We start from the raw sequence: 131,733 nt of genomic DNA on the forward strand, positions 1-131,733 counted from the left end.
AAATGATTTCTTTTTTTTTTGAGACAGAGTCTTGCTCTGTTGCTCAGGCTGGAGTACAGTGGCACGATCTCCGCTCACTGCAAGCTCCGCCTCCCAGCTTCGTGCCATTCTCCTGCCTCAACCTCCCGAGTAGCTGGGGCTACAGGCACCTGCCACCACGCCCGGCTACTTTTTTGTGTTTTTAGTAGAGACACGGTTTTACCCTGTTAGCCAGGATGGTCTCGATATCCTGACCTCATGATCCACCTGCCTCGGCTTCCCAAAGTGCTGGGATTACAGGCATGAGCCACCACGCCTGGCCGGAAAAAAATGATTTCTTACTAATTTTTTTTTTTTTTTTTGAGACAGAGTCTTGCTCTGTCGCCCAGATTGGAGTGCAATGGCGCGATCTCGGCTCACTGCAAGCTCTGCCTCCCGGGTTCACGCCATTCTCCTGCGTCAGCCTCTCGAGTAGCTGGGACTACAGGTGCCCACCACCACTCCTGGCTAATTTTTTGTATTTTTAGTAAACACGGGGTTTCACCATGTTAGCCAGAATGGTCTCGATCTCCTGACCTTGTGATCCGTCCGCCTAGGCCTCCCAAAGTGCTAGGTTAACAGGCATGAGCCACCGCGCCCTGACTCTTACTGAATTTTTAATTTTTTTTCTTTTTGAGACGGAGTTTCACTCTTATCATCCGGGCTGGAGTGCAGTGGCGCAATCTTGGCTCACTGCAACCTCTGCCTCCCAGGTTCAGGTGATTCTCCTGCCTCAGCCTCCCTAGCAGTTGGGATTACAGGTGCACGCCACCATGCCTGGCTAATTTTTTGTATTTTTAGTAGAAATGGGGTTTCACTATGTTGGCCAGGCTGGTTTAGAACTTCTGACCTCAGGCAGTCCACCCACCTCAGCCTCCCAAAGTGCTGGGATTACAGGCGTTAGCCACTGCACGCAGCTTTGTTACTAAAAAGAGAAAGAAAAATTGCCTGTAATTCCATCACCTGGATTCAACCACTTTGAACATTTTCCAGTATATCCTTGTAGGTATTTCCTGGACTTTTTAGTTAGAAAAACTTAAATCCAGCCAGGCGGGATGGCTCACGCCTGTAATCCCAGCACTTTGGTGAGGCTGAGGAGGGTGGATCACGAGGTCAGGAGATCGAGACCATCCTGGCTAACATGGTGAAACCCCATCCCTACTAAAAATACAAGAAATTAGCCGGGCATGGTGGCGGGCGCCTGTAGCCCCAGCTATTCGCTAGGCTGAGGCAGGAGAATCACTTGAACCCAGGAGGTGGAGCTTGCAGTGAGCTGAGATTGCGCCACTGCATTCCAGCCTGGGTGACAGAGCGAGACTCTGTCTCCAAAAAAAAAAAAAAAAAGAGAGAGAGAAAAAAACACTTAAATCCCCAGAAGGGTTGCAAAATAGCACAACAAACATTCATATACCCTTCACCTAAGTTCAGAACTCATTGAGATTTTGTCATATCTGAGCTCTCTCTCCCCCCAGACACTTAATTAATTAAGTAATTCTTCAAATATGACAGTGTGACCTTAGATTCCACAGACCTGGTCTTCCTTTTTCTTTCTTTCCTTTTTTTTTTTTTTTAGATGAAGTCTCTCTCTGTCATCCAGACTGGAGTGCAATGGCACCATCTCAGTTCACTGCAACCTCCACCTCCCAGGTTTAAGCAATTCTCCTGCCTCAGCCTCCCGAGTAGCTGGGATTACATGCGTATACCACGATGCCCGGCTAATTTTGTATTTTTAGTAGAGACGGGGTTTCCCCGTGTTGGTCAGGCTGGTCTTGAACTCCCGACCTCAGGTGGTCTGACTGCCTCAGCCTGGCAAAGTGCTGGGATTACAGGCGTGAACCACCGTGCCCAGCCTTAGAATAGTTTTCAATTAGCAGAAAAATTGACCAGGTAATACAGCCTCCCACATAGCCCTTACCCAGCCTCCCTATTGTTAACCTCCTAGTGAGCTATGGGGGGCGGGCTTTGTTACAGTTAATGAATCACAGCCAATACTGATACATTGTTATTGACTAATGCGCACACTTGATTTCTATTGCCTGGGTTTCACCTGCTGTCCTTTTCCTGTCCCAGGAGCCCATCCTGGACCCCACAGGACACTCAGTCCTCGGGTCTCAGGCTCCTCTCGGCTTCTCTCATGTTTGATGACCTTGGCAGTTTTGAGGAGCGCTGGCCAGGTGTTTTGTAGGGTGTCCCTCTGTGGGGATTGGTCTGATATCTTTCTCCTGGTTAGACAGGGGATATGGGTTTTAGGAGGAAGACCGCAGGGTTGAAGTCCCATCCTCATCCCAGCCTATCAAGGGTGTATGCTCCCCACCTGCCAGGTCACGGGTGGGGCTGGCCTGGGTCATCTGGCTGACTTGGAGCCTGTCAGGTTTCTCCACCGTGAAGTCCCTCTGTCCACCTAGTGCCCTTTGTGGAGAAGTCATGATTTGGAGCCCCGAAGGAAGAAGTGGGGGGTTAGGCTCCCCCTCCCTAGGGGCAGAGTGTCTGCAAAAATTATGTAGAATTCTTCTGCAAAAGAGACTTGTCTCCTCCCCCATTTATTTGTTTGTTCAATGATGTGTCTATAGCAGTGTGGATTTACGGATGTTTACACTTTGTTTTTTTGTTGGTGGTAGTTTTTTTTTTTTTTTTTGAGATGGAGTCTAGCTCTGTCACTTGGGCTGGGGTGCAGTGGCACGATCTCGACTCACTGCAACCTCCACCTCCCAGGTTCAAGCAATTCTCCTGCCTCAGCCTCCCTAGTAGCTGGGACAACAGGTGCGTGCCACCACGCCCAGGTAATTTTTGTGTTTTCAGTAGAGACAGGGTTTCACTATGTTGACCAGGATAGTCTCCATCTCTTGATCTTATGATCCACCTGCCTCGGCCTCCCAAAGTGCTGGGATTACAGGCGTGAGCCATCGCGCCCAGCCTGTTGTTGTATTTTTGAGACGGAGTCTCGCTCTGTCACCCAGACTGGAGTGCGGTGGCACGATCTTGGCTCACTGCAACCTCTGTCTCCTGGGTTTAACTGATTCTCCAGCCTCAGCCTCCTGAGTAGCTGGGCTTATAGGCGCTGGCCACCATGCTAAGCTAATATTTGTATTTTTAGTAGAGACGTGGGTTTACCATGTTGGCCAGGCTGGTCTCGAACTCCTGATCTCAAGTGATCCGCCCGCCTCAGCTTCCCGAAGTGCTGGGATTACAGGCGTGAGCCTCCGTGCCTGGCTGGGTGTTTATAGTTTGGATTATAATTCAGAGCTATGAGGGCTCTTGCGGTCTGCTGGGCTCCCCCGACATACTTCCATGAATGTGTGTGTGTGTGTGTGTGTGTGTGTGTAAGCACTTCCTTACTTTTTGGCACTACAAGATATTCCAGGTTCAACCTGTGTATTTGCTGACTGTGATACTGTTATATAATAAAAAATGCATACTGAGGCCGGGTGCGGTGGCCCACACGTGTAATCCAGCACTTTGGGAGGCTGAGGTGGACAGATCACGAGGTCAGGAGATACAGACCATCCTGGCTAACATGGTGAAACCTCGTCTCTACTAAAAATACAAAAAAATTAGGCCGGGTGCGGTGGCTCAAGCCTGTAATCCCAGCACTTTGGGAGACCGAGGCGGGCGGATCACGAGGTCAGGAAATCGAGACCATCCTGGCTAACACGGTGAAACCCTGTCTCTACTAAAAATACAAAAAATTAGCCGGGTGTGTTGGCGGGTGCCTGTAGTCCCAGCTACTTGGGAGGCTGAGGCAGGAGAATGGCGTGAACCCGGGAGGCGGAGCTTGCAGTGAGCCGAGATCGCGCCATTGCACTCCAGCCTGGGGGACAGAGAAAGCCTCCGTCTCAAAAAAAAAAAATTAGCCGGGCATAGTGGCACGTGCCTGTAGTCCCAGCTACTCAGGAGGCTGAGGCAGAAGAATCGCTTGAACTCGGGAGGCAGAGGTTGCAGTGAGCCGAAATCACGCCATTGCACTCCAGCCTGGGTGACAGAGCTAGACTCCGTCTCAAAAAAAAAAAAAAAAAAAAAAATGGGGCCGGGCGCAGTGGCTCACACTTGTAATCCCAACACTTTGGGAGGCCGAGGAGGGCAGATCACAAGGTCAGGAGAGATTGAGACCATCCTGGCTAACACAGTGAAACCCTGTCTCTACTAAAAATACAAAAACAAAATTAGCCGGGCATGGTGGCACGCGCCTGTAGTCCCAGCTCCTTGGGAGGCTGAGGCGGGAGAATGGTGTGAACCTAGGAGGTGGAGCTTGCGGTGAGCTGAGATCGCGACAGAGCGAGACACCTTCTCAAAAAAAAAAAAAGAAAGAAAAATAAAAAGAAATGCATACTGAATCTCTGTCCTGGGTTTCTGAGACAGAACTTCTAAGACCCTTTCAGACAGAGGCAGGAGGAGTCTTTTATTGTGGTGTTTGGTCTTTGACCCTGGTTCCTGACATAGAGCTCCTAAAACCTTTGTAATCTCCTAACTTACAGGAGCAGCTGACATGGGGCTCCCAATCCCCTGGAATTTCCTGGGTGACAGGAGCGTCTTTTGTTCTAATGAGGTGACTCCTGGTGGGCTCCTGGACAGCCTTGGGGTGGGGGGTTGGTTGCAACTACTATGTGATCAGAAGAAGGGCAGAGCTTCTAGCCCCACTTGCAACCTCCAGGAGGGACAGGGGCTGAAGGCTGAGCTGATCACCAGTGACCAATGATGTAATCAGTCATGCCTACGTAATGAAGCCTCCATAAAACCCAAAAGGACAGGGTGGGGAGGTTTCCAGGTGGCGGAATGTTTGGAGGGTCCTGGAGGCTCCCTGGAGAGGCCTCCAGATGAATAGCATTGCCTCTATCTGCTGTTCATCTGGGTCCTTTGTCACACATGGGGAAACATAAATAAAGTGCTGGCAGAGCTCAGTGGCTGACACCTGTCATCCCGGCATTTTGGGAGTCTGAGGCAGGCAGATCACTTGAGCTCAGGAGTTCCAGACCAGCCTGGGCAACATAGTGAGACCCTATCTCTACAAAAAATACAAAAATTGGCTGGGCGCAGTAGGTCACACCTGTCATCCCAGCACTTTGGGAGGCCGAGGCAAGTAGGTCATTTAAGGTCAGGGGTTTGAGACCAGCCTGGCCAACATGGTAAAACTCTGTCTGTATTAAAAAAAAAAAAAATTGGCTGGGTGTGGTGGCTCACGCCTGTAATCCCAGCACTTTGGGAGGCCGAGGCGGGCGGATCACGAGGTCAGGAGATTGAGACCATCCTGGCTAACACAGTGAAACCCCATCTCTACTAAAAATACAAAAAATTATCCGGGTGTGGTGGCGGGCGCCTGTAGTCCTAGCTACTCAGGAGGCTGAGGCAGGAGAATGGCATGAACCCGGGAAGCGGAGCTTGTAGTGAGCCAAGATCACGCCACCGCACTCCAGCCTGGGCAACAGAGCAAGACTCTGTCTCAAAAAAAAAAAAAAATTGGCTGAGTGTGGTGGCACATGCCTGTAATCTCAGTTACTGGGGAGGCTGAGGTAAGAGAATCACTTGAACCTAGGAGACCGAGGTTGCTGTAAGCTGAGATTGCACCACTGCACTCCAGCCTGGGCAAAGAGTGAGACTCCATTTCAAAAAAAAAAAAAAAAATTAGTTGGGCATGGTGGTGCACATCTGTAATCCTAGCTACTTGGGAGGTTGAGGTGGGAGGATTGCTTGAACCCAGGAGGTTGAAGGTTCAGTGAACTGTGATTATGCCGTCACACTCCAGCCTGGGCAACACAGTGAGACCCCATCTCCAAAAGTAAATCAATAAATAATAAAATGAGGAAAATGCTTCCCTGAGTTCTGTGAGCCACTCCAGCAAAGTCACCAAACTGGAGGAGGGGCCATGGGAACCTCAGTTGGCCAGAGGGTGGGTGACACCTGCTACATCTCGTCATCTGTCCTCAGGTTCCACATCCAAGTATTCAACAAACCTCGAACTGAAAATACAAAAAATACTGGCCCGGCACGGTGGGTCATGCCTGTAATCCCAGCACATTGAGAGGCTGAGGCAGGCGGATCACCTGAGGTCAGGAGTTTGAGACCAGCCAGGCCAACATGGTGAAACCCCATTTCTACTAAAAATACAAAAATTAGCCAGGCGTGGTGGCAGGTGCCTGTAGTCCCAGCTACTTGGGAGGCTGAGGCAGGAGAATTGCTTGAGCCCAGGAGGCAGAGGTTGCAGTGAGCCAAGATGGTGCCACTGCACAGTAGCCTGGTGACAGAGCAAGACTCAGTCTCAAAAAAAAGAATAAAAGGCAGGGCGCGGTGGCTCATGCCTATAATCCCAGCACTTTGGGAGGCCGAGGCGGGCGGATCACAAGATCAGGAGATCGAGACCATCTTGGCCAACGTGATGAAACCCGTCTCTACTAAAAATACAAAAAATTAGCCGGGTGTGGCGGTGGGCGCTGGTAGTCCCAGCTACTCAGGAGGCTGAGGCAGAAGAATGGCGTGAACCCGGGAGCCAGAGCTTGCAGTGAGCCAAGATCACGCCACTGCACTCCAGCCTGGTCAACAGAGCGAGACTCCGTTTCAAAAAAAATAATAATAATAAAATAAATACAAAAAATAAATAAATAAAACAGTAAATAAGGCCAGGCGCAGTGGCTCATGCCTGTACATCCAGCACTGTGGGAGGCCGAGGCGGGTGGATCACCTGAAGTCAGGAGTTCGAGACCAGCCTGACCAACCAACATGGTGAAATCCCATCTCTACTAAAAATACAGAAATTAGCCAGGCGTGGTGGTATGTGCCTGTAATCCCAGCTACTCCAGAGGCTGAGGCAGGAGACTCGCTTGAACCTGGGAGGCAGAGATTGCAGTGAGCCAAGATCATGCCACTGTAGTTCAGCCTGGGTGACAGAGGGAGACTCCATCTCAAAATAATAGTAATAATAATAATACAAATAATACAAATTTAAAAAGCAATACTATGTAACAACTGTTTACATAGAATTTATATACCAGGTGTTATAAGTAATCTAGAGGTGATTTAAGTCCAGAGGACGGGGTGCAGAGGTTATATGCAAATAACATGCCATTTTGTATCAGGGACTCCGGCCTTGTGGATTCTGGTGCTTGGAGGTCCTGGATCCCATCCCCCAAGGATACAAAGGGACAGCTATACTTGGGACTGGCATCTGAAGTGGAGGACACTCTTGTGGGACTGAGACCTTATCCTGAAGGATCGGGTACTGTCTCCAGGGAGAAAGTGTCACAATGGAACAGGGTTGGAGGACGCCCAGCAGTGTCCGCGGGAGACTCGATGGAGCAGGGTTGGAGGACGCCCAGTTGGTGTCCACTGGAGACTTGCTTGGTGTTTGGGGAAAATCCCCACACACATTTTGGTGACCAGAGGTGAAGTATTCCGTGTTGGATGTTGACTGTTGAGTGTGTAAGAGCAGGGAAAACACTGTTTTTTTTCCTGTCTCAGACACCAGCCCAGCCCTGGAGTCAGCCATGTCTCCTAGGAACCTGGTTCCTTGTGCTGGGGGAATGGCATCAGAGACCAAGATATGGGAGCCAGGCACGCTTGTTGCTACTGTGGTATACATTCACAAATGTTAACAAATATTTTTATTTTTACTTATTTATTTATTGAAGATGGGGCCTCGCTCTGTTGCCCAGGCTGGAGTACAGTGGCTTTTTTTTTTTTTTTTTAGACAGCATCTTGCTCTGTTGCCCAGGCTGGAGTGCAGTGCCATGATCTCAGCTCACTGCAATCTCCGCCTCCTGGGTTCAAGAGATTCTCTTGCCTCAGCCTCCTGGGTAGCTGGAATTACAGGCACACAGCACCATGCCCAGATAATTTTTCTATTTTTAGTAGAGACAGAGTTTCACCACGTTGGTCAGGCTGGTCTCAATCTCTTGACCTCGTGATTCGCCTGCCTTGGCCTCCCAAAGTGTTGGGATTACAGGCGTGAGCCACCACACCAGGCTGGCTTTTTAAGTACAGAGTTTAAATTTGTAATGTTGTCACACAGTGGAAGTTCCCTGCTTCCAGTCCCTGAATAGCAAAGGCTATGCCTCGGCCATCGCTGCTGGAAGAGACACGGCTCAGTGTCGGGTGGATGTCCTGAGTGTTTTCGCTCCAGAGAGTGAAAGGCGCCAACCATCCTGGGAAAGGTGAGAAGTCAGCGTGGACAGGTTGGGATCACCATCACTGTGGAGTTACAGGCCAGCGTCCTCTTCGTGTCCTAGGGTTTGTTTTGTCCCTGGTCCTGCAGGACAGCCTGGGGTCACCGTCACTGCGGAGCTACAGGCCAGCGTCCTCTTCGTGTTCTAGGGCTCATTTTGTTCCTGGTCCTGCAGGAACGCGTGGCACCGATTGACTGACCATTAGGTGAGCTGCGCCTCTTTTTCTTTCGGCACAAATGTGGGAAAAAGGGTTTATTTGTCGGTGAAATCTCTTCGGGCCCAACCCACAAGTGTCCTGTTCAGTGAGCTTGGTCCCCCCAGACACACACCACTATCCGCCCTCAGGTCCCTTTCAGCCACCTCAGAGGAGCAAACATCACGCCTGCCAGACCGCCGTGCTCAAGCCAGAGTTGGCCAAGAGCCAGCACCTCGCATGTGGCTCCCCTAGCTCTGACAGCACGGCAGGCGCCCTGTCCCAGTAAAGCCTCCCCAGACAGGGTGACAGCCAGGCCTCTTTCGGGCCCCCCAGCCCCCTCTCCCTCCCGAGCTCTGTCCTTGTGGGGAGTCCTGTCCGAGGCCCTGCCTGGAGGTCTGGCTCTGGAGGCCCCAAGGAGGAGGCCACCAGACTCCCCCAGACCCCTTCTCTCACCTCCAGCCCTTGGTCTCCACGTCTCTGACCTTGTCGTCTCCATTGGCTGCTGGGACTCCATGGATTCCCACCGGAGACCACATAGGAGTGCCCCACAAGGGGATCGCGACAGGCCACTTGGCCCTGCCTGGGGTGGCAGACACCTGCCCATGGGCACCAGTCCCATCTGGGTGTTCTTGGGCCCAGGGAAGCCCTGACTCATTGGCACAGAGAGTCAGACCCCAGGACATGTCCCCAAGGCACAGGGTCCTACAGTCCTGGCCACTCTGGGAATGGAGCTGTGGCCGCAGGGCAGGTGTGAAGCTCAGGCTGACCTGGCCCCGTGTCCTCCTCTGACCCTTATGGTCACATTGCCTCTCTGGGCCTGTTTCTTTGTAAACTGGAGTTTTTATTTTATTTTATTTATTTATTTTATTTATTTATTTTTATTTTTTATTTTTTAGTCAGAATCTTGCTCTGTCACCCAGGCTGGAGTGCAATGGTATGATCTCGGCTCACTGCAACCTCTGCCTCCTGGGTTCAAGCAATTCTCATGCCTCAGCCTCCCGAGTAGCTGGGACTACAGGCACCCGCCACCACCCACGCCCGGCTAATTTTTTGGTATTTTCAGTAGAGACGGGGTTTCACCGTGCTAGCCAGGATGGTCTCGATCTCCTGACCTCATGATCTACCCGCCTAGGCCTCCCAAAGTGCTGGGATTACAGGCGTGAGCCACTGCGCCCGGCCTTTTTTTTTGGTATCTTTTTTTTTTTTTTTTTTTTTTTTGAGATGGAGTCTTGCTCTGTCTCCCAGGCGGGAGTGCAATGGCGCGATCTCGCCTCACTGCAAGCTCCGCCTCCCGGGTTCATGCCATTCTCCTGCCTCAGCCTCCCGAGTAGCTGGGACTACAGGCGCCCGCCAACACATCCGGCTAATTTTTTGTATTTTTAGTAGAGATGGGGTTTCACTGTGTTAGCCAGGATGGTCTCGATCTCCTGACCTCGTGATCCGCCCGCCTCGGCCTCCCAAAGTGCTGGGATTACAGGCTTGAGCCACCGCGCCCGGCCTTTTTTTGGTATCTTTAGTAGAGACGGGGTTTCACTATGTTGCCCAGTCTGGTCTCAAACTCCTGGCCTCAAGCAATCTGCCCACCTCAGCCTCCCAAAGTGATGAGATTACAGGCATGAGCCACCGTGCCTGGCCTGTAAACTGGCGTTTATAATGAAACCCACCTTGTAGGGCTACTAGGGGATCACATGACAATTGGCATGGAATGCTTTGCTCAGAAAGCTCCACCCACAACCGTGCCCAAGGTTGGCATTGGTGTGACCTTGATATTATCAAAACTACAGAGATTCATGGGTGTGTGTGTGTGTGTGTGTGTGTGTGTGTGTTTTGAGACAGAGTCGTGCTCTGTCGCCCAGGCTGGAGTGCAGTGGCACAATCTCGGCTCACTGCAACCTCCACCTCCTGGGTTCAAGCAGTTCTCCTGTCACAGCCTCCCAAGTAGCTGGGATTACAGGTGTGCACCACCACACCCTGCTAATTATTGTATTTTTAGTAGAGACAGGATTTCACCATGTTGGCCAGGCTGGTCTTGAACTTCTGACATCAAGTGATCCACCAGCCTCAGCCTCCCAAAGTGCTGGGATTACAGGCGTGAGACACCGCACCTGGCCTGTTTTTTTTGTTTTGTTTTGTTTTGTTTTTGAGACAGGGTCTTGCTCTGTCACTCAGGCTGGAGTGCACTGGCGCAATCACTGCTCCCTGCAGCTGTGACTTCCCAGGCTTAAGTGATCCTCCCACCTCCGCCTCCTGAGTAGCTGGGACCAGAGGTGTACATCACTACACCCAGCTAATGTTTTAATTTTTTTTTTTTTTTTTGAGACGGAGTCTTGCTCTGTCGCCCAGGCTGGAGTGCAGTGGCGCGATCTCGGCTCACTGCAAGCTCCGCCTCCCGGGTTCACGCCATTCTCCTGCCTCAGCCTCTCCGAGCAGCTGGGACTACAGGCGCCCGCCACAACGCCCGGCTAATTTTTTGTATTTTTAGTAGAGACGGGGTTTCACCGTGGTCTCGATCTCCTGACCTCGTGATCCGCCCGCCTCGGCCTCCCAAAGTGCTGGGATTACAAGCGTGAGCCACCGCGCCCGGCCTGTTTTAATTTTTTTTTAGAGACAGGGGTCTCCCTATGTTGCCCAGGCTGGTCTCAAACTCCTGGGCCAAAGGGATCATCTCACCCTGGCCTCCCAAAGTGCTGGGGAGACAGGCTAGAGCTTCATGTTTTTGCCCCAGGAATCCCACATCTGGGGTTTAGTCCACAGACATACTTGCCCTTATGCAACGTGATGACCACACGACAAGGCTATGCACGTGCACCCTTTGCACCTGCGTGTGCCGCAGAGCCCTCCGCAGGCCCTGGACTGTCACGCCTGTGGCAGCTCACTTCGCGCCCCGAGATACAGTATCAAGAGGAGGAGACACCAGTGTGTGGTGTGTAGCCATCTGTGTAAAAGAAAAAAATGCATGTATGTCAATGTGTGCACCTGTTTACTGGAATTTTCACAAAATGATCTCTGGGAATATCCACAAGGTAACACTGTTTGCCCTTGGAAGCAGAGCCAGGGAACCTGGGCTGTGGGGGAAATGGGCATTCACCCTCATATCTTCTGCATCTTTTGAATTTTGAACCATGTGCAGGAATGACCTATTAGAAATAAATAAAATGCAAATGTTTAAGGAATTGTCAGCTGGGTAGGAAGTGTTCTGGGTTGATAAGAGTTTTGAAACTAGGGGCTGGGAGCGGTGGCTCACGCCTGTAATTCCAGCACTTTGGGAGGCCAAGGCAGGTGGATCACCTGAGGTCGAGAGTTTGAGACCAGCCTGGCCAACATGGCGAAACCCCATCTCTACTAAAAATACAAAAATTAGCTGGGCGTGGTGGCACATGCCTGTGATTCCAGCTAGTCGGGAGGCTGAGGCAGGAGAATCACTTGAGCCCAGGAGGCAGAGGTTGCAGTGAGCCGAGATTGCGCCACTGCACTCCAGCCTGGGAGACACAGCGAGACTCCATCTCAAAAAAAAAAAAATGTTTCTTTTCTTTTCTTTTTTTTTTTTTTTGAGACGGAGTCTCGCTCTGTTGCCCAGCCTGGAGTGTAGTGGTGCAATGCAATCTCGGCTCACTGCAACCTCTGCCTCCCAGGTTCAAGCAATTCTACTGCCTCAGCCTCCTGAGTAGCTAGGATTACAGGTGCCTGCCACCACACCCAGCTGATTTTTTATATTTTTGGTAGAGACAGAGTTTCGTCATGTTGGCCAGGCTGGTCTCGAACCCCTGACCTCATGATCTGCCTGCCTTGGCCTCCCAAAGTGCTGGGATTACAGGTGTGAGCCACCGTGCCTGGCAAGTGTTTTGAAACTAGAGAGAACCGGCCGGGCGCGGTGGCTCAAGCCTGTAATCCCAGCACTTTGGGAGGCCGAGGCGGGTGGATCACGAGGTCAGGAGATCGAGACCATCCTGGCTAACACGGTGAAACCCTGTCTCTACTAAAAATACAAAAAGTTAGCCGGGCGTGTTGGCAGGCGCCTGTAGTCCCAGCTACTCGGGAGGCTGAGGCAGGAGAATGGCGTGAACCCGGGAGGTGGAGCTTGCAGTGAGCTGAGATTGCGCCACTGCACTCCAGCCTGGGGGACAGAGAAAGACTCTGTCTCAAAAAAAAAAAAAAAAAAAAAAAAAAAAGAAACTAGAGAGAACCGGGAATCGCACGGCACTCTGAGTGCGACAAATGCGGAGTCGCTCACTTGGAAATGGCTCATCCTGTGTTATGCGAATTTCTTCCCAATAAAAAAGTAAAATACAAAGGGACCAAGTGCAGTGGCTCACGCCTATAATCTCAACACATTGGGAGGCTGAGCAGGGAGGATTGCTTGAGCCCAGGAGTTCAAGACCAGTCTGGGCAACAAAGGGAGACTCCATCTCTACAAAAAATTAAAACAGTAGCCGGGTGTGGTGGCACATGCCTGTAATCCCAACTATTCAGGAGGCCAAAGTGGGGAAATTGCTTGAGCCCAGGAGTTCAAGGCTGCAGTGAGCTGTGATTGTGCCACTGCACTCCAGCCTGGGCAACACAATGAGATCCTGTCTCTAAATAAATGAATAAGTAAAAAGAAACGCAGCTGGCACCATCTGCCCTGGGAAGTGGGTATTTGCAGAAGGGTTGAAGGGAAGCAGGGCCCCTCCGAAGACCCTGCTCTGAGTCTGTGCATCTAAGAAGGGGTCAGAGTTGGAGAGTCCCCATGGCCCCTCCCTGTGTCTCCCTGCTGCCTTGGGGCCAGGGAGGGAGGCGGGGGAAGGAGAGGAGAGAGGAGAGGGAGGGAGAGGAGGGAGGGGAGGGAGAGAAGCAGGGGAGGTGTGAAGCAAATAAACACGCCGGCAGGGTGAGGTTCTTTTTTGGTCCTTTTTTTAAAATCATTTTTAAAAAGTTACAAAACAATATCATTCATCATATATTCTTATTTTCCTTTTTTTTTAAAATTAAAGTAATAAAAAAGTCACTTTATAAAATAATATAAAAGGGCTTGATGGGTGGGGCCAGGTGGGGGCTGAGCTGGTGGACTGAGGAATCCAGTGCTTCTCTTCTGGCTACCCCTCATCGTTGGGAAGGACCCCCAGGCCACAGCTGGGGATGACAGCAGGTCCCTTGTCTCTGGCTGGGCTGTGGGAGAGGGGCAGGGAAAGCCGGGGCAGGAGGGCAGTGGGCAGACCCAGACAGGGGGACGGCTGCGGCCCTGTCCTGAAGAGACGGGAGGGCCTGCTGGTGGGGGGTGAGGTGGCACTGGGGCAGCGGGTGTCTGGGCCCCTCAGTGCTAGCTCCTCCTCCAGACAGTCCGCCTAGCTTCCATTGCTCAGCATCCCCAGCAGCTCACTGGGCTCCAGTCCCTGCGGCTGGGCCACCGTCTGCATGTCAAAGCCCATGTGCATGAGGAACTGGGCCACGTTCATCTCTTGCCCCGTGAACTGGTCTCGGACGGTGGGGCATGAGGGGTTGCAGTGGGGCCAGGGGCAGCTGTCCACCAGGTGGACGGGGCAGCCCTTGAGGGGGGTCTTGCTGGCCTTGTGGCTGTCATGGAGGCTCCTGTCCCAGCAGTGCAGTGCTCGGGGCAGCGACGTCCCCTTCACCTGGACATCCGTCCAGTGGCTGCAGAGGAAAACCGGGGGGGGGGGGGTGTCACGTGGGGAGTGGCATCAACACTGAGGCAGCTGTTGTTTTTTTTTTTTGAGACCAGCCATGGCACGATCTCGGCTCACTGCAACCTCCGCCTCCCGGGTTCAAGCAATTCTCCTGCCTCAGCCTCCCAAGTAGCTGGGATTACAGGCGTGTGCCACCACGACTGGCTAATTTTTGTATTTTTAGTAGAGATGGGGTTTCACTATGTTGGCCAAGTTGGTCTCGAACTGACCTCAGGTGATCTGCCCCCATTGGCCTCCCAAAGTGTTGAGATAACAGGCGTGAGCCACCATATCTAGCCTGTTTTTTTTTTGTTGTTTTTTTTTTGAGACAAGGCCTCCCTCTGCCTCTCAGGCTAGAATGCAGTGGTGTGATCACTGCTCACCGCAGCCTCAACCTCCTGAGTTCAAGTGATCCTCCCACCTCAGCCTCCTGAGTAGCCGGGATTACAGGTGTGAGCCACTGCTCAGCCTGAGTCTTTTTTTTTTTCCGAGATGGAGTTTCACTCTTGTTGCCCCCAGGATGGAGTGCAATGTTGCAATCTCAGCTCACTATAACCTCCGTCTCCCGGGTTCAAGCGATTCTCCTGCCTCAGCCTCCCGAGTAGCTGGATTACAGGCACCTGCCACCACACCCAGCTAATTGTATTTTTAGTAGAGACAGGGTTTCACTATATTGGCCAGGCTGGTCTCGAACTCCTGACCTCAGGTGATCCACCCGCCTCAACCTCCCAAAGTGCTGGGATTACAGGCGTGAGCCACCGCACCCAGCCCAGGGCTGAGTCTTAATTCTTGCCATACAGCTGTTGGTACAAGTGGCTCTGGCACCCCTACAAGGAAATCCCACCCCTAGAAGCGCCAAGAAGAGGCTCGTGGGAGGCCAAGTGCGGTTGAGGAGCCTGTGGACTTTTGAAGTTGATGTCATGGACGCAAGTTGCCCAGGGCAGGGAAACTGACCTCCGGATGATGATCTCATGGGAGAGGCAGGCAGGGGCAAAGCTGGCTCTGTTGGAGAGGAGACAGTGGCTCGTGAACTCCCCACTCCCTCAGCCCCTTTTCCACCCCCACTCCCCTAGAGCTTTCCCCCGCCTGGCCATCGCCCCTTCCTGTTGCTGTGGCTGCCAGCTGCTTCTCTGGCCTGGGCCTCCCCCTATTTGGCCAGCTCCCGGCTGACCCTTCTCCCTTTGTGCCTCAAATCCCTGCTCAGAGTCCACCTCTTCCAGGCAGGCCCTCCCAGGTGACAGCAGGAGGCTGCCCTAGACAGGCAAATATTCTGCTACTATCCAGAACTCTATTTTTATTTTATTTTGAGTTGGGGTCTGGCTCTATCGCCCCAGCTGGAGTGTAGTGGTACAATCGAAGCTTGCTTGCCTCCCACAGGCAGGGTTAGCTCACTGTAACCTTGAACTCCTGGGCTCAAGGGATCCTCCTGCCTCAGCCTCCTGAGTAGCTGGGATTACAGGTGATGCCACCATGCCTGGATAATTTTTGTATGTGCAGTACAGACAGGGTTTCACCATGTTGCCCAGGCTGGTCTTGGACTCCTGGCCTCCAGCAATCCTGCTGCCTTGGCCTCCCAAAGGGGTGGGATTATAGGCGTGAGCCAGTATGCCAGGCCCAAGACCTCTCTCTCTCTGTGTGTGTGATATATACACATATATATGTATTTTTTGAGACAAGAGTCTTACTCCATCGCACAGGCTGGAGTGCAGTGGCACGATCTCAGCTCACTGCAACCTCCACCTCCCGGTTCAAGTGATTCTCTTGCCTCAGCCTCTTGATTAGCTGGGATTACAGGTGCCTGCCACTACAGCGGACTAATTTTTGTATATTTTGTGGAGATGGGGTTTTGCCATGTTGGCCAGGCTGGTCTCGCACTCCTGACCTCAGGTGATCGACCTGCATGGGCCTCCCAAAGTGCTAGGATTATAGGTGTGAGCCACCGCGCCCAGCCTACAAGACCTCTATTTTTTTTGTTTTGTTTTTTCTTCTTTTGTTTTTTTTAGGACCTCTATTTTTAAATAAAGAGGGAGCTACCCGGCGTGGGGCTCCCGGGGCCCACACACTCACGGCACGTCCTTGAGCGTGTGGCGCAGCTCGCGGCCGAGGTTCTGGATATACAACCGCAGGCCCTCCTGCACTGGCTGCCCCGTCAGGTGCACATTGTCCACCGTCAGCTGTGCCTCGTCAAACAGCCACTGTACCACGAACACGGGGCCTGCGGGCGGTGGGGCTCAGTTCGGCCTCCCCATGACTCCCGCTGCTGCCCCCCACCCTAGGCTCAGAGCCCCCCACCCCAGGCTCAGAGCTCAGCACCCCCAGGTCCCCGCTGCTGCCCCCGACCCCAGGCAGAGCTCAGCACCCTCCCAGGCCCCCTGCAGTGCTGCTGAGGCTCACAGGCCAGCTAGCCTTGGCCCAACTCTCCCCAGGGGTGTCAGTCATAAGCCCCCACAGAATGTGGCTTCCTTCTTTCAAACCAGCCTTTTTATAATCCATAGGTTCATAACTAAATAAATAAACTGCCTTTCCTTGAAGAAGGGCTCTTGTTAATCCTTCCATGACCTTGGCCTGGTTCTCAGCGACTCCACTTTCACCGAAATATGGTGATGATGCCCTTGCATATAACCTCACCATTCCTCAGAGCGTGGGGCTGGGGAGGAACTAGCCCGGGGCCCTGCAGCAGGGAGGGGCAGCACCGGGATGAGCTCCAAAGCACACTAGCCACCGGTATAGACAGGGTGACCACCTGTCTCACTTTGCCTGGGACTGGGGGGTGTCAGTGCTGAGGGCAGGCAAGTCCCAGGCATGCCGCAGCGACTAGGCCCCCTGGCACACAGCCGGCCTCCTCCCTGGACCAGAGCAGTGGTCTCCAAGCCCAGCCCAGGAGACTGGAGTCCATGCTGGATTTTCAGAAGCAAGGAAGCGTGGCCGCCCCTGCTGCCCTGTGTGCTCTGCACTGCCGCCCACTCACAGCGCAGAGTCGGGTAGACCTTGTAGCCAAAGAAGCAGTTCCACTCCTCGCCCTCCTGGAACTGGCGTCGGCAGCGCTCTGGGACCACCCCGTTCCAGTACCTGGAGCCACAGCCACAGGTTAGGCTGCCGTGGGCCTCGTCCCCCGGAGCCCCCCACCCACAGATGCCACTCCACCCAGGCCCTTTTGGGGCAGAGCTGCATCAAGAGGACGGGCCCTCTCCGCTGGGGCACCTGATGCCACGGCGGATGGCCTCCGTGGGCGCACACGTGATGGTGTCGACGCAGTCTGTGTGGCGATACTGCTTGTTGTCCAGGAACCAGCCGGAGTCAGCCAGGCCTCGCACCTGGATGGCCGGGTAGCCCAGCTCCTCCAGCTGCTCAGCCACACGGTCCACATTCAGTAGCACCCCGGTTCCCCCCGCGCTGCAAGGAGGGCCAGACGTGAGGCCAGGTGGCTGGGGAGAGGCACTCACCTCCCCCGAGTCTGCTCAGCGTCAGCCCATGCCCCGAGGGGGGCAGGAGTCCTGATGCATTCTGAACTGCGGATGCATTCTGCATTCTCTTTTCAGCTGCAAGACCTATGGCCGCCCCCTCCAGAGCAGGCCAGGGTTCAGGTTGGCAGGCCACATTTCCCTGACACAGCCAGGCTCTCCCCTTCCTCCTCCCCTTCCTCTGTCTGTCTCTTTACCTCAGTTTCCTTATCTGAAAATGAAGATAAACTATGTGGCCTCAGGCCCTTTCATCTGTTCCCCATATGTCCCCTGGGTCTCCTGTATGCCTGCTGGGATACAGGGACCCACAGGGGTGATCCTCACCTACTGGGCCCTGGAGAAGGGGCATTAGTCCATGGCCAACCCCTAAGCAACGACTTAGGTCCCTGCAGCCCAAACCTTCCCCTATATCCAACAACCATGGCGTCCAGAAGCATCCTCTGGACAGCATCCGGTTACCCAGCACTCTGAAGCCAGGCCTCAGAGACGTCCCCAATGATGCGGGTTCTCCCAGCTCCAGCCTCTCACCCTCCTAGCCACCTGCCAAGATCTGCACAGGCTCCACTCCATCCTCGCCTCCCATACACTCCCACCCCACACCCCTTCCATTCGCCCTGCACACCGTCCTCGCCCCTCACCTCCAGCCCTGCCCCGCCCTGCCCACCTGCTCCCGGCCAGCAGCAGCACCTTGGCCCCGCTCAGCCCTCTGCCCAGAAGCTCCCGCACCACCTCCTGGATGATGAGGGCACCCATGAAGGCGTACTCGTCTGCAAGAGGGAGGGGGTGGCCTCAGGTAGGGACCTGGGCAGAGAGAACCACCTCCTACCCCAGAATGGCTGGCAGTGGAGTTCTTGCCCCGCTAGGGGACTGGGAGGAATCTTCTGAGAAGGGGTCAGGGGCTGGGGTGGACTGGAGGAAGGTGGGTGCACCAGGCCATGCTGGGGCCTCCTCCCCAGGGAATATTCAGAAATAAGGATCCCCTGCAGACGTGGACAAGCGGGCAGTGGGTGCATGGGGCAGGCACCCTGGGACATACTGTCAAGGGCTTTGAAAGCACAACAAGGCTGAGAGTCAGCTTTTCCCCAGAAACCCCCCCGTCCTGCCTCATCCCTGTCCTGCCGTCCCGCCTCGTCCCTGCCCTGCTGGGCCCTGGGAAGGCCGAGACTCACTCTTCTCAGACTTGGATGAAGCCCCGCTCCAAACATCACTGGAGCAGTAGGGGATGAAGCTGCAACGCAGAACAGAGTGAGCCTGTCACAGCGCCTGCTGCCCGGCAGCCTCCAGAAAGGACCCCCAGGACAGGACCCCCAGAAAAGATCATCCCAGGACAGGATTCCCCTGGAAGGACCATCCCAGAATAGAACTTCCCCTCAAGAAAGACCTCCAGGATAAGACCCCCCAGGAAAGACCAACCCAGGACAGGACCCCCCCCAGGAAAGAAGGACCATCCCAGGATAGACCCCCCCCACAAGGAAGGACCAACCTAGGACAGGATCCCCCGGGAAGGACCATCCCAGGAGAGGACCCTGCCAGGAAGGACCATCTCAGGATAGACCCCTCCCCGCCAGGAAGGACCATCCCAGGACAGGGCCCCCTCCCCACCACGGAAGAAACACCTCCAGAACCCCCCTAGGACAGAACCTCCCCAGAAGAACCGTCCACAGCAGGACCCCCAGGAAAGACCATTTCAGAATATGACCTCCCAAGGAAAGACCCCCAGGAAGAACCACCCTCCAGGCAGGACTCCCAGGCAAGACCCTGCACCCCCTTACACCATGTTTGCGTTCCACCAGTAGGGGTTCTCCTCCGGCTGTGAGGACAGGATCCCTGTGCCTGGGGACACAGAGGTGGTGGGTCTTTCTAGTGGGAGGAGGCTGTGTAGGGACGGGTCTGGGAACCCTGGTGAGGAGTTGGGGCTCCTACTTGGCCCCAGCAAGGGAGGTGTGCTGGTGTTGCTGGCCCGAACCAAGGTTGCCGGGAAAGTGGAGGACAGTTGGGTTTAGTTACCCCCGGGAAGCCACCATGGCCACGGTGCCCCGCTAGGCTGGACACCAGGTCTGACCTTGACTTCAACCCCTTGCCCTGCTTTGACCCCGGGGAGGGCCAGAGCCGCTGGGTAAGCGCCTGAATGCTAATGTGGAATGGGCCCCAAAAAGCGAGAGTGAAAGGCGCCCCTTCCTCTTAGGAAACCCGGGCGCCGGGCTGGGCATGATGTGCGGGGTGGGGGCCTCGCTGGGGCTCTAGGACGCGGGCGCGGCTTCCTCCCGGGCCTCACGTCGAGACCGCCTTCCCCAGGGCTCGCCGCTGACCTGTGCGAGTGCGCGGCCAGTCCCGGGAGCTCATGAGGCGCCGCATGGTGTCGTATCTGGAGTCGCAGTTCTCGCGGTTGAAGCAGTACCAGCCGCCTGCGGACACCACTACCGCTCAGGCCCGCGCGGAGAGACCCCCGGCCTCCCCACGCCTCGGCCCCGGACGCACCTTCCAGGAAGAGGAGCCACCGCCGACTGCCCCTGGACTCCTTCAGGTAGTAGCTGCGGGGAGAACGCACCGCGGGGGGTCGGCCAGGGCCACAGACCCGCCGCGCCCTGCGCGCCCGACTCTGGCGGAGGGAACGCGCCACCTGTTCCGGCCGCGCGCGACGGTCGCACGGGGGCGCCCTCGGCCAGGCCCACGCGGAGCTCAGGGACGGCGGCCGTCCCGAGAGGTGGCGCTCGCGGGGCGGGGAACGGGCCGCGCGGGGCTGTGGTCCGTGGAAAATCCCCGCGTTCCGCCCGGCGCGGGTCCCGCTATCACCTCGGCACGGGCGGCGGTCCTCCTGGGGCGCGCGGCGGCGCTTGAAGCGTGAAACGCGTCCGCACTGAAGGAGCGCGCTTGGCGGGGGAACGGGACGCTGCGGGGAGCGCGGGAGGCGCGGACCGCACCGACCCGGCCGGGGAGCCTTCCTGCCGAGCCCCGACCCCACGCCCAGGTCTCCCGCTGTCCCCGGCTGTCCTCGGCCTGTTGAGCGCGTGGGCGCCCCCGCCGCTCCCCGAACCCTGGCCTCACGTCTTTTATCTACTTCGGGGCTGCGGAGAGGTGGGCAGCAGGCCTATCCCCGCCCTCTGGTGTCGCCGGTTCCCTCTGGAGCCAGGCGCGCTCTCGGGCTGCCATCTCCCCGCCCCGGGACCGAAGGACGCCAGCAGAGCGGCTGGGCCCAGAGGCCGAGGGGTCAGTGCCCGAGCTGGCCCGGGACCAGCCCTTCCAGCGCCGCTCCGCTCCGCTCCCCACGCAGAGAGTCACCAAGCCGGGCCCTCCTGGGGGCCAGGATCGCGGGGCGCCCGACGGAAGCCCTTTCTCCCTGGGGAGAGAACAGCCGCGGCCCGCAGGAAAGGTCCAGCCGGAGACCGGGCGCGTCGGGCGGGGCGGGGAGGCGCGGGGCGCGGGCCTTACCCGGCGGGGCTGCCGTCGTTGCAGGTCACCGAGGTGTTGAGCAGGAGGTGCAGGCGCAGGTCCTCGTTGAGCTGCTGCGCGGAGCAGGGGTACAGGGACTGCGCCAGGCTCTTGACCTGCGCCATGAAGCTGTCCATGTTGCCCTCCACGGCCGTGAAGTCCAGCGGGAAGCTCTCCACGGGCTGTCCGGCCGCCGGCGCCGCCTCGGTCCGCGGGGGAGGAGGCGGCTGCTGACCCCGGCGCCGCCAGGTCTTCTTGCCCTCGCTGCCCCCGGCGCAGTGCAGCAGGCCCAGCAGCAGCAGCACGCGCACCCCTCGGCCCATGGCCGCGTCCACCTGCGGGGAGCGGGTGGCCTTGAGGTGGCGGCGGCGGGGGATGCCCGGCCGGGGGTGCCGGGCCGGGGGTGCCGGGAGCACTGGCCGCTCCTGCTCCCTCGCCCCCGCTCCCGCCCGCCGGGCCTGGCGGAGAAGGCGCGCGCGGCTGGGCGTCGAGGCGCTCGGGGCCGGGTGCCGTCGGCCTCCGCAGCTGGGGCTCCGTGCCCGGCTGTCCGAGGGCAGCGCAGGGTCTAGGTGCGCTGGCTGCGGCCCGCGCCAATGAGCGGCGGGGGCCGAGGCTGGGCTTATTTGCGGGGGCCGCGGCGGCCCGGGTGCCCGCGCGTTAGATGTGCCGCCGCCGCCGCCTGGGCTCGGCGGAGGGGGGAGGGGGCCGCGCTCGCTCTTTTCTTGGCGGAGGCATCGCCTTTTCTTCCCAAACCGCAAGCCTGACGGAGGGGCCTGGACTACCCCGCCGCGGCCGCCGGAGGCGCTCCCGGCCCGGCTCCGTGGGGGGGCAGCGCGGCCGGGCGGCCCCGGCGGCTCCATTCACCGCGGCCAGCCCGGCGCCGCCGCCCCCGCCCCCGGGGCAGCTGGAAGGGGCGGCGGCGACGGGGAGGGGCGAGGCTTTTCCGCGCCGGCGGTGGGGGGGGGGGGCGGGGAACTCCGCCCGCGGCGCAGCTGGCCGCGCCCGACGGGCTGGGGGCGCGTAGCGGGCGCGCTCACCTGGAGCCGCCACTGTCCCTCCCATCCCCCAGTGCCCAGGCCCAGAGCAGGCCGTGGAGGACTCGGACCCCGGCCCGCATCTCCCCACCTCGCGCAGCCCTGGGGCCCCGCTCTCACCGCGGCCAGCGCGGGCGGCCCAGTGGCCCCGTCCTCTCAGCGCCCCTGGCCCTGCGCCGTCCCGCTGGTGCGCCCTGCTCGGCTGCGCTCCCCCTCTGGCGCTGGCGCGGAGCCGCCAGGGACTTTTATCCAGCAGGGCCCCCCGGGATCAAAGCGGCGGCGGACACAGGGCTTCGAGCCGAGGGCCCGGCAGCAGCGGCGCCGGGGCCTCCTGGAGAAGCGGACAGGTGGGGCGCGAGGTCCTGGCTCCCTCGGAGACCTGCGAGAGGGACCGCGAGCCCCAGCAAGGCGCCGCAGGGGAGTCGCCCGGTTCCGGGGCGCTCCTGCTGGCGCTGGGGTCAGAGAAGCAGCTACGACTTAAGGAGATCACGGGGCCAGAGGTGAGGTCCTGGATCTCCGCCCGCCCCAGCCTGGCTGCTGGCCCCGTGTCGAGGACCCCCAAGAACCTGCCCCAGCCGCCACTGGGGGAGGAGGCCAAGGGTCCAGTGGCTGCCCTCTAGGCCTCTGCTTGGGGCCCTTCATGCCACGAAGAGCACCTGCTCCATGCTTCACCTTGGAGAGCACCCCTGTCCACTCCCGAGGCTCCGGGCAGTGGGGTTAGAACAAGGCTCCTGTGGGAAATCAGTACTAGAGCAGGGTGAACAGGAGGGGCTCAGGAGTCTTCCTGCTGGGGTGGGTGGGGGTGGGATGGACAAAAGAAAGGAAAGGACATACGCAGGGCCAGCGGGGCCGGGCAGACTTTCTCCTTCACCCTCCGGTCTGCAGCCTGCTGGGCGCCATGACACCCATTTTAAAGACAGGAAACAGGTCTTACGTTTTAGGACAAGGATCTAGACGCAAGCAGAGCTTCCAGAGCCCCTCCTAATTCAGGACAGTGGGGAGCCTACGGCACCACGTGGGGCAGGAGAGCAGAGGCGCAGGGCCGTGCCTGCAGCCAGGATGCCCCTTGAGCCGCTGGCCGGGGCCCTGTGGACGTCCTCCTTGCCAGCCCCGGGCTGAGTGAGGAGCTTAGGGAGAAAGTCCCAGCGCCACCTGCACCTGCAGACAGCCGCGTTGCCTGGGCTCTTGTGAAACAGAGAGACCAAACGCTGAGAGCTGTTGCCCCGCGCATTCGATGGGTGTAAGGCACCCCAGCGTAAACCACAAGGCCTAAGATCAGGCTGGGGTGCCCTGGAGGCCAGCCTAACCTGGGGACACTCTCAGAGGGAGGCAGGCTGTTACAAACTCAGGTCCATTCCACATCCTCCCCCCTCCTCACAGGACAGGTTGCAGCATTTTCCTGACGAGGGGAACTGAGGTTCAGGGACACTAACAGAAGAGCTGAGGTTCGCCCTTAGCTCTCTGCTGACTCAGAAACCCCCCCTGCTGTCCCTCCGCCATCGGGTCAGTTTAAAGGCCACGTGTGGGGCTGGCCAGGGGCAGTAGCTTCAGACACAGGTCCCATCCTGAGGTGTTCTCCCACCCACACCCTGGCGGGGAAGGCTGACCCAGGGCAGATTTCAGCGTCCAGCAGGAACCTGTCCAGAAGAGGCCTCTCCCGCTGGGTACCTGTTATTCCAAGTCCGGAGCATGATGGCATCTTCCAGCTGGCTGCACAGGGTTGATCTTCACACCGCCCTAGCTCTGAGCCATCTCTTGGTGCAGTGTGGAGATCCCAGGGAAGGCCTGTGACCTTTCCTTATGCTTCTGCTTCCTCTTATTTATTTATTTATCTATCTATCTTTTTTGAGCCAGAGTCTTGCTCTGTCACCCAGACTGGAGAGCAGTGACGCGATCTCAGCTCACTGCAACCTCTGCCTTTCGGGTTCCAGCAATTCTCTTGCCTCAGTTTCCCGAGTAGCTGGGACTACAGGCGTGTCCCATCACGCCTGGCTAACTTTTTTGTATTTTTATTAGAGACGGGGTTTCACTGTGTTAGCCAGGATGGTCTCGATCTCCTGACCTCGTGATCCGCCCACCTTGGCCTCCTGGAAGTGCTGCGATTACAGGTGTGAGCCACCGTGCCTGGCCGCTTCCTCTCCTTTAAAGTGGGGTGATGACTGTGCCTCCGTCAGAGGGCTGTTGTGGGATTATATGAGCCCATTTGTGAAAGTGCATGGTGGGGGTGGCAGTTATGATCACCGATGAAAATTCCAGGACGGGAGAAGAACGTGCGTGTTACAGTTTCTGACGTCTCCTATAATGCGATTGAGCCTGCATGTTGAACCAAAATGAGTTGACATTTTGGCTTATTCAACACTGGTAGCAGACACAAGAAGGGGCTGAAACCCAAGACTTCCCCAGAAACTCTCTGCCCTTCTGTCCACCTCCCCCATCCCCCTCTCCTCTGAAGCCCCTTGCTATGACTGGATGACTGACAAGGCTGCAACCCTATGGCCGGGGACAGGGCTCCTGAGGCTCAGCAGCTGCTCATACCCATGTCCTCCTCTTAACTCACACCGACTGGCTCTGTCCTCACACTTCCCCAGCCCCTGGGGCAGCTTTATCCTCTGCACCCAGGACTCCCCACCCGGAGTTTTGAGCACCCAGAGCCTGGCAGCAGCTCCCGTGGCGGGTCCTATGGGCCAGCAGGTGCTGGGCCTTTGCTTCCAGGCCACCTGCCTCAAGACGGGACTAACCTGGCCCTGACAGGTATAAGGATGATAGGTATAAGGAAGGGGGACCCAGGTCCACCAGTAATGGGTCAGATGCTACCTCATGCCCACTAAGATGACCACGATCAAAAACACAGAAACTACCAAGTGTGGGTGCAGCTGCGGCGACACAGGAGCCCTAGAGCATCGCTGTGGGGATGGACAGTGCGGTGGCCATGTCCCTAACCGTGGAAAACAGTTTGGTGGCTCCTCACTATGTTACACAGAACACGTGACCCAGCAGTCCCACTCCCAGGGATACACCCAGAGAATTGAAGACAAGTGTTCAAACAAAAACTGGCTCATGAATGTTCACAGCAGGACTAGTCACAATAGCCAAAAGGCGGAAAACAGCCCCAAAGTCCATCAGCAGAAGAGTGGGTAAACATAATGGAACACAGCTATACAATGGAATATATTCTAGCCGTAAAACAAACGAAGTTCTGACACGCTGCACTGTGGATGAATCTTCAGGATATCAGCCAAGTGACATGAGCTGGACACTGAAGGGCACAGGCGGTATGATTGCACTCATTTCGAGTGTCCAGAAGAGGCAACTTCATAGAGACAGAAAGTCCGCTGGTGGTTTCCAGGAGATGGGGAGAAACAGGGAGTGATTACTAATGGGAACAGGATTTCTCTTTTTTTTTTTTTTTTTTGTGAGACAGAGTCTTGCTCTGTCACCCAGGCTGGAGTGCAGTGATGTGATCTTGGCTCACTGCAACTTCCGACTCCGAGGCTCCAACAATTCTCCTACATAGCTGGGATTACAGGCGTGCACCACCACGCCCAGCTAATTTTTGTATTTTTAGTAGAGATGGGGTTTCACCATGTTGGTCAGCTGGTCTCTGACCTCAGGTGATCCACCCACCTCGGCCTCCCAAAGTGCTGGGATTACAGGCATGAGCCACTGTGCCCAGCCGGTACGGGGTTTCTTTTTGGGGTGATTAAAATGTTCTAAAATGGATTGTGGTAATGGTTGCACAATTTTCTGAATGTACTCTGTCATGGGATTAGATTTTTTTTTTTTTTTGAGATGGAGTTTTACTCTTGTTGCCCAGACTGGAGTGCAATGGCTCGATCTCGGCTCACTGCAACCTCCCCCTCCCGGGTTCAAGTGATTCTCCTGCCTCAGACTCCTGAGTAACTGGGATTACAGACAAGCGCCACCACGCTCAGCTAATTTTTTTTTTTTTTAATTTACTAGAGACAGGGTTTCACCATGTTAGGCTGATCTTGAACTCCTGACCTCAGGTGATCCACCTGCCTCGGCCTCTCAAAGTGCTGGGATTACAGGCATGAGCCACGGCACCCGCCCCGATATTTTGAAGTAGTTAGTTTTGACTGAGCACGGTGGCTCACGCCTGTAATCCCAGCACTTTGGGAGGTCCTGGCAAAAGGATTGCTTGAGCCCAGGGGTCCGAGACCAGCCTGGGCAGCATAGCAAGATCCTGCTTCTATCTAAAAGAATCAGCGGGTAAGACCAACGACGATCAGGCTGGGCACAGGGCACAGGGCACCAGGCGGCGGGGGTGAGGCCTGAGGCCTGGTGAGTGGAGTGGCCAGCTTGGGGTGGAGTGGGCTGGCTCCACTCTAGAAACCTTCCTGGCAGGTAGGGTGTTTCAGAACCCTCCTTTTGCATATTAGACAGATACTCACTTTGTCTGCACCAGAGCGGATGGGGTAGGACAGCCAAGTACCCGCCGCTGCATGGCCTGCAGTTGTGTCTCGGATTCCTCGTCTGTAAAACAGGGATGAGAACAGCACCTGCCTCACAGGGTCCTCGTGAGCATCAAGGGTGCAGGATGTTTGGGGGCTCTGCTCGGCGTCTCCGGCGATGACCATGGGATAAATGACAGTTATGCTGCCCAGGCGCCGTGGGGGTGCAGGCGATCCCCCAGGGACCAAGGCTGACTGCGAGGGCAGACATGGGGGCCTGGCAACAAGAGCACCACAGTGCCTATCCCAGGCTGCATGGTTGCGTGTGGTGTCCCTCACAGGGTGTGCCCTTCTCTGCTTCCCTGGCCCTGCCCCATCCCCACTGTCCTGTTCAGAGAGCACCACACAGGGTTCCCCAGGCTCCCATTCAGGTGGCACCAGGGCTTCTGACTGAGCCTAGACTCTGTGTGCCCCGCGGCAGGAAAGCTGGGGAAATGAAGGCCCAGAGGGGGCTCTGTGCTTTAGGAGAGGCACCCCGAGACAGGATTGGGTGAGGGTTCAGTTCACTGCCTCCCCCTGGGGAGGGAGCTGGGGATGCATAGGTGGTTCTGAGTCAACTCACCGGGGTCACGGCTGTGCTGGGGGGCCGGAGCCCACGCCCTGGGAAAAAGGGGTCAGGACAGAACATTTCAGGAAGCAAGGGCCCAGGCTGGCGGGCAGGCGCAGACGGAGAGAGAGGAGGGTGTGATGGAGGGCAGTTGGCGGTACAGGGGTCTCCTCGAGACCCCGCGTGGGGCCTTGGAGCTTGGTGATAGGAGCCTCCAGCACACAGCATGTCAGACAGCCCGGGGGGACCCGGCTTCCTTGTTCAGACTGGAGGCGGCTCCCTGCCGCACATCCCGAGCCCCTCCCCCCAGGGCCTTGAGCGCCAGGGCCGCTCTGGGCTCCAGCTGCTGCCGGCCGTCTGGGGCCCAGCTGTTGTGTGCTGGCCTCAGCCGCCCCGCCCCGCCTGGCCACCTGGGCTGCCCTGCGCCCCAGCTGCTGGCCTCTGAGGCCCAAGTGAGCAGGGAAGTGAGGCGGGCCACCCGCTTCCCCATGTGGCTGGCTGTTGGGGGAGGCCGCCCGCTTCCCCCTTGGCTGGCTCTTGGGGGAGGCCCTGCTCTCCAGCCGGCTCAGAGTGGGGGAGGTGCCCTGAGGCCAGGCGGTGCCGTCACAGAGCTTGGCCCCCTTTTGGTTTCCCCCAACCTCCTTTTCTGGCCACCCCATCCATCAGAAGGACCCTTCTTGGCCTCATATCCTTGGACCTTGATGAGCCAAGTCCCTTGTCAGGCGCTGCTGTGGCTCTCGCCCAGGTCCTTGGAGGGGCGAGGGGGGCCCCTGGGCGGGGCGGCTGCTCCTGGGCTTGGTGTTGGCGCTGCCCTCTCCCTGGCCCCAGTGCCTGGGAGTGAGTGGCCTCTGGGTTCCCTGGTGGAAAGGATCGGCCTTGCCCTAGGACGTCCTTCACCTAGGTGAGAGCTCCTAGAGCCCAGCGGGGAGGCCGAGGCTGTCATTTTTGGACCCAGGTATTTGGCGGGATCTGCCCCTCTTGGCACCCCTGCAGCTGAACTCCACCCCATCCCACCTCCTCCCTATGGCTTCACCTGGCTGGTGCCAACATGCAGCCTACTGGGCTAACCATGGATTGGCAGGGCCACCAGGGAAAGGCCACCTTCCAAAGCTGGGGGAGGAAGGGCATGGGGATGGGGGAGTCCCAGCTCATCAGTGGAGATGCAGCCTCTTGGCACATCACGCAGAGAGTGTGTGGCTCCTTCCTGGACAGGTGAGGGAGGCTGGAGGTCAGGCTCCCAGGTGCCAAGGGGAGGGGCAGAGAGGCTGGTCCTTTGCCCTCCCAGCTGCCAGGCTCCACCGCCATCACGAGCTGCAGGCCTCAGCCCCCACCCGTCCAGCCGCTGGTCCCCACGCTCCTGCTCCTGCCGCAACAGCAGCGGCAGCAGGCCAGGGAGGCCATGTGACCTTCGCTCGCCCTCCCTCCCTCCCTGTGATCCCCACGTGGCCTCTGGGGAGGCAGAAACAAACCCTCAGATCTTGCCACTGGGAACCTTTCAGCGCCAGCGACATCAAAGAGGGGCGGCGGCGGCGGGGGCGGCCGGCGGATGCTTCTCTTAAAGGGCCACGCCACTTTTAATTCAAAGCAGATCCTGGGAGCAGCTGTCTAGCTGCTGTCTGGGAGGGAAGGTGGCAGCCAAGCCCTCTCCAGACCCGGCTGCAGTTACTCCTTAGAACTAGTTCAACCGGGCTGGGTGCGGTAGCTCATGTCTGTAATCCCAGCACTTTGGGAGGCCAAGGCAGGGAGAACACCTGAGGTCGGAAGTTCGAGACCAGCCTGGCCAACATGGTGAAATCCTGTCTCTGCTAAAAACACAAAAATCATTACAGAAGGAAAACTCATCAGATGAAAAAAAAAAAAAAATCAGCCAGGCATGGTGGTGTCGCGTGCCTGTAATCCCAGCTACTTGGGATGCTGAGGCCCCGAGAATTCCTTTAACCCAGGAGATGGAGGTTAGAGTGAGCTGAGATCACACCACTGCACTCCAGCCTGGGTGACAGAGTGAGACTCTGTCTCAAAAAAAAAAAAAAAAACTAGTTAAACCGGAGAGGGGTGGGGACCGAGAACAAGAGCCAGCACTATGCCGCCCTCAGAACAGAGGCTGAGCAAGGTCCCAAGTGGCCAGACAGCAGCAATGTAGAAACCAGATTCGTTTAATGAAATAGTGTGAGCCCTCTCGCACATTTATGTATGAGCTGCGATTCTTTTATTATTATTATTTTTAGAGACAAGGTCTCACTCTGTGTTGCCAGGCTGGACTGCAGTGGTGCGATCACGGCTGATTGTAACCCTGAACTCCGGGCTCAAGTGATCCTCCTGCCTCAGCCTCCTGAGTTCCTTGGACTCAGGCCTGCACCACCACACTCGGTTACTTTTTAATTTTTTTGTAGAGATGGGGTCTCACTATGTTTCCCAGGCTGGTCTTGAACTCTTGGGCTCATGTGATCCTCCCCCTTAGCCACACCAGATGCTGGGATTACAGCCGCGTGCCACCCTGCCTGGCCCTGAGGTGGGATTGTGAACCTGCCCAGGTGTCTATCCTGCCTGGAGGCCACTGACTGAGGCCAGAAGGGAGGCAGCTCCACGAGCCACAGGAAGCTTCCCTGACCACCTCCCATTCATTTGCCTGAGCCCTGTCCCAGGCACAGGGACATGGGGCTGGGATGGTAGGCGTGCCTTTGCAGGGCTTGTCTTCTGGAGGAGGCACATGATGAAAAGTAGCTGTTCAAGGGGCTCCCTGACAGGTTGACAGGGTGACAGGGGAAGGGAAGACAGGAAAGCCAGGCAGAAGACAGCCCCTGTGCTGGGCCTTCAGTGGGCCTGGCAGGGGCCCCGGGCAGCCCTGGGATTGACTTTGTGCAGCCTGCGGGGAGGAACCCAAACTCATCTTCTGGCCTGGCTCAGGCTTCCTGCAGCCCAGCGGGGACTCCCTGCCTGCAATGACCTCTTGGCCTTCCTGTGCCAAGTCAGGATCCACTCACCTGTTTGGCGGGTGCTACAGGTGAGGATCCGAGGCCTGGGCAGGCGAGGCTCTATGTTGGAGGCCAGCACAGACCAGGTCAAAGTTCAGTTCAGTGCAGGTAGGGGGCTGGACCTCGTGCCTGGACCATTCCACGCCTGGACACTGTGACCTCCCATGCAACGTCCAGCAGTGAGCACTTTGTGCTTTTGACTTAGTGCATGGTGGAGAAGAGTGGAGTCACAGGTGGCCGCAGAGTGGGGTCATGCATAAATCTTTGAAAACGTGGGTGGGCTGCAGTGATAACAGCAAAAGAGACTGTGACATCCTGTGGTCACCTGTTGTATAAGGAGGAAGGCAGGTTAAGAATCTACATCTGGCTGGGCGCGGTGGCTCATGCCTGTAATTCCAGCACTTGGGGAGGCTGAGGTCGGTGGATCACCTGAACCCGGGAGGTGGAGGTTGTGGTGAGCCACGATCACGCCACTGCATTCCAGCCTGGGCAACAGAGTGAGACTCAGTCAAAATATATATACACACACATATATATATATATTTGATTCCAAAGTATAAAGACATGGCCTGACCTGTTTCTTCTCCCACTCATCCCCATAGACAACCATTTTCTTTTTTTTTTCTCTTTTTAGAGATAGAGTCTCGTTCTGTTGCCCAGCCTGGAGTGCAGTGTTGTGACCATAGCTCACTGCAGCCTCAAACTCCGGCCTCAGCCTCCTGAGTAGCTTGGACTACAGGCACACGCCACCACGCCTGGCTAATTTTTTTTTTTTTTTTGAGACGGAGTCTCACTCAGTTGCCCAGGCTGGAGTGCAGTGGCTCGATCTCCGCTCACTGCAGGCTCCACCTCCTGGGTTCACACCATTCTCCTGCCTCAGCCTCCTGAGTAGCTGGGACTACAGGCGCCTGCCCCCACACCCAGCTAATTTTTTTGTATTTTTTTTAGTAGAGACGGGGTTTCACCGTGTTAGTCAGGATGGTCGCGATCTCCTGACCTCGTGATCCGCCCGCCTCAGCCTCCCAAAGTGCTGGGATTACAGGCATGAGCCACCGTGCCCGGCCAATTTTTTTTTTTTTTTTTTTTTGAGACAGAGTCTCGCTCTGTTGCCCAGGCTGGAGTGCAGTGGTGCTATCTCGGCTCACTGCAACCTCCGCCTCCTGGGTTCAAGCAATTCTCCTGCATTAGCCTCCTCAGTAACTGGGATTACAGGTATGCACCACCACGCCTGGCCAATTTTTGTATTTTTAGTAGACGGGGTTTCACCATGTTGGTCAGGATGGTCTCGAACTCCTGACCTTGTGATCCACCTGCCTTGGCCTCCCAAAGTGCTGGGATTACAGGTGTGAACCACTGTGCCCGGCCAAGAAAACCATTTTCATTAATTTCTAGGGTAGCCTGTTGTTTTTCTGTTTGCAAAGATGAGCAAATTCCTGTGTCAGGTGCCAGGTGGGCACATATGTAGATTCTTTTTTTTTGTCTGAGATGGAGTCTTGCTCTGTCGCCCAGGCTGGAGTGTGAGTGCAGTGGTGCCATCTCGGCTCACTGCAACCTCCACCTCACGGGTTCAAGTGATTCTCCTGCCTCAGCCTCCAGAGTAGCTGAGATGACTGGCACGCACCACCACGCCCGGCTAATTTTTGTATTTTTAGTAGAGGTGGTGTTTCATCATATTGGCCAGGCTGGTCTTGAACTCCTGACCTCAGGTAATCCACCCATTTTGGCCTTCCAAAGTGCTGGGATTACAGGCGTGAGTCACCGCACCCCGCCTGAATCAAATAAACCTTTTGAACAATGAAAATATAGCACTATAAAAAAGGACGGGCCGGGCGCAGTGGCTCACGCCTGTAATCCCAGCACTTTGGAAGGCCAAGGAGGGCGGATCACCAGGTCAGGAGATTGAGACCATCCTGGCTAACACAGTGAAACCCCATCTCTACTAAAAATACAAAAAATTAGCCAGGCGTGGTGGTGGGCACCTGTAATCCCAGTTACTCCAGAGGCTGAGGCAGGAGAATGGCATGAACCCGGGAGGCGGAGCTTGCAGTGAGCCGAGATCATGCCACTGCACTCAAGCCTGGGTGACAGAGCGAGGCTCCATCTCAAAAAAAAAAAAAAAAAAGGATGAAGAAAAAAACCCCCAAATTTAGTAAAAACCAAAATAAATAAACCTAACCAAACCATGCATCAAATTGTTAAACGAACCTAACCTGACTATAATGGTTAATTGTATGTGTCAACTTGACCAGGCTAAGGGATACCCAGAGAGCTGGTAAAACCTCATGGCTGGGTGTGTCTGCAAGGATGTTTCTGGAAGAAATTAGCATTTGGATCAGTGGCCCAAGTAAAGAAGATCCACCCTCACCACAGCCGGCAGGAATCATCCAATCCGTTGAGGGCCCAAATAGAACAAAAAGGTGGAAGAAGGACAGATTCTCTGTTCTGGAGCTGGGACATCCATCCTCCTGCCCTTGGACATTGGAGAAGGGCAACCTGGTTCTCAGGCTTTTGGACTCCAGGACTTACACCAGCCGCCCATCCTATACTTCTTGGGCTTCAGGGTGGGAGTTACACCTCTCGCTCCCCTGGTTCTCAGACCTGCAGACTTGGATTGAATTAAATTATATTGTAATTATATTATAAACCAATGTATTGAGTTATACACTGGTTTTGGGTATTGACTTATACACTGGTTTGAGTATTCAGTTATATACTGGTTTATAATACACTGGTTTTCCTGTCTCAAGCTTGCAGACAACCGACCATGGGACTTCTTTCTCAGCCTCCATAATCATTTGAGCCAATTCCCATAATACATTTCCTCTTTTTTTTTTGAGGTGGAGTCTCGCTGTGTCACCCAGGCTGGAGTACAGTGGTGTGATCTCAGCTCACTGCAACCTCCACCTCCCGAGTTCAAGTGATTCTCCTGCCTCAGCCTCCCAAGTAGCTGGGACTATAGGTGTGTGGCACCACACCTGGCTATTTTTTGTGTTTTCAGTAGAGATGAGGTTTCCCTGTGTTGGCCAGGCTGGTCTCTTGTATATATCTGTGCATATCTTATTGGTTCTATTTCTCTGGAGAACCCTATAATACACTAACCTAACCTAACACAGAAAAACAAATTAATTCAAATAACTTTTGAACACAATTCTCTATATTTCTCTAATGGGACATACTCTAAAGGACAAAAATAGCCACAAAGAGATCTTGAAATTTTCACAGTAGATCTGTTGTTAATAGCAAGATTGCTGCAGTACCTCTGAAACTGTTTGGAGGGCATTTTAGAACAAAGCAAATGAATAAATATACTGATTTACTGACAATTAGGGTTCTCACTGTGGACAAAGGAAGAATTAGGTTGAACCATATAGGTTTTGTCATTTTTTTTGCAGATCAAAAATGATCGGCTGGGTGCAGTGACTCATGCCTATCTATAATCCCAGTACTCTGAGAGGCCGAGGTGGGAGGATCACCTGAGGTCTGGAGTTCAAGACCAGCCTGGCCAACATAGCAAAACCCCATTGCTACTAAAAATACAAAGATTAGCTGCGCATGGTGGCAGGCACCTGTAATCCAAGCTATTCAGGAGGCTGAGGAAAGAGAATCGCTTGAACCTGGGAAATGAGGGTTGCATTGAGCCAAGATCATGCCACTGTATTCCAGCCTGGGCAATAGAGCGAGACTCTGTCTCAAAAAAAAAAAAAAAAAAAAGGCCGGGTGCAGTAGCTCACGCCTGTAATCCCAGCACTTTGGGGAGGACGAGGCAGGCGGATCACGAGGTCAGGAGATTGAGACCATCCTGGCTAACATAGTGAAACCCCGTCTCTACTAAAAATACAAAAAATTAGCCGGGCGTGGTGGCGGGTGCCTGTAGTCCCAGCTACTCGGGAGACCAAGGCAGGAGAATGGTGTGAACCCAGGAGGTGGAGCTTGCAGTGAGCCGAGATCGCGCCACTGCACTCCAGCCTAGGTGACAGAGTGAGACTCCGCCTCAAAAAAAAAAAAAAAAAAAAAAGAAGAAGAAGAAGAAGAAAAGGTTAACTAGGGCAATTTAATAGAATTCAACCAAATACAAATATGGAATGAGGGAAGAAGGAGGAGAAGGCTGAGGTGTGGCTTAGAAATATTCAGATGAATTAATTTTGTCCCCTGAGAGGGCCCAGAAAGCAGTGACACCCCAGTAGCCATGAACACACTCAGCACCCAGAACTTGGTCTCTAAATCCCATTTCCTTGTAAAAGGGATTGGGGTTTCTCTGAAAAATGGCTGACTTCAGGGCTTGGGCAGGGAGGAAGTGCCCAAAGAATAATGGAAATGCCAAAAGGATGCAGGAAAGATGTCCACACTTGGACAATTAACTGTGGATTAACTCACAGTATGATATCAATGTTAGATTTCCCAATTTTGTATGAAATTATGGTGGCTATATAAGAGACTGGCCTTATTCTTTTTTTTTTTTTGAGACTGAGTCTCACTCTGTTGCCAAGGCTGGAGTGCAAGGGCGTGATCTTAGCTCATGGTAACCTCCACCTTCAAGGATCAAGCAATTCTCCCACCTCAGCCTCCCAAGTAGCTGGAATTACAAGCACCTGCCGTCATGCCTGGCTACTTTTTGTATTTTTTGTAGAGACAGGGTTTCACCATGTTGGCCAGGCTGGTTTTGAACTCCTGACCTCAGGTGATCCACCCACCTTGGTCTCCCAAAATGCTGAGATTACAGGCGTGAGCCACTGCGCCTGGCTGAGACTGGCTTTATTCTTAGGAAATACAAAAACTGAAGTATTTAGTGGCAAAGGTGCACAATGTCTTTACTGCAGCCTCGACCTCCTGGGCTCAAGTGATCCTCCTGCCTCCGTCTCTCAAATCACTGGGACTACAGGTACATGCCACCATGCCTAGCTAACTTTTGTATTTTTCGTAGAGCTGAGGTCTCACTATGTTGCCTAGGGTGGTCTCAAACTCCTAGGCTCAAATGATCCTCCTACTTTGGCCTCCCAAAGTGCTGGGATTATAGGGGTAAGCCACTGTGCCTGGCCAGAAAATGTTTTTACGTGTATATGGAGAGAGAGAGAATATGATAAAGCAAATGGGGTGACATGTAAACACTGATTTATCTGGCTAAAAGATATACAGAAGGCCAGGCATGGTGGCTCACACCTGTAATCCCAGCAGTTTGGGAGGCTGAGGCGGGTGGATCATGAGGTCAGGAGATTGAGACCATCCTGGCTAACATGGTGAAACCCCGTCTCTACTAAAAACACAAAAAATTAGCCGGGCTCAGTGGCGGGTGCCTGTAGTCCCAGCTACTGGGGAGGCTGAGGCAGGAGAATGGTGTGAACCCGCAAGGCGGAGCTTGCAGTGAGCCGAGATTGCACCACTGCACTTCAGCCTGGGCAACAGAGCGAGACTCCGTCTCAAAAAACAAAACAAAACAAAACAAAAATTAGCTGGGTGTGGTGGTGTGCACCTGTAGTCCCAGCTACTCAGGAGGCTGAGGCAGGAGAATTGCTTGAACCTGGGAGGCAGAGGTTGCAGTGAGCTGAGATTGCACCACTGCACTCCAGCCTGGCAACAGAGGGAGACTCCATCTCCAAAAAAAAAAAAAAGATATACAGGAATTCTTCGTACTGCTTTTGCAAACTTTTCTCTTTCTTCCTTCCTCCTCCCTCTTCTTCTTTCTTCTCCTTCTCCTTTTTTGAGACGGTATCGTACTACGTTGCTCAGGCTGGAGTGCAGTAGTTATTCATAGGCATGAATAGTGGTTCACTAAGGCTGGAACTTAAGCAATCCTCCTGCCTCGGCCACCAGAGTAGCTAAGACTACAGGTGTGAGCCACCTTGCTCAGCTAAGTTTGAAATAATATCAGGATAAAAGGTCATCCCTGCTATCAAAAAAAGCATATGAGCCAGCTTAAAGGAGGTCTCACTGGCCAAATTTGGACCAATTTGAGCATCAAAAAGAATGCTGACTGAATTTAAAAAATACATGAATTCATATTAATAACATATATATATATATGTATTTTGAGATGGAGTTTCACTCTTGTCGCCCAGGCTGGAGTGCAATGGTGCGATCTCGGCTCATTGCAACCTCCACCTCCCAGGTTCAAGTGATTCTCCTACCTCAGCCTCTCGAATAGTTGGGAATACAGGCACGCGCCACCATGCCCGGCTAATTTTTGTACTTTTTTTTCAAGTAGAGACAGGATTTCACCATGTCGGCCAAGATGGTCTCAATCTCTTGACCTTGTGATCCGCCCAACTCAGCCTCCAAAAGTGCTGGGATTACAGGCGTGAGCCACCGCACCTGGCCATATTTAATTTTTTTTTTTTTTTTTTTTTTTTTTGAGACAGAGTCTTGCTCCGTCTCCCAGGCTGGAGTACAGTGGCGTGATCTCAGCTCACTGCAAGCTCTGCCTCCCGGGTTCATGCCATTCTCCTGCCTCAGCCTCCCGAATATTTAATAACTTTTTAAAGAAGGAGAAGCTTGACCGAAAGTGACTATAAATGTAGAAGAAACAATAAATGTGGGAACCCATGATTTTGCAGCTTTACGGTGTAACAATGAATCTACTCATTAACTGATGCTAAAACTGTTGGGCAAATGGTTATTGGAAAAACTTGATATTTGTGGTCTCAGAGAATGACCTCACACATGCCTTAATTACTGTACAAGGAGCAAGGGAACTTGACCATGGAGAAATTTAGCAGACCCAAAGTTGACCAAGTGGTCAAACTTCACGTCCTCACTCATGGCCACGCTGATGTCCTGCACCTCCTGCTGACTTGTCACCTCCTTTCATCATTGCCCCAAACGTTTAACCAAGGATCCAGACTGTGGGACAGTCTAAGGAAAATAGGAAGACTCTTCAAAAACGCCACTAAAGAATTAAAGCCCACCAGGTGATGTGTGGCTCAGTAAGGCTCTGAGGTTGCACAGAGCATGGGACTGGCTGTCTGGATAGGAGGGCTGTGGCTAACCTGGGGCTTTCCCCAGGTTTCTCCAATGTACATAGGTGTCCGTGTTTGTCAGCATACAGGTGTGTGTGTGTGACATGGATATGTCATCGACAGGAAGGCACAACAGCACCCATGCAGAGGAGGTGTCCTTAGACTCAGCAATGACGGCCGGGTGCGGTGGCTCACGTGTGCAATCCCAGCCCTTTGGGAGGACTGACTGATAACTACACCAGTTCCCCCTTCCACAGGCTTCTGTGCATCTGAGCCCTGGCCAGGAGTCCGCAGAGACAGGCAGGCACATGGAGAGAGGAGAGCCAGGCCGGGCTGAGCCGTGGAAGTGGGGGGGGCGGGGTGGAACACGTGCAAGTGCTGTCCGTGAGTGGCCCAGGTGCTGAGAGCTAAGCACATTCGACGGCTGCGAGTCAGGAGAGCAGCTCCTTCTGGAAGCCTGGAGCTGGCGGCACGTGGCCCTGGTGGCAGTGAGGCCAGGTGCTTTCCCTGCTGCGGTGGCTGGCGACGGGAGTGTTTTCCGAGCCTTCCACCAAGCCCCTCCTCAGCATGGGTTGGTGCGGGAAGTCCTTGAGTGCCTGTGGGTCGGCAGGAGTTCCGGTGAGACTCGTTCGGTCACCCCACGGTTCTGAAACCGGTCTCCTGCCTTTCCTACCCTCAGGCTTAGGGACCTGTCGCAGCAGCCCCAGGGCTGCCAGATTCTGCACTCCCATTTTAGGATGAAAGAAATCAGGTCTAGACTGAGGGCCACGGGCCCCAACACCCAGGGAGGATCCGTAGAGGGGCGGGGGGACTGCCCCAAACCATAAGGTCAGGAGGTGGACGCTGACCACAGGGACAGGTGGGCAGGGAAGAGGCTCAGCTGCTGGAGTGGAGGAAGCCAGGAGGGTCGGGGGAGAGCAGGGCACCGAAGTGGGGACGTGTCAGGGACGAAGCGAGGATGGGCGAGCGCGGACGGCTGGGACTCCGGGGCTCAGTGCCGCTCACTGGGGGTGACCTAGCAGCGCCCAGCCCCGGCCCAGCCTGGCCCCGGCGAGCCCATCCAAGCCGCGATTCCCGGAGGCAGAGGTCGGCCACGCTATCCGGGTCTGGCGCGGGCTTTGGCCGCCCCAGGGCGGGGCCGGGGCGCCGTGGGCGGGGAAAGGGCGGGTCCTGGCGGGACCCGGAAGTGCGCTGCGGGCCCGCCCCCTGGCCGCGTGGCTGCGCGTCCTGGATGTTGCCGATAAAGTTGTTTGACGCCGGCCCGTCGGCGGGTCACGTGAGCGGAAAATGGCGGCCCCGGCAGGCGGCGGAGGCTCCGCCGTGTCGGTGCTGGCCCCGAACGGACGGCGCCACACGGTGAAGGTGACGCCGAGCACTGTGCTGCTTCAGGTGCGGCCGCCGGCCCGGGGCGGACGGGTGGGTGGGCGGGGGGGGGGCGGGGGGCGCCGCGCCGAGGCTCCGCCCAGTGTGGTCGGCGTCCGGGTGTTCGGGGGCGGGGCCTCGGTGGCCAATGAGCGGCCTCCTGCGCGGCGGCCCCGCCCCCTGCTCGCGGGCCCCTGCGCTTCCGCGGGAGTCCGGGGGGTCCCGGGGGTCCCGATTGGGGGCGGGGCGGGGCGGGTGGCGAGCCTTCCCAGGGGTGCGGTAGAACGGCGCCGCGTGTCACCCGCATCGAGTACTCGGCGCCCGGCAGAGCTCAGCTCGCGAGGGCTCCGGGAAGAGGGAAGGGTGGAGCCCTAGACCCGCGTTCCCATCCCGGGGCGTCCCCCGGAGCGGGACCCCGGGTTGCGCGGTGGCAGATGTCCCGGCTGTGGGGCCTGGAAGCGATTTTTGCCAAGTCACGCACTGCACTTTTACTCGGGCACCTTGTGACCTCGAATCAATTGAACGTAAAAGTATTGGCTAGGCGCAGTGGCTCACGCCTGTAAATCCCAGCACTGTGGGAGGCCGAGGCGGGTGGATCACGAGGTCAAGAGATCGAGACCGTCCTGGCTAACACGGTGAAACCCTGTCTCTACTAAAAAAATACAAAAAAATTAGCTGGGCGTGGTGGCGGGCGCCTGTAGTCCCAAGCTACTCGGGAGGCTGAGGCAGGAGAATGGCGTGAACCCGGGAGGCAGAGCTTGCAGTGAGCCGAGATCGTGCCACTGCACTCCAGCCTGGGAGACAGAGCGAGACTCCGTCTCAAAAAAGAAAAAAAAAAGTATTTATTGAGCCTCTGCTGCGTGGGGGACCGTGAGGACCCGAAGGTGCACACGACTCGGAGTTTGCGGGAGCAGCCCACGGCGTGAGGTTGCCAGGCCTGGGCAGGTGGAGGGCGCAGCCAGGAGGCTGTTGGTGCCAGGCGTGCAGAGTGCGGAAGTGGGGCACTCCCGCAGAGGCTGCGCAGGACCCCTTGGTGCCAAGGCCACTGCTTTGGCTCATGGAGAAGAGGGGTGGAGGTGGTGCAGGCAGTGGGAGCAGGTGCACAGAACGTGCCAGAGCCAGGGGATAGCCTGTGCTGGGCAGGTTTAAGGCAGGTTGCAGAACTACAGGGTTTGAAGGAGAGCCCAGGGTGTGTGCCAGGAGGATGCCCATGTTGCTGTACTGCAGGGGAACTCTGAGTGGAGCTTTCCTACAAAACTGGGGATGGTGAGGAAGGGAGGGAGAGTGGACAGGATTTGCAGGTGAGAGCCTGCAGCTGTTGCGGGGACCGTCCATAGTGTGGTCTTGTGCTTGGCTTTGCCTGGGCAGAGCCACCTGGCTCACCAGGAAGCTGAGTGTCCTTGGCTAGCCTGGCCCGCTGCGCCCGCCAGCCCTGCGCACTCAGCAGTTCACCGTCCTTTCATCTCACCCCCAGGTTCTGGAGGACACGTGCCGGCAGCAGGACTTCAACCCCTGTGAATATGATCTGAAGTGAGTTTGCTCCAGCTCAGCAGCAGAGTCTGAGTATATCTGTGCCCCTGCCCCCTGAACATACTGGCTCTCACTTGGAAAAGCCCCCAGGTGGTTTTAAACAGTCATATATTCCCTCCCAGCTCTGGAGACCCAAGGTCTTGGCAGGGCCACACTCTCTCCGAATGCCCTAAGGGAGAATCCCTCGTGCCTCTTCCAGCTTCTAATGGCTCCAGGCGTTCCTTGGCTTGTGGCCGCATTGCTCTCTGCCTCTGATTTCTTGTGGCCTTTTCCTGTTTTCTCTGTGTCTCAGGAAGACCCTTGTCATTGGATTTAGGGTCCACTTGGATAATCTAGAACGATTTATTACATCTGCAAAGACCAGGATACCCAGTAAGATGTTCAAAGGTCCTGGGGGTGAGGACATTGACCTATCTTTTTTGGGGGGGCCACCATTCAACCCCCTGTAGGTTTTATTGCATTGGGTTGCATAAGTTCCCAGTGGGGTTCTGAGGGGAAAGAGCTGGCCATGGAGAAATAGGATGCCCTGAAAACTGCAGGTGGATCCCTGCAGTCTCACAGCCCCTGGAATTACACGCACGCTTCTGTGTGGGGATATTGTTCCCAAGAGAGGGCTTCTGCCAGACTCTCAAGGAGTCTGAGACAGCAGAAGGGTCAGAGCCCTCATACGGGTAGGATGTGTGTGTCTATCCCACACGTGAAGCTTTTCACTTTAAAGAGCTGTTTTCTGGTGTGTGGTTTTTTTTTTTTGAGACAGGGTTTCATTCTTGTCACCCAGGCTGGAGTGCAGTGGCACGATCTTGGCTTACTGCAACCTCCGCCTCCCAGGTTCAAGTGATTCTCCTGCCTCAGCCTCCTAAGTAGCTGGGATTAGAGGTGCTCACCAACACACTCAGCTAATTTTTGTATTTTTAGTAGAGATGGCGTTTCACCATGTTGGCCAGGATGCTCTAGAACTCCTGACCTTGTGATCCGCCTGCCTCGGCCTCCCAAAGTGCTGGGATTACAAACAGGAGTCACTACACCTGCCCTTGAAGACCTGTTTTTACAGTACTGTTGTCCTAACACTGGGGGCAGAGGGCAGGAGCCTGCCCTCCTGGCATTGCCCACCCTGCCTTATGGTGCTCTCCTGAGAGGAGTTTCTTAGGGGCGATACCTGCCAAGTCATTCCAGTCAGTGAGAATCCCAGGACCTGTGCTCTGAGTGCCAGGTGGTCTTGGGCTTTCTGCCCCAGACCTTCACACCATCCTTCTCCAGTCTCTCTTGTCACTGAAGAATGAGGTTCATACGTTTGGAAAGGAGGGCTTTATTTCTCCTAACCGGTTGCAGCTTGCAGGGTGGCCATTCTAACAGGCTGGGAAGTGTAGCCTCCAGCCAGAAGCCGGAAACAGGCACTTCAATAGAGAGAAGAATAAGACAGGGATTTACACCGAATGGGGTGGCTGATACAGACGTACTTAATACGCTGTAGGAGGATTATGAGCATTCATAAAAGGAGAACCGTGCCCACAATTGAGCTTCCTGCCTCTTCACGGGTCCTATGTTCAAAAAATGGCAGTGCCAGCATGACCTGAGGGTGGAATTTTTGGCCTCTGAAGTCAGAGTTCATGAAGCAGGCTGGGCAAAGTGGCTCATGCCTGTAATCCCAGCACTTTGGGAGCCCGAGGCAGAGGATTGCCTGAGCCCAGGAATTCCAGATCAGCCTGGAGAACATAGTGAGACCCCGTCTCTACAAAAAAAGTAAATAAATAAATAAATAAATAAATGGCAAATCAGAGGACATGAAGACTGTGCCATGAAAACCCTGACTGTGTCAGAACCACTCCATGGTTGGTGGTTTCTTATCAGGAAGAAATACCTGTGGGTTGTTTTGAAGAAACCGCAAGAGAGAAGGGCCTGGCGGGAGGTTGGCTGATGTCAGATACCAGCCCAGGAGTCTTTGGAAAGGGCTGCTTTCTGTTTATCCCTTAGGGAAGAGAGCCTGTAGGTGTGTCTGATCTCCCACCCAGCCATGGCCAGGAACTCAGCTTTGGAGGTTTCTGGGGTCCCCTGGGCCAAGAGGAGGCCGATTCAGTTGGTTGGGGGCCTTAGAGTTTCACTTTTCTTTATTATTATTATTTTTTGAGATGGAGTCTCACTCTGTCACACAGGCTGTAGTACAGTGGCGCTATCTCGGCTCACTGCAACCTCCATCTCCCAGATTCAAGCGATTCTCCTGCCTCAGCCTCCCGAGTGGCTGGGATTACAGGCGTGCACCAGCATGCCCAGCTAATTTTTGAATTTTTAGTAGAGACGGAGTTTCACCATGTTAGTCAGGCTGGTTTTCAACTCCTGACCTCAGGTGATCCGCCCACCTTGGTCTTCCAAAGTGCTGGGATTACAGGCATGAGTCACTGTGCCTGGCCATTTTTTTGAAACAGAGTCTTGCTCTGTCACCTAGGCTGGAGTGCAGTGGCATGATCTCAGCTCACCGCAACCTCTGTCTCCCGGGTTCAAGCGATTATCGTGCCTCAGCATCTTGAGTAGCTGGAATTACAGGCACGTGCCATGCCCGACTAATTTTTGTATTTTTAGTAGAGACAGGGTTTCACCATGTTGACCAGGCTGGTCTCAAACTCCTGACCTCAAGTGATCCGCCCGTTTTGGCCTCCCAAATTGCTGGGATGATAGGCGTGAGCCACTGCACCTGGCCTCATTTTTATTTCTTTTTTTTGTTTGTTTTGAGACGGAGTCTCGCTTTGTCGCCCAGGCTAGAGTGCAATGGCGCGATCTTGGCACACTGCAACCTCCGCCTCCCGGGTTGAAGTGCTTCTCCCACCCCAGCCTCCCGAGTAGCTGGGACTACAGGCGTGTGCCACCATGCCTAGCTAATTTTTGTATTTTTAGTAGAGACAGAGTTTCACCACATTGGCCAGACTGCTCTCAAACTCCTGACCTTAAGTGATCCGCCTGTCTCGGCCTCCCAAATTGCTGGGATTACAGGCATGAGCCACCACGGCCGGCGCACTGTTACTTCTGACTGTTCACCTGCCCATGGTCTGTGTAGTGGTGTCTGGTGGGAACCAGTGAGTGTGATTTTGAGGCAGGTCCTGCAACACCACAGCCATGTTTTCAGGTCTCCTTTTCCTCTGCTAATGGTACCACTTGCTTACAAAGTGCAGCCAGTGCAGAGGAATGCAGCCCCATGCATGAACAGTGCCCTCCGCTCCAAGGTTCCCAGCCCGCCTGCCCTCGGGATCCCCCCGATCTGCTATCCTGTCTTGCCGTAGACATTTCATGTGGCAATTTCCAGAGTCACTTTTCTGGCCAGTGTTGAAGATGGATAGCAAAGTTTGTTCTCTCTTAATTCTTCCAGATGCCCCTGGGCTGTCTGACCTCTCTTCACTAGTTGTCTCCAACAGCTGCTTTCATTTCCAAAGTGAGGCCAACCGCTTTGAGTATGTTCAGATTTCTTTTCTTTTCTTTTCTTCTTTCTTTTCTTTTCTTTCTTTCTTTCTTTCTTTCTTTCTTTCTTTCTTTCTTTTTCTTTTTCTTCTCGCTTTCTCTTTCTCTTCCTTTCTTCCTCTTTTCTTTTTCTTTCTTTCTTACTTTCTTCCTTTCTTTCCTTTCTTCCTTTTTTTTCTTTCTTTCCTTTCTGTCTTTTGTTTCTTCTTTCATAGAGTTTTGCTCTTGTTGCCCAGGCTGGAGTGCAGTGGCATGATCTTGGCTCACGGCAGCCTCTGCCTCCCAGGTTCAAGCGATTCTCCTGCCTCAGCCTCCCGAGTAGCTGGGACTACAGGCCTGAGCCACCATGCCCAGCTTATTTTTTTGTATTTTTAGTAGAGACAGGGTTTCACCATGTTGGTCAGGCTTGTCTCAAACTCCTGAACCTCAGGCGATCCACTCGCCTCGGCCTCCCAAAGTGCTGGGATTACAGGCGTGAGCCACCGCGCCTGGGCAGTCAGGTTTTCTGTGGCGGCTCCAGCCGTGACGGCCGGGGTCTGTGACACCCCAGCTTCCGTGAGTGCAGCAGTGTTCATGCCCCAGTCGTTCTCTCTCTGTGTTTTCCGGGTGTCTGCACTGGGGCTGTCAGCACCCCAGACTCTGAAGGAGCAGCCCCCTTGGCGTGCCCCGAGGCCCACGTCCCCCTTTTCCCCACTCCCTTCTGTTTGCAGGAGGCCCCATGTGATCGGGGACCCGCCTTGTGCCTCTGCAGGTCATGACGTCCCGCTGTTGGGGAGCTGCCATAGGACATGAATGGCGGGGCGTGGATGGCAGGGCGCGTCAGGGTCTGCAGGGCAGCAAGTGTGCTCTGGTCTGTCTTGCAGGTTTCAGAGGAGCGTGCTCGACCTTTCTCTCCAGTGGAGATTTGCCAAGCTGCCCAACAATGCCAAGCTGGAGATGGTGCCCACTTCCCGGAGCCGTGAGGGGCCTGAGAACATGGTGGGCGGTGCTCTGGGGGAGGCTGACTGTGTGGGGCACAGGATCGTTCAGCTGGCCACGGATGGGGGACGGGACAGTGGGGGATTCTGGGGAAGGAGGGACATGAGTCTTAGCACCAATTCTGCCTTCCCTGGGTTGGGCCCAGGCAACTTTCTGTTTTTTGATAACTAGCAACTGAAAATGAGCATCTTATGTTTTTTTTGTTTTTTTTTTGTTTTTTCCTTTTTTGAGATGGAGTCTTGCTCTGTCACCCAGGCTGGAATGCAGTGGCGCAATCTCGGCCCACTGCAAGCTCCGCCTCCCGGGTTCATGCCATTCTCCTGCCTCAGCCTCCTGAGTAGCTAGGACTACAGGTGCCCGCCACCACACCTGGCTAATTTTTTTGTATTTTTAGTAGAGACGGGGTGTCACTGTGTTAGCCAGGATGGTCTCCATCTCTTGACCTCGTGATCCAGCCGTGCCTGGTTTTTTTTTGTTTTTTGTTTCTTTTTTCTGAAACAGAGTCTTGCTCTGTCACCCACACTGGAGTGCAATGGCACAATCTTGGCTCACGGCAACCTCTGCCTCCCGGGCTCAAGTGATTCTCCTGCCTCAGCCTCCTGAGTAGCTGGGATTACAGGTGCCCGCCACCGTACCTGGCTAATTTTTGTATTTTTAGTAGAGATAGGGTTTCACCATGTTGGCCAGGCTGGTCTGGAACTGCTGACCTCATGATCTACCCACCTCGGCCTCCCAAATTCTCCCAAAGGATTGCAGGCGTGCACCCCTGCACCCGGGCCACGTCATTCTTCATGTGGAAGTTTTTCTTTCTTTCTGGGGTCAGTTGTACCTTGCTCGGCTCGGGGTGTCAGCAGCATTCACCGACCAGCCTGACCACCCGCTCATAGAATTGCCCAGAATGTTAGAGCCCAAAGCGCTGCATGGACGCCGCAAGGGCAGCATGTAATCCCGGCACTTTGGGAGGCCAAGGCGGGCAGATCACCTGAGGTCAGGAGTTTGGGACCAGCCTGGCCAACATAATGAAACCCTGTCTCTACTAAAAATACAAAAATTAGCCAAGGGTGGTGGCAGGTGCCTGTAGTCCCAGTTACTCGGGAGGCTGAGGCAGGAGAATGGCGTGAACCCGGGAGGCGGAGCTTGCAGTGAGCCGAGATTGTGCCGCCACTGCACTCCAGCCTGGGCGACAGAGTGAGACTTTGTCTCAAAAAAAAAAAAAAGAGCAGCAAACATTTACCATCTCATGTGGCTTCTGAGGGTCAGGAATCTGGGAGCAGCTTAGCTCAGGGTCTCTCCTGAGGCTGCAGTCAGGCTCAGTGGAGCTGCAATCTTTTGAAGCCCCCACTGGGACACGAGGAGTGTCTCCAACACAGTTCCCTCCTGTGGCGCCTGCACGTACCCGCACACGTACCTGCACACACCCGCACACCAACACACACACACACCCACACTCATGCACACACCCCCCACACACCTGCACACACACCCGCACACACCTGCACACACACACTTGCAGACATACCTGCCTATACCTGCACATACCCCCCGCACATGCACACACCCGCACACACACCTGCACACACCCGCACACACATGCATGTACCCGTACACACACCCGCACACATACCTGCACATGCTCACACACACTCCTGCACACACCTGCACACACACATGCTGGTGCAGCCCTGCCGGGGAGCATCCATGGCCCTACTCCAGAGTACACCGGAGGGCAGCCTTCTCCGTGGGGGTCAGCCTCTCCCCGGAGGCCGGGATGGGGCAGTCGCCCTCTCTGTGTCTGGAGAATCAGTCTGGGGTTTAGATGTAATATGGTTGCTTTTCTTCCTAAGGAAGTTTCTCATGTCTTGTACCCTCCAGGTTCACATCGCTTTGCAGCTGGACGATGGCTCGAGGTTGCAGAACTCTTTCTGTTCAGGCCAGACCCTCTGGGAGCTTCTCAGCCATTTTGCACAGACCAGGTGAGCATCAGTGGGCTGGTGGGCTCTTCCCTACCCTGTTTGGTGGGGGAGCTGCTGTGGTTACTGGGTCTGGTCCAGAGCTGGACACCCAAGCTCTGTGCTGGCCTGTGGTGCCTCTTGGAGCTTTGCAGTCCTCGGTAGAGGAGGGGTGTGTGGGCTGCCGGTTCACGAGCAGCAGCCTAGGGGATGGGCTGGTCACAGCTCATCGTTCTGAGCTTCCTGGGCCCAGGGGCCCAGCCTTGCCCTCCTAGAAGAGTAGGGATGTGCTTCTGTCCTTGTGGGGGCCTGGTGAGCACTAAGGGGAGACGTTCAGTGCTGGGGGCATGGCTCCCCACGCTTGATTCCCCTGGATGAGATCATAAGTTTTTTTTAAGAAGCAGGGTCTCACTGTGTTGGTCACCTAGGCTGCTCTTGAACCCATGGGCTCAAGCAATCCTCCCATCTCAGCCTCCCAAAGTGTTGGGATCACAGGCGTGAGCTCCTGTGCCCCACCGGAAAATCTTCTTAATAGTGATTGGCTGGCTGGGCACAGTGGCTGACACCTGTAATCCCAGCACTTTGGGAGGCCGAGGCTGGTGGATCACTTGAGCTCATGAGTTCGACACCAGCCTCGGCAACATAGCGAAACCCCTTCTCTACAAAAAATGGAAATGTTAGGCCAGGCATGGTGGTGCGTGCCTGTGGTCCCAGCTACGCTGGAGGCTGAGGTGGGAGAGTCACTTGAGCCCGGGAGGCGGAGGTTGCAGTGAGCTGAGATCGCACCACTGCACTCCAGCCTGGGCGACAGAACGAGACTCTGTCTCAAAAAAAATAAATAAATGAAAATAATTAATTGGTGTGTATCCGTTTCTGTCGGTTAATGGTTTAAACATTCTTCCTGAATGTGTCAAAATGGGTGCTTTGTCAATTTGGGTCTTTTCGTCGTTGGCTGGAAGTCTCCGTCCACAGTAAAAGGCTCAGCAGAATGGAAGGGACTTAGGGCTGGGGTTTGCTGTGAGCTGGGGGGTTCTCACCCTCCCGGGGCCTCAGTTTCCTCACTTGTGTCCCGGCTAGTGTGTGGATGGGGTGAGTTCATGTCTTGAGGACCGAGCACAGGGCCTGTGGGAAGGTGACCATGCGTCGGGCGCTGGAAAGGTGACCGCGCGTCGAGCGCTGGGAACGTGACCATGCGTCGGGCGCTGGGAAGGTGACTGTGTGTCGGGTGCGATCGGTGGCCCCAGGGCTGGGCCTGCTCCTGTCTGACAGTAGTACCGCGCTGCACTGGCACGGGTGTTGTGTTCATGGGTGAGGGCACTGAGGTCTGCAGGTTGGGTCTCAGTGGTCATGGGGATGGAAGCCACCCCAGCGGCTGTCGGGGTGAATGGAGGCCCCTGGGGATGGCAGCTGGTTAAGCACGAGCACGGAATTCTCCCTCCCAAAACGCAACTCAGACAACAGTGACGGAGCCTAAGAGCAAAGCCGAAGCCACGGGCAGGGGTTGAGCGGGACCCGAGGCAGGAGGTGACGGAGCCTAAAAGAAAAGCGAAGCCATGGGCAGGGGTGAGCGGGACCCGAGCCAGGAGTGGTGCCAGGCAGGGAGGCGGGCAGCCCCAGGCGCTGTGTGGGCACTGGGTGAGGAGCAGGGATCCCGGCGCCCTGGCTCTGTGCTGCTTCCTGAGACGAGTGGCAGAGGGCGAGAAGAAAACCAAACAGCGCGGGGAACAGAAGTCGGGAAAGATGAACGTCTGGAAGGAAATGCCCCTGGGCCAGGTGGTGCCCCCGGGCGTGAACAGAATCCAGTGCTCCCACGGGCACGGGTGCTTGGTGAGGGCCGTCCTCCTTGGCTGTGCTGTCAGTCCTCAGATGGGGATGGAGGTAAGGAAATGGCCCACAGTGGCCTGGGGCTGCCACTGGGGAGGGGCTGAGGGCATCTGGAGAGGTGGGGCCGCCATTGTGGTAGCATAAGCCTCTCCAACAGACTTTGTAAACCTCGTGTGAAAGTTTAAGAAACAACAGGCGTGGCCAGGCGTGGTGGTTCTGGAGGTGACTTTGGTGGTGGCTTTGGAGGTGGCTTTGGTGGTGGCTTTGGAGGTGGCTGTGGGGGTGGGTTTGGGCACTTTGGAGGAGGTTGCAGTGAGCCGAGATCGCACCATCGCACTCCAGCCTGGGCGATGAGCAAAACTCCGTCTCAAAAAAACAATAAAAAGAAACAACAGGGCTGGGCACGGTGGCTCACACCTGTAATCGCAGCACTTTGGGAGGCCGAGGCGGGTGGATCACGAGGTCAGGAGTTCGAGACCAGCCTGACCAATATGGTGAAACTCCATCTCTACTAAAAATACAAAAATTAGCCGGGTGTGGTGGTGGGTGCCTGTAGTCCCAGCTACTCAGTAGGCCGAGGCAGAAGAATTGCTTGAACCCAGGAGGTGGAGGTTGCAGTGAGCCGAGATTGCACTTCAGCCTGGGCAACAGAGCGAGAGTCCGTCTCAAAAAAAAAAAAAAAGAACAGGAGTGGCTGGGCGTGGTGGCTTACGCCTGTAATTCCAGCCCTTTGGGAGGCCGAGGTGGGTGGATCTCTACTAAAAATACAAAAATTAGCCGGGTGTGGTGGTGGGTGCCTGTAGTCCCAGCTACTCAGTAGGCCGAGGCAGAAGAATTGCTTGAACCCAGGAGGTGGAGGTTGCAGTGAGCCGAGATTGCACTTCAGCCTGGGCAACAGAGCGAGAGTCCGTCTCAAAAAAAAAAAAAAAAGAACAGGAGTGGCTGGGCGTGGTGGCTTACGCCTGTAATTCCAGCCCTTTGGGAGGCCGAGGTGGGTGGATCACCTGAGGTCAGGAGTTCGAGACCAGCCTGGCCAACATGGAGAAAACCCATCTCTATTAAAAATACAAAAATTAGCTGGGCACAATGGCTCGTGCTTGTAGTCCCAGCTACTCAGGAGGCAGGAGAATCACTTGAACCCAGGAGGCGGAGGTTGTAGTGAGCTGAGATTGTACCACTGCACTCCAGCCTGGGTGACAAAGCAGGACTCCGTCTCAAAAACAAAAAACAAACAAACAAAAAAAAAACGGGCAAGTGCGGCAGCTCTTTTGAGAAACCAGGGACAGCAGGAGGCAGTGGGGCTGTTGGTGGTAAAGCCCGGAGCCCCCAGCCTGCGGCCCTGGTCTGCGTGGCAGTGTGGGTCTGTCTGCGGGTGTGTCTGCACGTACACCTCATTTGATGAACACTCACACCTGTGGTGGAGAGTGATTTGTGGCTGACTCTTGTTGCTGGTGAATATGCTGTGGACATCTTCCTGAAGGGTCCCGCACCTGTCACTCGTCACAGCCATGCTCTTCCGTCGTGTGGGTGTCATGTGGGTGTTGCGGGGCATCTGGCTGTGTCTCAGGGCATCCCGGGCAGGGCTGCAGCAGAGTGTGCAGCCTGAGGCCTTTGCACCTGGTCACCTACCCCAGCTCCTCCCGTGGGCTAAATTCCAGAGGTGGAATTTAAGATAGGGCTTCTTTACATTTCATCTGCAGGCCGGGCATGGCGGCTCTCACCTGTAATCCCAGCACTTTGGGAAGCTGAGGCTGGCGGATCACCTGAGGTCAGGAGTTTGAGACCAGCCTGGCCAACATGGTGAAACGCCATCTCTACTAAAAATACAAAAATTAGCTGGGTGTGGTGGTGGGCGCCTGTAATCCCAGCTACTTGGGAGGCTGAGGCAGGAGAATCGCTTGAACCCAGGAGGTGGAGTTGTAGTGAGCTGACATCACACCACTGCATTCCAGCCTGGGTGACAGAGCAAGACTCTGTCTCAGAAACAAATAAATAATAAATAAATAAATTTCTAAAAGCTCAGACCCAAGCTTTGTCCCAGAAGCTGGAGTTTGCTAACCGCGGAGCAGGATGTGGACGAGGTTTCGTGGTGGGTGGCGTTGCCAGCCCCACGGTGAGGGTGGAGTGCCCGGTGGGCTCTGTGCTGGGAACTGGTCCCCAGCAGGTCTGCACGAGGGAGGGCGGCTCTCGTGCCTAGTGTCCCTGCACTGGCCCAGGAGGCTTGAGGAGGCCTTGGGAGCTCCAGGTATCCGCGGAGTGGGACAGGCGGGAAGCCAATGTTTCTCCGTTCGTGTGTTTCGGAGGAGGTCTGAGTCCAGGGACGGTATAAGCGCTGTGCTTGGAAGGGGCGTTCTGAGGCTGGGGGCTGCAGGCCTGTAGCCTGCCCAGGAGTTGCCCTGGGACAGAGCCTGTTTTGTGTATTTGGGGACCCCTGGGTGATTTCCTTGGATGGACACCGCCACATGTTTGAAACGTCGCAGCTCCACTGCGAGGGTGTTACTGTAGCACGCAGCCCCGGCCCGACCAGCGTCTCGAGCAGCAGGGGCCTTAGGGATACCAGTGAGCCACACATGTCGGCCACGGAGGTGACTGACATTTTCTTTTCTTTCACCCAGGCTGGAGTGCAGTGGTGCGATCTTGGCTCACTGCAACCTCCGCCTCCCGGGTTCAAGCAATTCTCCTGCCTCAGCCACCTGAGTAGCTGGGATTACTGGCGCACGCCATCACACCTGGCTAATTTTTGTATTTTTTTAGTGGGGACAGGGTTTCACCATGTTGGCCAGGCTGGTCTCAAACTCCAGACCTCAGGTGATCAGCCCACCTCGGCCTCCCAAAGTGCTGGGATTATAGGTGTGAGCCACCGCACCCGGCCAATGACTCACTTTTTCTTGTAACCGCATTAAAGAAGAAATAAAAACAGGTGTCATTAATTATAGTACTATGTGTAACTAACTCAGTATACCCAAAATAAGACTTCCTGGACACATAGTCAGTAGAAAAGTGAGCCATCTCATGCTCTTGTTGTGCAAAGTCCTTGAGACCTGCGTGTATTGTGCACTTGGAGCATCTCGGTCTGGGCCGGGTCCTCGCGGACTGGCCGCTCCTCCGCCCTGCTTCTCAGGCTCTGCCGCAGGGAGGGCACCAGGAGATGGAGGCTGCACGCCACTGGCTTCGAGCTTTCCCATTTTCCCTATAGTCGGAAGATTCTGCCCAGCAGAGGGGTGTGAACAGTCACACTGAGCTCTGGGGGACACTGCTCTCCGCCTGCCTGCTGGGCCTGTGTCTGAGTTTGGGATCTTTATGATGCGAAATGTGCCTTCCGTGATAGGAGACACATGAGATGGAAATGAGGATTTCACGGCCTATGAGCCCTGGGGGTACACGGCCTTCCTGGAGGCACCCGGAGGAGGAAAGGGAGTACCTTTCTGACCAGCATCTTTGCTGGGGTACAGGTTGTTATGCTAACGGGTTTCCTATGAGGAGTTTCTCTCCGTGGGTTTAGAGCCAGCAGGCACGAGCCCCAGGAGGTCATACTGTGACTCGGGGGTTACTGTGGCACGTCTGGGCAGTCCACGAGGGCAGGCGGGCGAGTCCCGTAGTTTGAATCCCACTTCCCATAGGGACCTGGTTGCCAGGGAGCAGTGGTGAAAGGCAGGGGTGTGGATGGACCATGCTGAGCTGCTGGGAGCAGGAAAAGAACTGGGGACTGTTGTGGGTGACCGAGACCTGCCCTGGAACGATGCCGAGGGTGAGCCGTGGGAACTCACACAGCAGCTGAGCCACTTTCCGTCTGAAGACCGTGAGGGAGCAGGGTGGGCTTTCTGTAAATGTCAGATTCACGAGCTCGGCCATGGAGGGGATTTGCCCTCTCTCAGAGGTGCTCCCGGGCTGTGCTGGCTTGGGCACCCCAGGTGGAAGTAGCCCCCGGTGTGCCCAGCCCCCGGCTGGATCTCTTTCCAGGCCCCCAGCCCTCTGCTCCCAGCCTTGACTCAGTGCTTGGGGTCTGGCTGAGTGCATCTCAGCCCGTTCCTCCTTCTGTAGGTAAAGCTGTGGCTCTGGGAAAGCCGGATGATTTCTGCAGCCCTCTGGGTGTGCTGGGGTGTAGGGATGGGCTGCTGGTGAGGGCAGGGCTCTGCCAGGTGGAGCACTGGCCTGTGGCCACACTCAGGGTGGGTCTGTACATGCTGCCGGGCCAGCTCAGAGCTCTGGGGCTCATCCCTGTCCGTCCCTGCCCGTCCCTGTCCATCCTTGTCCATCCCTGTCCGGACCTGGCTGTGTTGAGAAGGCGGGAGCCTGCCCCAGGCTCTCCCAGGCTCTGTCCAGCCGCTTGGCGGCTGGGCTGTCATGTGGTGGGTGGTGCCCTCTGCGGGCCTCCCTGAGCCCAGTGGCTCCTGGCCTGCAGCCACAGCTTCTGTTCCCGGCAGGGCGCATGCCGCTGCCTGGGCTCTCGTCAGCACCTGTGTTTGCACCCGGCTTTGTCAGACCCAGACAGGACATGAACACAGAGAGCTCTAGACTCATGGCCTTGTCCCCAGCACACAGCCACGCCGCCTTGCCGGAGTGGGGCCCCAGTGGGGCGGGGTTTGTGGTGCATAAAGAATATGCCCACGAAGCCAACCGCAGAGGCGTGTCTGCCCTCCTAGCCATCCCACTGGCTTCTGGCCCTGGCTGGGTGGGGAGCTCTGCTGGCTAGAGAGTGCGTGAGAGTGTGCCAGTACCCTGCTGCGAGCAGGCACCCCCGGAAGCGCACCACAGCACCCGGTCTTGTGTTTCTGGCTTCGGAGCATGGTGTCTGGTGGCTTGGCCTGGCCTGGGGTCCCCGGGAGACCCTGGGTCTTGCCCCTGTGGACATTGGGACTTGCAGAGGTCTGCGTGGGGGAGGGGGAGTGGCTCCGCCATGCACAAGGGGCTGTGTCTCCTCGGGCGCTGGAATTTCCCCCGGGCCCTGTCGTCCTGTGCACTGGGCCGGCGCAGAAGGTCTGGAACCCATTGCCGGCCGCCCCTCCCTGAGATCCCGCACGAGGGAGGGAATCTGATCCCTCTAGAGGAGCCGCACATCAAAGCCGGGCTGGCGTTTGATGTCACGCTGCTGTGCTCTGTCCCTGTTTGTGATTTGAGGTCCCCAAGCTGGCGGTCAGTGCCAGGGAAGGACTGCGAGTTGGGACTCTGGCCACCACTCGGCCCAGGGCTCCCCAGCCGTAGATAAGCGGCCTCGTGACCATCTCCGGGCCCCTGGCCATCTGTGTCATGGTGGCGAGCAGGGACCCTGGGCCCTCCCTGTCCCCCTTCCTGGCCCTGGGGGCTGTGCTTCCTTGAGGCCTCTCTCTGCCTCTGTCCAGGTTCTGCGCTGGCGCATTTTGAGGCCTTGTGTTTTCCTGAGCCCTGGGTCTCGGGGCCTCTGGGCCGAGTCTCCAGCCATTTGGAGGGAAGGCAAATCCAAGGCCCTTTGTTGGCTGCTCTGTGGGACGGGAGCTCAGCGAGTGTGTCCCAGCCTGTGCACAGAGGACACCCGCCGTGTGTGTGTGGTGCGCACGTGCTCCACAGGCAAGAGGTCATCGGGGAAGGGGCTCCATTTTAGGCAGTGGACCCAGGGAGACCACGGGGCTAAGTCCACGGCCCTGTGGGGCCTCTGCAGCTGGACCAGGCTGTCAGAGTCGGGGCCTGGATGGGAAAGGGATGCCCCTCCCACAGGAGTGAGGACGTGAAAAATAGAGGCCACAAAACGAAACACGTCAAACCCACGCACGTGGCTGAGTCCCCAGGTGGTAGGGCTGGGCCTGTCCTGGGTGTGGCACCTCGGGCTTTTCTGCTTGGTCTATTCTCATTTAACAGAGGCGAGTCCTGCCCTTTTGTTTTGTTTTGTTTTGAGACAGAGTCTCGCTCTGTCTCCCATGCTGGAGTGCAGTGGCTCGATCTTGACTCACTGCAAGCTCCGCCTCCCGGGTTCATGCCATTCTCCTGCTCAGCCTCCCGAGTAGCTGGGACTACAGGTGCCCGCCACCACGCCTGGCTAATTTTTTGTATTTTTAGTAGAGACGGGGTTTCACTGTGTTAGCCAGGATGGTCTCGATCTCCTGACCTCGTGATCTGCCCTCCTCAGCCCCCCAAAGTGCTGGGATTACAGGCATGAGCCACCGTGCCCGGCTGAGTCCTGCCCTTTCAAGTAGGTCAGCAGATCCCAGGGTCAGGGGCACGGTGAGTGCACAGTGGACCCCTGTGGCCCTGTAAGCACACAGGTGGGTTCAGCCAGAGGCCGGGAGCTCCTGTCCCGGGATCCTGCTCTGTGCATGGATGTGCACGTGTGTCTCGACCTGGACACTGCGGCACCGTGTCCTCTGACTCTCCCAGTACCCCCCATCCCGGGGTGTTACTGCAAGCGGTTTCCAGCTCAGCTCTTACCTAATCTTTATGCCCTGTGTTCTGGTCACCAGCTCAGCCCGTCTTCCTGTCCCACCTGAGCCCTTGCAAAGCACACTGGCCATAGGGCCTGGCAGGGCACCTGCATGACCTGAGGCTGGCCCTGGCCTCCCCTTTGCCTAGGCTGTGGCCATCTGCCCCCTCCTCTTGGATTCCCCTCCCTGGAGAGGGACTGATCAGGGGACATCTGCAAGGAAGGCCTGAGACGGGCTTTTGTTTTTCTCAGTGGGGAGGATTTCATGGTGGGGAGTTGGAAACGCAGAGGCAAGCCTGCCTCATGCAGCAGGTGCCACCAGCAGTTCACATGCTCTGGGGCTGGATGTGGCGGCATGCGCCCGTCTCCCGGGCTGCTGTGCACATCAGGCATGTGTGGGAGGCGTGCTGCATATGCATGCCCACCCACAGCTGTGCCTCCTGGGGGGCCAGGCTCAGAAAGACACTGGTGGCAGAGTCCGACATGGACTTAAGCACAGCCTCCCCGGCCACAGGCAAGTGGGCGTGAGCGGAGTGCAGCGCCCCTCCCTCCATGCTTTGGTGACATCAGGCATCGGCACTGAAGGAGGACAGCAGGCAGTGGAGACAGGGGCGCCTCCTCTTAGTGGGCGGCTTTAGATGAGAGCCCAGACCTCGATACCCTCACTCTCAGGCTTCTGAGAGCCTCATTCTGGAGCCACGCTGCTTGCCCCTCCCGTGTGGCCCCTGGGCCCTGCTGGCAGCTCCACGTCCTGCCAGCGGCCCCGAGACTGGGGGTGGGGGGAGCCCCCAGGCCACGCACCGCAGGCCAGCGTCCTTGGGAGCGCCCCCGGCTGTCAGGTGCCTCCTCCTGGTGGTTGTGGGGCCCAGTGGGGCTGAGGTCTGTGGCCTGCGCCTGGGCCTGGGACGCTGTCCTGGGTGGGCGCTGGGTGAGGGCCCCACACGTTTGCCTTCCGAATCTGCTGCCCCAGGGCCTCCATGGCACTGGCTGAGGTGCCCTGGGGTACCTGATGGTTTCTTTCCTCTCCTCCCAGGGAGTGCCTGCAGCACCCCGGCGGGGCTACCCCAGTCTGCGTGTACACGAGGGATGAGGTAGGCGGCCCGCTCTTGCTCACCCAGTCCCCGCTCACTCTCAGCCCACTTTCCAACTGGAAAATCTGCTCTCCCGCAGCCGTCTCCAGGGCAGTGGCGGGAGACTCGGGCTCTTGAAAGCACGACGTGTTTCATGGAAAAAGAGGGAGTGGCCGGCCCTCGGAGCCCGGGCTGCCCCGAAACCTCCCTCGGCGCCCTGTTTGTTTTTTCAGCTTCTCTCAAAGCCCAAGAGTCACAAAAGTGGTTTCATTTAATAAATATTTGCTTTGCTGGGTGTTTTGATCATTTTCAAAACCGAGCGTGGCGTGGTGCAAGCAAAGCCCGCCATGGCGGGACCCTCCTAGCGCTCGTCCCTGGCCTCACAGGGGCCTTTTGTTTCCACCCTGGCTGAGTGCCCTTTGCTGGGGTGGGGGGGCAGTGGCCCGGAGGGGCCCTGGGGGACCAGGACACTCCCCCCATTTATCCCCAGCTGGAAGCTCCCTGGCCGGGGCTGTGATGTGGAGGTTCAGGTCTGCATCCTCCCTCGAGGGGATAAGCCACAAGGCTTAGGACCCAGGCCCAGCACTGGCCTGAGGCTGTGGCCCCCAGGGACCCTTACACCCTTTGGCTTTTGTGCTGGGCCCTTGACTGTGCCCTCGCTAGAGGCAGCTTCTCCACCCCTTCCTCACAGGTCAGAGTTAGCTTGTGGGACGTGGCCAGCCAGGCCCGAGCCCTGCCCACCCCGAGCCAAGCACCAGGAATGGCCGCCCCTGTGGGTGACAGCACGTTCCTGCCTCTCCTGCTCCAGGCAGTGGGTCCTGGCACCAGGCCCTCCTTGTGCAGCCCAGCTCTGCCAGCCCAGGCCTCAGCTTGGGTCCCAGCTGCAGAGACCAGGCTGGGGGCGACAGGGTCAGGCATGGGCAGCAGGTCCTGCCCCGGCTGCAGACCAGACTCAAGCTGGGCCTTGTGGAGGGTGTGGACCGGCAGCAGCCAGATGTGGGGGGTGGGTAGGATGGAGGCTGGAGAGGGCATGTGGCCTGTGGTCCTGGTGATGCTGGTGCCCAGAGGTGATGCGGTGCCTGGAGCCAGAGCGCAGAGGGCTTCCCTGGGCTCCAGGGTGCTGGTGCGAGACCCACCTGTCCTGGCTGCTCCTGCAGGTGACGGGTGAAGCTGCCCTGCGGGGCACGACGCTGCAGTCGCTGGGCCTGACCGGGGGTAGTGCCACCATCAGGTAAGGGCTGGGGCTGAGGAGTCGATTCAGCTAAAAAACGTGGCCTCAAGAGAAAGGAGAAAGGACACGTGGCAAGTGGGGAGAAGGTGTGCCCAGGCCCTCATCATGGAGGGCGCCTGGCGGCCTCTGCCTGCCTGTGGGTGTGGGGGCTGGACTGCCCCGACCTCATCTCTGTGTCCCCCAGAGGGGCGGTGGATCTTGGGAAGGTGTGTGGGGCAGGAGGAGAGGGTGAGCCGGGGCCGGGAGAGGGTGAGCCGGGGGCGGGAGTGGGTGAGCCGGGGCCGGGAGAGGGTGAGCCGGGGACGGGCACCACAAGGTGCTTCCCTTGTCCTCTGGCCCCACTCAGGTTTGTCATGAAGCGCTGCGACCCCGTGGGCAAGACCCCAGGAAGCCTGGGCTCGTCAGCGTCGGCTGGCCAGGCAGCCGCCAGTGCTCCACTTCTCTTGGAATCTGGGGAGCTCAGCCACGGCGACTTGAGCCGTCGGGAGGACGCAGACACCTCAGGGCCCTGCTGTGAGCACACTCAGGAGAAGCAGAGCACAAGGGCACCCGCACCGGCTCCCTTCGTTCCTTTCTCGGGCGGGGGACAGAGACTGGGGGGCCCTCCTGGGCCCACGAGGCCTCTGACATCATCTTCAGCTAAGTTGCCGAAGTCCCTCTCCAGCCCTGGAGGCCCCTCAAAGCCAAAGAAGTCCAAGTCAGGCCAGGATCCCCAGCAGGAGCGGGAGCCGGAGCCGGAGCGGGAGCCGGAGCCGGAACAGGAGCCAGAGCCGGTAAAAGGGGCCCCGGGCCTTGGGACTTAGGGGTGTGCTTTCTCCTGACGTGGTAGCCCTGCGTGGCTTTAGCTGGTCAGCCTGGTGGCATGGCAGTGATGCAGGGCAGAGGAACCCAAAAGTGGGGCTCCGGCCAGGAGGATTCTGGCTTCACCCAGGAAAGAATTTAGGCGTAAGCAGGTGGTAGAGAAAGTAGCTTTACTGAGACGGTGGCTGTGTCTGCTCCGGGATGAGGCCGTGTCCGCTCCGGGATGAGGCCATGTGGGCTCCGGGATGAGACCATGTTGGCTCCATGACAAGGCGGCAACCGTGTCAGCTCCCCGTTGGCTCCGTGATGTGTGGCACAGAGCAGGGCTGCCCTGGGGTGGTGCGTGGAGGGCAGCAGCTCAGGGCATGGCCGCGGTCACATTTACATCCACTCAACTACATGCACATTAAGGGGGGGTATTCAGAAATCTCTAGAAAAGGGGTGGTAACTTCCGGGTTATGGCCAGGAAAAGGGTGAGCTCTGGTGGCGCTGGTGGACACATCAGCCAGTCTTCAATCTGGTCTGGAATCAAGCCCCACCTCCTACCTGAGCAGGGTCACTGGGCTTGTTCTTAACTTCTCAGACAAATGATTTTTCTGGTTTTTTTTTTTTTTTTTTTGAGACAGAGTCTCACTCTGTCACTAGGCAGGAGTGCAGTGGCGCGATCTCGGCTCACTGCAACCTCCGCCTCCCAAGTTCAAGTGATTACTCCTGCCTCAGCCTCCCGAGTAGCTGGGACTACAAGCACGCACCACCACGCCCAGCTAATTTTTTTGTATTTTTAGTAGAGACATGGTTTTACCATGTTGGCCAGGATGGTCTCAATCTCTTGACCTCGTGATCCACCTCGGCCTCCCAAAGTGCTGGGATTACAGGTGTGAGCCACCGTGCCCAGCTCTTTTTTTCTGATTTTAAACCACCTTTACTGAGGCACCCACTTTTTTTTTTTTTTTTTTTTTTGAGCTGGAGTTTTGCTCTTGTTGCCCAGGCTGGAGTGCGGTGGCGCACTTTCAGCTCACTCCTCCACTTACCGGGTTCAAGCGATTCTCCTGCCTCAGCCTCCTGAGTAGCTGGGACTACAGGCGTGTGCCACCATGCCCAGCTAATTTTTGTATTTTTACTAGAGACGTGGTTTCACCATGTTGACCAGGCTGGTCTCAAACTCCTGACCTCAGGTGATCTGCCCATCTCAGCCTCCCAAAGTGCTGGGATTACAGGTGTGAGCCACCGTGCCTTGCCTTTTTTTCATTTTTTTGAAACGGAGTCTCGCTCTGTCACCCAGGCTGGAACGCAGTGGTGTGATCTTGGCCCACTGCAGCCTCCGTCTCCCAGTTTCAAGTGATTCTCCTGCCTCAGCCTCCCGAGTAGCTGGGATTACAGGCGTGTGCCACCATGCCCGGCTAATTTTTGTATTTTTAGTAGAGACGGGGTTTCACCATGTTGGCCAGGCTGGTCTTGAACTCCTGACCTCAGGTGATCCGCCCGCCTCGGCCTCCCAAAGTGCTGGGATTACAGGCTTGAGCCACCGTGCCCAGCCTAATTTATTTTTATTTTTCATAAAGACGAGGTCTCTCTGTGTTGCCCAGGCTGGTCTCGAATTCCTGGGCTCAAGCGATCCTCTTAGCCACCCAAAATGGTGGGATTACAATTGTGAGCCACCTCACCAGGCCTGAAAGTTACTTTTTATAATATTGTAGAATAGTATCGTGCTTCCTGTTACATCTTTGACTGGCTGACTCCTTGTTATAACATTCTAGTGGCGTCTTGGTTTCTGTCGGGTCCTCTGCAGACCTTTCCCTTTGTCCTCTCTTCATTTTTCTTCCTGTGTTGCAGCGAATGGGCCTCTGGTGCTTTTGGATCTTGGCGATCTTAGCGGACATCTTTCCTTGTCTTGATCGTAACAGGAATTACTAGTCGTTTCTCTGCCAAGGATGATGTGTGCTATAAAAAGCCTTTATCAAGCAGAGAAAGTTACTATTCCTAACTTTCTGACATTTAAAAGAATCTTAAGTGGGTGTTGAACCGTTTCAGTGTTTTCAGCATCAATGGAGATGACCGTATGCTTTATCTTATTGGCTTGTGCATGTGTGTTCGTAAGTGAGACAGACTTTTTTTCCTTGCTCTGTCTTCATCCAGTTTGGGAATCAAATTTCACCTGGCTCACAAGGGAGCTGGGCAGTGGCCCCTCTTTCCTGGGTTCTGGAAGTTCTCCGAAGGTTATGGCCACTGCTCACTGCAGACTCCACCCACCACTGGGGCACTGGGCCCTTGGCGGGGAGTGCATGCAGGCAGGCGGCCAGGTGCTGACCTCCGAGCATGCCTGTGTGTGGTTGTGGCCTGACCCTCTCCCTCATGCCTCCCCCCACCGTGGGGACCTCGTGTCTGTGGGGTCCCTGGCCCTGTGGCTGACTTTTCCTTTGTCCCTGTCCTGACCCCACATCAGAGCCCTGCACCTGGGCTGCTGGAGCCTGACTTCCTCAGCTTCCTCACCTACAGAACTAGGGTGTTCGTGGCATTTATGGATTTTGTGCCAAAAGAGGCAGACTGGGGGACTGTCACGCAGCTCCTGGGGGACTGTTGTGCAGCTCTTGGTGACAGGGATGGGAGGAGGCTGTTTCCCAGCCCCTGTGTCCCCTGAGGGCCAGGCTGCCAGCTGCCGGCCACAGCCCAGGGGCTGGGTCGGAGCTTCCTGAGCTCCTGCTGACCTAGTGGGCCTGGAAGGCCCCCATGCCTCTATCTCTTGTGGACATTTGAAATATTTGTGTCTGGGCCGGGCACGGTGGCTCACACCTGTAATCCCAGCACTTTGGGAGACCGAGGAGGGCAGATCACCTGAGGTCAGGAGTTTGAGACCAGCCTGGACAACATGGCAAAACCCTGTCTGTACTAAAAATACAAAAATCAGCCGGGCGTGGTGGCAGGTGCCTGTAATCCCAGCTACTCGGGAGACTGAGGCAGTAGAATTGCTTGAACCCGGGAGTCGGAGGTTGCAGTAAGCCGAGATCGCGCCACTGCACTCCAGCCTGGGCGACAGAGTGAAACTCCGTCTCAAAAAAAAAAAAAAAAATAGAAAACAAGAAGTGGCTAGGAGGGCTCTGTGCACATCACCCCGGCCTAGGCCATCCCCTGGGCACTCACGCTACGTGTCCCGGACCTCAGGTGAGGTCAGGAGTTCACTTCGTCCTCCTCTGGTCACTTCTGAGTGAAGCAACCTCGTGCCTCCCTCTTGCTTCCCGGCCACACACCTAGGAGGGCAGAGGCCAGGCGTCTGCACCGCGTTGGATGTGGGGGCTCCCATCTAGCCCGGCGTCAGAGTCCAGCCCCTCTGCTTTCTGTCCCCCTGGCTGTCCTGGGACTGTCCCTGTTGAGTGGACAAGGGAGTAGGGAGTGAGGGCGTTGGGTCCATTCTAGGACTATGATGGTGTTGGCACTCGTCCTCCCTCTGGGAACTCTGCCAAACTCTGCACTGTGACACCTGAGTCCCCATGAAGCGCTCGTGCCCCTCAACCCGTGTGCTCTGGGTGAGCAGGGGCTGACCCCCTCTAGGCCTGCTCTTGTGGGGACCACTCAGTGTGAGGGACACAGTGGCTGTCACGTTCCCCCATTCTAGAGGCGTGGGCCTCAGCCCCTTCCCTCCGTGCCCAGGGTGGGTCTTGTCTGCAGAGCGTGGGGCGTGGGGCATGGGGCTCGCAGCCCAGAGCAGTGCCCGCCAGTGCTCGCCCGTCGGGAGGCGCTGTTGGGGTGGGGTCCCGGCTGGCAGGAGGGGTCCAGGGGAGGGAGCGTGTGCCTGGCCTGCACGGCGTGCCGAGGGCCTTTGATCTGGGACTTGGGCAGCTGATTGATGGAGGACGTCCTGCCCGCCCCGTGCCTCCTGTCACTGCCAGCCGCACACGCAGAGGGCCCGAGGCCACATGCCGATGCTGGGTCCCTTTCAGTGCTGGGGGGAGGGGAGAAGGGAACAAAACAGAACTTTTTTGGGGAACTTCAAAGGTACACTTTAGTAAGCAAAAAGAGTTTCCAAGTTTCCCATTAATGTTTTGCCTGTGTGTGGTTTTTGGATTTAAATAAAGAGTCAGAAGAAAGAGACAGGATAAAATACAGGCAGGTCCTCAGCCGAGGCCCGGGGTGGTTCACAGACCCGGGCGGTTCCTGCCTTTGATGTCAGGCATTAATTATTAGAAGGTAGTTTTACTGGCGATCAGAACCGGGCGCTGGGAGAGGCTGGGGCTGCCCGGTGCCCCCTGGCCCTGTCTTTGAAGTGCCTCCACTGGCCAGGAGGCCGCCCTGCAGGCCTGTGCTGGGCTGGGACGCCCCCCGCAACTTGGCCTCCCGGCAGCTGGCACGAGGGCCGCTCCTGATCAAAGGCTGGGTCTGCCCGCACGGGCTGGTGGCTGCTGCCCTGCCTGCCCCTCCCACCTCGGGGGTGAACCTTGCTCCTGGAGCCGGGGCCTGGGGTTTCCTCAGCACCCCTGCTCACACCCGGCTCTCTGTGGCTGACAGCCCGTGTGGGACTCATGGGGCGGGGAGGAGCCTGTCCCAGGGTTTTGGGGGTAAACCAGCGGGGAGGAGGCTGGGCCTGGAGCGAGTCATGCACTGGGTGTGGTGAACGCACCCTGCCTGGGACCCCCGTGTGCCTGGCAGGGCAGGTGCTGTTGTCCCTGGCCAGTAGGTATGGGGCCGGGGCTCCTGCCCCTGGACCCTGACACCAGGCTAGACAAGAGCCCCCACATCCAACGCGGTGCAGACTCCCATCCCTGTGGCCAGCCCAGTCAGTGGCCAGGGTGGCCCAGGTTATGCCTCATGGGTGTCTGAGGACAACCCTGGGCTCTGAGGCAGGGCCCAGGCTGTCCCTAGAGGCGCAGCCTGTGGCCTTGATTGAAATGGCCACCAAGCATGGCTGGCAGATGGGTCAGCGACTTTGCAGGTGGCTGGCTGAGTCCTGGCTGTTTAGAAGCCTGGTGACTGACAGGCGCTTGTGTTTCGGTGAGGAACCCCGGGGGGTGGGGGGTGGATGCTCACCACTGGGGCTGTGGGGAGAACCGGGAGTGTGGGGCTCCGTACTGGGTGAGTCGGCTGCTGCAGGGCGCAGACCCCACTGGCCCCTCCTGGCCTGGACTCCCTCCCTGTTGGGCCCAAGATCCCCTGATTGGGATTGTTCCAGGAACTCAGGTCAGGGGCCCCGTCAGCCCTTCCTGAGCTCCCCCAGGAGCAGCCTCCAGACTCTGCCCTGTGGATGAGCCCCCTCGCCAAACCGCTTTTCCTGCCTCTCCAGGGGTGTTGGTGTGCTTTATCCACGGTGACACACGCCTACTGCACCGTAACGTGCCCAACTCCAGACAGGCTCATGGTCAGCCCAGGCTGTAGCAATCCTGTTCTTATTTTTCTTTTCTTTTTTTTGAAACGGAGTCTCTCTCTATTGCCCAGGCTGGAGTGCAGTGGCGCGATCTCGGCTCACTGCAAGCTCTGCCTCCCGAGTTCACACCTTTCTCCTGCCTCAGCCTCCCGAGTAGCTGGGATTGATTACAGGTGCCCGCCACCTGTAATTTCTGTGTTTTTTGTAGAGAAGGGGTTTTGCCATGTTGGTCAGGCTGGTCTCGCACTCCTGACCTCAGGTGATCCACTTGCATTGGCCTCCCAAAGTGCTAGGATTACAGGTGTGAGCCCTCTGCCCAGCCTATTTTTATTTTTATTTTTATTTTTTGAGACAGAGTCTCTGTCGCCCAGGCTGGAGTGCAGTGGCATGATCTCAGCTCACTGCCACCTCCAACTCCCGGGTTCAAGTGATTCTGCTGCCTCAGCCTCCTGAGTAGCTAAGAGGTGCCCGCCACCATGCCCAGCTAATTTTTGTATTTTTAATAGAGGTGGGGTTTTACCATGTTTTTCAGGCTGATCTCAAACTCCTGACCTCAGGTGATCCGCCTGCTTCGGCCTCCCAAATTGTTAGGATTACAGGCGTGAGCCACCGCACCCGGCCTGTTTTCATCTTTTTAAAATAACTTTTTTTTTTCGAGACAGGGTCTATGTCGCCCAGCCTGGAGTGTGGTGGTGCGATCTCTGCTCTCTGCAACCTCTGCCTCCCGGGTTCAAGCGATTTTCGTGTCTCAGCCTCCTGAATAGCCTCCTGGGATTACAGGTGCCCGTTTAGTAGAGATGGAGTTTTGATCATGTTGACCAGGCTGCTCTTGAACTCCTGACCTTAGGTGATCTGCTCGCCTTGGCCTCCCAAAGTGCTGGTATTACAGGCGTGAACCACCGCGCCCAGCCTAAAATAACTTTTCTTGGCTGGGTACAGTGGCTCACACCTATAATCCCAGCACTTTGGGAGGCTGAGCTGGGAGGATCACTTGGGCCTAGGGGTTTGAGACCAGCCTGGGCAACATAACGAGATCCCATCTCTACAAAGGAAATTTAAAAATTAGTAGGGCGTGGTGGTATGTGCCTGTAGCCCCAGCTACTTGGGAGGCTGAGACGGGAGGATTGCCTGAGCCTGAGAGATCGAGGCTGCAGTGAGCTGAGATTGCACCGCTGCATTCCAGCCTGGGCAACAGAGCGAGACGCTGTCTCAAAACAGAAACATCTCTGCTTTGGGCCTTCCTTGTTGGCCTCTCCCCAGCCATGTGGCAGCTCGCTGGCAGGCCTGGGCCATGGGCATCAGTGCGGATGTGGTGCTCAGCCTGGGGGAGGCGCCGTCTCCTCTGGGTGGGATTCGAGGCCCGATGCCTCTGCTTGGTGCAGGAGGGATGTTGTGCTGAGGGTGTTCCCTGTGCTTTGGATGTAAAATTTGGGCATGGGGTTTGTGGTGTCTTCAGAGGCAGTCCCGCCTGCGTCGTGTGTGTGCGCCTGTCCACGACGGTTGCAGCGGTCTCCCCACGGAGCCCGCGCCCGCTCCCAGGCCCGCCTCTCGCCCTGGCACAGCCTCTCCTGCTGTGCACGTCCCAGGCCTTTGATGGTGTCCACGTGCTCCGCCGCCTGCCTCCGAGGGTGGTCGGGGCGCTGAGTAACTCGGGAGGTTTGGCCCGTGTCTGGCGTAGTGATTCATTTAAGCTCAGAGCCTCCAGGGGAAACTCCACACTCCCTCTCACCGGAGCCCCGGCGGGGCAGGCCGGGCCGAGACGGGGGAGGGAGGGAGGCCGGGAGGGAAAAACACAAACCCTCAGAGACGCTGGAAACTCTGAGGTTGGGGCCACCTCCGAATGGGTTCACATTTTTCCTCTGTGTGTCATCACATCCTGGAAAATTACTGTCAAGAAAAGGAGACCTCTGGGCAGTGTCTCGGCCCGTGTGCATGCCCCTGGCGCCCTCACCCCGCAGCCCCCAGCCTCCCTCCCCTCGGTTTCCCAGCTCAGCCGCACAGGGATACCCCAGCACTGTCTGTCCTCAGGCTGCGCGCCCGCAGGGCTGCCCCCGGCATCCCCGACAGCGTCCGTGTCCTCAGTCCTGCCCGTCCTTTCTGGCCTTTCTCCGGCCCCCTTCCAGTTTCAGGGCATCTGGATAAATGGTTAGCATCGTTGTGGTCCGGTCCTTGCGGCCCTCCTGGAGGCCGTGACCTGGGGGTCCACCGGGGGCCTGGGTGTGCAAGAGACAGGAAGGGGCTAAAGGGGCAGAAGCATGCGGGGGCTTCACCTGCAGGAGGAGTCGGGTCTTCCACAGCTGCCCGGCCACCCTCGGAGCCTGAGAGGCCAGCACCCCTTTCCCTCATGGTGCCGGCTGGACCCTCCATGCTCTGTGCCTCCTTGCGTGTCATGTGGCAGCCATAGTCACCCCCACCCTGTGGCGTATTTTGAGCTTCCGGGGAGCTCAGCACACACAGCCCCTGTGAGAGCGCCGGCGCCGGCTGCTGGACCCTGCCGTGCCCCTGGCATCGCCCCCGTCCTCTGAGACCTCTGGCTCTGCCCAGCAAGAGGGGCAGGGTCGGGAAGAAGGGGGTGTGGGGCCTTTGGAAGCCTGGCCCAGGCAGTGAGGAGGAAACCAGGCCGGGCTCAGCATGGCGAGCTCCTGGTGGAGGCACTGGTGTCTGGGGGCATCAGTGGCACAGAGAAGGTTCCAGGCTCCGTCTCCTGAACCTGTCTGGAAGAGCCCAGCTGCTCCCATGGACCTGCAACCTGCTGCCCGGGGCCAGGGGTCTGGGCCTCTTTGCATCGGCTCAGGGGAGGCCATCCGCGGCTGGGCGAGGGTCAGCGGCCGTTTGGATGCCCCGGCAGCCGCGGGGCTCTCGCCTCTGTCACAGCAGGCAGTGTCCGAGGTGGCACGGGCTTTGGGGAGCAGCAGAAGGCCTGGGGGTGCCGAGTGCTCCGGAAATATTGCTGGTTCTTCTGGGGCAGTCCTGGCCTGCTGGGCAGAGCAGAACACGGCCTCCGCTCAGTGGCGGGGTGGGGCGCCGGGGTGGCGGAAACATGAGGCCGCGTGAAGTGGGCATCAGCTGGGCTCTGGGGTTTGGGCTCGGAGGCCTGCGGGGCAGTGGTCCCCCAGCTCTTGCTGCCCTGTGGTTCAGTTCCTCCTGCTGCCGCGCCTGTGTGCCCTGCAGGTGGGCAGGTCTTGTGAGAGGCCTCATCTGAGATGGGAAGCCCCACGCAGGCTTCTGGAAGGTTCCTCCTGGCTCTCGGCCCCGTTGGCTGAGTGAGACTGACCCCAGCAGCTTCCTGAGGCTTGGCAAGGCACCCAGGGACACCTGGCGGCCACACACCTGGGGGACCCCACCAAGACTGAGACCCAGGTTGGGGCCCCCCGCACTGCTGAGGTTTGGGCCTCATTCCCCGCTGGCCCTCCCTCCCCTTGGGAGCTTTCCAGGTGGGGATGTTCGTAGGGACAGTGGTACGGCATCCAGTTGCCTCCTCCCTGAAACCTTCAACCTGAACCTCACTCAGCACAGAGAATTGGTGGCCAGACCATGGCGGACGGAGGCGTCCTGCTGACATAGCCCCTGCTGGGACGTGGGAAGGGGCCGAGGCACAGCTCCAGCCTCAGCGTGACCGAACATGTGGGAAGACTGTCCGGATACTTGGGGACAGCAGGGACATTTCCAGCATGGGTGTGTGAGAGCCACCTACCCCATGCGGTGGGCCCTGGTGTGATGCTGGCAGCTGGGACAAGAGTCCTTCTCTCAGCAGATGCTCCTGTGCTCCTGGGGGACAGTCTGTGGTTTTCTTTTGTGTGCACATGCGTGCTTGGTGTGTGTGCATGTCCTTGTGTGTGCACGTGCGTGCTTGGGTGTGTGTGCATGTCCTTGCATGGGCACGTGTGCTTGGGTGCATGCAGGTGTGTGTATATGCATGTCTGTGTATGCACATGTGTGCGTGCATGTTTGCCCCAGAGCGGAAGGAAAGTGAATGCAGCCGAATGATCACATCTGCGTGAGGGGTGTTCACTGTTGTGTCTGCCAATCTTTCTGTGGAATGAAATATTTCAAAATAAGAAATTGTGGGGAAAGAGAAAGGAGGGTGCTTGTCTCTCTCCTTGCGTCCTGCTCCTCCTTCCTGTGTTGGAGGCTCCAGGACGCCTCACCCCAGGTTGACGTCATTTTTGGCCTGCAGAGGCAGCCCCTTTCATTTCTCCAGGCACCAGCGAGGAGGCTGGGCTGGGGGGACGGGAATCCCCCAGGGGGCCAGGGCTTGACTCCCCTGCAGGGCCCTCGCTGTCGCTTTTTTCTCTCAGGATGTCTCATCCCTCAACCTCTGTTCTCCATCCAAAGGCATCTCTGTGAAGCCACCTGGCATGGGAGTGGCGCTGATGCCACAAATGTGGGCCAGACTGCTGGGCAGAGCTTGCCAGTCAACAGGGCTGGGTGTGGCTGGGGCAGCCCTGAGACCCCAGGCCCTGCCGCTGCGGCTCCCCCTTCCTGGTCCCTCTTCTCTGTGGGACGGAAAGGCTCTCTCCTGGGGAAGGCTCAGAGCTGAGCTGATGGGTGTTTGAAGTTTCTCCACACACAGGGTCCCCTGGCATCTCCCTCTTGTCATTTGGTGGCCAAGTGACATTTCCCAGCATCTCTGCTGCAGACGCCATCTGTTCTCGGGGGAGACTCAGGTGGCCTGGGCCCTTCTGGTAGCTGCATATCCAGCCTGACCCCAGGCTTCAGCAAGGCTGCTCCAGATCGAGGCCTCTCTGCCCAGGTGAAGGGCGGGTGTGGGAGGTTTCCGTAGAGGCCGCTCTCCCCTGCTACCCCGGCCCTGTGTGGGACCCTGGGTCTATCTGATAGACAGGCTTCCTGAACCAGGCCCTTGGGATGACGGGTAGGAATCTAGGGTGGATCCACAGGAATTAGATTTTATCTGTTTCGTTTTCCAAATGAAATTCAACAGCCCCTTAGCAGTGTGACGCTGATGGTCCGGTCCCCTATGGCTCCCATCCTGGAGGCGCCCTGGTGTGGGCTGTGGGCCTGGGGGTCCTTGGCACTGTCCAGTATGCGGACGTGCCAGCAGCCCACGTTTCCCCCAGTGACCCCCAGCCTGTGCCCTGGACATGGCCGTCTGAGCACGTCGTGTCCTAGGGGCAGGGCCCCGTCTGGTGGTCAGGCTCAGTGCGAGCCCATCAGGGGTGCTCTGCCTGCTTGGGGAGACAGCGTGGCTTCTGGGGGCTCCTCCAGGGAGGCTCTGGACCAGGCTGCAGAGGATGCCAACCTGCCACAGGCTGGCCTGGCTGCTCATGGACATGGTGGCTCCTGGCCCAGGGTCTCTCCCCTAGGAACCCAGGCGTGCTCGCAGCCCTCTGGAATGCAGGCGCTGGGGCTGTGGGGGGCCGCTTGGCGCCTGGCATCTTGTTATAAAAAGCTCTGGCACAGGCTGCTCTCAGTGGCTGCAGGATGGTTGTGGCTTTGGAAGGGAGCCCCCAGGGGCCTTGGTCAGCCACCTGTGGGCCCCACTGCTGGGTCGTGGTCAGCCCTTGCTGGCTGCCCTGCCACAACGCTGCTGAGGCCAATGGAGCTCCCGCCAGGCTCCCGTGACAAGTCATGATGGAGCCACATGCTGGGTGTCTGCAGGGCCCTGTCGCCCACAGTAGTCAAGGTCTCAGGTGTGTCTGGAGGGCAGCCCTGGAGACACCTGGGACAGGTGTACCTCTGGCAGGCGCACCCTGGCAGTCACCCAGTGTGGGCATGGTGGGGGTGCTGGAATGCTGTGCAGGGCAGGAGGCAGCGGCCCGTGGCTGCGTGGGAGACTGCAGGGGAGATGAGACGGGACCAGGAGGATTGTTCCCTGGGCCTGCCAAGCCATCCCCAGGTGTTGAGAGTGGGAGGTAGGGGTGGGAGCCCAGAGCCAGCTCCAGGCCACCCCCACTCCTGACAGCTCTCAGCTGTTGTGTGAGGGGGACAGGGCCGAGTGTGGGTCGGCGCAGTGCTGAGGTGTCCCACGCACTCCAGCACTGGGCTGAATGCATTGAAATCACTGCCCAGGGCTCCGCAAGCTACACGGCCCAGCTTTGTCAGTTTCATTGCTGTTGATGCCAATTAGGGGTGACGCTGTCCCTTCCGCATCCCAGGGTGGGCAGAGGGAGGGGCCGGCTTGTTCCCTGGGGGCAGGCGTGCATGGAGTCAGCCTGGCCATGGAGCTGTGGCCAAGAGGGCAGTGGGGGCAGTGGGGGCAGCGGGGGCAGCTGGACTGGGGTTTTTGCCAACGCTCTAATTTGGCGGCTGTCGCCACCCCTGCCCCCCATGGAGACCCTGACGTGGCCTGAGCCAGACTCCAGGGGCCATGTGCCCCTGCTGGGTGGGGAGCAGGGGCTTAGCGTCAGGTCTGGTGCACTGACTGGGAGGGGAGGTCTCCAGCCCTGGACAGGGCCCTGAGTGGGGTGGGGGCCCCCAGCTGCTGTGCCCAGCCCTGCCTCCAGGACCTGGCCTTGGCCCTGCGCTGGCCGGGGCCAGGGAGGGAGTGGGCCCAGCTCCCAAGTCCGTGTGACCACCTCGGCTGGGGGCACCGACAACCCGGGGTGCGGAGGGCCCAGCCCGTGACACCCGCCGTCAGCCGCGCCCTTTGCCTCCAGCCCATGGACCGGGAGCCTGTGGACTGGGAGCCGGTGGACCGGGAGCCGGTGGTGTGCCACCCCGACCTGGAGGAGCGGCTGCAGGCCTGGCCAGCAGAGCTGCCTGATGAGTTCTTTGAGCTGACGGTGGACGACGTGAGAAGACGCTTGGCCCAGCTCAAGAGTGAGCGGTGGGTGCCCCCTCGGTGCCTCCCGGCATCTTTGCCCAGGGTTTGCCCCATCGGGTGATTGTGCTGCCCACCGTCCCTGGGTGCCAGCACCGGCTCCTGGCCCAGGTCCCTGACAGGCTGCCCTTAACAGAACCTCAGAGGGTTGGGGCCCAGGGAGGGGCGTCCAGACCTTCCTGCCTTGTGTGGGGAGAGCAGCCCACTCCCACCCTGGCGGGTGCAGGTGAGGAGCCCGGGACCTGTTGCCGGGGCCCCCATTCTGACCAGAAGCCCTGTTCCTTCTCCTCCTCACCACAGGAAGCGCCTGGAAGAAGCCCCCTTGGTGACCAAGGCCTTCAGGGAGGCGCAGATAAAGGAGAAGCTGGAGCGCTACCCAAAGGTCTGCGGACTACAGGGGCCCGCCGCGCCCGGCTAATTTTGTTTTTGTATTTTTTAGTAGAGACGGGGTTTCACTGTGTTAGCCAGGATGGTCTCGATTTCCTGACCTCGTGATCTGCCTGCCTTGGCTTCTCAAAGTGCTGGGATTACAGGCGTGAGCCACCGTGCCTGGCCTTTTTTTTTTAATTAATTAATTAATTAATTTTAATTTTTTATTTTTTTGAGATGGAGCCTTGCTGTTGCCCAGGCTGGAGTGTGGTGGTGTGATCTCACCTCACTGCAACCTCCGCCTCCCGGGTTCAAGCGGTTCTCCTGCCTCAGCCTCCCAAGTAGCTGGGATTTCAGGTGCCCGCTACCACTAGCTCAGCTAATTTTTATGTTTTTTTTTTTTTTTTACTAGAGATGGGGTTTCACCATGTTGGCCAGGCTGGTCTCGAACTCCTGACCTCAGGTGATCTGCCTGCCTCGGCCTCCCAAAGTGCTGGGATTACAGGCATGAGCCACCGCACCTGGCTGAATGAAACTTTAAACAGCACATTTGAGCCAGGTGTAGTGGCTCACGCCTGTAATCCCAGCACTTTGGGAGGCCGAGGCGGGCGGATCACGAGGTCAGGAGATCGAGACCATCCTGGCTAACACGGTGAAACCCCGTCTCTACTAAAAATACAAAAAATCAGTCGGGGGAGGTGGCACACGCCTGTAGTCTCAGCTACTCAGGAGGCTGAGGCAGGAGAATGGCGTGAACCCGGGAGGTGGAGCCTGCAGTGAGCCAAGATCGCGCCACTGCTCTCCAGCCCGGGTGACAGAGTGAGACTCTGTCTCAAAAAAAAAAAAAAAAATACAGCACATTTGAACACAGGTCAATGTGGTTTTAGAACGCAGGCTGCTGTGCACACGCACGGCACTTGGCTGTCTCCGTGTCCAGCCTGCCACGGGAGAGTCGAGGCCCAGGACCTGACTGGGGGTGGCTGCTTCTGCCTGCCCCAGCCCTGGTGTCCATGGCCCAGCGTGGGCCAAGTGGGGAGGCCATGACCTGGTCCCTGGTGCAGTTCCGGCCGTCTCTCCAACCCCTCCACTTGTCTGGCCTAGGTGGCTCTGAGGGTGCTGTTTCCTGACCGCTACGTCCTACAGGGTTTCTTCCGCCCCAGCGAGACAGGTAGGCAGCGCAGCGGGGTGTCCGGGGATGGGGGGCGGGGACCCACGGAGCCTCTCCCGGCTCCTTCCTTCCAGGCCACAGGACTGTAGCTGCCTGGCCTGCGGGCTCCAGGGCACTGGCTGGGTGCGGGTGCTGGGGTCCCCTTGGGGGTGCAGAGGCGTCCCAGTTCGCAGAGTGTCAGGCAGGCTGGGCGCTCGCTCCAGGTGCCTGGCCCCAGCTCAGGGAGCCCGTGGTCCTGAGTGCTCACGTCGCCCACCTACTGGGCATGGGTGGGGCAGAGGGGCATCCAGAGGAAGGCACCATACCCCGGGAGGAGGGTAGTGGTGCTGTGACATTCAGGGGCTTGTGACCTGTACCCCAGACAGCTGGGCGGCAGCAGCCCAAGGTCGCAGGGGCCTCCCCCAGGGAAAGGGAGGTGCTCAGGCTGGGGCGGGGGTGGGGCAGCGGGGCAGCAGGTGGCAGTGGGAGTGCTCTCCAGCAGGGCGGGGGTCTGAAGTGTGGCCCGCACGGTGGCCCAGCCACGCCCAGCACCTGGGGTGCTGTGGGAGGAACAGGGCTGAATTCCCACCTCTCGGGGAAAGGCCCAGGAGGGTGGGAGCAGTGGTGCTGGGGCAGCCTGGGGCTGGCGTGGTGGAAGAGCTGTCTGTATGCTCTTTTTCTCTTCTGCAGTGGGGAACTTGCGAGACTTCGTGAGGCGCCACTTGGGGAACCCTGAGCTGTCGTTTTACCTGTGTACGTTTTTTCTCCTGAGCCCACTCCTGCCTCCAGTGCTCGGGGCCTTGGTGCTGTGGGCACACCGCCCCTCCCAGCTGGGGCTCGTGGCAGCTTCTCCACAGGAGCAGCCATCTGTGGCCTCCCGCCCAGCTGCCTCCTGCAGCCCATGGTGTCTGTGTGGAGACCTAGGAGGGCCCTTCTCCCCGAGCCGGGCGGTGGGAGCCAGGCTTCCTGCCTTCTGTCTCAGCGCCCCGCTCCCCTCTGGAGCCTTGCTGCACCCCAGCCTGGTCCTCACCCCTGGGGCTCAGGCCACTCCTGCCCGAGGGCTGTGGGAAGGGCGGGTGGACAGGGAGCGGCTGGCCTCCCTTGGAGGGCATCTAGGTGGCAGAGGGTTAGGCTGCCCACCGCAAGGGGAGCCGGGCTGCACGGGTGGTGTCCCCTGCAGGTGGGCCTGCCCTGCACCGGCCCTTCCGAGCCCTCAGCTGGGGTTTCTGCAGCAGGAGTGTGGGCATAAGGCATGCTTGTGAGGGGCTCTTCTGCCCCACTTGAGGCGTCACCCCCATCTTCAGGCCTGTCTTCTTTCGGGAGCATGGGCGAGGACCACAGTGCTTCCTAACACAGTCATCACCTTCTCTCCTCAGTCATCACCCCTCCAAAAACAGTTCTGGATGACCACACGCGGACCCTCTTTCAGGTACCTGAAGGCCTCCCTGGGGTGCTGTGGGGCGGGGCCCTCCAGGGAGGGCAGGACGAGAGGGTGAGGCCTGCGGTCAGGAAGGAGTGGCCTGGCAGGCGCTGGGGCGGGATAATAAAGCTTTTGAGAGCTGGTGGGTTCAGAGGGGGCCGTGCGCCTCTGAAGTTGTTTCTGACGGGGCTTTCCAGCCTCCTCTGCTTCCTGCCTGGCCGCGGGTGGGAAAGGGCCTGCTGCTAGGCAGCCTGCCTGAACTCAGGCCGCTTGGAGGTCTCGGCCCCCCTGGGCTGCTGTGCTGGGGCCAAGGTGGCACCAGTCCCTGCCCAGGGGTCTGGGTGAGGAAGGGCCCGGCAGGCCTCGGAGCAGGGCTCGGGGGGCCCCAGAGGGACCAGGCCCTCAGCTGGAGGCGGCCGCCTTGGGCTTCAGCTGCCAAGCCCGTGTTCCTGCCCCTTCCCCCTGCCCGGCCTCTCCCTCTGGCCCCCTGGCCCCCTGGCCCCTGCTAGGAATGCCCCGGTGCCCATAGCTGTCCGCTGCTTCTGTGGGTCCCTGCCGCCTCCCTGAGGGCTCCTGAGGGTGGGGCCAGGGTGAAGGTGCCGGGTCCCCAGCCCTGCTGGGCCGCCCTCCAGAGCCAGGAGCAATGAATGTCCTGTCCTTGGCCTGTGGGAGAGCTGCCTGGGGCCTTCCGAAGCTCTCTGGCCTAATGGTTTCCTCTTCAAAGCCTCTTCAGATATTTTAATTAGCAACAGAGGCGGGTTTTTTTTTTTAAGTGGCCACAGGCCTCTGCAGAGGCCTGGGTTGGGGGTGAGAAGCTTGCTGGCTGCCTGGGGCCTCAGCCACTTGCTGAGATGGGGCAAGAAGGCTGGCAGCTGCCAGGGGTGACTAGGAGCAGGACTGAGCGGGATCCCCTGCAGCGGAGGCAGGGCAGGGTGAGACAGTCCCCTCTCAGCCCCTGAGCTGCCGGGCCAGCTCCGGGCCTCCTTCCTCCGTCTCCATCCCCTCCCTTGCTGGCCAGCCAGTTGATAAACATTGAATTTGGAAGATGCCTTGGGATGGAGGAGGACCAGTGCCCAGGCCTGCAGCCCACCCTCCCGCTGGGAGGCCCCTGAGAGCACTGGGTGCTGCTGCCCCGTTTCTGGGGATGCTTGGCTTCCCCACCAGCCACTGTCTCCTGCCCTCCGTCAGCTCGGCTCTAGCCTCGGGGCCTCTCAGGGTGGTGTCCCCGGTGATGTGCCTGCCGTCAGAGATCTGGCGGGGCTGAGAGAAGGAAGCCTGCCTCCCTGGCAGGCAAGCAGGCAGTAGACGCAGAAGCACCAGCTTTCATGTCTCTGGCAGAGCCCTGCTCCGGCTGCCTGCTGCCTGGAGGGGCTGGCCCCCTGCTTCCTAGAGGGACAGCGTGCGTGGGTGTGGGGGCTCGGGTAGCCCGGCAGCCGTCTGTGGCCCTGGCCCAGGAGAGCGCAGGTTTTCTGGGAGGGCTGGGAGGAGGCGGCCAGGAGTGAGGACAGGAAATTGTGAGCAGTGTGGGGGCACCACTGTGGGGAAGAAAGCTCCCCACCCCTGCCTGAAACCTGCTTCCTGGTCCTGGGCATCGGGGCTGGCACTGCCCTGGTGTCCTCGCACGGTCACCTCTGTGTGCAGTCCACGTCCTCATGTCATAAGGAAGGTCACCCTGGGCTAGGCCCACCTTTGATGTCACGGTCACCTCACTTATCTCTTCAAAGGCCCTGCTGTTTGGGCTTCCTTCCATTGGCTTTGGGGGGGCAAGCCTGGCTCCTAAAACCCTCCGTTTGTTGGAGCTCTCAGGTTGCCTCCGGGGACCCTCTGCCAGGACACAGGCCACCCTTGCCGCCTGGTTCCCCACTCCCCAAGCCACTCACCTGGCAGGGCGTGACTGGCACTTCTGGCCTGAGTGCCTGCTGGGCACCCGCCCCTAGTCAGTTCTGTCCTCCTTCCTTTCCACCCAGGACAGCCCCGTCCTGCACTGCCATGTCGCCCACTGCTGGGGCCTCTCTGGGACTGACAGGCCCCCTTCCTTCCACCCACCAGGCCCTACCCCACCTGGACCCTCTGAAATGTTCCTCCTTGACAAATGGTCTTGCAGAAGGTGGGATGGCTCCTGCGGCCCCCACTCCCACTCTGTGGGTGGACGCCCCATCTCTCCCTGCCCAGGCACCATGGTGCCTTCTCCCTCCTGGGCACTGTGGTGCCACCTCCCTCCCAGACACCATGATGCTGCCTCCCTCCCGGGCACTGTGGTGCCATCTCCCTGCCCAGGCACTGTGGTGCCGCCTTCTTCCCGGGCGCTGTGGTGGCGCCTCCCTCCCGGGCGCTGTGGTGGCGCCTCCCTCCCGGGCGCTGTGGTGCCGCCTCCCTCCTGGGCGTCTTGGGCTGCAAGGGCTCCTCTCTTGGCTTAGTTCCCCGGAGGGTGGTGCCGTTCTGGTTGGAGGGGTGGCCGGGCACTGGGCTGTGTGTGCAGCCCCTGCAGAGTCGCTGTCCTGTGGGGCTTGGCGTGCGCCTCCTTTCGGAAGCTCTTCCTGGCAACACTGAGTGGGGCAAGGGGTTGGCAGCAGAGAGGCGGCTGGATTTGGGGCCCCAGTGTCCTGGGCAGCAGCCAGGGAGGGACTGGCTCCAGGCCTTCAGGCTGTGTCAGGGCAGGGCGGGCACCCCCACTTCTCCCTGTCAACTGAGGGAGCCAGGCAGGGGCAGCCTGAGACCTTCTGGGACAGTGCTCGTGGGGAGAGGCCCCTCAGCCTGCGCCTCCCTCAAAGGCCCTTCCCGGGCCCTGCTCTGGCTGGGGGGATGGTGTGACCTACCTTCCCTTTCTAGCCCCAGCTTGGTGATCGGGGTGGCTCCATTCACCCTGGGTCCCTTGCTGAAATGGTGCCTGGGAACCCGGGCAGAGAACACCCTTTCCCGCGGTGGGAGATGGAGGCGACGTGGACTCTGGGAGGCTCCTTTTTTGGGGTGCATCCAGAGGCCGAGCCTCTCCAAGCACCGGTCAGCCTCCATGCCACCCAGTCTGCCGACCCCCCTCTCCACCATCCCCTCGTCCGAGCAGTGGGGACCCCTCCCGAGTCAAGGCTGGGCACAAGCACGTGGAGACAGGCCGGGTAGGCTGCCTGGCTCAGTGCTCCCTGCACAGAGGCGCAGACAGAGCCCAGGTGCCCCAGGCCCGGCTGCCAAGCCTACTTCTCTCTCCTGGCTTTCCCGAATCGTGCCTGCCCCTTTCTGCGCGTCCCGTGGGGCAGTGCTGGTTGAGGGTCCTGGCCTGCGGGGGCTGTGATGAAAACCAGGGGCCTCTCTGCGTCGGTGGCTTCTGAGGGAGCCCCCTTGCCCGGCAGCAGGTGGGATGCAGATGGGGCTGGCCAGGCCTCCTGTGCCCACAGCAGCCTCTGGGCAGTGTCCCCCGGGCTTCTGTGAGCAGCCGCAGCCTGGCTGTCAATCTCGGAGGCCCGGTGGTGGCGGAGCGTGCTCTCCATCTGTGAGAGGCCGAGACCACAGCGGCTCCTGCCGCTGTCCTCCCCGTGCCCCCTTCCTGGCTCCAGAGCTTCCGGCGCCTCTCCAGGGCCACTCGGGCAGCCCCTGCCCACCCCACAGGCCCTTCTCTCCTCACAAGGCTTTGATCCCAGGCGGCACAATTGGGTTTTCAAAGCATTCACGGCCCTTGTTTGTGTCCCTGGGCCCCCGGCTGGAGGCTGAGGTTTCAGCGTTCCTGGGCCTGGCCTTTGAAGCTTCCTCTTATTAATCTTTTAACATCCCCCAGCCCCACCCCCACCCCCAGCCTGTGGCCCTGAGCAGCCTGGAGCCAGGAGGGGGAATCTGGAGCCGGGAGGGGGATACCCCAGCCTGGCAGCTGCACCCCTCCACAGTGGTCCCGGCGCATCCGCCAGGACCTGCCACGCCTGGCCCCACCTTCCTCGGGTACAGAGGCCAGAGGAGGGAGGACTGTGATGCTGCATGGCTTGAGGACCCTTGAGGCCCCAGCCTTCAACTGGCTTGGGGCTTGGGGTGGTCCCATGGAGGGCGCTGGTCCCAGGACGCCCTGGCCTTGCTTGCAGGGGTAGGGTTGGTGTCAGACAGGAAGCTGGGCGATGAGGGGCTCATAGGGCCGGGCAGGCAGAGCCTGCCTGAGGGTGGAGCTGGGGCCTGGCCCTGGGGTGTGGCTGCCTCCACAGCAGGGGGGTGCTCTGCCCACGGTGCCCACCTGGCCGCTGAGCCCTCCGCCCTCCCTGCAGGCGAACCTCTTCCCGGCCGCTCTGGTGCACTTCGGAGCCGAGGAGCCGGCAGGTGAGTGTCGGTGGTTGGGGCTGGTGTTGGAGTCTGGCCAGCCTGTCCCTGGACCTCAGAGCCAGCTGCCCCGGAGGGCGTTCAGTCTGGGGCCTTCTTTGGGTCTGAGAGGGAGATCTGTGGCCCCCAGTAACCACCTCCCCGAGAGAGGGCTGGGACAGCCACCTGCTGGCCACCCCGCTCCCAGAGCCGAGTGCTGATGGGCAGATGCTGGGTGGATGGTGAGTGGGCCCCTCCTCAGAGGCTCAGGGTGAGCTTGGGCCTCCCTGCAGGTGTCTACCTGGAGCCTGGTCTGCTGGAGCATGCCATCTCCCCATCTGCGGCCGACGTGCTGGTGGCCAGGTGAGTGCCGGTGGGTCTGGGGGCACCTCCCGTGGCAGCACTCACCACTCTGTGTCTTTGCCTCTCCACAGGTGTATGTCCAGGGCCGCCGGGTCCCCTTCCCCATTGCCAGCCCCTGACCCTGCACCTGAGTCTGAGCCAGCTGCTGAGGAGGGGGCGCTGGTCCCCCCTGAGCCCATCCCAGGGACGGCCCAGCCCGTGAAGAGGAGCCTGGGCAAGGTGCCCAAGTGGCTGAAGCTGCCGGGTACTGCGGCTGGGTGGAAGGTGGGGTGCTGTGGCCGGGTGGAGGGCGGGGGGCTGGGTGCTGTGGCAGGGCCAGTGGGCTGGGGGGCTAGGTGCTGTGGCCGGCAGGGCCGAGTGCTTCAGCCGGGCTGGTGGACGGGTGGCCGGGTGGTGAGAGCCCAGGACCTGTGGTCACCCTGGTGTGTCTGAGCTACAGCCAGCAAGAGGTGAGAGCCGCCAGCCCGAGGTGCCCACTCTGCCAGCCACAGGACCACCTCCCCTGCCAGCAGGAATAAAGACGTGTGCGTCCCTCAACGCCTTCCTGTCGTGCTTCCTCCAGAAAAGGGCCCCCATCCTCTGCCCTGGCTCAGTTGGACCGCAGTGTCCAGGCCTGAGAGCCTGGTGGACCATGGTGTGGGCCCCTGAGGAGCCTGGTGGACCGTGGTGTGCATCCTGAACCCGTGTGGGTCTCCTCTTCATTTTTACCTAAAAGTTATTTACCCCTCCTCCAAGGAGAACAGAAGTGCTGGAGGAAAGTCTTTTGGGGGAAATTACCTGCAACCCAGGAGCCAAGTCCTGGGCCAGGAGCTGGGGGAGGAGCTAGTAGGTCACCCCACATCCGCAGGGCAGGGCCTGGCCTCAGGCCTCCCGCTGCCCCCGAGCAGCTATAGTGCTGGGTTCTGGCCCTGGTCCACCCTGCAGCCAGCCTCCCCAGCAAGTCTGATGACTTCCACAGGCTCCCAGGGCTTTCAGACTGACCTACTGAGGTGGGCAGGGTGGGGAAGGGGTGGGTCCCAGCAGCCCTGCCTACCCGGGGCCAGTGGGGCTAAATCAAGGATGAAGAGGCTTGCCTCAAAGTTGTCTTCGGGCACCAGGGCAGGAGAGAGGCTGGGTCGCCTCTGATGGTTCCCACAGGGCAGCTCTTGTGCTTCCCACCCTGGGGCCTGACTCCCTACCCCTTCCCCTCCCTGCGTGGGGCCCCAGGATGGTGCTCAGCTGAGAGCCCCTGGGGTGCTTCCAGTCCTGGACTCTGACAAGAAAGTGAGGTGGGCTGGAGGGGAAGTGGCCCAAGACCCTGCCCGCTTCCCAAGCATTGGCACAAGTGGAGCTTATGCCAGAGGCCCCTGAGTCAGAGGGCAGCCAGACCTGGGCGGGGCATCCAGACAGGCCCCACAGCCCCGTGTCTCCAAGGGTGGGCAGGGGGTGTGGCCTGAGGGGGGCCGACCTGCACCTCCATGGCACTGCTTGGGACCGGTGTCAGAGAAAAGGGGGAGGCCCTTGGGCCAGCGTCCCTCTCACCCTGTGCATCCTGGTCCTGCCTGTGGCCACTGCCTGCAGCCACAGGAACATTCCTGGAAGCCACTGCCCACTGGTGGCAGCCCCCGTGGCTGCCCCAACCCCTGGGGTAGGAGTAACATTTTCCAGGCAGGCGGCCACATGTACACGGTCCGGGTTCCACAGCGCCTGGGGGCGGGGCCGAGGCACTCGCACACATGCTGTTTGTTAGCGCGTCCTCCTGGCGTTTTGCTTTCTTACCAGGAGTGGAAGGGCGCACACGGGGAGTGCGGCTTTGAAGCAGTTTGACTTTGGTGATTAATGGCAAGAAGGCCAAGCTGGGAGAGACAGTTTTGATTTATTGATGTTGCTTTGTGAGAACAAATTTATAGCCTGGGGAAGCATCTTCCAAGGGGAATATCGCATGGCTGGAAAGGTCACACGCCAGCTTTGATGTTGGGTGGCAGGAATGTGGGCAGGAGGCAGCGCTGCCAGCTGCTGTTTGTCAAACACACAGGCTACCTGCTGGCCGGGCCTTTCCCAGCACCTGCCTGTAGGACCCCGGGTGGCACGCACACTATTGCCCCAGGGAGGGGAGGCAGGGACTCCCTAGGTGCTGCCCCTTGCCACACCAGTGTCCCCACTGGACACTCCAAGGGCGGCAGTGCACTGCAGTCCTGCCCCTTCTGCACAGGCTGGAGACTCCCAGGGATCTTGTTTGAATCAACTCCAAATCCCTCAGGTCCTTCCCTGCCTGTTACCAGAGGCCGCTGGAAACACAAGGCCTGCTTCTGTGGACCAGGGGCTCCTCTGGGGGTGGCCTCAGCCATGGCTGAGATCCCTAGAAGTCCAGGAGCTGTTGGGGAGAGAAGCACTTAGGGCCAGCTAGCCGGGCACCCTCACTTGCGCCCCGACCCACGCTCACGCACCAGCTGCGGAAGCACCTTCTCCAGCTGGTCCACGTCCACACGGAGCGCGTCTTCTGCCTGGGCCTGCCGCACCCCGCGGACTGCTGCTTCTGCGGTGAGAAACGCGAGAGGTGGGGGATGCTGGGGGGATCTTAAACCCGAGCCCAGTGAGGGCCTCAACCTGGGCCGGTGCCCCTGCCCACACCCACGGGCAGCCCCCAGAACCAGGCCACAGCACCTGACAAACAGGCTCAGGAGACCCAAGTTTAGGCCCTTGTGGGAAACGGGAAAACATGTCTTCGTTTTCCCGCTGGAAAAACGCAAAAGGAATTCCGGATGCTGTGCCCGGAGGGAGCATGGGCCCTGGGCTCACCCACAACGAAGACCTTCAGCAACTCCACCACAAGCTGCAGCGCATCCCCGCTCACTGCAAGGCAGGGGGAGGTTATGTGGGACCCTCACCCACCGCTCTGGCCGGGTGCTCCAGACGTACCCCTGCCCTCCTGAGGCCTTGGCCCTGCAGAGTTGTGGGAAAGGGTCCCAGAGGCCAGATATGGGGACCCACCTCCCACCCGCACCTTTGGTCTTGTCATCCTTGAAGTGCAGTTGCAGCAGCCTGCTCACCAGCTCCTAGAGGGGAGGGGGGTGTCAGCGCCAGGCCCCACCCTCCCCCCGGAACCCCCCAGGGTGGTGACCATTCTGGTGACAGTGGCTGTGACTTCTGGCTGGAGATGCCCTCTGTGCTTGGGCCTCTCCCAGGGCAGGGGACAAGGTAGTGCTTCGGGTGGCATCTGAAGCAGATGTGTGGGCAGCTCCACTAGGGGGCGCCAGGGCTCTGTGCAAGGTCTGTGCAGGGAGCCTCCTGCAGCGTGAGTGGTCGCAGACGCGGGAGCAGGCCCTGCTGCTGGGGCTCCAGGGAGAGAGAGTGGAGAAAGGCCTCGTCGAGTCCGGCCTAATCTTGCACTCCCATCCCCAGCAGAGGGCCATGGCTCTGCTCTCCTCGTGGGGAGGCAGGGAAGGCAGAGCCCGGGTTGGGTCTGGAGGCTGGAGGTGGCTGCTCCCCAGGTGGGCTGGCCTGAGGAAGTGCCACCAGTAGGGCCTTCCTCGTGCCAACTCCGTTCTGGGTGCTGGGTCAACTTCGCCGGTCTTGCCCTGGTGCTCATGATCCTGCAGGAGGTGCTGGTGTCCTGGGAGCGCAGAGCTGGGCTGCGCCAGCGTGGTCTGCAGGCTGGAGTGAGGGGTGGGCCAGACGCTGAGGGCCCAGGGCCTGATCAGCTCTCCGTGTCTCCGTGGCAGGAAACTGGGAGTCCTCTCTAGGTTTTTTGTGGAAAGCAGCACTGGTGTTGGAAAGGACCACTCTGGCTGCCATTCCCGGGATGGGGGAAGGGAGGGGCTGCAGGGCCAGGGCCTTTCTGATGGACGGAGGACGGGGACAAGGGAGGAGTCTACGCCAAGACCCCAGAAGGACGGCACTGCTCTGAGGAGATGGGGGGGCTGTGGGCAAGTGTATTTTGGAGCCAGGACACAGGAGATCAGTTTGGGATGCACTGTGTGTGAACACAGGAGCTGTCCACACGGAGTGGCGGGTGGCAGCTGCAGTCGTGGAGGCCGAGACTCGGAAGGGCAGCCCTGGGTGGCTGGTGGAGCCACGAGACTCAGTGAGGTGGCCCAGGCCAGGCACCGGCCCACAGCGGCTGGGAAAGGAGACAGCACAGAGCATCCAGGACTGGGGGCGGGGGCAGTGGGCACCCAGGAGCCCAGAAACAGGCGCTAAAAGGGCAGGTGGGTGAACAACCAGCCAGGCCACCAGCATCGGCCACAGGGAGGTCACAGCACCTCACCCAGAGCAGTCCAGCAGGTGACAAGCAGAGCATGGACGGGTGAAGCCCTGAGATGCGGATGGTGAAGAATGTTCCCCAGCAGCGGGCAGCAGGGTCCAGCATCCCGGCTCATCCTGAGCCCTTGCTGTCCCCTAGCCAGGGTCCTAGTCACCACCCGCATGAGCTCAGTGCCACCTGCTGGTCCTTCCAGCTGCTTACCACTAGCAGTACCAGAAAGTCACCAGAAAAGGTAGAGAAGGAACTATCTCCCCACCTGCTCTGGGACCCCCAACACTGCTGCCCCAGGCCTTGGAAGGAAGACCACCCCAGAGAGTGGCGGATGCCAGGGCTGCCTCGACAATCCAAGGGGCTTCCCCGTACATCGGCAGTGGCCTCGGAAGGCAGGCCCAGCACTGGGGTGGTTGTGGGGGGGCCTAGGACACAGCCAGCTTTGCCCCATGACATGGGCGCCACGCCAGGGCTACAGGCCCCCTACTCCCCGTTGTCCTCACGCTCATTCTCTGCAATGACCACAACTCCAGCTCTGGCCAGAGCCCTCGGGCCTCTAGTTGTCAGGTGGGCTTGATAAAACACATGATCTCCTGGGGTGTGTACCCAGTGCCCCCTCTCCGGCAGTGGCCTTTCGGCTACTTTAACCTGGTGTTCTCACAACCACCCAGTGAGGTGGCCCAAGCCTCAGTGACTTTCTCTTTCTGAATTCTGGCAAGAATCTTCAGCAACTCCACCACCAGAGTTCCCCACACCGATCCCCCCCGCCCCACCCCGGTGCCTTGGGTGATAAAGAAGGGCCTGATACAGGAGAAACAAAGAATTCTCCCTGCTTCTACAGGGCTGAAGTCCTCCCTCCAGGATGGGTTCACAGGAGCCTGAGACCCTCCCTTCCCAGGCCACAGAAGCCCACGAGGCCCTGCTGACATCGAGCAAGCTCGGTGCCCCAACCTTCAGGTAGAGCAGTAGAAAGAAAGGCTCAGAAACCACTCTGCCTGCACCGATGGGGTCCTCTGCACATAGCACCCCCAGACAGCTCCACTTCCAGGAGCAGGGAAGAGCAGGGCACGCCCTCCAGCCTGGGCGGATCCTGGCTCAGACGGCCTAGGTCTGACCCTAGCCCTGCTGAGTCACTTAACGCCCCCGTGCCTCAGTTTCTCCACTGGCAGGTAGGGTTAATCCATGTCAAGTGTGTGTAACGTGGAGCACCGAAGAAACCACGCGTTCCTAGCCCAGTGCTGGCGCCCACCGGGGAGCAAACAAAAGGGAAACCACTGTGCCTGGCGGCTGGGGTAGGTCCTGCCGGCTCCTCGGGCTGGATGATCTCACTGTCCCCGTCCTGGGGCCTGATCTCCCCTTAACAGGAGACCCCAGTCTCAGGGCGCAGAGCGGCGGCCCAGCTCCTCGTCTCTCTTCGCCGGCTTGGACTCCACCGTGACGACGCCCACCCCTGCCTGTTTCTGCAGACCCTCTCCGCCTTCCCGCAGCCCCGGCTGCCCCACGCGCCCTCCTACCAGCTGCGAGACCCCCGCCCAGGAGGGCGAGGGGCGCGCGGCCCGGCCGGAGATGGAGTCTGAAAACGGGCCCAACCTCAAAGGCACAGGGTCGGCGCGGGGGCTAGCGTCTGGCCCTCACGGTGCCACGCGTGGGGTCGGGACGGAGCGTCCGCGCCTGCCTAGCCCCTGCCCGCCGGCTCTCACCTTCCGGAAGCCGGCTCCAGCTCCGGCTCCCTCCATGACCGCAGCCTCAACGCGCGCCCACCGGAACCCCGCCCCGCGCCTCCAGCCAATGAGACCGGAGCGCGCCCCCGGAGCCCCGCCCCGTGCCCCTAGCCAATGAGTCTGAAGCGCCTTCTCTCGAGGCCCCGCCCCCACACCTCAGCCAATGAGCCCGGAGCGCGCCCTCCAGCAGCCCCTCTCTCACGTCCCTCAGCCAATGAACCTGGAACGCGCCCTCCCGGGGCACCACCCTCACGTCCCTCAGCCAATGAGCCCGGAGCATGCCCTCACGGGGCCCCACGCTCATGCCCCTAGCCAATGAACCTGGAGCGCGCTGCCCCCTCTTAATTGCGGCCCGAAGGGCGCGCCAGTTCCTTTGTTCTCATTGGCCCGCACCAAGCGCTGCCTGCGCAGAGCCTGCTGGGAGTTGTAGTTCCCGTGGCCTCTCTCGGCGCGCCTTGTTCTTCCTAGATACTGAGGCCCCGACGCGGCTGTCGCGAGGGCGGGGGTCGGGGCTGCAGGCGGGGCAGGGCTGGGTGGGGGCGCGCGACGCACCTGCCTGCTTCCTGCACGGGTGGTCCCCAAGCACTGCGGGGCCCCAGCCCAAAGCGGACCTTGACTACCGCCCAGCCCCGCGCTCCCAGGACCTCCCGCCCGCGGAGCCCACTCGGATTGCTCTTCGCCCGGGTCGGCGGAGGCCCTGTCTCCTGTACCCGGCGCTGGGACCGCTCCGCACCGCGCGGCTCCCTTTCAGCAGCTGCGGGAGCATGCGGAGGAGGCCCTGCCGGCCCCGCGGGTCATGGAGGAGTTCCGGCGCTCCTACAGCCGCCTGTGCAGGGAGAGTGGGGCCGAGCCCCAGGAAGCCGTCCTGCAGCAGCTGCACCAGCTTCCCAGGGGCCGGCTGGACCTGGCCACGCAAAGCCTGACGGTGGAGACCTGCAGGGCTCTGGGCAAGCTGCTGCCCAGGGAGACGCTGTGCACGGAGCTGGTCCTGAGTGACTGCATGCTCAGCGAGGAAGGTGGGCAGGCGCGGCGGGGTGGATCCCTCTGCTCCTTAGCTGCCCACACCGTTGCCTCGGCAGCCCCAGAGGTCGCTTCCTCTCCAGGCTCTCTTCTTTCTGTGCCGTAGTTGAAGAGAGCGGGGGCGCCCCTTCCTGCACCTGGGAGTAGAGGGCAGTTCCTCTGTATGACGGGGGACAGACCTTAACATTCCCGGTCTTATCTGGTTCCCCGCGTGCTGAGCCGGCTTGGTGCCTGGCAGGGGCTGCAGGTGTTTCAAACATGACTTCACAGCGAGACTCTTGGCCAGCGCCAACCCAGACCACCGGGTCTGGGTCTAGGGAGCTGCCCTGAAAAGGGGCCCACGGGGAGGGCCTTGGGGTCAGCAGGGGCAGAGAGTGACCGCCGGCCCCCCTTACACAGGGGCCACACTGCTGCTTCGAGGCCTGTGTGCCAACACCGTGCTGCGCTTTCTGGACTTAAAGGTGAGATACTTGCACTCTTGAGTGTCCGAGTGTGCCACCCAAGGGCAAGAGGAGAGGTGGAAGATGCCAGGTCTCAGGGGCCTGGGGTCTGGACAGGTGGCTGGAAGCTGTCTGTGAGTCCCCAGGCCGTTCTCTGATGGCCTCCTGTGTGTGACCATCTCCGGAGCAAGAGTTCACATTGGCAAACAAGCCGGCCCTTGGAAGCCCCCTGAAGGCAGGGAGCCCAGGAGCTGAGGGAGGCTGCAGGGTGCACCCCAGCCTTGTCCCCTGGCTGACCAAGGCCCTTGGGGCATGGGCGGGAATTCAGGGCCAGTCAGGGCACGGGAGTGACTACTGGCCTGTTTCTCTCCTAGGGCAACAACCTTCGGGCCGCAGGGGCCGAGGCTCTGGGAAAACTCCTCCAACAGAACAAGTCCATTCAGAGGTGGGTGGTGGTCCCGACCCCAGGCCCTGTCTCTGTGTGGTTGAGGATTGGCCCCAGGACACATGGTTCTGTAGCCCAAGAGTTCCGCATTGCCAGTTGCCCATTTTTCACATACGTTGGCAGGGTAGGCTGAGGCTCTGGCCCATCAGACCCCAAGCCCACACCCGTCCCCAAGCCCTGGACCCCATGGGCCAGGCAGTCCCCTAGGTGAACACTGGTTTCTGCCCCTCCTCCAGCCTCACGCTGGAGTGGAACAGCCTGGGCACATGGGACGATGCCTTCGCCACCTTCTGCGGGGGCCTGGCGGCCAACGGCGCCCTGCAGCAGCTGGACCTCCGCAACAACCAGATCAGTCACAAGGGTGCCGAGGAGCTGGCCCTAGCCCTGAAGGGCAACACCACCCTCCAGCAGCTGGGTGAGGCCTCCCAGGCGCCTTGGGCTCCCTCATCCCTCTGAGGCTGCCTCTGCTGTGGGAAGTGAGGGGCTAGGGGACTGGCCTGCGTTCCTGCTCTGTTGATGACCACAAGGCAGTGGCCCCTAGGGAAGCGCCCCAGCCAGGCCAGCTCCCCCTCTGCCAGATGCATTCTGTCTGGTGACTACAGGTTTCCTTCCAGACCTGCGCTGGAATAACGTTGGCCTCCTGGGGGGCCGGGCCCTCATGAACTGTCTCCCCAGCAACAGAACTCTGTGGAGACTGGACCTGGCTGGGAACAACATCCCTGGAGATGTCCTCAGAGCCGTGGGTATGGTGCAGGGCTGTGTGGGGCGATGCGTGAGCCTTTGAAAGAGGCCTGTCCACCAAGGGCGGGGTGCTAGGCTCAGGACGGGAACTGATGAGGAGAGCAGCCTGAGAGCCCAGGGGAAGCAGGAAGGAGCAGAGGGGTCGTGGGGTACCTGTTTGGCACTTGATTGGCGTTCACCACACATGGGCACTGTCCGAGGCGCCCTTTGTACTTGCTGAGTTCTTAGGACCTGGGCAGTGGAGGGGTGCCCGTTTCATAGCTGGGGAAGCTGAGGCCGTGTGGCTCACAGCCCTGGCCTTGGTGGCTTTGCTGATGCTTCAGGTGGCCCAGGCCTTGGCCAGGAAGGCTCTCTGGTCACCCTGAGTTTGTGGCCCTGCATGTGAGTCAGGTGAGGTGGGGCCCCCTGGCCTGTGCTGGCCTCCACATTCCCTCCCACCAGCAACCCCGAATCCTTGCAGCTGATGTCTCAGCCTTAGGCCCTAGTGCCCCAGACCCAGCTGGGGACTTTGCCAGGCCCCCCGTACTCCCTAATCGCGCACAGTGGCAGCATCTTCCAGCCCGTGCTGAGGGCTCACCCCTCCTGCTGGCTCTGCCTGGCCTCTGGCTCCAGCTGCGCCGTCCCTGGCTTTGCCTCGGCACTGCCCTGGTTGTTGTCATTGCTCCTGACCTCTGCCCCCTCGCCACATGCCACCCAGATCTTTCCAGAACATGAGCTGGGCACAGCATTTGCCTCAACATTGTGCAGTGCCCCTTGACCTTTAGGATGGTGGCCGGATGCCCCAGGATGGCCCTCGCCTTTTGTGGTGGAGCAGCTCCCACCACCGCTGCCCCACGTGTGCACACACTCCCCAACACCAGGCGGCTCCTGCTCACAGCCCAAACCCCATGAAGCACTTCCCCCCTCATGCACTGAGGGGGCACCCCTGACTTGCCGGGTGAGACGTTGCCCCACACGGCATAGATTCCCAAGCAGCCAGCCGCTGGGTGCAGGGCTGGTGGCCACCAGCTACTCTTGAGGCTAAGCAGCCCCGGGGCGACACAGCTCGTGTGTGTGTGTGTGTGTGTGTGTGACTGAGTTTCACTCAGTCACCCAGGCTGGAGTGCAGTGGCGCAATCTTGGCTCACTGCAACCTCCATCTCCCGGGTTCAAGCGATTTTCCTGCCTCAGTCTCCCGAATAGCTGGGATTACAGGCATGCGCTACCATGCCCAGCTAATTTTTTGTATTTTTAGTAGAGACGGAGTTTCACTATGTTGGCCAGGCTGGTCTCGAACCCCTGACCTCAGGTGATCCTCCCACCTTGACCTCCCAAAGTGCTGGGATTCCAGGCATGAGCCCCTGCGCCCAGCTGACACAGCTCCTTCTGCAGAGCAAGCCATGGGCCACAGCCAGGACCGGCTCACCACCTTCCAGGAGAACCAAGCCCGCACTCACGTCCTCAGCAAGGAGGTCCAGCACCTCCGGGAGGAGAAGTCCAAGCAGGTGAGGATGGCGCCTTCACTGACCTTGGAGCTGCTTATGGCTGGAGGGTCTGGCCACGTCCTTCCTCCCTCTGCCCACCTTCCCTTCCTCGGGGCCCTGGAGCCTCTCTGAGTGGCTGGTACCAGGAAGGTGGGGCGGCCTCCTGGTCTGATCTCCTGCAGGTGGACTTCCTTGGGGAGCTGGCGTCTGAGCCCCGAGGCCTCACTCTGCAGGGGCCACCCTTCCTGTGAAGGAGACAGGGCACTGTGGGTGGAACCCTTCGCTGCCTTGCCGCGTTGGTGGGCGCCAGCTCTCCTTCCCCGAGAGGGTCAGGAGGACAGGCTGCAGGTGCTCTGACAGGGCTGCGGCTGTCTCTGTCCCCAGTTTCTGGACTTGATGGAGACTATTGATAAGCAGCGGGAAGAGATGGCCAAGAGTAGCAGGTGAGCGGGCCCAGGGCAGGGGCAGGGTGAGGCTTCAGGGATCAGGTCCTGGCTCAGAGTCAGATAGCACCAACCTGAGCACACGAGTGAGGCCATGAGAGGGTGGCTGGAGGCTCAGTGCCCAGGCGACCGTAGATGCTTAAGGAACAGCAGCAGCTACCAAGGCCAGAGGGGTATGGGAGCGCTCTGGGGTTTGGGTTACTCTCTGCACCCTCCTCTCTGCCCACAGGGCATCGGCAGCCCGTGTGGGGCAGCTTCAGGAAGCCCTGAATGAGAGACACTCCATCATCAATGCTCTCAAGGCCAAGTAAGTGGAGGGTGGCCTCAGGATACTTCAGAGACGTGCCCACATGGCAGGGGAGGGTGCTGTGACCCTGTGTGCAAGTCCTGTTTGCAAAGCAGAGGTGGGAAATGGTGAGGCTGGGGCAGTCGCCCAGAAGCCTTCCTGGAGGAGGCAGGTGCTGGCTGGGGTTGACAAGGTGCCCAGCAACAGTGAGAGCAGTGAGGCCTTTGTAAGGCACGTGAAACTCCAGCCAGGGCGGGGGTGCTGCCCTTCCTTTCTGCAGGCTGCAGATGACAGAGGCTGCCCTGGCTCTGTCGGAGCAGAAGGCCCAGGACCTGGGGGAGCTCCTGGCCACAGCGGAGCAGGAGCAGCTGAGCCTGTCGCAGAGGCAGGCCAAGGAGCTCAAGCTGGAGCAGCAGGTGGGTGGGCAGGGCTTGAGAGGGGTGGGCCAAGGGGTGCGTGGCGGCTTCGTGACCCTCACTGCCCATACCCCGTTCCCCTCCCAGGAAGCTGCAGAGCGGGAGTCTAAGCTCCTCAGAGACTTGTCTGCTGCCAATGAAAAGAACCTGCTTCTGCAAAACCAGGTAGCTGTGGTGGAGCCAGGAAGCCCAGGGTGGGCATGGCAGGGCTGGGTTGCAGCTTCCCTCCCTGGTGCTGGCTTTCCAGGTAGACGAGTTGGAGCGGAAGTTCAGGTGTCAGCAGGAGCAGCTGTTCCAGACCAGGCAGGAGCTGACCAGCATGTCAGCTGAGTTGAAGATGAGGGCCATCCAGGCCGAGGGTGGGCATGGGCAGGCCTGCTGTGGAGGGGTCTGGGGATGGGCACCGGGGGACGGGGGCCCCAGGGGATGCTCACGCATGCTCTGCCCGCCCTGGGCTTCCAGAGCGCCTGGACATGGAGAAGAGAAGATGCAGACAAAGCCTGGAGGACTCAGAAAGCCTGCGCATCAAGGAGGTGCCCTCCTCGTTGGCCTCTAACGCGCCTCAGTCTCTGGCCTTGGTGTCATGCAGGTGTCCCCAAAGCACACACCTGGTGGAGCTTCCTTCGCCAACCTTGGGTCACTGGGTGGCCGTGTTTTGCCAGCCTGAGCGGATGTCAGACCCAGAACCTCCTATTGGGGGCGGGGGGAGGACCCCGGTGATGTCTGAGCCGTAGTACAGATTGCCGTTGAAGAGACACCAAGCCCCACTCGTTCAGGGTGTGCGTGCTGGGCTAGTTTCCTGCTAGGCCATCAAAGGCAGTGTTTTCTCAGAATGAACAAGGTTCCCAAGAGACACCTGCCTTCCAGGGTGGGGAGTCCATGGGGGGAAGGTAGGGAGGCCCCGCTCTCCAGTCTGGCCCCACAATCCCTGCCCGTGAGCAGGTGGAGCATATGACCCGTCACCTGGAGGAGAGTGAGAAGGCCATGCAGGAGCGGGTGCAGAGGCTGGAGGCGGTGCGGCTGTCCCTGGAGGAGGTAAGTGCCCACCAGGCAGGGCCAAGCTCTGCCTTAGCCCTGGGCTGAACAAGGCAGGGGCCCCTGGTGTTCACCACCTCAGGACCAGAGACCTCTTCCTGTTCTCAGAGCCTCATAGGCCCCACCTTGGGGACCCACCCACCAGTGTGCCCAAGAAGCTAGAGGGACTTAGGTGGCATTCGGGCTTCCCTGGCCGTAGGAACCTTGCCCAGCGAGCTAGGTGGCAGAGCAGCTGCGTGGCCCTCAGGAGGCTGGCAGAGAGGAGCCCCCCTGGCTGGGGTTGGCTGGATGGGCCAGAGAGAGAAGGGCCCTGGGCCAGGGACAGGAGAACGGGCTGGCAGGTGGCCGTCTGTGCAGGAGCTGAGCCGAGTGAAAGCAGCGGCACTCAGCGAGCGTGGCCAGGCTGAGGAGGAGCTGATCAAGGCCAAGAGCCAGGCCCGCCTGGAGGAGGTGAGCCACACATGTCTGCCACTCTCTGGGGGAGCCAGGCTGCCCGGCATCGCGGCCCGATGCAGACTCCAGAGCTGCCGTCTGAGTGGGGAGGCGGGAGTGTGGTGTTGAGGTCAGATCAGCACACCCTGGACACTGTCGGGTCGGCTTCAGCCTTGGATCAGGGCCTGAGACGGTGGAGAGGTTTGGCCCATCTCTGCCGCATGGATGGACCGGAGGGGTGGTGTGACCGAAGAGGGAGGAGGAAAGCCCAGAGGGCATCTGGAGGAAGTGGCTGCCAGGGGAGCTAGTTCAGAGTCATAGTAACTAGAGCAGCCAGTCCTGCAGAGAGGTGGGGTGGTGCCTGTGCAGACGTTCCCTCAGGTGAGCTCAAGCTGAGCCCCTCATGCTCCGTGGCGGCTCCTGTGCTCACAGCAACAGCGCCTGGCTCACCTGGAGGACAAGCTAAGACTGCTGGCGCAGGCACGGGATGAGGCGCAGGGCGCTTGCCTACAGCAGAAGCAGGTGGTGGCCGAGGCCCAGACCCGGGCCAGCCAGCTGGGCCTGCAAGTCGAGGGCCTGCGGCGGCGCCTAGAAGAGCTGCAGCAGGTAGCCGGGGCTCCGGTGGGGGGCCCCGGGCGTGCTAGCCCCCACCCCTCGCCTCACTCCCCAACCTTCGTGCCTGGCAGGAGCTGAGCCTCAAGGACCAGGAAAGGGTGGCCGAGGTGAGCAGGGTGCGCGTGGAGCTGCAGGAGCAGAACGGCCGGCTGCAGGCGGAGCTGGCGGCTCAGGAGGCGCTGAGGGAGAAGGCGGCGGCCCTGGAGCGCCAGCTGAAAGGTGAGCCAGACCCTTGTCCTCCCGCCGCCCACTGGTGGGACGTGAGGCTAGCCAGAGAGCGTGGCTGGCCAGGTCTCCCGTGCTGAGGCCGTGCCACGGTGCGCTGGGGCTGCGTCCGCTCACTGCGCTCCTTGCCCTGCAGTGATGGCGAGCGACCACCGAGAGGCGCTGCTGGACAGGGAGAGCGAGAACGCGTCTCTCCGGGAGAAGCTGCGGCTCCGGGAGGCGGAGATCGCCCGCATTCGGGACGAGGAGGCCCAGAGGGCGAGCTTCCTGCAGAACGCCGTCCTGGCTTACGTACAGGGGTCCCCCGTGAGGACCCTGAGCCCCCCAAAGTGAGACAGGCCGGGAGGACCCGGGCACAGTAGGAGTGCGTCAGGCGGCACCCGAGATGGACCAGGGGCTACATCCCGCCCGTGCCGCCTCTGAGACCCGGGTCGTCTGTTCCACGCGAGGGTTGCGGCGACTGGAGGTGGTGCCGCGGCTGCGGGGCAACCCCGTGGGAGGCGCCTGAGAAGGGCTCCCTACCCGCCCCTTCTTCCCAGCCGGCGCCACCTAGGAGCGCATCGGGAAGGGGTCCCGCCGGCGCGTCTCCCTCTCGCCTTTTGCGATGTCACCGTGAACGCTGCGGCCGCCTGCGCGCGGCGGGGTTTGGAAATACAGCGCGTTTGCACTTTGTGATACATTCTGGCCCCGCCTCTCTCTCCAAAGGCGCGACCGTCCGTGCCTCTCTCCAAACGCGCGGCCCTCTGCCCCCAGCCCTGCAGGGAGGGCCTGCCGGGGTGCGGCTGTTCGCCCCTCCTCGCCGCTGCCTGGAGGGACCCGAGGGCTGCGGGGGCTGTCCGTCTGGGGGTTCGGGCGGCTGCAGACCCCAGAGTTCCCAGCTGGCTCCCGGCAGCAGGGGGCGGGTCCCCGAGAAAGCGCAGCGCGCGGAGCCCTCCTTGCCGGGTCCAGGTCGCTGGGCTCTGCGGCCTGCGCTGCGCCCCGAGGGACCCGCAGGAGAACCCCCCGGGCCGCGGACGCGCTGGAGGCGGGGGCGCCGCAGCTCGCGCAGCTCTGCCCGGGTTCGGGCGGCCCCGCCCTGCCCCGCCCCGCCAGCCGCACGGCCCGGCGCCCCCCGCCCGCCCCCGCCCCCGCCCCCCGCCGGCCGCGCTCGGCTGTCTCCGCGCCCGGCGCTCGGCGGCACTCGGCTGTCTCCGGCCGCTCGCTCGGCGCTCGGGTCCGCGGCCGCTGCGGCGCCGGGCATTTCTCCGCAGCTCGGCTCGCGGCCGCGCCCGCCGCCGCCCGGCCCGCGCCCATGCAGGCCATCAAGTGCGTGGTGGTCGGCGACGGGTGAGTGCGCGGCCCGGAGGCCGCTCGGCTGGGCTGGGCGGGAGGGGGGCTCGGGACGCAGCCGGGGTGGGGCGGGGGTGGCGCCCGGGTCCTCGCGAGGCGGCCCCGCCGTACCCCGCCCGAGCCGCGTGCGGCCGGGGGCCGAGGAGGGCGGGGTGGGGCGGGGCGGGGCGGGGTCCTCGGGCCTCCAGCTCGGGCCCACCTGATGCTACCCGGCTCCCGCCTGGGCTGGCTACCGGCGAGGCGGGGCCGCCGCCCTGTCCTCCCAGTGGGTGGGGCCAGGCCTCTCACCTGGGCTGAACTCTCAGCCGGCCCCACCCTCTCCTGCCGCCACCCTCGGAGTCGGGGCCTCTGCCTGGGGCCCCAATGTTGGGCGCCCTGCGCCCTTATTCACCACCCCAGCCCCCGGAGCCCGGCCTGCCCTGGTCGTCCTCCAGCCCTAGGTCGCCGCGGATCTGGTGGGCTGGGTCCCCCTCTCGACCCCAGACGCCCCTAACTCGCCTCTGGCTCCGGGAGACGGGGCTGCCCTTGCTGGGCAGAGGGTCCGAGGCCGGGCCCAGGAGCCACGTGGCTTGCCCTGTCCGCAGCGCCGTGGGGAAGACATGCTTGCTGATCAGCTACACGACCAACGCCTTCCCCGGAGAGTACATCCCCACCGTGTGAGTGTGGGGGCTTCCTGGGAGAGCACAGGCCCTCCGTGTGAGTGTGGCATGGGGGGAACACGGGCAGGGTCTCCCCTGGGCTTCCACGTCGGCTCAGGTGGCCGTCTCTGGGCTTCCCGACTGGAGCCGAGGTGCCGGTCAGAGTTCTAGTTCCGTGCAGACTTGTGAACCCCAAGACACAGGCCAGCAGGGCTAGGGGTTTCTGGGACCCCTCCCAAGCCCTGACCCTGCCCTCACTGCTCTGCAGTTTTGACAACTACTCTGCCAACGTGATGGTGGACGGGAAGCCAGTCAACCTGGGGCTGTGGGACACGGCGGGTCAGGAGGACTACGATCGGCTGCGGCCACTCTCCTACCCTCAAACCGTAGGTGACAATGGGGCCAGCCCCGGGAGCTGGGTGGGTCCCTGAGGTCCGGACGAGCGAGCGAGGGAGCAGGGCCCTGGGGAGCCCCTGACCACTCCACCAGGTCCCACCTTTTTCCCAAGGACGTCTTTCTGATCTGCTTCTCCCTGGTGAGTCCGGCCTCCTTCGAGAACGTTCGTGCCAAGGTAGGGCAAGGTTGGGGGCCCCTGTGGGGAGAGGGCTTGCCCCAGTACCTGCCCCGACAAGCTGTCCTTTCGAGGCAATTGAGATATGGTTCCGCCTGGGGTGGGCACATGGGGTGGGGTCCGAAGATGACCATGGGGGCTGACGGGGTGCCGTGGTGGTGGTCACAGCTCTCAGAACGGAGGGCTTCTCTCTGACTGCTGGGGATGGGCCTTGACTGGGAGGCCCTGGGAGGTCTCCAGGTTCCCTGGCTGCATGTTTGTTCCTCGTATCTCCCTACCAAATCCGCCCCTGGTCACCCCTTGAAAGAAGAAGAGCCAAGTGTAGCTCTGGAGCAGTGGGGAAAGTCCCTGAGAGCCGTGACTTGCTCAGGTGGGGCTGGGGTAGCAGACTCCGGGCTTAGGAATCAGTGTCTGTCCCTGCAGTGGTACCCAGAGGTGCGGCATCACTGCCCCCACACGCCCATCCTCCTGGTGGGCACCAAGCTGGACCTCCGCGACGACAAGGACACCATTGAGCGGCTGCGGGACAAGAAGCTGGCACCCATCACCTACCCACAGGGCCTGGCCATGGCCCGGGAGATCGGTGGGTAGGCACTGGTGGCCTGCAGGGAAGGGGCGGGGAGGCAAGGTAAGGGCCTCCCTGTACCCCACCCTCACTATCTCCCCTCCTCACTGCTGCTAGGCTCTGTGAAATACCTGGAGTGCTCAGCCCTGACCCAGCGGGGCCTGAAGACAGTGTTTGACGAGGCAATCCGAGCGGTGCTCTGCCCGCCCCCAGTGAAGAAGCCAGGGAAGAAGTGCACCGTCTTCTAGAGCCCTGGCCCACCCGAGCCTGAGGGCTGGCGGGGAGCAGCCCTAGACGTGTCCGCTGTTGTGTTGAGACGTGTGGTGTCCCTGAGTCGGCTGTGGGGAGCAGTGGGGGTGGGCAGGGGGGAAGCATGGGCATGAGGCTGGGTGGCAGGATCCTGTCCTCTCTGCCGCCTCATTCTGGGGTGTGGCTCCAGCCTTCCCTGGCCCCCGCCGGAGGCCAGGAGGGAGCAGGGTCTCCCTCAGGGCTGCAGGAGCAGGTGCAGGGAAGCCCCAGGATGGGCTTCCCTGGAGGGGGAGGGTGGGGGGGAGTTATGTTCATTGTGCCCCGAGGTGGGGCAGCCCCTTCTTATTTTATACAATAAACATTCTCCACCTATACCTCTTGCCTCTCACTACCTGCCCTTCTGCCCTGGGGCGGTTTGCTCCTAATTCCCCCATGTGATGGTGCAGAGCGGGTCCATCACGCCCCAGCCGTACCTCAGAGCTGAGTTCCCAAAAGCAGCACTAAGCTTCCTCTACCCTACCCCAGGAAGAGAGGGGCCTGCTGAGCTGCTCAGCCCCCAAAGGCGCCAACCCAGATCAAAGCAATAGCTAGTGCATTAAGCCCTTGGGATGATTGCTTGGCTGTGTACAAGGCCTCCCTCAGGCTGGTTTGCGCCTCTGGGAGAGCACATGGCAGGGAGAGGCGGGCTGGTTCTCAGGCAGCTTGTGCTGACCGGGACGGTCTGAAAAGAGGCTGAAGCAGGTCAGGCCTCTCTGAGCCTCACGGGAGCCGAGGCAGCCTCCCCCCATCCCTCAGCTCCTCTGGCTGGCACTGGGAGTAAGGGCAATCCAGGCGGAGGGGCAGGGTGGAGGAGGGCGTGGGGGTCGGGCTGTGGTGTGGAGAGCAGAGAGAGCAGCGACCTGGCACAGTCTGCTTACGCTGAAGCCAGAAACGGTGGGCCCAGGACAGGCTTGAAGTCACTCGGGATTGGAGGGTGCCGTGAGGGCCACTGTCTGCTTCCGCCCTGTGCTGTGTGGGGGCAGCTCCTACTGGCTCAGGAAAACCAACTGCTGAATTCTTAAGAATTTGGCTAGCCAGTTGTTAACGATCATTAACAAATTATAGAAGTTTACAATTTGTGTTATTAAAAGCAAAATCAGCAAACATCACTTCCTAGTTATTTCTGCATACATGACTTTTCTCCGCCCCCCGGTTATGTACATCTGTGGGACCTATGGACACAAACACCACATAACGGGGTGCTGAGGGCATCTCCTCCAGCTCCACGTTCAATGACATCTAACGGGTAGCTTGAGATCAGCTGTGGTGGGAGGGGGCTTGACTTACGGTTACTTGTCTAGACCTAAGATGATAAAATGCAGATTAGACTTCAGGGTGCTGTGTCTGTGCTCATTACATGGTGAATAGCACAAGTTGGGGAAACGCCCTTCTAATTTCTGAAAACCATCATCTGATTCAACAAAGTGGCTCAGATCACCGACGAAGTGGAGACGCTTGACGTCCTCGTTTCCCTTTTGTCTTACTCATTAGCTTGAAGGAAGAGGAGGCAACTGTACACTCAGAGCGGGTGATCAACACTTACACACACACACCGTCTCACCCCAGAGGTTCTGGACAGGCCCAAAGGCCAACCTTGCTGAAATTCACCACCCTCTTTAGGAGCTGACCTTTCACCACCTCCTACCTCCCTGACAGAGAACTGGCCAGGCCTGAAAACCTCAGGAGTGGGTGCCAGGCTACCCCTTGGATTGGAATGTGAATGTCATGGGTCTCTGCCCGCATTCCACAGCCGGCCCCAAGCCCCCAGCTACCTGCTGGCAGCCTAGGAATAGCACATAGCCTGGGCAGCAGAATCAGGTTTATTGGAGGGATTGGGGGTAGGATGTGCATGGCATGGGGTTTGAGGTGTGTGGAGGGAGCTCAGCAGGCCCAGAAGCCCCCTTCCACCGGCATAGTGGAGCCCGTGGTCATGCCGCTGCGGTCGCTCAGCAGAAAGAGAATGGCGTCCACCACGTGCTCTACCTCTGTGGGCAGGGCGGGGGTCAGGGGCATAGAGGAAGGAGGCTGCCGCCTATCTTTCCCTCCCACCCCTGCCCAGGGCAAGCACAGGGACTGCTGGCACCACGCTGGCTGGGCTCCCTCCTGACTCACCAGCAAACTTGCCAAGTGGGATTCGGTCCAGCATAGTCTTGGCCTTGTGAGGGTCACTCCAGGCGGCCTGGCCCATGGGTGTCATCACCACTGTGGGGTTTACTGCATTCACTCGGATCTACACCGGGACAGCTGGGGTCAGCAGGGCAAGTGGGGTGCCCTAGGTTGGGGGAGGTACCCCAGCCCTGCTCACCTTGTGGGGCCCAAGCTCTAGGGCCATCACCTTGGTCAGCATGTCCAGGGCACCCTTGGTGGAGCCTATGAAGAGGAACCCAAGCTGGCTGCGGCTGGGGTTGGTAATGAGGCTGAGGCTGTGGCTGGGGTTGGTGATGAGGGTGAGGCTGCAGCTGGGGTGGGGCTGAGGGCACAGGTGGGGCTGCGGTTGGTGATGAGGGTGAGGCTGTGGCTAGGGTTGGTGATGAGGGTGAGGCTGGGGCTGGGGTGGGGCTGAGGGCACAGATGGGGCACTCACAGTAGACGCTATGGTCAGTTACTGCCCGCTGGGAGCCCTGGCTGGAGACATTCACGATGGCCCCTGGGACTCCCCGGGCTATTAAGCCCCTGGCCACAATCTGGAATTGCAGCGAGACCGTGAGGCAGAGCTGGCATCACTCACCAGAATTCCCGTCCAGCCTGCAGGGCAGCTCACCTGTGACACCTGGATGACTGCACGCAGGTTCACCTCAAAGGATCTAGAGGCCGAGGGACAGACCCTGGTCAGAGATTAGGGCCGCTGCCTCCTCCAGGACAGCCCCTCCCTGAGGTTCCTCCACCCTGACAGGCTCACCTGTCAAAGGCCTCCTTGGTGACCTCCAGGAAGGGCTGCAGCAGGGCGATAGCAGCGTTGTTCACCAGCAGGTCCACGGGGCCCACGCTGCCCAGCGCCCGCTCGGTGGCCTCCCAGTCACCCAGGTCCACGCACACGGGTTCTATCCCCGGGCACTGTGTGTACCAGAGGGCAGTTACCAGAGGTTCTGCGCCCAGCAAGCGGCACAGCTGGGGACTGGGGCTGGTGACCTTTCAGCCGGACAAGTAAAGGAGTTAGGAGTTCCGGAGGTGTCAGGACTGTGGGGCCAGCAGCCGGGCGCTACCTCCGGCCGGTTCACTTCCTCCCTGCGCCTGAACGCCTCCCGCCCGAGACCCGCTTCGCAGCCATTTCGGCCTCTTTCTGGGCCCGGGGGCCCTGGCGGCTCTGCCGGCCACCCGGCCGCCCACGCAGACCACCAGCCACGAGAGCGGGTGCGAGGGCGCCCAGGCCGCGGTGAGAAGCGCAGCGCCCGCGAGGGGAGGCGGAGTCGCGCACAGAGGTACCGCCCCCGCTCGCTGGCGCCCCCTCCTGGCTCGCCGCCTCGCAGCGCCGGGACCCGGCGGGGCCTACCTCGCGGACAAGGCTGTCAAGATCCGCCTGTGTCCGGCTCACAGCCACCACCCGCGCGCCCGCCGCGTGCAGCGCCTGGACCGTGCCGCGCCCGATACCTGCCGGGAGCGGGCTCAGTGAGGGCGTCCCCTGCCCGCCTCTGCCCGCCGCCGGCCTTTGCCCACCTTTCCCCGCCGCCCACCTTTGCCTGCTCCGGTGACCAGCACCCGGCGACCCGCGAGGCCCAGCTCCATGTCGGCACAGTCTCCGCCCTCCGCACTTGGGCTGCGGAACTTGAAGCTCTGGCCACGGTGGGCGGGGCGCGGCGGGGCCAATGGCAGGGCGGCCTTCAGATAGGTGGCGGGGACATTCAAATAGCTGCTCTCCGCTGCAGTGATTGGCCGAAAGGAGTGGGCGCGACGGGGCGGGGCGGGGTCTCCACTTCCTCAGGGACGGGTCTTTTGAAGTGCCTGGTGTGACCCATCCTCCGTGCTCGAAATCGATTTAGTGGACCCTGGCTAGCATATTTTTCCCTGCCAAGATTATTGCAAAAAGACGATGTGGTGGTTAATATCAGAATGTGTGGTTCATATCAGTAAGAACACGTGAAATGGAGAATTCAGGGCTAACGTTTCTTGTTTTGTTTCTGAAAACATCGGCATGTCCTAAAAAGTGTTGCCTGTGCCCATCATCTCTCAGGCTTGGGAGGAGGGCACCGCCGGCTCACTTTAAAGCCAAGGGAAAGAATTTGGACAACCAAGTATGTCTGGAGAAGACACCAATGTCGGCAGAGCTCCGCTTTCATCTGTGGGCAAAGTATTACCTAGGTGCCAAGGCAAGAGACTGAAGACACAAACTGTTTCAGTATAATAAAGAAAATAGTTAAAATAAAAATAGTCATAATACAAATTAGATATAAAAATAATCATGGATAATTATCAATCATTAGTATAAACATTATTAATCATTAGCTTTTAATATTACTCTTTGTTGCATTACTAATATAACCTAGGGACATTGTGAGAAGTGACCTAGAAGGCAAGAGGTGAGCCTTCTGTCACACCTGCATAAGGGCCACTTGAGGGCTCCTTGGTCAAGCGGTAATGCTGTTGTCTGGGAAGGCACCTGTTACTTAGCAGACCTCCTTTCCTTGGAGGAGTCAGGGAACACTCTGCTCCACCAACTTCTTGTGGGAGGCTGGATATTATCCAGGCCTGCCCGCAGTCATCTGGAGGCCTAAACCCCTCACTGTGGTGTTGTGCTTTAATGGTCAATTTCTTTTTCTTTTTTTTTTGAGACGGAGTCTCGCTCTGTCGCCCAGGCTGGAGTGCAGTGGCACAATCTTGGCTCACTGCAAGCTCCGCCTCCCGGGTTCACACCATTCTCCTGCCTCGGCCTCTCTGAGTAGCTGGGACTACAGGCGCCCGCCACCACGCCCGGCTAATTTTTTGTATTTTTAGTAGAGACGGGGTTTCATCGTGGTCTCGATCTCCTGACCTCGTGATCTGCCCGCCTCAGCCTCCCAAAGTGCTGGGATTACGAGCGTGAGCTACCGCGCCCGGCCTATGGTCACATTTCTTGTCCACTTTCATGTTCCTTCCATGTGGGCGGCAAGCCACCCAGGCGCCGAGGCAAGAGACTGAGGACATGAGCTGTTCCAGTATAATAAAATATAAAACAAGAATAGTTATACCAGATATAGATCTTAGATATGATTATATATGAATATCATTAATCATTAATTTGTAGCAATTACTCTTTATTCCAATATTATAATAACCCCCGCTCTATAGTCATAACCTAGGAAAAACCAGGCCATACGGAGATAGGAGCTGAGGGGACACAGTGAGAAGTGCCCAGAAGACAAGAGGGCGAGCCTTCTGTTATGCCCGGACAGGGCCACCAGAGGGCTCCTTGGTCTAGCAGTAACGCCAGCATCTGGGAAGACGCCCATTGCCAGGAGGACCGAGGTCTAGCGGTAGCAAAAAGTGTGAAGGAAAAACACCCGCTACTTAGCAGACCGGGAAAGGGAGTCTCCCTTTCCCCGGGGGAGTTTAGAGAAGACTCTGCTCCTCCACCTCTTGTGGAGGGCCTGACATCAGTCAGGCTCACCTGCAGTTATCCGGAGGCCTAACCGTCTCCCTGTGATGCTGTGCTTCAGTGGTCCTGCTCCTAGTCCACCTTCATGTTCCATCCTGTACACCTGGCTCTGCCTTCAAGATAGCAGTAGTAAATTAGTGAAAGTACTAAAAGTCTCTAATATGCAGAAATAATGGTGTAAGCTGTCTTTCTCTTTGTCTCCTCTCTCTGCCTCGGCTGCCAGGCAGGGAAGGGTCCCCTGTCCAGTGGACACGTGACCCATGTGACCTTACCTATCATTGGAGATGACTCACACTCCTTACCCTGCCCCTTTTGCTTTGTATCCAATAAATAACAGCGCAGCCAGACATTCGGTGCCACTACCGGTCTCCGTGTCTTGGTGGTAGTGGTCCCCTGGGCCCAGCTGACTTTTCTTTTATCTCTTTGTCTTGTGTCTTTATTTCTACAACCTCTCGTCTCTGCACACGGGGAGAGACCCACCGACCCTGTGGGGCTGGACCCTACACTCCCATACTCCTGGTTCCTCTTTAAAGTTCGTAGTAGATAGTAGTAGAAGAAATAGTGAAAGTCTTAAAGTCTTTGATCTTTCTTATAAGTACATAGAAGAAAATGCTGATGTATGCTGTCTTCTCTCTTTCAGCTACCTAAAAGGGAAGGGCCCCCGTCCTATGATCACGTGACTTGCTTCACCTTGTCAATCACTTGGAAGATTCATCCTCCTTACCCTGCCCTCCTTGTCTTGTATGCAATAAATATCAGTGTGCCCAGTCATTCGGGGCCACTACTGGTCTCCGTGTCTTGATGGTAGTGGTCCCCCAGGCCCAGCTGTTCTCTCTTTATCTCTTTGTCTTGTGTCTTTATTTCTCACAATCTCTTGTCTCTGCACATGGGGAGAAGACCCTCTAAGCCCCATAGGGCTGTACCCTACATTCATCTGAAAGGGACTTGAACCCCAAGTCACCTTGGACAGCTAGCATCCGGCCAGGGGCACCTTTTAGAAGTTGAATAGGATAGGAAGGGATTGGGGTCATGGAAGTACATGGTGGTCCAGCAAAGACCAGCATTGCTTCCCGAGGCTTTGGGATCAGTTACAGATGCGTGTATGTGTGCACCCACACACACTGGGCCTCCATGTAAAAGCTACTTTGTTCTGTGTGTGGGTCATGGTAGGAAAGTCTAGAACTACTGCCCTTCTGTGGCCAGGAGTGACCTTCTGTGGCCAGGAATATGGAATTGGTGACCGTAGGGCCTTTGGATCATCTGGGGCTTTGGGCCCAGAGAGGTGGACAGGCCAGAGGCAAGTGTGGCCAGGCACCGCAGGAGGCAAGGTCCTGGTTTGTTCTGGAGGACAGCCAAGTGCATTGTCCACATCAGACCTGGCACTGCAGCCAGTCCAACCCCCACCTTGGCCACCCTGTAAACTCTGCTTTCTGCCCCTACCCTTGGAGCCTGCTTTCTGTCTGCCAGCAGCCAAGGGAAGGACACCCCTCAACCTGTCGTTCCTGGAAGGCCCATCTGCTTAGACCCCTCCAGTGGCCTGCACGTGCCCCCCAGGAGAGTGGACCAGGCCTCACTGGTCCTGTTATCCGTGGCTCAAGCCCTGCTCCCTGTGAGTCCTGCTGGATGATCAGAAGCACCCTCGGCATCCCCCACCCCCACCCTGTGCCCTGTGCCCTCCCAACCACTGCCTGGAGGGCCCGATCCTGGCCCCGAGCCCTCTGCCCTCTTGCCCAGCGTTGGACCCTGTGCCCGTCCACCTCAGGCCTATAGCTCCCCAGATGGCATGGCCACGCCAGGGCCTGGCCTAGGCAAGCACAGCTGAAAACTGCAGGGCCTGCAAGAACCTCAGGCCAGGCCTGGGCTGTTGAGCCCAGATTCAGTCCAGGGGCTCTTCTCTTTCAGCAGAACTGGGAGCTGGGCCCCCGGCTTGGGCAGCCTCTTATGGGTGGCCTTGGGCGAGAGGTGCACCCAGAAGTGGAGGTGGATTCTCTGGGGGAGGATAAACTAGATTTGCTGCAACATGACCCCACCTCTGCAGCTCCAGCGGAACTCTCAGCCCCACCTTCCCTACAGAGAGCCTTGGGTCCAGGATGCGCCCCTCATTTTTCCGAACAGGCTGGGTCAGAGCCGGGGAGCTGGGCTGAAGGACGGGGCCAGAGCTGCAGGGGAGAGGTGCGCAGGCTGCTCTCTGTCCTCTGCCCATGGCTGGCTGGGTGTGGAGAGAAGAGCCGTGGACGGCAGGAGTCTCCTTGCAGAAGAGTCGCTGCCCTTTGGTCCTCAGGCAGGGTCGGCGGTGGAGTGGGCGGGCATCAGGGTCTGCAGGCTCAATCGCCTCACGTGGGGTGAGAGGTGTGCCTACGGTCCCTTACTGGGGGAACCCACCCCCAGTATTTCAACATATGTTCTTTCTATTTTCCATAAGTGTCAGCCGGCTATATCCTTGCATGGTGGGAGAGCAAAAGGGTAAAACAGACTCCTCCAAGCCGTTTTATAAGGGGACTAATCCCACCACCTCCTAATCATGTTCTAACAGCCCCATCATTTAATACAATTGCATTGGTGTTGGCCGGGCGCGGTGGCTCACGCCTGTAATCCCAGCACTTTGGGAGGCCGAGGCGGGCGGATCACGAGGTCAGGAGATTGAGACCATCCTGGCTAACATGGTGAAACCCCGTCTCTACTAAAAATACAAAAAATTAGCCGGGCGAGGTGGCAGGCGCCTGTAGTCCCAGCTACGTGGGAGGCTGAGGCAGGAGAATGGCGTGAACCCCGGGGGGCGGAGCCTGCAGTGAGCCGAGATCGCGCCACTGCACTCCAGCCTGGGTGAAAGAGCAAGACTCCGTCTCAAAAAAAAAAAAAAAAAAAAAAAATTGCATTGGTGTTTCAACATGAATTTTGGAGGGAAACAGGAATCTTGGCAGACACCGTAAGTTTAATCTCATTAGAGGAATCAGAATTAACGAGACCAGGATGAACGGTGATTCCTTTAGCAGAGGTAGATGCCCTACTTAACACCAGGCCCACCGAACCTTGAGGTAAAGGGCAGTGACCCTGTGGGGACAATTAAAGGCAAAGAATTAGGTAGTAAATTTAGAGGAATGGTACTACAGAGATCAACCGCCCTGCCCCTTACTATGGAGGTGGACAAGCATCGTATTGAGACAGAAGAGGCTGGGACCCATCTGGGTTGGCTGTAGGTAAATTTGTTTGTGCTGGGGACTGCGTTGGGACTGCTTGAAGCGGAAACGCAACATTGGTTTGAGTCTGAGGTGTCCCATTTGATATTGGGGCCTGGGACTGGCCCCGCTTCCTGTTTCCCTGGTTCTGTGGCAAGGGATTTCCATCTATATCAGACTTAGAGCAGCAAGTACTTGCCCAATGTTTACCTGTGCGACGATGCGGGCGCACAGTAGCAGGAGGATTTGGCCATGTTTGTTGAGCCGGCTTGGACACTTTTAAGTTTTTAACCGTGCAGTTTTTTGAGTATGACTAAGTTGGCTGCAATTATAACAGGCTCCAAGAAAAGGATCAGTCGAGCCAGTTTGGTTGCCGTCCTTCATGGCCCGTGCCCACAGCATAGCTTTGTGGGTCTCCGATCCAATGCCTTCATAAGCCTTAATATAGGCAGGCAACACCTCATGATCAGGTAAATTTTGTCGTTGGATGGAACACATGTCCGTTTTACACTCATGGTTCGCTTCTCAAAAGCTAACATACGAAGAAGAATACTTTGAGCACGCTCATCAGAGACAGATTTTTGAACAGCATCTTGTAATTTGGCCAAAAAATCAGGATATAATTCACTGTGACCCTGTTTAACAGAAGTAAAAGAAGCAGGAGCTTGGCCTGGGGTGTGTAATTTATCCCAAGCTCTCATACATACCTTTGTTACTTGTTCTGTGGTGAAAGCATCAAAGCCTAGTTGGGCGGTAGTATCAGAGTTATTATCAGAGCCTGTGAGCTGAGCCTGAGTAATTAGAATGCCATTAGCCCAATTTAGCTGAGCCTGCAGACGGGCCTCCTCTGACCACCAGGTACGGAATCGTAAATGCTAAAATGGGGTTAAAACAGCTTTTGCCAAAAGGTCCCAGTCTAAAGGAAGCAAAATGACCTCAGTACAAAGAGTCTGTGATACCATTTTAACATATGGAGAAGTAGGACAATACTGAGTACAAGCATCCTTGAATTCTTTTAAAAAGGTAAGATTGAGCAGCGCGTATCGATGCACTTGTACCCCTTGAGCATTTGGAGGTTCCAGTGTGACCGGATAAGCCCACGCCTCTAATCCACTTACTTCTTTGTTCTGATGTAATAAGCGTTGCATGGAAGTTTCAAGAGCAGGCACACGAGACGGAGTCGGCATAGATGTGACAGGAAAAGCATGTGTGTAGATAAGGGAATCTGAGGTTGAGAAGGTCGGACCGGTATGAGAGTGTGAGAAAGGGGCATTGGAGGAGCAGAAGAGGCAGAAGCATACTGGTGATTATTGGCTGAGTCCTGTGCAACCAGAGTGGCAGGGGCATCCATGTGTGAAGAAGGGTACAGAGAAGCAGATTGAGTGGATGGTAAAGTGACCGGTTGAGGAACTGAAATAACAGGAGGGTGAGGGGCTGCAGTGGACAGGGAAGGGCCTGTAGAATTACAGGTAAATTGTAGTTTGGTCCCAGAGCCATTAGATGGCTCTGGAGCCAAAGGCTGCAAAGATTTGAACAGGGAAGAATTAGCATAGATATGGTGCCGGGCTGTCTGAGTCGGGGCTTCGGGAGCTGCAAGTATCGGCTCTTCGTGAAAAGAAATAAGATTGCCGGGTGCGGTGGCTCACGCCTGTAATCCCAGCACTTTGGGAGGCCGAGACGGGCAGATCACGAGGTCAGGAGATCGAGACCATCTTGGCTAGCATGGTGAAACCCGGTCTCTACTAAAAATACAAAAAATTAGCCAGGTGTAGTGGTGGGCACCTGTAGTCCCAGCTACTCAGGAGGCTGAGGCAGGAGAATGGCGTGAACCCGGGAGGCGGGGCTTGCAGTGAGCCGAGATTGCGCCACTGCACTCCAGCCTGGGCAACTGAGCGAGACTCCGTCTCAAAAAAAAAAAAAAAAAAAAAAAAGAAAAGAAAAGAAATAAGATCATCAGGGGGTGACGTTAAGCCAAAGTCACTGGAGTTAGATATTGAATCCTCAATATCGTCAGGTGGGGGAGGAGTAGGCGAAGGGAGAGGCTGAGCAGATAACGAAGGCCGTGTGGGAGAGGAAAGCTGAGGAAGAGGTACAGGGTCACCAGATTCAGAAAACTGTGGTAACTGCAGGGGGTCATGGGATTGGTATGTCATTAGGATGGCACGTACCAAGGCCCAATCACCCCACACGGTGAGGGGAACCTAATTCCCTGTCGGGACCAGTTCCCAGAATTTCGTACCAACACGATCCCATAGTTCCACATCTGACATTCCCTTTTCAGGAAACCAAGGACAGTGTTCTTCCACCGCCCTGAATAGGGTGACCATATTTTCCATGGGAATCTGAACTCCCCGCTGTTTTAACAGGAGTTTAATACAGCAGAGATAAGAATAATGTTTAGACTCCATGTGACCCATAGTTACCCAGGACAATACAGACAACTCACCAATCGTCAGGCAGCCAAACAAGCGTTTCTGTAGACCAGACTGACGAACGTTTCTCCGCACCTACCAAAGGGAATCGGGTTCCCACATGCACTTATGAAAAAGAAAAACCACGTTGGCACGCCAGATATCGAGGGAACCAGCCCCCAATATTTCAATGTAAGTTCTTCCTATTTTCCATAAGTGTTGGCTGGCTGAGAAATAAAGAGAAAGAGTACAAAGAGAGGACTTTTACAGCTAGGCCTCCGGGGGTGACATCACATGCCGGTAGGACCCTGATGCCCACCTGGGCTGCAAAACCAGCAGGTTTTAATTAAGGATTTTAAAAGCAGAGCGGGGGAAGAACAGGGAGTAAGTCACAAAGATCACATGCTTCAAAGGGCAAAAAGGAGAACAAAGGCACTTCCGGAGGCCAAGGCCGGTGGATCACCTGAGGTGAGGAGTTTGAGACAAGCCTGGCCAGTGTGGTGAAACCCCGTCTCTACTAAAAATCCAAAAATTAGCTGGATGTGGTGACATGTGCCTGTAATCCCAGCTACTCAGGAAGCTGAGTCAAGAGAATGATTTGAACCTGGGAGGCGGAGGTTGCAGTGAGCCAAGATCGCACCATTGCACTCCAGCCTGTGTGACAAGAGTGAAACTCCCTCTTAAAAAAAAAAATTAAAAAAAATAAAAAGTTAAAAAAAATTTTTTTTAAATAAGGCCGGGCGCGGTGGCTCATGCCTGTAATCCCAGCACTTTGGGAGGCCAAGGTGGGTGGATCACGAGGTCAGGAGATCGAGACCATCCTGGCTAACATGGTGAAACTCCATCTCTACTAAAAATACAAAGAATTAGCCAGGCCTGTTGGCAGGCGCCTGTAGTCCCAGCAACTCAGGAGGCTGAGGCAGGAGAATGGCATGACCCTGGGAAGCGGAGCTTGCAGTGAGCCAAGATCACACCACTGCCCTCCAGCCTGGGTGACAGAGCGAGACTCCGTCTCAAAAAAAAAAAAAAAAAAAAAGATTGAGCCCTCAGAGACACAGGTGCAGTGAAACCATTAAATGGAGGCCAGTAGCATGTGAACCACACAGGCAGGGCCGGAGGGAGCACAGGGGGCTTCCTGGAGAGGTGGGAGGAAGGCATGACTGAGAGAGAGCACGGGGGACCCTAGGAGGGAGAGGCCACCTGTTCAGGGCATCAAGTCTGTGTGCACACACGCAGAGGCACATGCCAATGTGAGCACATGCACTTGGGCATACACGCAGGGACACACACAGGCACACATGGGAATAGACACACATGAGCATTCACACGGGGACACAGGCACACATGGGTGTAGACACACATGAGCATGCACATGGGGACACACACAGGCACACACAGGTGTAGACACACATGAGCATGCACACGGGGACATGTGTGTGCACCCGGGGACACATGCATGCCATGGCACAGCAGCCACACAGGACACACACACACACACACGGGCATGCACACGTGAGCACACATGGCAATGCATGGACTAGGCAGCCACACAAGTGCACATATGAAGCACGTGTGAGCATGCAGGCCTGAGCATGGGGGTCCATGCACTGCAGCTGACAAGCCAACAGACATGTTTGTATACACATATGTATCCACACCCCCCACAGGCATGCACAAGTGAATATGTGTGTAGACACACAGTCGCACACGGACACACATGCTCTGGTCCATGGCAGCAAAAAGGACCCTGGAAATCAGCAGCTTTGGCCTTGATGTTTCTCTCTGTGAGGGTCCCTGCTAGGAATCAGGGTTGGCCAGGACCCTGTCCCTGGGCTCAAGTCCTCCTGCAGGAGAGTCACCCTCAGGAGGGGACAGACCCTGGTGCTCCCTGAAGCTGGGCCACATGGCTGAACTTGGGGCAGGGCAGGTGAAGGCGGCCAATGTGGTTATGGGTCTTGGGTGGCTGCTGGCCTTCCTGGCTGAGCCAGGTTTGCACCTGGTGCTGGGAGCTGGGCCTGAGCCTGGAGCCCTGGAAAGTAACCATAGGTGGGGGCTGGGGAAAGGCTCCCACTCCAGGAGGAAGGCCAAGGGTTCCCTAAGGCCATATTGTTTCTTCTGGACAATGAGGGGGTCAAAAAGACCTAAGAACCCCCAGCTCCCATCTTCCACGGGACAGCTGGCCGGTCCTTCCAGGTCTCAGGATGGTCCCATGTGGCAAGGCACCAGCAGGTGCCACTGTTCCTAAGATGAGCAGATGGGGGTGGGGCCCTCCTGTTCGTGTCTGGCCTTCTGAGCCTCTGTAGTCCCTACAGGGAGAAGGATGTGGGGCTCAGGCTTCCCCGGGAGCCCAAGGCCGGGGGGTACGATCAACTCTGGGGGTGTCTGTGGGCTCAGTGCTAGGCCCTTCCTGCCACAAGCACCTCCGTGGAGGAGCATTTGAGCGCCCGGATGCTATAGGGAAAGTTTCCTGCAGGGTCTTCTCTGAGGGCCGTGGAAAGCCATGTGTAGACACTCACCTGCCCCAGAGCCTTCGGTGCTCCAGGAGCAGAGCCAGGAGCCCTCCCCGCCACCTCCACGTGCCCTGTGCCTGGGCGCCAAGCCTGTGGCTCCCCCAGCGTGGGCTGGCAGGTCCTTCACTGCTCAGACTCCGGGCTTTGGGAGGTCGCATGTTTTGCGATTGTAGATGCCCTACTAATTTTTATATTTTTAGTAGAGACAGGGTTTCACCATGCCCAGCCAGGCTGGTCTCAAACTCTTTTTTTTTTTTTTTAAACTCATTCATGAGATATTTATTAAAATAACACATTTAGGGAAAAAAATCAATACAATGTATACATCATTACTGAAAACTGTATACCATCATACAAAAAAGGATTTTATTTTGGGAAACTGTTTTCTAATTTATGGCAAGTTTTACTTTCAGAAATAAAACCACAACAACACAATCTAATTCAATCTTAAAGGCTGGCATGCTGAGCAAGGAATGTTCTTATTCTTTGTAGGAGCTCCTTCTTCACACTGTCAGGTACCAGGGCTCTGCCTTTTGGAGTGATTTCAGCCACCAAGTCATCAACAGTAACGTGTTCTAGTCCTTTTTCTTTAATGACCTCTTTACAGTGTGCCTTCAACTGATCTTTCCAGCCACATTCAATTAATTTAGCTCTCAGCAACTCCTTGAGGCGTTCTCTTTCTCCAGTTTCTATCAACTTTTGGTTAATCGGTGCTCTCATCTGCGCATCTTTGTTCATGGTCTCAAACTCTTGACCTAAGATGATCTGCCCGCCTCAGCCTCCCAAAGTGCTGGGATTACAGGCGTGAGCCACCGCGCCCGGCCAAACCCAGCCAGTTCTTTAAATGCTTAGTAGGATGTACCAGTGAAACCATCAGGCCAAGGACTTTTCCTTGTCAGGAGTTTTTTGATTACTGACAAGGCTGGAGTGCAGTGGCACCATCACAGCTCACTGTAGCCTCAACTTCCTGGGCTCAAGCCATCCTCCTGCCTCAGCCTCCCGAGTAGCTAGGATTACATGTGCACACCCCCGTGCCTAATTATCAGTTTTGTTTGGAAAGACAGGGTCTTGCTAAATTGCCCCGATCGGGTTCAGGTGATCCTCCCATCTCCACCTTGCAAAGTGCTGGGATTATAAGCATGAACCACCATGCCTAGACTCTTTTTTCTTTTAATTATTATTTTATTATTTTTTAAAACTTTTGTGGGTTCATACGAGGTATATATATTTATTGGGTACCCGAGATGTTTTGATACAGGCGTGCAGTTTGACAGACACACATCACGGACTATGCGGTGTCCACTCCCTCAAGCATTTATACTCATTTTAATATTATTTTTTAAGTTTTTATTATTTATTTATTTTTTTTGAGACAGAGTCTCGCTCTGTCACCCAGGCTGGAGTGCAGTGGCGCGATCTCGGCTCACTGCAAGCTCCGCCTGCCAGGTTCACGCCATTCTCCTGCCTCAGTCTCCCGAGCAGCTGGGACTATAGGCGCCCGCCACCACGCCCAGCTAATTTTTTGTATTTTTTAGTAGAGACGGGGTTTCACCGTTAGCCAGGATGGTCTCAATCTCCTGATCTCATGATCTGCCCACCTCGGCCTCCCAAAGTGCTGGGATTACAGGCGTTACCCACCGCCCCCAGCCTGTTTTAGTGTTATTTTTAAGCTGCTCCACACAGAGTAGGGCTATGCCACAGGCAGCGTGGCCCAGAGGAGCCTTCTTTTTTAATGTAAGGTTTGCGACTGTAAATATCCCCCTTAACAAAATGGTATCTCTTAAGTTTTGTTTTTGTCTCCAGGTATTTTGTGATTTCTTCCTTGACCCACTGGCTAAGAGTGTGCGGTTGCATTTCCACAAATTTGTGACTTTTCCAGATTTCCTTCTGCTGTGGGCTCAGAGATGAAACTTTGTATAATACATTTTATTCTGTTTAACAGATAGGGTCTCCCTATGTTGCCCAGGCTAGTCTTGAATTCCTGGGCTCAAGTGATCCTCCTGCCTCGGCCTCCCAAAGTGCTGGGACTATAGGCTTGTGCCACTGTGACAGGGCTTAGTATCTATCTTTTAAAACACACTGGGACTTGATTTGTGGTCTAACATCTGGCCTCTCCTGGACAAAGTTCTCGTGCGCTTGAGGAGAGCGTGTTCTGTTGCTGTCGGGAGGTGCTCTCTGGATGTGTTGGAGCTGGTGGTTTCCTGTGTTGTTCGAAGCTCCTAGGGCTGAAGGGAGGTGTCCACTGAGTGTGGACACTGTCTCATCAGGTGCCGTGACACACTCCATGTGACCTGTGCCTGTTACCACGTCGCTGCCTTGTGGGCCTAACAGCACCTGCCTATGGGACCCTGGCTGGTTTCTTCTCACCAGGCCAGCCCCCTGGAGCCCCCCTGCCTCCTCCAAGCCCTGTTTCCCCCAGAGGGGTGGCTGCCCCTGGTTCTCTCCTCACCCTTGCCCATGCTGTCTCTCTGCAGCTGGAGCCAACTGGGTCCAGCAGGGACTTGGGGTGGGACGGCCAGAGTCTCCTGCCAGAACATCGAGCCTGGGACTGGCCTGCCTGGGAATGGTTATTTGAATCAAAGTGGAAAACTGCTGGTTTGAAATGTTTATAAACATAACCCAACAATACAAAAGGGAGCACCGTAACTGGTCACTTAGGAGAAGAGCCTCAGGACCTTGTGGACCTGAACTTAGGCCAAAAAAAATGGAGAGGATGAGACAGGGTGACCTCCCGGACCAGGCACTGTGCAACCTCAGAGCGTGGCTTAAACACGAATGACCATCTCCTTTCAGTTAGACAACAATAAAATGCTTTAGGTTTTAAGACTAGTGTTGACAGAGGTGAGGTAAAATGGATACATTATTTTCTCAGAGGAGCTGCAAGCTGGACTCTTCCGGAAAGCGCGTGTCCACCAAGATTTGCTAGAGCCTCACGCCCTGGAAACAACCCACTGGGGACACTTTGTCCCTAGACACCCTTTCTGGGGCGTGAATGCACTCTAGTCCATGTTCCCCACACTCCAAGGACACCGGGCCCGTGTGGCACAGGCCTGGGAGGGAGGGAGATCCACATGAGGTCAGAGGAAGGCGCAACACCCAGACCTTGCATCCGGGAGAGCCAGCGTGAGGCCCCGAGACCACACGGGCAGACGCCCACCGCGGACACAGGAGACGCAGGGGATGCCTTCTCTTGGGGCGTCTATAATTCTGCAGCAACTTTCAAGAATTCGCTTTTCTCTCATTTCTGTCGAAATGCAGGTTTCAGACTTGCTGAAATTCACCCGACACTTGTTCTGAGCCCCAAAATTCCTCTCCCAGCCCAGAGCCTGCAGTGGACAAAGCCAGGGGCCTGGGCTGTTGGCTGAGCACCCAGTCATGATTAACCTCAAGTCTCCTCAGGGTGCCTTCTACTCCAGGCTGAGCACAAATGAGACAGAAACCAGCAAACTCCACGCGGGTTATGTGGGTGCCTCCTCTCTGCCCTCCACACACCCATGCATGAGTGCACACACCCACACACGCAGACACTGCCACGCACACACCCACTGATGCACACAGATGCACACACGGGTGGATACTCACCTATATGCATGTACACACCTGCTCTCAATGTGTCTGCTCAGCCTCGTGTACACACCCATGCACACCCACCCTCATACACACCCACGTGCACCTGGCTCCACACAACACACGGGAGGAGGCAAGCACGATGCTCAGGAAGGTGGCCTCTCAGGGCAGCATCCAGTGTCCATCCCTCCTGGCAGGACCCTCGCACACCACCTCTGCTGGAGATTTTGGCTTCCAAAGAAGAGTCTGGTGGGTTCAAGGCTGGGTGGGCAGGACAGCAACGATATAGCCCTGCCTGGGACAGAGCCTTCCTGGGGTAGAAGGGGGACACGGCAGGGACCCGAGGAGAGCTGGGCTGGTGGGTGACTAAGACAGGAGCCATGTGGAGTAAGAACAGAGCCTTTACTCGTGCTCGGCAACAGCAAAGCAGGAGGCAGAGGGGAGATGACAGCCCCTGTCCCATTTCCCTCCATGGAAGGCACCAGGCGGGGAGGTGGGTCTGCTGGGATGGGCAGGTCAGCGGAACAAAAGGCTCCTGTTGTTTATGGGCCCAGGCACAGTGGGGCAGGAGCACGACCCAGAAAGTAGCCCTGAGCCACAAGTCAGAGCGGAGAAAACATCTCTGTGGTCCCAGTCAAGAGGCCTCCGAATGAGGTGCCTGAACTGAGAGCAAAGTTCTGGCCGAGAGCATGACCTTCTCGGGCCTGAGTCCTACTGTGGCGCCCTGCCGTGCACCCAGCCTGCGGCAGAGAGGGCGGCATCCCCCCACAAAGCCTGCCAGGCTAAGCCCTTGCAACGGCCGTGGCTGGGCCAGGACCTTGGCCTGGAGCCTGCTCCTCGGCACCTAGCCAGCCTAGCACCCGCCTTCAGCAATAGGTAATGGAGCCTGGATGGCAGCTCCTTCCCAGGTGCTCAAGTGCTGGGGTGGAAGCCTGTTCCCGTGGGATCAACCCTGTGGCTGGGTCGGGGAGAGGGGCACTGCGGCCCCGGCCATCAGCCTGGCTGTCTTCGTTCTCCCAAAACACCCATCATCGCAGCCCACCAGGGGCTGGGAGAGGGGGGCTGCAGGCTAGCCAGAGGGTCTGCCAGGTGCCTGCATCTCACTGGTGTGGCCATGGCACCTGAGGGAGCCCACTGAGGCCACAGGGGGCTCTGGCTCCCCGCACCTGGGACAGAGCCAGGCAGCCCTGGGTCAGGGGTGGTTGGTGTCACCGAGAGGTCGGGGCGCCCTGCTTCTGCCTGGGACACCAGTCCGTGTCTGGGTAGAGAAGGCAGTGGATAGACTTAAACCTGAGGAAGGAAGAAGTGGGGGTCAGGGCCGTGGGTGGCAGAAGTGGGGGTCAGGGCCGTGGGTGGCGGGAAAAGTGGGGGTCAGGGCCGTGGGTGGCAGGAGAAGTGGGGGTCAGGGCCGTGGGTGGCGGGAGAAGTGGGGGTCAGGGCCGTGGGTGGAGGGAGAAGTGGGGGTCAGGGCCGTGGGTGGAGGGAGAAGTGGGGGTCAGGGCCGTGGGTGGAGGGAGAAGTGGGGGTCAGTCCTGTGGGTGGAGGGAGCAGTGGGGGTCAGTCCTGTGGGTGGAGGGAGAAGTGGGGGCCAGGGCTGTGGGTGGAGGAAGTGGGGGTCAGGGCCGTGGGTGGAGGGAGAAGTGGGGGTCAGGGCCGTGGGTGGAGGGAGAAGTGGGGGTCAGTGCTGTGGGTGGAGGGAGCAGTGGGGGTCAGTCCTGTGGGTGGAGGGAGAAGTGGGGGTCAGGGCTGTGGGTGGAGGAAGTGGGGGTCAGGGCCGTGGGTGGAGGGAGAAGTGGGGGTCAGGGCCGTGGGTGGAGGGAGAAGTGGGGGTCAGGGCCGTGGGTGGAGGGAGAAGTGGGGGTCAGTGCTGTGGGTGGAGGGAGCAGTGGGGGTCAGTCCTGTGGGTGGAGGGAGAAGTGGGGGCCAGGGCTGTGGGTGGAGGAAGTGGGGGTCAGGGCCGTGGGTGGAGGGAGAAGTGGGGGTCAGGGCCGTGGGTGGAGGGAGAAGTGGGGGTCAGTGCTGTGGGTGGAGGGAGCAGTGGGGGTCAGTCCTGTGGGTGGAGGGAGAAGTGGGGGTCAGGGCTGTGGGTGGAGGAAGTGGGGGTCAGGGCCGTGGGTGGAGGGAGAAGTGGGGGTCAGGGCCGTGGGTGGAGGGAGAAGTGGGGGTCAGGGCCGTGGGTGGAGGGAGAAGTGGGGGTCAGTGCTGTGGGTGGAGGGAGCAGTGGGGGTCAGTCCTGTGGGTGGAGGGAGAAGTGGGGGTCAGGGCTGTGGGTGGAGGAAGTGGGGGTCAGGGCCGTGGGTGGAGGGAGAAGTGGGGGTCAGGGCCGTGGGTGGAGGGAGAAGTGGGGGTCAGGGCCGTGGGTGGAGGGAGAAGTGGGGGTCAGGGCCGTGGGTGGCGGGAGAAGTGAGGGGCAGGGCCATGGGTGGAGGCAGCAGTGGGGGTCAGGGCCATGAATGGAGGAGCAGTGGGGGTCAGGGCTGTGGGTGGGCGTGCTGATGCCTGAGGGCCTGCCCACACTACTACCCACTCACCGTGTGGGGTCCTGATGCAGGCTGAAGCCTCCAGCCACATTCACCACGTTATGTGGGTTCTCAGGACCCCCATAGCTCAAAGTAACCTGGGTGGGAACGGTGTGGGCAGAGTGTGGCCTGGTCTGGTCTCGGGCCACGCCTCCCCCTGGCCAGCAGCCCTGCTAGAGCCCCTTTGCCCACCCTCTTCTCCCCAAGTCCTCGGGGAGGCCGGGCTTGGGAACAGCATTGAAGCGTAGCATGAGCTGAGTAGGGGGACACCTCAGGCGGAGCCTGGGGGACAGGAGGTAGGGATCTGAAATCTCCAGAGCGAAGCTCTTGACCCTCATTCCCTGCCTGCTCCACGCGATGAGACTTGCTCTGACTCACCATCACCATACAGACCACACCCACTGCCCAGCTGGCATGGGGCCTCCCTGGCCCGAGAACTGTGCTTTTCCCCTCGTCCCTCTGCCCCAGACACCATACCCCATTGTACCTGAGGACCCTGTGTCCAGCAGGCCAAGGGGCCTGTCCAGGGTCCACCCCCAGCCACACGCAAATCCCACCTGCCTGCTCAGCCGGGCATCGGGCTGGGGCAGTGGGGCCCCTGGGGGAGTTGGGGTGGGGCAAAGCCCACGTGGCAGAGGCACCCAGAGTGGCGCCTGTACCTGCTGGAGCAGGGTGTCCGGCGGCAGCCTCTGCAGGTTCTCCAGGTGAGAGTGGAAGAGGGGGCTGTGCAGCAGGCGGGCGCCCAGGAGCCCCTCCACGATGTAGCCCACTGTGCAGTCATCCGGCAGCCGCACCTGCTCAGCTGTGCTCATGAAGCTGCCCAGGCTGCGAGGAGGCCGGTCAGCACCCTTCAGGTCTCAGCCTCCACCTCCCAGCCCAGGCAGCTAGACCCCCACTCACCTGGCCCATGGGCTCATCTTGAGGGCAAGGCCTCTGCTGAGGCAGAACCCGGCCCCACCAGTAGCAAACCAGAACTTGACCGTGGTCACCTGAGGATGGGGTGCTGGTCAGAGCTGCCCAGGACGGGGCTTCTCACCCCTGACTCTTCATGGGACTCCCCAGGCATCTTTCTTAAGCTGCCCCTTAGGAGATCCTACCCAGGTAACAGAAGCTTCCTGGGGCAAGAAGGACCGAAGGCTTCCGCAGGCCATTGACCCGTGGCCTCCAGATCCTCCTCACCTGGCCCAGACACCCCCTCTCTGCCCAGTACGGTGAGGGCCTCGTGGCCTGCTCCTGAAACACCACATGCAAACCACCTGGGTGGATCTGCTTGGGCCCCCAACCCTATGCCCTTCTCAAGCCAGCTTTCCACGCCCTCTGCTGTGCCTCCCGGGCTGGTGTCAAGGAAGGAGTCTGCTCCGGCACTCACAGTTCTGCCACCCTGGACCCTCTCGGTGGCCTCGATGGGGTGGTCCAGGCTGGGCCGCCCCAGGTAGACGTCCTGGCTGGGTGAGAAGCTGGAGAGCAGGTGCAGGAGGCTCCTGGGGTTCACATAATTGTCATCATCCACGTGGCAGAACCACCTGTGGGCGAGGGGAGTCCTGGGCACGAGGGCCTGGCACGGCTGGACAGGAGGCCCCCACCCAGCTTGGCTCTGGGCTCTCTGCGGGTCGGGTCAGCGCCGCGTACTTGCGACCGGACTCAATGAACTTGTCGTACTCCACGGACATCTTGCAGCAGAGGGCCTGACGGGTGCGCACGGCCGAGCAGTTGGTGTTGATGACACGGCCGCCTGCGAGTCAGAGACAGGGGAAGTACGCACGTAGAGGCTGGCACTGGGGTTGGGGTAAGGCCTGTGCCCCACCTGCCCCCAAGGGCCAGGGCACAACGTGGCTGTCTGACACGCCTGGACACCTTGCCTGGGTCCAACCACAGCCCTAGACCTCACGCGCTGACCCTGCTGGTGCCCCCAAGGCTGAAGCAGGCGGCCATCAGTTGGGATCTCTTAAGTGGAAACAGGACGGAGGCAGCTCGCCCTGATCTGGCCTGGAAAGGCGGATTCCCTGCTGGCGCTTCTTCAGGGAACGTGGCACTAGCCCCACGCCCCGGGAAGCGGCCAGTGTGAGAGGCTGGTGGGGAGCAGAGCTTGGCTGGCAGGGGGGGCCCTCCGCAGGCCGCGTGACCTGGGCAGCGTCGGGGCCTCCCCGGGCCTCGGGAGCCTGGGCAGAGAGGGCCACCCACAGCAGCGAAGGGACCGTGGCTTCGGAGCGAGGAGGGCTCGGGGGGCAGGTCCCGCGGGCGCCGGGGCGGGGGGACACTCACCGCCCTGGAGCTCGAGCTCAGGGTCGTCCCCGTCGGTGAAGATAAACGTCTGGGAGAGAAACAATCTATGAGGCTTCGGGGGCGCTGCCCAGGCCGGGGACCGATCAGCCCCGCGCGGAGCCTCCGGGGGCCTGGGCCGGGCCTAGACCCTGCGAGCCGGGGCGGGTGGGCGTGGGGCTCGCCGTCGGGGTCGGGGTCCGGCGCACCTGCCGGCGGGCTCGGGAGATCCAGGTGCGCAGCAACAGCCGCAGGCGCGGCCCGTGGTTCTTCCGGGTGGTCTTGACGGCGATGAAGACGTCGTCGGGCCGCAGGCTGGGGGCGGCGGGCCGGGATGGGGGCGCGCGCGGAGCCGGGGCAGGGGTCCGGGCCGGGGCGGGCGCGCGGGGCAGCGGCAGCGGCAGTAACAGCAGCGCGGCCAGGGCCGCGGCCAGCGCGAGGCAGGCCCGGCACAGCGCCCCACGCGCGCGGCTCATGCGGCCGCCGGGACCCCCGGCGCCGGGAGCGGAGAACCTGGCAGGAGCCTTGGGTGGGCGGCGGCCCCTTTAAGAACGCAGCGGCCCCGCCCCGCCCCGCGCCCCGGAAGCGACGACTCTGCTGCCCCGGAAGTGGACGGCACGCCGCGGCGGGGTGGGTGCAAGATGCCGCTGCCGGTTCAGGTGTTTAACTTGCAGGTAACGAGCCGAGGCCGCGCCAGGCCTCCGCGCCCCCGCGCCCCCTGCCACTGGGGCCGGGCTGAGGTTGAGCAGGGGCGTGGGGCCTGCGCCAGGAGTCGGCCGGGCACGCTCCGTGCCGGGCCTCCGCGGGCAGCGCGCGTCGGGGGCTGCAGGGCCGAGGGCGCGTCTCCGCCGTGGCTGCGCGCTGCGACCGGGGGCCGCCGGGCCGCGCCCGCCCCGCCTCCCCTCCCAGCAGCTCACGGGAGAGGTTCCCGGCCGCCTCGACGCTAACGCTCTTTCTCCCTTCAGCAGCCAGCCAGCTCTGTGTCAGGGTCGGGGGGTGCAGAAAGTCAGGACAGAATGAGGGATAGCTCGGCCCCCAGCTCGGCCTCCTCGTCAGTGACAGATCTGTACTGCACCCCTCACAGCAGTAGGTCAGACCTCGTCCTGCCCGGCACGGCCGGGGACTTCAGCCTGAGCGCCAGCCTGTCGGCCTGTACGCTGCTCTACGAGGTACCTTCCAGGACAGGGACCCCCGAGCGAGGGAGGGGGGAGCAGGGCCCCGGCCGCCCCTGCTGTGGCTGGGCCCCTGCTGCTCTGCTGGCCGAGGACAGGGACGCAGTGCCAAGCGCAGGAGGGGAGGGAGCCCCGGTGGGCCCGGGGCCTGCGGAGGGAGCCGAGCTCTTGGTGCTTTTCCAGAAGGAGCGCGGGAGGCCCACGGGTCCGGCGGGTGCCTGGCACGGCGGCTTTTCCAGCCTGCTTTGTTTTAAGCCAAGGTCCTGGCTCCTCTGTGTCTCCCAGCTGGGGGCCGTGAGGCTCCCTGAGATGACTCTTTTCCCCTTCTGCCAACCCCGTGGCGTGACTCTCAGCCCAGTATTGCTGCTCCGCTGCTCAGGACAGATTCCGGGGGCTGGTCCTCCTGCCTCCTGGGGTTGAGGTGGCGTCCCGTTCTTCTCCGTGGCTTGGAGGAAACTACATCAGGATGGTGGCTGGGAACGTGTAGGGGCCCTCAGAGGCCCCTGTGTAGTTGGTTGTCCCCTGTCTGCTTTCTGGCTTTCAGAGATGAGCGGCTAGAATCAGGCCAGGGGTTTCTGCTTCTGCGCCTTAGAGTCTTTTGAGGAGATCCCTCCCTGATGTGGTGGCACAGGAGCCTGGGTGGGGGTGAGGGTGACTGGGAGGGCATACCTGGGGGACAGCAGCGGCGGGAGTGTGGTCCGATTGGCCTGGAAGATCTCCGGCAGAGCTGACCTCAGAGAACAGTGCGGGTCTCTCGCCCTCCTGGGGCAGTCCCCAGGACGAGGTGCCAGGTGCCTGGCCCATGTTGCAGGGGGCCGTGGAGCCCATGCAGATCGACGTGGACCCCCAGGAAGACCCGCAGAATGCACCCGACGTCAACTACGTGGTGGAGAACCCCAGCCTGGTACGGAGCCCAGTGGGGGGGACCTTGGGTGTCTCAGTCCTGCTGAGGGGTCCAGGGCAGACTCCCCACTGCAGCCTGCACAGCAGGGAGAATGATCCTTCTCAGTGATCTCTGTCGTCTTTCTCTGACCCTGAAACCATCAGCATTTCTGATTACACACTCACATGAGGCTTGTAGCCCAGTTTCAGACGCTGTTCATGGAGAAGCCAGGGCAGGTCCCCTCCCCGCTCAGCCTAGTGACCAGCAGTTGCTAGTGGGTGTCTGTCCCCGAAAGCCCTCCAGTGCAGGGTCCCACTCCCGAGGCTCCTCCCCCAGGCCCACCCCAGCGGTCTCTGCAGCGCTTGGGACAGCAGTCAGTCTCGCACCCCCATGCCCAGTTCCTGTTATGGGCCCAGGGCGACATTCTGGCTGGGACAGTTGGGCCCCAACTCCTGACCCTCAGGGCCTGGGGCCAGGGTCCTGCCCACATCCTGCCTGACCCTTGTCTACGCCTGCTTCCAGGATCTGGAGCAGTATGCGGCCAGCTACAGCGGCCTGATGCGCATCGAACGGCTGCAGTTCATTGCTGATCACTGCCCCACGCTGCGGGTGGAGGCCCTGAAGATGGCGCTCTCCTTCGTGCAGAGAACCTTTAATGTGGACATGTACGAGGAGATCCACCGCAAGCTCTCAGAGGCCACCAGGTGAGGCCAGGGGCTTGGTGAGAGGAAGCAGAGGCCACCAAGGGAGCAGGTGCCTGGGACTGGGCCCCCTTCCTGTGCCCTGTAACTCCCACCCCTGTTCTGGGAAATCAGGTGGGTAGAGCTCTCACTCTCGTTTGGCCAGCAGTGGAAGTGCCCTGTGTGTGTGTGGCTTCTCCTGTGCATGTGCACGCAGGGCTTTGATTCCAAGGGGAGCTGTTGGAGATTGTGGCTCAGGGGCCACCTCCCTGCTGGTTTCCCCACCTGGCTGTAGGCTCCTGGGGCAGCAGTTATCTCTGTGGCCCTGGTGCAGACTGGTCCCTGGAGGTGGGGTTTGAGGCCAGTGGGAGGTGCCCACCTGTGTGCCGGTTGGGCCTTTGAGGGCAGCCTGAGATTGGTGGCTTCCTCCCCTCCTCCCTGGCCCCCGTGACCGTCGCCATCCTGATGGCCAGGTCCTCTCTCAGGGAGCTGCAGAACGCACCCGACGCCATCCCTGAGAGCGGCGTGGAGCCCCCACCCCTGGACACGGCCTGGGTGGAGGCCACGCGGAAGAAGGCCCTGCTGAAGCTGGAGAAGCTGGACACAGACCTGAAGAACTACAAGGGCAACTCCATCAAGGAGAGCATCCGGCGCGGTCACGACGACCTGGGCGACCACTACCTGGACTGTGGGGACCTCAGCAACGCCCTCAAGTGCTACTCCCGGGCCCGGGACTACTGCACCAGCGCCAAACACGTCATCAACATGTGCCTCAATGTCATCAAGGTCAGCCTGCCTCGGCGGGCGGGGGTGGGCAGCGTGGCTAGGCCATTGGGGCACCCAGGCTCACTTGGCCCTGCCCCCTCACCCACCAGGTCAGCGTCTACTTGCAGAATTGGTCTCATGTGCTCAGCTATGTCAGCAAGGCTGAGTCCACCCCAGAGATTGCCGAGGTACGGGCCATCTCCTCAGAGACCATGCCCCAGGATTCCTGACCACTGCTGGCCCCTCCTATCCTCCCCCACCTCATTCTCCCCCAAATCTGAATCTGCCTTCACCCCCTCTCGGTCTGGGGACTGGGCATCGAGCTCTAGGAAATGTGGGGCGTGGGCCTCACGCATGTGGCTTCCTCCTACAGCAGCGAGGAGAGCGTGACAGCCAGACCCAGGCCATCCTCACCAAGCTCAAGTGTGCTGCAGGTGAGGGCCTGGGTCACGCCCAGCTGGCCCCACCTTCCCACGTTGCTGAGTCCTCCCAGCCCAGGGCAGTAGGCTGGTCCCCGCCTCAGCCAGGGAAACCTTCCCTGGCAGGGCGCAGGATGTTGTGGGCACATGTGCAGGTGTAGGTGGTGCTCAAAGTCTGCCCCGGGGAAGCCAGTGGGTGACGTGTGGTCAGGATCTGGCTGCTGTGATTGTGGGCCTGAGGCAGGTCTGCCGGCCCGAGCTGCTCTGAACCGGGGTGTCCTTTGCAGTCGTGCTGGCACCTAAGGCTTTCCTGCACGCCTGGCTTCAGGGAGCCTGCTCGGCATTGGTGGGGTTCTTCCCACCCACGACTAGAATATCTGTCCCCAGCGCTGAGGAACAGCTCCCGGGGCAGGAGAGGCCAGCGAGCCGGCTGGTGGTCGCGTTCTCCCTGGTCTCCAGGCGTTAGCGGCTTCCCCAGGCTCTGGGGTCTCACCCCCTCTCCCCCCGGCTCCTTCCACTAGGCTTGGCAGAGCTGGCCGCCAGGAAGTACAAGCAGGCTGCCAAGTGCCTCCTGCTGGCTTCCTTTGATCACTGTGACTTCCCTGAGGTGAGGAGCCCTCTGGGGACTTGGGAGGCAGAGCATGGGCTCATAGGTCGGGCTGCTTCTGTAGGAGGGTGAGGTCTCTCACAAATGGGGTCTTAGGCATTCTTCGAGCGGGTGATGGGCAGGCAGGGGTGGCCTGGCCCTTCACTGCCTGTGACGCCGGGTCTCTGCTTCTCAGCTGCTGTCCCCCAGCAACGTGGCCATCTACGGCGGCCTGTGCGCCTTGGCTACCTTTGACCGGCAGGAGCTGCAGCGCAATGTCATCTCCAGCAGGTAGGTGCCCTGGTCCTGCAGCCCTGAAGGCAGTCCCCATCCCTCCACGTCTGCTGCTTTGGCCTTGCGTGTCCTGGCCCCCTGGCCCCACCATTGAGGGGCAGGCAGAGGACAGAGCTCTGAGGGGTCTGCCTCACCAGCTCCTTCAAGTTGTTCTTGGAGCTGGAGCCACAGGTCCGAGACATCATTTTCAAATTCTACGAGTCCAAGTACGCCTCATGTCTCAAGATGCTGGACGAGATGAAGGTGGGGCCCCGCCTGGGGTGGGGGTGAGGTGGGGCCCTGCCTGGCCTCTTGTCCTGGTCCTGACCAGCCCCTTCCCCAGGACAACCTGCTCCTGGACATGTATCTGGCCCCCCATGTCAGGACCCTATACACCCAGATTCGCAACCGTGCCCTCATCCAGGTAAGCGTGGGGGTCAGGCTGGCGCACCGCGAGCGGGCATATGGGGGGCTGTGGAGCTGACTTCCCTCTGCCCTGCAGTATTTCAGCCCCTACGTGTCAGCCGACATGCATAGGATGGCAGCAGCCTTCAACACCACGGTGGCTGCCCTGGAGGATGAGCTGACGCAGCTAATACTGGAGGGGCTGATCAGTGCCCGTGTGGACTCACACAGCAAGGTAGCTGTGGGCTGTGGGGCGGTGGGGGCAGCTGGGGGTGAGCCTGGGCCCCGCTGAGCCTGTGCCTGCACAGATCCTGTATGCCCGGGACGTGGATCAGCGCAGCACTACCTTTGAGAAGTCTCTGTTGATGGGCAAGGAGTTCCAGCGCCGCGCCAAGGCCATGATGCTGCGGGCAGCTGTGCTGCGCAACCAGATCCATGTCAAGGTGGGCTGGCGTCAGAGTGGGCAGGTGCACGGCGTGTGGGGCCTGGCGGCTGAGCTGCTCCTTGTCTCCCCTGCAGTCCCCGCCCAGAGAAGGGAGCCAGGGGGAGCTGACTCCAGCCAACAGCCAGTCCCGGATGAGCACTAACATGTGAGGGGTGGACCTTGGCCTCCAGGACATCTGCACCCGTTCCCCACCTCCACGGACCTCCTGACCTCCAGGCGGCTCAGTGCTGCCTGCGGCCCAGCTAAGGGGCCTGGCCACCGGGTGCCACCCAGCCTGCGTGCCCTTGCTGGGGCTGAGGTGGCAGGCGGCTGCTAGTTGTGGCCCTTCCTGCAAGGAGAGGCCTGCAGGGGGCTCAACCCTGTGGGTTTCTGTCCCCAGGGAGCAGACTGTGCGGCACCCAGGCCCAGCGGCACCATTTCCCAGACCCCTCCTGTTCCCGCCTCAGTCAGGTGCAGACAAGTGGGTGGTGTCCATTAAAGAGCAGACTCAGCGTTGCTCTTGGCTGTTCTTTCCTGCTGTGCAGGCTCTGGTCACCCCTGGGTGGCCTTGGGTTCCTGAGGGCTGTCTCCCTGGGGCTGGGCTTGGAGGCAGTGTCTGGTGAGAGAAATGAGCAGCCTGGCCCTCGGACTCAACAGCCCCCAGCAGCAGCCACTGTGGCCTCGCAGGCGGTGCTTCCAAGGCTGTGAGGCATCAGGAAGCTCCCAGAGGCTCTGGCCACTTGCCTATGGAAGCACTTAGGGGAGGTGGGGAGGGGACCTAAGCCCCCACTTTCGTCTCCCCAGATGCTGCCTTCATTTAGACGTAGCTTGTCGTTCAGAAGCCCCCACTGGCCCCAACTGCACCTGCCCCGGCGCGTGCCTCCCTGGGTCTGAGGGGGCGGTGGTCACAGGCCATAGGCTCTCGCATCTTTGAAATGATTTATTGTTCACTTTTGCACACGCGTGCTGAGGACAGGGCAGGTCCAGCCTGGGGCCTGCTCCCACTGCAGCATTTCCAGGCCCCCAGAGTGGGCCGAAGGGGGACATGGGCGTGTCTTTCCACATGAAGTAGCAGGAGATTCCCTGAGTAAAAGGCATTTCCTTAAGTAGGACGTGTCCAGGCTCCAGCAGCAGTCCTGGGGGTGGGCGTTCTGGGCCTTCAGGCCAGGGCACTGCTCATGACTTCAGAGAAGCCACCTGGTGTTCCGGGCGCTGCCGGCTGAGGCTCCTGCAACTCAGGCTGGGCCTCCTTCCAGGCCAGAGACTTCTCCAATTTGGTTTTAAAAAGCAATCCGTGACCTGGCAGAGCGAGTGAGAGGAGTCGGGGGTCAGGAGGCGGAGGGGTCTGTTTGCCTGCTGCGGGGCAGGTGGCAGGCACCCTCACCTGGGCAGTCTGCAGTCTCTTTGGAGGCTCGCTTCTTGCAGCAGCCGCGGCACAGGCTGAACACACATCTGTTGCCCTGGGCACAGAAAAGCTCGGGAGCCTGTGGCCAGCACCACTCCCGGAGCCAGGCCAGCCAGCAGGGGAGCAGCCCCACTGGGGAAGCCTCTGCCAGATGCCCACGGCCTGGATGCAGCCCTGGGAACTGCTCCCAAGCCAGGTGCCTCTCCCTCACCCCAGCCCACCCACTCATTCCCATTCCAGGCCTGGGCAGGGGCTTGGCTGGAAGCAAGGGGCCGTCCTGAGGCATCCATGCCACCTTGGGCCACGTTGCAAACCCAGCTGGGCGGGCACCAGACCTGCCACCCCAAGCAGTGCAGAGACCACCCTGCCCACCCCCAGAGCTGAGGCCTTGGCACACAGCCGGGACCCACTCACCTTTGGGTTTCCACACTGGTCACACTTGGCATATTTTGCTAGGAAAAGAACAAAAGGGTGCTGGTGAGTGAGGGCCGGGGTGGCCTGGCTGTGGGGGCTGCCCCGTCCACCTGCACGGAGCCTGCTGATGGCGTCCATGCCAGCTGTGGCCAGCCAGGCCAGGAGGCTCGGGGAGGGCAGAGGATGCAGGCTGGCCACGTCTGCTTTTCCTTCCGTGAGCGATGGGTGAGGGGATGCAGGGAGCACCATCCTGCAGGAAACGGATAGGAAGCAGGTGGGCTGGGGGCCCCAGCAGGACGAGCAGCCTTATCTGTCCCACTCCCAGGCAGGGACAAGGGGAGCGGTTTTCCTGCCCACAGAGTCCAAGCGGGGGTTCCATGACCTTCAGTTCCAGGTCTCCCAAGCAAAAGGGCCAAGAAGGGTCAAATCAAGAATTCAGCCTGAAGCCCCACTTCCTGCTTCTCCCAGCTGCCTCACGCAGTGGCCTGGTGGGGGCAGTGTGGCAGGCAGGGACTGCTGGCACCAGGCTGATGTGGCAGCTGCTCTTGGACTGGCTAGCACCCTGGGGGTTACATGGGAAGGTTTCAGGGTTATCGCTGGTCTCCCCTGCAGCTTGTGAAGCTGTCAGAGATCTCCTGGGAGGCTGCCACCTGTTGAGGGGCCAGATGGGCTGGCCCAGGATATGGCGGCCACCAGGGGTCTCAGGGGAGACAGCACTGGGCTGAGGCCTTGCCGCCGGTGGCTAAGAGGAGAGGAGTGAGCAGCCTCATCCTATGCCTTTGGCCCAGCAACAAGACCTCTGCACACACTCCCGGGGACCCCAGCCTCCGCTGCTCAGGCGTCCTGTGTGAGGCTAGGCAGGGACAGCTGCAGGGACCCGAGGCCCTGAGCTGTAGACGAGCCCCTCAGTGGCCACCTGGGTGGCACCTGGCTGAAGGGCTTGTCCCACAGCCTCATCTGACTCACTAAGCCCATGTCCCACATGCACGGGCTGCGGCCTGCACAGGGTCCCCGTGCTCAGACCCCAAGTCTGGCTGACCACTCCGCCAAGCCCTCCAGGTATCTGCTTCCAGCTCTGGGCCTTGAGCCTTGTTGACCACGAGTCTGGGTTCCTGTTACTGGTAACAGGGAGGATGGGGGTGATGAAGAGGCGCTCTCGGGCCCATCAACGGAAGCAGCACTTACGCTTCAGAGAGGGGTCGAAGGTCTTGTGGGGGTTCCTCAGCTGCTTCTTTTGCTTGTTCTTGGACAGGACCTCCGTGCCACACTCCTCCTCCTCCAGGGCCCGCTTGCTGCGAGCACCCGCCTTCTCCTTGCTCCCCTCCCTGGGCCTGAGGGGAGGGCAGCGGGCAGAGCCCAAGGACACCATGAGAGGGGCCCAGCAGCCACATCCACACGGGTCTGAGTCCCGGTGAGGCCCCAGGTTAAGGAGGGGCCAGGCGGCCGTGAGGAGCATGGGCTGTGGGGAGCATGGGCAGCCCGCTCAGGAGTGGCCACTAGGGAGTCTGGGGCCTCTGAGATGGAGTCCGCAGCTTGGGCAGCCCCAAGCTCTGAGCCACCAGCTCCAGGCAGGGCTGTGGCCACAGATGGCCTCACCTCTTAGAACCCAGAGGAAGCTGGGGTCAACCTCTTGACCCACGGGCAAATCCACCAGGATCAGAGGAGCTCAGAGAAGTATCTTATGGAAGAAAAGATTTAAAATCCGAGCGTCCACTGAGGGAGGACACAGCTGAGCCACCAGCACCCTCCACCAAGGACACCCAGGGGCACGTGGAAGGTGTGTGCTGCTCGGAGCCAAGGCCTCCCTCCTCCTTTCCCTCGGGCAGGAGCTGACTGACCATAATGGCTGAGGACAAGCAGGGCAGGCCAGCACTGTGGGCACAGGGTGGAGCCCACACCTTGGTGCACATGCCCGCCCAGGGCTGGCTGGGCTCTCACCCTGGCCGGATGTAGGGCTGGCAGATCCAGTGGAAGGGCAAGTCGCCGGTGGGCTTCGCTCCCTCCTGCCTGGAGATCTCCTCCTGCAAAAGCCCAAGGCCCTGGTCATGGCCCCAGCCCCTCACCCCCTGTAAGGCCGGGCTCCCACCAGCCCCAGCGCCTGCCTGACACCGCAGCTTCAGCTCCTGGCTCACGGCAGCGATGCCCTCCAGGGTCTTCACCTTGGCCAGCTCCTCTCGCAGCTCCTGGTGCACCTGCAGCCTGAGACAGAGGCCCTGTCACGCAGGCTGGGCTCCTGGCTCCACCATCAGGCCCCAGGCTGAGCACTGGGCACACAGGGACCTGTGTCTCTTCCTGCCCAACTCCACTCCTAAGTCACCCCAGCCCCTCAAGACCTGATTTAGCAGCAAGTTGTTTTGACAAAACCTGCAAAATGCCACAGGTAGGCTCTGACGGTATCTGCCTGGGCAGCCCTCCAACGTGGCTTCTGCCTTAGGGGGCAACTCACGTGTGGTGCCACAGCTTGAAGAGGTGGGCCCGGACGTAGGACAGCGGGCAGGGGTGCTCCCGCACGATGTCCAGATACTCCTCGGCCAGCTCCCACACGGCAGGGCTCCGGCCCTCGAACAGGGCGGGGTTGTGTAGGTTGCCCTCTGCGGGAGGAGGAGCGGGGAAGGACACCTCGTGGATTGCTCCAGGTGGATGGCACAGGAAAGCCTGGGATACTCAGGACACCCTTCTGTGCCACCTCACAAGGGACAGACTGGGATTGATGAACACCGTCTGCGAACAGCACCGTGGGGAGGGCAGTAGGCAGTGGGACGCACCAACCTGGGTGGTGTTATCAGGCCGTGTGCATGGGGCCCCGGCTGCTGTCCCAGGCCCTACCCACCTGCACTCATGACGCCCTGTACACCCGTGTCCTGGAGGCAGCGCTCCACGTCCTGCAGGCACTGGATGTTCCCGTTAGCAAACACAGGGATGGCCACAGCCTTCCTGTTGGCAGAGAAACGCCTCTTTCCACCCTCCTGGGACAGCACCCAGGTGATGCTGCCCCCAGCCGCGGCCCCCTCGGTGGTCACGGGTGTCAGGTGTGCCGAGCACCCTGAAGTGTGGAGCTGGGACCCCCAGCAAAGCCCCAAGGACTGAGGGCTGTGTCACCCACCGCCCACGTCCACTCACTGCACGGCCTTGATGTGCTCCCAGGATGCCGCACCCGACAGGGGCCCCTTCTGCTCCTTGGTGCGTCCATGCACCGTCAGCAACTAGGACAGACCAGTGGTCGCTTGACCCCTCCAAGCCCCCTCCGCCCCTTCACACCCCCTCTGCCCCCACTCCACCCCTCTGAGCCCTCTCTGTGCCCCCTCCGCCCCTCAGAGCCCCCTGTGCCCATCCACACCCCCTCCACCCCCACTCCACCCCTCCGAGCCCCCTCCACCCCTCAGAGCCCCCTGTGCCCATTCACACCCCCTCCACCCCCACTCCGCCCCTCCGAGCCCCCTCCGCCCCTCCAAGCCCTGTGCCCCATGCCCGACTCCAGGGACCTTTCCCTCACCATCTCAGCTCCTGACGCAGGGCTGAGGAATGGCCGTCTGGGGCCTACCCCAAGGCCTCTGCACTCTGTGGGAACCTCAGGCTGCATGTGCTGCCCAGGCCCACACAAGAGCCAGGCCGGGAAGTGGCAGCGTCCCCACTGCCCAAGGCCAAAGGTGTGGGAGGGACTGGCTCCAGGTTGACTCCAGGCTAGTGTGGGGGAAAGTGGGGCCTGGGCCCAGCAGCCCCTGTGCAAGCTCATCCCCGGGTCACCAAGGTTGCTGTCCGCCTTTAGAAGGTGATTGTCTTGAGGGGCACCCCTGGAGACAGCAGCCCATCCAGGCCTGCGCCAGGCCAGGCTCAGTGTGCAGGGGAGCAGCTCTGCCGACAGCCTGGTGGCCCCTTCCTGACCCTCTAGGGAGACTAGATGCTGAGTATCCCCAAAGGAGGCCCTGCCGGCCTCTGTGACACTAGGAACATGTCAGAGACGCCGACATTACTCTCTCCACAGGGACAAAACCCTGGAGCCAGGAAAGCAGTTTCTGTTGTAGAGGCCTGGGCTTGGGGTGGTGGCACTCAGAGCCCAGTGGGGACAGGCCAGTCAGGAGGGCCACTGCCCCATGAGGCCAACGGTGCACGGTGTCTGGACACAGGAAGAGCCTCAGCTGTGTCCTCTGCGCAAAGGCCCAGCTGAGGCCCATGACACCCCCGCAAGCCCAGAGCTCACCTGGCAGCCAGCCTTCTCCAGCATCTGGGCGTACCTAACGGTCTTGTCAATCTCTGGGAAGACACGGATTTTGCACGTGACAGGAACAGAGAGTTTCTCGTGGGCCAGCAAAACTGGGGAGAAGAGAGGCAGCTTCTGAAGGTGCCATGGTGTTCCCACTTTAGCGGCCAAACCCCAGAGCCCAGGACCCTGCAGACAGCGGAGTCCAGGCAGCTTTGCCAGGAGGCTGGGAGGCAGCCCGGACCACCATCTGGGTGTCTCCCTCAGGGAGCTGGGCAGGCTCCCTCCGCCATTCCCCCGGCCCTCCCAAGTTCAAACAAGCAGGGCCAAGGCCGGCTCTGTCTCCCAGGACATCTGGGGCTGGGCCCAAGCAAGGACTCTGCCCTGGCACAAACTGTCTGGTTTTAAGGGGTGGGTGGCGCAGGACAGGCAACTTCACAGCCACCTCCTTCCAGCAGAGAGGCTGCTGTGGGCAGGAAGCCACAGGGTGATGCTGAGAACTCCTGCCAACGCCTGTCCTCTCCTGAGCCCCAACCAAGTGGACAGTGCCCATGTGTCCCTCTTGAGGGTCTCTGGGGGTCCTTCACCGCCCACCCAGCCAACTCACTCATTCTTTGGAGCAGGTCCCACTCGTCCTGCAGGAAGGCGCCATAGTGACCTGCAAAGAGCAAGCATGGCCTGGCTGGCACCTGCGTTAAGGCTGGTGGGGCCGAGGCCTTGTACCCCCTCTGCACCCTCTCCTGCATCCATGCAGGCCAGGAGCTGCCCTGCCAGGCGGGACACAGGTCCCCAGAACCAGCAGTGTCTCCAGTTGGGGCAGTGGGACAGTCAGAGCAGTGGTTTGTGGGCATCAGACTCAGGGGCTCTATTTGCCCAGCTGCCTAAGCTCAGAAGGTGCTGAATGGAACCCCCACCCCGCACGGTCTGGAACTAAGTAACGCCTCCTCAGGGGCCCGGTGAGGTAGCAGGCTCAGCCCCACACACGGCAGTGCAAGGGGGTGATGGGGACCCCGTATCAGCAATCATGTTTATGCAGAGGGAGCTCCCTGAAGGAAGAGAGAGCCAGTAGGGCTCGGCCCCCAGCCCCCAAGGCCTGAGGACAGCCTCCCTCCAGAGGCAGAGCACAGAGGACGACTGGCTCCAGCCCGAGCTACTGTCACGACAGAGGCAGGGCCTGCCGCCCTCCAAGCTCACCACACCTGGGGCTGCACTGAGCTGGCTCTGGCCCCTGCCCCGGGTGCCCCCATGCTCCACATGGAGCTCACCTCTCTTGGCTATCATCTGTGGGCAGCCCAAGTTTAGGTCAATGGCATCACAGTAATCCTGAGCCAGGAGAGCCGCCTGAACAAACACCTCCGGGTCATTGGCACAGAACTGGAGAAGATGCGGGAGTCAGCCATGGGCCCAGCCAGGCGCTAGTCCCTTGCTGCCCAGCCCTACGAGAGGTCCCGTGTGACCCCATGAGGGTGTGGGCCCAGGTTCACTGCAGGAGGGTGCTCTGTCCTTACGATATGACAAAGCCGGGAGGAGTCCCCAAACCACCCAGATTTACAGATTTTCTTTGAACTGTGGCAGAAGCCACAATCACTGACTTCTGAAGAGGAGAGCCATCTCTACTGGTTCTGAAGAGGGAGTGTGAGTGTGAGAGGCAGCAATCCAGAGGCCCCAGCAGGGCTGCGAACCTCACAGCACCCAGGCTGCCTGAGCCAGCTCCTAGAGAATGGGGTTGGATTCTGGGAGGTGCACCTGGCAGCCCTGGCTCCACAGGAATCACTGCTGTGGCTACGTGGACTCTACATGCCTGGTGCCACCTTCTCCCTCTTCTCCTGGAATTGAGCTGTCTCTGGAAAGGCTAAAGTGATGTCCCGCCACAGAGGGAAGGGTTTTCCCCAGGCATTCCAGGGCCTGGGGACCCAACCGCGGCCGCAGCCACAGCCCCTCCTGCGCACCTGCACGATGAGGGGCCGGTCCTCGGGGCACACCTCGCAGTACAGGTTCTCCTTCCGGTAGTTGGCGTCGCGGACAAAGACCTGGGCATGCAGCATGGGCGTGTAGCAGAGCTGTGCCCCGTGGCGCCGGCTCAGCAACCTCCAGGCCAGCTCGCTTTGGTCCACCATGGGGGCCACCACGTGGCGGGCCCCTCGCAGAGTGCGGCTCCAGAACTCGAAGCCCTGCAGCTTTGGCATCGTCTCCAGGCTGGGGGAAAGGCGCAGACCCGGGGTTCAGCCAGGCCCAACGAGGGGCTTAAGACTCAACTCAGAGGCAGCGGTCGCTCTTCTAAGGCCACTCCAGTACCACCGCTGGGTCACGCGCGGGGGCACTAAAGGCGGGGGTCGGTGCAGGCTGGAGAAAGGCCACTCCAGTGCCGCCACCTCCTAGTGGACCTCGGGGGAGCCGCTGGACCCCTGGGACTTGACCCTCCCTGGGGAGCGGCACTCGATGTCGGCCTGGTAGGACTGGCGTCAAGGGGAAAGAAACCGTGACACAAGCGTCCCCGCGGGCCTGGCCCTGAGCAGGCCACCCTGCGGTGAAGTTAGGACCCCGGCAGGGCCACGCCGCGGCCGGACCCTGCGAGGACCCCCGGCCCCTTCCCGGGAGAATCGGCTCCGCGCCGGGCCAGGGGGAAGGGCAGAGCTTCCTTCTCCGCACCCGGCCAGGCGGCCCGGCTGGCCCGAAACGCCACAGCGGCGCCCCTCGCGAGACTCGGCCGGAGCCATGCGGCGGGCAGCGTTTGCGATGTGAAGTGACAGGAGCCCACACGCCTCCGCCTCCTTACCGCGCGAGGGCCCCGCCGTGTCCGCCGCGCGCCTTTGGCTCCGAGGGCGCCGGGTGCCGGTGTCCCGGGCCCGCCCCGCTCCGGTCTCGACGCCGCCCGGGGCCCCAGCCGCTCCCGGGCCGCCGCGACCTCCCGCACCGCGCCGGGGCCGCCGCCGGGCCGCAGCCGGGCCCAGGGCTCCGCGCCGCCACCGGAAGGTGCCCCGTCCTGCGCGGTCCGGGCGGCCCACGGTGCGGCGGGAAACGCGTCCCCCGGAAACTGCGCCCGTCTCCGAGGGGACCGGCGACGAGAGGTCGCGGCGCGGGGTCGGAGACCAGAGGCCGAGGTCACCGCCGTGCCCATCAGGCCGTGGCTAGAGAGGGGTCGGGACTCGCTGGACTCACCGACAGCTCGCTGGAAACGAGGCGCCAGCCGTGTGGGAATTGGGCCTCGCTGAGGCGCACATAAGACCCGGGCCGCGGGTAGACGGTGGCGCTGAGGCCCTGCGCTGCCCAGCCCCCAAGTTCGGATTTGGGGCTTCATCCCGTTCTCTCCTAAAGCGGCCCCAGAGCCCTGCCTCGAACCCACTCACCTACTGCCTCTGAAAGCCACTCCGTTGCGGAAAATCAACCTCCAGGGACCTTCCTTGCCCGCCCTGGGTTTCCGCGGCCGCCAGCCTTCGATCGACTTTCCTCCACCCCGTGGACTCTCCTTGGGTTATTTCGAGCTGTGGGGACCCACTCGGAACCCCAGAGTGGATGTGAAGGTTATTTTAAACTGGAGGCATTTGAGGCCCAACAGATGTAAAAAGAAGCTTTGTCAGAGCTTTCCATATCTGAGAGCGAAGCCAGAAGTTGAACCAGGACGTTCAGTACATAAAACATGTGAAATCTCTCGGGACCCCAGAATCACTAAGGAAAACTCAGGCTGGAAGCTGCTCAGGGCAAACCTGCCTCCCGCTCTATTCAGTCACCCTCTGCTCACTGAGATAGATGCATATCTGGTTGACTCCTTTGAAAAGGCTCATCAGAAGGCTGGGCGCGGTGGCGCACATTGAGACCAGGAGTTCAAGACCAGCCTGGCCAATATGGTGAAACCCTGTCTCTACTAAAAATACAAAATTAGCCAGGCGTGGTGGTGCGTGCCTGTAGTCCCAGCTACTCGGGAGGCTGAGGCAGGAGAATCACTTGAACCTGGGGGGCGGAGGTTGCAGTGAGCTGAGATCGTACCACTGCACTCCAGCCTGGGTGACAGAGTAAAACTCC

At 59.3% G+C, this 131,733-nt stretch overlaps 11 protein-coding genes across 45 annotated transcripts in view; 4 read left to right on the plus strand and 7 right to left on the minus strand.

Moving 5' to 3' along the window:
• Positions 1 to 13,215: 13,215 nt before the first annotated feature.
• NOTUM (notum, palmitoleoyl-protein carboxylesterase) lies at positions 13,216 to 22,306 on the minus strand. Of its 2 annotated transcripts, XM_055242217.2 has the most exons (12): positions 22,069 to 22,306; positions 20,915 to 21,249; positions 19,964 to 20,016; positions 19,795 to 19,890; positions 19,258 to 19,318; positions 18,655 to 18,713; positions 18,150 to 18,252; positions 17,226 to 17,417; positions 16,993 to 17,093; positions 16,092 to 16,239; positions 14,979 to 15,026; positions 13,216 to 13,992 (listed from the first exon to the last, which is right to left on the minus strand). In XM_055242217.2, the coding sequence occupies exons 2-12, from the start codon at positions 21,235 to 21,237 to the stop codon at positions 13,686 to 13,688; spliced, it is 1,491 nt and encodes a 496-aa protein (XP_055098192.1). In that variant the 5' UTR covers positions 21,238 to 21,249; positions 22,069 to 22,306; the 3' UTR covers positions 13,216 to 13,685. The 2 variants fall into 2 exon arrangements, with proteins under 2 accessions (XP_055098192.1, XP_055098191.2); XM_055242216.2 differs by having other exon boundaries at positions 20,915 to 22,306.
• Positions 22,307 to 24,986: 2,680 nt separating this feature from the next.
• Positions 24,987 to 36,692, minus strand: LOC129461993 (uncharacterized). The gene is made up of 5 exons (XM_063617036.1): positions 36,632 to 36,692; positions 29,949 to 29,999; positions 28,036 to 28,416; positions 26,361 to 26,442; positions 24,987 to 25,280 (listed from the first exon to the last, which is right to left on the minus strand). The coding sequence occupies exons 1-5, from the start codon at positions 36,690 to 36,692 to the stop codon at positions 25,172 to 25,174; spliced, it is 684 nt and encodes a 227-aa protein (XP_063473106.1). The 3' UTR covers positions 24,987 to 25,171.
• Positions 36,693 to 38,082: 1,390 nt separating this feature from the next.
• Positions 38,083 to 77,708, plus strand: ASPSCR1 (ASPSCR1 tether for SLC2A4, UBX domain containing). Its single transcript, XM_055241830.2, is given in 19 exon segments — positions 38,083 to 38,278; positions 39,726 to 39,781; positions 44,089 to 44,203; positions 46,076 to 46,176; positions 55,401 to 55,458; positions 56,595 to 56,668; positions 57,015 to 57,441; positions 69,455 to 69,609; positions 69,904 to 69,985; positions 71,074 to 71,140; positions 71,810 to 71,872; positions 72,496 to 72,548; positions 75,369 to 75,386; positions 75,388 to 75,432; positions 75,434 to 75,652; positions 76,778 to 76,829; positions 77,102 to 77,171; positions 77,243 to 77,415; positions 77,611 to 77,708. Coding segments are annotated over 19 exon segments (1,944 nt in total). The 5' UTR covers positions 38,083 to 38,176; the 3' UTR covers positions 77,625 to 77,708.
• A 1,299-nt stretch (positions 77,709 to 79,007) lies between these two features.
• Positions 79,008 to 83,592, minus strand: CENPX (centromere protein X). Of its 7 annotated transcripts, none has more exons than XM_055241487.2 (5): positions 83,106 to 83,207; positions 80,155 to 80,206; positions 79,950 to 80,003; positions 79,598 to 79,686; positions 79,008 to 79,524 (listed from the first exon to the last, which is right to left on the minus strand). In XM_055241487.2, the coding sequence occupies exons 1-5, from the start codon at positions 83,139 to 83,141 to the stop codon at positions 79,510 to 79,512; spliced, it is 246 nt and encodes an 81-aa protein (XP_055097462.1). In that variant the 5' UTR covers positions 83,142 to 83,207; the 3' UTR covers positions 79,008 to 79,509. The 7 variants fall into 7 exon arrangements, with proteins under 7 accessions (XP_055097462.1, XP_055097463.1, XP_063472618.1 ...); XM_055241488.2 differs by having other exon boundaries at positions 79,613 to 79,686; positions 83,106 to 83,204; XM_063616548.1 differs by having other exon boundaries at positions 79,613 to 79,686; positions 80,142 to 80,206; positions 83,106 to 83,204.
• On the plus strand, positions 83,536 to 91,364 carry LRRC45 (leucine rich repeat containing 45). Its single transcript, XM_055241479.2, has 17 exons — positions 83,536 to 84,142; positions 84,546 to 84,607; positions 84,961 to 85,031; positions 85,268 to 85,446; positions 85,646 to 85,774; positions 87,144 to 87,256; positions 87,620 to 87,678; positions 87,908 to 87,985; positions 88,245 to 88,380; positions 88,468 to 88,545; positions 88,628 to 88,739; positions 88,843 to 88,913; positions 89,323 to 89,415; positions 89,773 to 89,865; positions 90,280 to 90,453; positions 90,534 to 90,681; positions 90,824 to 91,364. Exons 1-17 carry the CDS (start codon positions 83,923 to 83,925, stop codon positions 91,018 to 91,020), a joined length of 2,013 nt encoding a protein of 670 aa, XP_055097454.1. The 5' UTR covers positions 83,536 to 83,922; the 3' UTR covers positions 91,021 to 91,364.
• Positions 91,365 to 91,445: 81 nt separating this feature from the next.
• RAC3 (Rac family small GTPase 3) lies at positions 91,446 to 94,413 on the plus strand. 5 transcript variants are annotated; one of them, XM_055241482.2, is made up of 6 exons: positions 91,446 to 92,013; positions 92,601 to 92,672; positions 92,923 to 93,044; positions 93,113 to 93,225; positions 93,649 to 93,808; positions 93,908 to 94,413. In XM_055241482.2, the coding sequence occupies exons 1-6, from the start codon at positions 91,979 to 91,981 to the stop codon at positions 94,036 to 94,038; spliced, it is 633 nt and encodes a 210-aa protein (XP_055097457.1). In that variant the 5' UTR covers positions 91,446 to 91,978; the 3' UTR covers positions 94,039 to 94,413. The 5 variants fall into 5 exon arrangements, with proteins under 5 accessions (XP_055097457.1, XP_055097459.1, XP_055097458.1 ...); XM_055241484.2 differs by having other exon boundaries at positions 92,923 to 93,040; positions 93,163 to 93,225; positions 93,649 to 93,812; XM_055241483.2 differs by having other exon boundaries at positions 92,923 to 93,040; positions 93,163 to 93,225.
• Positions 94,414 to 95,137: 724 nt separating this feature from the next.
• On the minus strand, positions 95,138 to 97,868 carry DCXR (dicarbonyl and L-xylulose reductase). Of its 4 annotated transcripts, none has more exons than XR_010115389.1 (8): positions 97,750 to 97,848; positions 97,569 to 97,666; positions 96,978 to 97,132; positions 96,840 to 96,882; positions 96,663 to 96,762; positions 96,384 to 96,548; positions 96,191 to 96,308; positions 95,138 to 95,569 (listed from the first exon to the last, which is right to left on the minus strand). XR_010115389.1 is itself a non-coding variant. In XM_055241486.2 (8 exons), exons 1-8 carry the CDS (start codon positions 97,799 to 97,801, stop codon positions 95,559 to 95,561), a joined length of 642 nt encoding a protein of 213 aa, XP_055097461.1. In that variant the 5' UTR covers positions 97,802 to 97,849; the 3' UTR covers positions 95,138 to 95,558. The 4 variants fall into 4 exon arrangements, 2 of the variants coding, with proteins under 2 accessions (XP_055097461.1, XP_055097460.1); XM_055241486.2 differs by having other exon boundaries at positions 96,384 to 96,448; positions 97,750 to 97,849; XM_055241485.2 differs by lacking the exon at positions 95,138 to 95,569 and adding an exon at positions 95,881 to 96,063 and having other exon boundaries at positions 96,384 to 96,448; positions 97,750 to 97,868.
• Positions 97,869 to 108,008: 10,140 nt separating this feature from the next.
• On the minus strand, positions 108,009 to 109,120 carry LOC129461437 (transcription and mRNA export factor ENY2-like). Its single transcript, XM_055240375.2, has one exon. The coding sequence runs from the start codon at positions 108,480 to 108,482 to the stop codon at positions 108,192 to 108,194; it is 291 nt and encodes a 96-aa protein (XP_055096350.1). The 5' UTR covers positions 108,483 to 109,120; the 3' UTR covers positions 108,009 to 108,191.
• Positions 109,121 to 110,531: 1,411 nt separating this feature from the next.
• RFNG (RFNG O-fucosylpeptide 3-beta-N-acetylglucosaminyltransferase) lies at positions 110,532 to 116,565 on the minus strand. Of its 2 annotated transcripts, none has more exons than XM_063617418.1 (8): positions 116,299 to 116,565; positions 116,096 to 116,141; positions 115,460 to 115,562; positions 115,200 to 115,353; positions 114,731 to 114,819; positions 114,490 to 114,655; positions 113,843 to 113,928; positions 110,532 to 112,601 (listed from the first exon to the last, which is right to left on the minus strand). In XM_063617418.1, the coding sequence occupies exons 1-8, from the start codon at positions 116,563 to 116,565 to the stop codon at positions 112,520 to 112,522; spliced, it is 993 nt and encodes a 330-aa protein (XP_063473488.1). In that variant the 3' UTR covers positions 110,532 to 112,519. The 2 variants fall into 2 exon arrangements, with proteins under 2 accessions (XP_063473488.1, XP_055096349.1); XM_055240374.2 differs by having other exon boundaries at positions 111,695 to 112,601; positions 116,093 to 116,141.
• A 22-nt stretch (positions 116,566 to 116,587) lies between these two features.
• On the plus strand, positions 116,588 to 122,212 carry GPS1 (G protein pathway suppressor 1). Of its 17 annotated transcripts, none has more exons than XM_055240372.2 (14): positions 116,588 to 116,763; positions 117,055 to 117,258; positions 118,073 to 118,165; positions 118,667 to 118,848; positions 119,298 to 119,610; positions 119,700 to 119,777; positions 119,963 to 120,023; positions 120,530 to 120,615; positions 120,791 to 120,885; positions 121,026 to 121,131; positions 121,211 to 121,291; positions 121,370 to 121,507; positions 121,581 to 121,715; positions 121,792 to 122,212. In XM_055240372.2, the coding sequence occupies exons 1-14, from the start codon at positions 116,731 to 116,733 to the stop codon at positions 121,864 to 121,866; spliced, it is 1,680 nt and encodes a 559-aa protein (XP_055096347.1). In that variant the 5' UTR covers positions 116,588 to 116,730; the 3' UTR covers positions 121,867 to 122,212. The 17 variants fall into 17 exon arrangements, with proteins under 17 accessions (XP_055096347.1, XP_055096348.1, XP_063473487.1 ...); XM_055240365.2 differs by having other exon boundaries at positions 116,643 to 116,763; positions 119,966 to 120,023; XM_055240367.2 differs by having other exon boundaries at positions 116,644 to 116,763; positions 119,310 to 119,610; positions 119,966 to 120,023.
• Positions 122,213 to 122,621: 409 nt separating this feature from the next.
• Positions 122,622 to 131,733, minus strand: part of DUS1L (dihydrouridine synthase 1 like) — a 9,276-nt gene continuing 164 nt past the window's right edge. Inside the window, exons 1-14 of one of the 4 annotated variants that reach the window (XM_055240364.2) lie at positions 130,490 to 130,656; positions 129,663 to 129,909; positions 128,979 to 129,087; positions 128,321 to 128,371; positions 127,714 to 127,826; positions 126,636 to 126,718; positions 126,346 to 126,449; positions 125,962 to 126,106; positions 125,618 to 125,714; positions 125,454 to 125,536; positions 124,701 to 124,846; positions 123,516 to 123,553; positions 123,081 to 123,156; positions 122,622 to 122,995 (exon numbers count right to left, since the gene is read on the minus strand). In XM_055240364.2, coding sequence (XP_055096339.1) covers positions 122,856 to 122,995; positions 123,081 to 123,156; positions 123,516 to 123,553; positions 124,701 to 124,846; positions 125,454 to 125,536; positions 125,618 to 125,714; positions 125,962 to 126,106; positions 126,346 to 126,449; positions 126,636 to 126,718; positions 127,714 to 127,826; positions 128,321 to 128,371; positions 128,979 to 129,087; positions 129,663 to 129,899 — 1,422 coding nt within the window. In that variant the 5' untranslated portion in view covers positions 129,900 to 129,909; positions 130,490 to 130,656 and the 3' untranslated portion in view covers positions 122,622 to 122,855. The other 3 variants (XM_063617408.1, XM_063617407.1, XM_063617409.1) reach the window with 3 other exon arrangements.

This window comes from Symphalangus syndactylus, chromosome 14 (assembly GCF_028878055.3).
Source record: "Symphalangus syndactylus isolate Jambi chromosome 14, NHGRI_mSymSyn1-v2.1_pri, whole genome shotgun sequence".
NCBI classification, from domain to species: domain Eukaryota; kingdom Metazoa; phylum Chordata; class Mammalia; order Primates; family Hylobatidae; genus Symphalangus; species Symphalangus syndactylus.

Excerpts from the sequence above, each read along its gene's own strand:
- NOTUM (XM_055242216.2), bottom strand. The coding sequence starts at position 21,774 with ATGGAGCCGCCGGGGCCGCCCGGCCGCGCTGCCCCCCCACGGAGCCGG. Across the intron at positions 20,017-20,914 it reads AACGACGGCAGCCCCGCCGG|CTACTACCTGAAGGAGTCCA; the intron begins GTAAGGCCCGCG and ends TTCTCCCCGCAG. Across the intron at positions 18,253-18,654 it reads TTCATCCAAGTCTGAGAAGA|ACGAGTACGCCTTCATGGGT; the intron begins GTGAGTCTCGGC and ends TCCCTCTTGCAG.
- RFNG (XM_055240374.2), bottom strand. The coding sequence starts at position 116,565 with ATGAGCCGCGCGCGTGGGGCGCTGTGCCGGGCCTGCCTCGCGCTGGCC. Across the intron at positions 115,354-115,459 it reads TTCATTGAGTCCGGTCGCAA|GTGGTTCTGCCACGTGGATG; the intron begins GTACGCGGCGCT and ends CCTCGCCCACAG. Across the intron at positions 113,929-114,489 it reads CGGACACCCTGCTCCAGCAG|GTTACTTTGAGCTATGGGGG; the intron begins GTACAGGCGCCA and ends GTTCCCACCCAG.
- GPS1 (XM_055240372.2), top strand. The coding sequence starts at position 116,731 with ATGCCGCTGCCGGTTCAGGTGTTTAACTTGCAG. Across the intron at positions 120,024-120,529 it reads CAAGCTCAAGTGTGCTGCAG|GCTTGGCAGAGCTGGCCGCC; the intron begins GTGAGGGCCTGG and ends TCCTTCCACTAG. Across the intron at positions 120,886-121,025 it reads CGCAATGTCATCTCCAGCAG|CTCCTTCAAGTTGTTCTTGG; the intron begins GTAGGTGCCCTG and ends CTGCCTCACCAG.
- CENPX (XM_063616547.1), bottom strand. The coding sequence starts at position 83,141 with ATGGAGGGAGCCGGAGCTGGAGCCGGCTTCCGGAAG. Across the intron at positions 80,004-80,141 it reads ACCAAAGGTGCGGGTGGGAG|TGAGCGGGGATGCGCTGCAG; the intron begins GTGGGTCCCCAT and ends CCTGCCTTGCAG. Across the intron at positions 79,525-79,597 it reads AGAAGGTGCTTCCGCAGCTG|CTCCTGGACTTCTAGGGATC; the intron begins GTGCGTGAGCGT and ends TCTCCCCAACAG.
- DCXR (XM_055241485.2), bottom strand. The coding sequence starts at position 97,801 with ATGGAGCTGGGCCTCGCGGGTCGCCGGGTGCTGGTCACCGGAGCAGGC. Across the intron at positions 97,667-97,749 it reads GGTCACCGGAGCAGGCAAAG|GTATCGGGCGCGGCACGGTC; the intron begins GTGGGCGGCGGG and ends CGCTCCCGGCAG. Across the intron at positions 96,064-96,190 it reads CCCACTTGGCAAGTTTGCTG|AGGTAGAGCACGTGGTGGAC; the intron begins GTGAGTCAGGAG and ends CCCTGCCCACAG.
- LOC129461993 (XM_063617036.1), bottom strand. The coding sequence starts at position 36,692 with ATGAGTGAGGACGTGAAGTTTGACCACTTGGTCAACTTTGGGTCTGCT. Across the intron at positions 26,443-28,035 it reads GGTGGCCCTGCCAATCCATG|ACGAGGAATCCGAGACACAA; the intron begins GTTAGCCCAGTA and ends CCTGTTTTACAG. Across the intron at positions 25,281-26,360 it reads TCCGCTCTGGTGCAGACAAA|CGGACTTTCTGTCTCTATGA; the intron begins GTGAGTATCTGT and ends GGAAACCACCAG.
- LRRC45 (XM_055241479.2), top strand. The coding sequence starts at position 83,923 with ATGGAGGAGTTCCGGCGCTCCTACAGCCGCCTGTGCAGGGAGAGTGGG. Across the intron at positions 85,032-85,267 it reads CAGAACAAGTCCATTCAGAG|CCTCACGCTGGAGTGGAACA; the intron begins GTGGGTGGTGGT and ends CCCCTCCTCCAG. Across the intron at positions 85,447-85,645 it reads CACCACCCTCCAGCAGCTGG|ACCTGCGCTGGAATAACGTT; the intron begins GTGAGGCCTCCC and ends GTTTCCTTCCAG.
- RAC3 (XM_055241480.2), top strand. The coding sequence starts at position 92,380 with ATGTTGGGCGCCCTGCGCCCTTATTCACCACCCCAGCCCCCGGAGCCC. Across the intron at positions 93,226-93,648 it reads TCGAGAACGTTCGTGCCAAG|TGGTACCCAGAGGTGCGGCA; the intron begins GTAGGGCAAGGT and ends CTGTCCCTGCAG. Across the intron at positions 93,809-93,907 it reads GGCCATGGCCCGGGAGATCG|GCTCTGTGAAATACCTGGAG; the intron begins GTGGGTAGGCAC and ends CACTGCTGCTAG.
- LOC129461437 (XM_055240375.2), bottom strand. The coding sequence starts at position 108,482 with ATGAACAAAGATGCGCAGATGAGAGCACCGATTAACCAAAAGTTGATA.